The 120,108-nt window shown below is 33.2% G+C and overlaps 13 protein-coding genes across 18 annotated transcripts; 7 read left to right on the plus strand and 6 right to left on the minus strand.

Moving 5' to 3' along the window:
• Positions 1-22,261: 22,261 nt before the first annotated feature.
• LOC111014862 (putative methyltransferase TCM_000168) lies at positions 22,262-26,254 on the plus strand. The gene is made up of 3 exons (XM_022289718.2): positions 22,262-22,824; positions 24,878-25,138; positions 25,773-26,254. Exons 1-3 carry the CDS (start codon positions 22,363-22,365, stop codon positions 26,184-26,186), a joined length of 1,137 nt encoding a protein of 378 aa, XP_022145410.1. The 5' UTR covers positions 22,262-22,362; the 3' UTR covers positions 26,187-26,254.
• Positions 26,255-27,216: 962 nt separating this feature from the next.
• On the plus strand, positions 27,217-30,556 carry LOC111014869 (3-dehydroquinate synthase). Its single transcript, XM_022289731.2, has 8 exons — positions 27,217-27,680; positions 27,804-27,954; positions 28,100-28,267; positions 28,352-28,578; positions 29,283-29,406; positions 29,797-29,859; positions 29,956-30,099; positions 30,173-30,556. Exons 1-8 carry the CDS (start codon positions 27,343-27,345, stop codon positions 30,302-30,304), a joined length of 1,347 nt encoding a protein of 448 aa, XP_022145423.1. The 5' UTR covers positions 27,217-27,342; the 3' UTR covers positions 30,305-30,556.
• A 1,661-nt stretch (positions 30,557-32,217) lies between these two features.
• LOC111014832 (rac-like GTP-binding protein ARAC1) lies at positions 32,218-36,758 on the plus strand. Its single transcript, XM_022289669.2, has 8 exons — positions 32,218-32,399; positions 32,511-32,744; positions 33,319-33,406; positions 33,490-33,599; positions 33,702-33,765; positions 35,818-35,882; positions 35,972-36,037; positions 36,163-36,758. The coding sequence occupies exons 2-8, from the start codon at positions 32,646-32,648 to the stop codon at positions 36,262-36,264; spliced, it is 594 nt and encodes a 197-aa protein (XP_022145361.1). The 5' UTR covers positions 32,218-32,399; positions 32,511-32,645; the 3' UTR covers positions 36,265-36,758.
• Positions 36,759-38,145: 1,387 nt separating this feature from the next.
• On the minus strand, positions 38,146-51,910 carry VPS35A (vacuolar protein sorting-associated 35A-like protein). The gene is given in 25 exon segments (XM_022289617.2): positions 38,146-38,520; positions 38,523-38,640; positions 38,730-38,843; positions 39,397-39,482; positions 39,484-39,501; positions 39,899-40,006; positions 40,112-40,192; positions 40,270-40,338; positions 40,622-40,711; positions 41,153-41,242; positions 42,676-42,765; positions 42,960-43,025; positions 43,101-43,340; positions 43,730-43,846; positions 44,969-45,103; positions 46,189-46,311; positions 46,403-46,492; positions 46,594-46,650; positions 46,847-46,894; positions 46,896-46,935; positions 47,969-48,098; positions 48,101-48,153; positions 51,193-51,316; positions 51,421-51,517; positions 51,675-51,910. Coding segments are annotated over 25 exon segments (2,370 nt in total). The 5' UTR covers positions 51,768-51,910; the 3' UTR covers positions 38,146-38,427.
• A 1,170-nt stretch (positions 51,911-53,080) lies between these two features.
• FBS4 (F-box family protein) lies at positions 53,081-55,438 on the minus strand. 2 transcript variants are annotated; one of them, XM_022289570.2, is made up of 5 exons: positions 55,270-55,438; positions 54,495-54,942; positions 53,851-53,925; positions 53,672-53,781; positions 53,081-53,585 (listed from the first exon to the last, which is right to left on the minus strand). In XM_022289570.2, the coding sequence occupies exons 2-5, from the start codon at positions 54,846-54,848 to the stop codon at positions 53,324-53,326; spliced, it is 801 nt and encodes a 266-aa protein (XP_022145262.1). In that variant the 5' UTR covers positions 54,849-54,942; positions 55,270-55,438; the 3' UTR covers positions 53,081-53,323. The 2 variants fall into 2 exon arrangements, with proteins under 2 accessions (XP_022145262.1, XP_022145263.1); XM_022289571.2 differs by lacking the exon at positions 55,270-55,438 and adding an exon at positions 55,119-55,244.
• An 8,228-nt stretch (positions 55,439-63,666) lies between these two features.
• On the plus strand, positions 63,667-67,758 carry LOC111014914 (ubiquitin-related modifier 1 homolog 2). 2 transcript variants are annotated; one of them, XM_022289784.2, is made up of 4 exons: positions 63,667-63,822; positions 66,856-66,931; positions 67,025-67,107; positions 67,458-67,758. In XM_022289784.2, exons 1-4 carry the CDS (start codon positions 63,800-63,802, stop codon positions 67,573-67,575), a joined length of 300 nt encoding a protein of 99 aa, XP_022145476.1. In that variant the 5' UTR covers positions 63,667-63,799; the 3' UTR covers positions 67,576-67,758. The 2 variants fall into 2 exon arrangements, with proteins under 2 accessions (XP_022145476.1, XP_022145475.1); XM_022289783.2 differs by having other exon boundaries at positions 63,689-63,822; positions 66,792-66,931.
• An 8,711-nt stretch (positions 67,759-76,469) lies between these two features.
• Positions 76,470-80,905, plus strand: LOC111014822 (protein MID1-COMPLEMENTING ACTIVITY 1). Of its 2 annotated transcripts, XM_022289649.2 has the most exons (8): positions 76,473-76,739; positions 77,145-77,928; positions 78,357-78,769; positions 79,178-79,287; positions 79,658-79,729; positions 79,834-79,940; positions 80,304-80,397; positions 80,523-80,905. In XM_022289649.2, exons 2-8 carry the CDS (start codon positions 77,521-77,523, stop codon positions 80,573-80,575), a joined length of 1,257 nt encoding a protein of 418 aa, XP_022145341.1. In that variant the 5' UTR covers positions 76,473-76,739; positions 77,145-77,520; the 3' UTR covers positions 80,576-80,905. The 2 variants fall into 2 exon arrangements, with proteins under 2 accessions (XP_022145342.1, XP_022145341.1); XM_022289650.2 differs by lacking the exons at positions 80,304-80,397; positions 80,523-80,905 and having other exon boundaries at positions 76,470-76,739; positions 79,811-79,940.
• A 781-nt stretch (positions 80,906-81,686) lies between these two features.
• LOC111014883 (SKP1-like protein 1A) lies at positions 81,687-83,153 on the plus strand. Its single transcript, XM_022289744.2, has 2 exons — positions 81,687-82,074; positions 82,770-83,153. The coding sequence occupies exons 1-2, from the start codon at positions 81,781-81,783 to the stop codon at positions 82,941-82,943; spliced, it is 468 nt and encodes a 155-aa protein (XP_022145436.1). The 5' UTR covers positions 81,687-81,780; the 3' UTR covers positions 82,944-83,153.
• A 353-nt stretch (positions 83,154-83,506) lies between these two features.
• On the plus strand, positions 83,507-84,895 carry LOC111014786 (E3 ubiquitin-protein ligase SDIR1). The gene has a single exon (XM_088118636.1). It carries the CDS (start codon positions 84,034-84,036, stop codon positions 84,454-84,456), a length of 423 nt encoding a protein of 140 aa, XP_087974762.1. The 5' UTR covers positions 83,507-84,033; the 3' UTR covers positions 84,457-84,895.
• Positions 84,896-89,424: 4,529 nt separating this feature from the next.
• FD (Basic-leucine zipper (bZIP) transcription factor family protein) lies at positions 89,425-91,013 on the minus strand. Of its 2 annotated transcripts, none has more exons than XM_088118925.1 (3): positions 90,334-91,013; positions 89,998-90,078; positions 89,425-89,809 (listed from the first exon to the last, which is right to left on the minus strand). In XM_088118925.1, the coding sequence occupies exons 1-3, from the start codon at positions 90,808-90,810 to the stop codon at positions 89,738-89,740; spliced, it is 630 nt and encodes a 209-aa protein (XP_087975051.1). In that variant the 5' UTR covers positions 90,811-91,013; the 3' UTR covers positions 89,425-89,737. The 2 variants fall into 2 exon arrangements, with proteins under 2 accessions (XP_087975051.1, XP_022145433.1); XM_022289741.2 differs by having other exon boundaries at positions 89,998-90,075; positions 90,334-91,012.
• A 5,707-nt stretch (positions 91,014-96,720) lies between these two features.
• Positions 96,721-98,805, minus strand: LOC111014890 (uncharacterized). Of its 2 annotated transcripts, XM_022289754.2 has the most exons (6): positions 98,433-98,801; positions 98,019-98,137; positions 97,709-97,895; positions 97,519-97,609; positions 97,230-97,301; positions 96,721-97,032 (listed from the first exon to the last, which is right to left on the minus strand). In XM_022289754.2, exons 1-6 carry the CDS (start codon positions 98,456-98,458, stop codon positions 97,006-97,008), a joined length of 522 nt encoding a protein of 173 aa, XP_022145446.2. In that variant the 5' UTR covers positions 98,459-98,801; the 3' UTR covers positions 96,721-97,005. The 2 variants fall into 2 exon arrangements, with proteins under 2 accessions (XP_022145446.2, XP_087974943.1); XM_088118817.1 differs by lacking the exon at positions 97,230-97,301 and having other exon boundaries at positions 98,433-98,805.
• Positions 98,806-99,466: 661 nt separating this feature from the next.
• Positions 99,467-102,070, minus strand: LOC111014750 (cell wall integrity/stress response component). The gene is made up of 5 exons (XM_022289558.2): positions 101,843-102,070; positions 100,861-100,979; positions 100,142-100,199; positions 99,988-100,065; positions 99,467-99,779 (listed from the first exon to the last, which is right to left on the minus strand). The coding sequence occupies exons 1-5, from the start codon at positions 102,024-102,026 to the stop codon at positions 99,586-99,588; spliced, it is 633 nt and encodes a 210-aa protein (XP_022145250.1). The 5' UTR covers positions 102,027-102,070; the 3' UTR covers positions 99,467-99,585.
• Positions 102,071-102,866: 796 nt separating this feature from the next.
• LOC111014898 (aspartyl protease family protein 1) lies at positions 102,867-107,357 on the minus strand. Its single transcript, XM_022289761.2, has 10 exons — positions 106,929-107,357; positions 106,593-106,725; positions 105,788-106,023; positions 105,437-105,661; positions 105,170-105,305; positions 105,022-105,095; positions 104,425-104,524; positions 104,291-104,348; positions 103,421-103,492; positions 102,867-103,328 (listed from the first exon to the last, which is right to left on the minus strand). The coding sequence occupies exons 1-10, from the start codon at positions 107,237-107,239 to the stop codon at positions 103,090-103,092; spliced, it is 1,584 nt and encodes a 527-aa protein (XP_022145453.1). The 5' UTR covers positions 107,240-107,357; the 3' UTR covers positions 102,867-103,089.
• Positions 107,358-120,108: the final 12,751 nt, after the last annotated feature.

The following is a 120,108-nucleotide window of genomic DNA, read 5'->3' on the forward strand; positions in this document are numbered from 1 at the left end:
ACTTCCTCCCTCTTTTGTGACTATTTGATGAATTGGGTTTGGTAGGTTGACTCGTAGTTTCTTGACCATCTGTAAATGATCACTCCCATTAGGTTTAGTATGCAAGAATGCTTGAGTTTGAAATCAAAGTCGATTAGTGACCAACTTACCATCAGAATTGGAGAACATTATACATAACTCTTCATATGTTGGACAATTCATCGTTACCTGCTTTTTGGGCACAAATAAGTCATCACAATAATAAAGAGTTACAGTCTCTCCTGTACAGTTATCACAATTATCTGAGTTTTAGAGATCATAAAAGAACATACCCTAGCAATTTTGGCCCACCTATCATCTGTGGCCACAATAATCCCAGTTTTTTGCACGCCACGAGAAGTCGTCCCGATGAAACATCGACTGCACAATTAGGTACTGATTTCTCATAACAGCATATTGGTTCTTCAGTTGTTCTACATCCCATGTCATTCTTGTTTTCCTGCAGAACTCATCACATATAAGCTTCCATTCCAATTCTTTCCTCCCTCTCACCACTTGTTCAATTATCAAATTTGCAAGTATCTTGGCACGGATTGATGTCCACCGTTGGTCACTCATCTGGAGATCCATAAAGACATTAGGAAATTAGACAAGCAAGCCCTAGCACTACTCATAACAAAAATCAGTCGATTGGATCTGGTTCTATCCGATCCAACCCCATAACTTCGAATGACTGGCATGTTTTGGCGTGAACTAAGTCATGTCATTGAAATGCAAGTAGGCAACAAGAGAAAACTCCGAAATGTATAGATAGCTCTCTTATTCTACAAGTTAGGTGTCTTGAATATGGAAGTAAAAAGTAGTTATAATCCAGCCTTCAAATCACTATAGCTATATGCAAACGGCCAACAATTGTTCCCTCAAGGAAATTTATTAAAAACTCTATTATTCTAGAGTTCTAAAAGTTTTTCTGTTTACTGGGTCAAATAGAAAGACAAAGACATGGAAGTTGACAATTTGCCGAGAAACAAAACGAAAACACCAACAATATAAAGCTATCAATAGACTAAAAATTCAAGAGAAACACAAGATGACAATGCACTAGCACTACTACACATAACTAATCTTTCAGGACAATCGCATGACTAAGGTAACTCGTAGGATAGTAAATCTTAGGTAGGTGGACATCATAGTTTAAACTCATTTCTTCTAAGTCCTTTGCTATTTAAGGTAAAACGTAGTTGTAATCCAACCTTCAAATCGCTTGCTATATGCAATTGCAAACACCAAACAGTTCTTCTCTAAAAGTTATATGACATGGAAAAAACAAAAAGAATACAATCCAACAATTAATTCCAACTCATCAACCTTAACCTAATTATATAAACAGACTCAACATTCAACACAAACATCAAGATGGCAATGCAAATTCATAAATACAAATATTGCAAATAGGCCATGAAAGTGATTACAGAGAAACAATCTGATCAAAATGGCGATTAATATATAATAATGTTCAATTAGGGTAATAAAAATGCATTAGTTGAAGTAGATGATGGATCGATTGAGCCGATATGAAAGTGAATTAATGGGGGATTAAAAACCTAAATGAGCAGAAAAAAAAAAAGAAAAAGAAAAAGAAATTCACCTTTCCCAAGTCCTTAATTCCTTCGGGCGGGGATTTTGATCCAACAAACAGAATCAATTTTATCATTTGAAGAAAGAGGAACCTCTTGTGAATCCTATTTTTAGATTTTTTTTTTTTTTTTTTTTTGGTATTCCTATTTTAACATTTCCCATTAAATTATTTTACAAAATTTATATAATTAATAATAGTTTTAGTAATACATTTCACTTCAAGACAAGAAACTGTGACGCTTGCTATCACTGTATTACTTGAGGCAAATTGTTATTAGTATATTTGTTTCTCTTACTTTCTTCTTTAAGATTGACCTTCATTTATTGATATTAACCTATTCTATTCTTTATTAACCTATGTTAAAAGCTACCTATAAAATGTTTAATTTGCCGTAATCCATAAATTTAAGCTCTTGAATTGATTGACAGTAGTTTAATGGTTGGAGTGTAATTGTTGGATTATGACCAATAAGTAGGGGTGTTTGATATTTCTTGATTGGAACTTGGAATTAACATTTATATGAGTTGTTGGTGAATTATATTGCTCAATGATAGCATATTGATTCTTCGGTTGTTCTTCGCTCCATATCCTTTTTGTTTTCTTGCAGAACTCATCACATATAATCCTCCCTTCCCATTCTTTCTTTCCTTCCTGCACTTGTTCAATTATCAATTTCACAAGTATCTTGGCGATGTAAGATATCCACGGTTGGTCAATCACATGGAGATTATTGGGATTATGGATACAAAGTAAAATAATAAAAGAAAAAAGGAGTGAAAATGTTTTGGCCATTAATCATAAAGCCATTTCAAGGTTTAGGTTATGTTTGAAAACAAAACTTTTGCTCTGCAGCAGTCAATCAAAAATTGATCCCACCCGTGAAGAATAAAAGTGGGTGTTAGGCCAAATTTTTGTGGTCGCACAAAATTAAAGCAGCAACCGTCAGAATTTTTGGGACAAATTTGGCAGTCTTTTTTGCGGCAGTTTTTGTGGCAGCGGCTCGAGTGTTAGCATCATAAATTGGGGAGATCAAGATCGTCTTTATTCGGGTATAGTATCTTGATTATATTTGTGAGTTTTTCATTCATATTCCTAAGTACTAATTGTGTTAAAATACTTAGAAGCTAGAGGACTTTCGTTGGGAGCTCTAGGGACTTTTGTTTGGTAGAGTTTATTGTATCTGATCCTTAAACAGTACTTGAACCAATATAATTTGTTATGTCGTTATTCTTGTGCTTTTACAGTTTGTTCTTATTTGTATAATTTTTTGTTGTGTTTGGATATTTCTGTGGAATGAAAAATTATATAGGACCGTTAATTTTCCAACAAGAGAAATTAGGAAACACTACACATAACAAAAATCAGTCGATTGGGTCTGGTCCTATCCAACCCAACCCCATAATTTCGAATGTCCGGCATGCTTTGGACGTGAACTAAGTCATGCCAGTGAAATGCAAGTAGGCAACAAGAGAAAAATCGGAAATATATTGTTAGTTCTCTTATTCTACAAGTTAAATGTCATGAACATGGAAGTAAAAAGGTAATTTATTAAAAACTCTGTCATTATAGAGTTCTAAAAGTTTTTCTATCTACTGGATCAAATAGAAAGACATGGAAGTTGACAATTTCCTAAGAAACAAAAAGAATAATATACTTTAACAATTCTAACTCAGCTGTGTTAAGGATCCCACATTGATAAAAGAAGGGACCTAACAATGGTTTAAAATAGACATGGGCTACTCCTCTCATTGCCAATTGGTTTTGAGATGGAACCCCATGAATATTAATATGGTATCAGAGCTCACAAGCTCAAACGAGCATTCGGTCCAAAATGAGATCCGATCCAAGATTGGTGAACCCAAAAGAGGCACCATCTTGAGGGGGCATGTTAAGCATTAAGTTAAGTAGTTTGTCAAATCTTGCTCAAGAAGCCTCCTTGAGCCTCCTTGGAGATAGAAATCTCAAGCTACTAGAGTTCAATATGTGGTAAAATTTATAGTCATAGAATTTTGCTTGATGAGCAAGTATGGATGGGCTATAAATAGGAGGGCGGATGCTTGGCAAACCATGGAACTTGAAGAACACGTTGTTAGCTTAGCTGCATTTTCTAGAGAAGATCTTTCTTTTTATTTTTTAACAAGCAAATATTGTTTCGTAGTTCTAAATTACAAATTTTGAAGTGTCAATCTGTTGGGGGCTTCTTTGCCAATTTTCAGGTAATGGCAGTCGACATGTCGTATCGTCTTGGATGGATTAATATATATAAAAGATTGTCGTATCATACATTTTAACGACTTCCCAAAACATCCCCCTATCAGTTTCTTCTCCTCGAAAAGTTCTCTTATTTCTTCCAAACTATATTCTCCACACCAAAACAATCACCCCAAACATCCACAGAACCTTTGCATGCTTTTTCAGGTGAGGACATTGAATAAGTTGAACGAGAGCGCATCCGAGGCCCAATTTGGACAGCACCAGCTTACACTGAAAAAAATCTGGAGGAGCTCCTTCCAACAATTCATCACAAAAGGGCAATTGAAGAACAAATGTCACATGGTTTCCTCACTCTTCTTACATAAAACGCACCAACTAGGGGATAGATTTAGAGGAGGTATTTTGTTTTTGGAGCATTCAGTGGGTCTTCAACCTACCATGCATCATCAGCCCAGAAAGACTTTTACTTTTTTTAGGAACCTCTAGGTGCCAAAGAAAAGCTCCCTCAACCTGTTCTCCTCATATATTCCGTTGATTAAGGTGTTCGGTGAGGGATTTGAAAGATAATAAACTGAAACATTCAAGGGACTAACTTCTCCTATCGTTCAAGGTTGAGATGAAAATGCCTTCTAGGAGCTGGGTATCAGCTCAGCCCATTCATCTACTTCCATATCAGCCAAATTTCTTCTCAAGGACAAATTTCATCATTTGTTCTCGGTTTCCCAGCATTGCTCCACAGCAAGAGAGTCCAAATTCATTGGTGAAGATACCAAATTCATTAGTATCTTGCACATATTCACACACATACCAACACACCTACTGTTCTCTAGGTACCTTTGATTGTGATCAAGGTAAATATCAATATATGTAAGATAACCATAAGCATAACCAAATGGAGTTTATACTTGCACTTTTTTATATGAACTCCACTTATTTGTTTTATACTATTTACCTCTACTTCCACCACCTATACAGAAGAAAGTAAAAGATTCTTTCACATATATATGGGAAGATTATAGTTAAAACTGCATGGAAAGTTTGTTGATTTAACTCATGACCTTTTGCAGAGTAACAAGTCTTAGAGAAACTAGCATATTATTGGCTATCAAATGAAGAAGATTAATGCAATATTATCATTTATCATAATATATTAACAATGAGATACAAATCTATACTATATTAAAAAGTAAAGACTAAGAAAAACATTTTTTGACACCTTTGTCCCCTACTAACTTTACAAATTTACAAACTATGCATTAATATATTATTATAAATATTAAATAATTATTAATTATTAATTATAATATTGTATAGAATTTGAAAAGTTAGAAGAATGCAAAAAGTTTCCTACAATATAACAATAATTTTTTTCTTTAATTATAATTAATTCTAGAATTTCAAAAGCTTTTGTAACTTCTTAACCTCTGCTACTATAAATATAAGCTTTCTTTCACCTTATTTTTCACAACATTTGGAGTTTCATTACTTCTTTATTCTTAGTTCTCTCAAAATATATCTTTATTTCACGGAATAACACTCGTATATATTGAGCTCGTAATGGTACCTCGCAATTCAAAAGTCTCTCTACAGCTGAAGAATGAGCGTGTTCTTGGGCCATCGTAGAAACATAGATAGGGTCGACGACGAAACGAACAACGAAACTTTACGACAACTTTTTCGTACACATTCACTTGCATCACATACACAAGTGCTCTCTGAACCGTGCAATAAGGTCACCCATAACACGGCTCTCCCACTTAAGTTACCTTAGCCCCAGGCCATGCTATTCAATGATATTGGAAAAATGGCAGCGTAACGTAACAAAATGTATTGAAAGCTGGTCACCTTTTGAGGGAGGGAAAGCGTTTCAATAGGAGCCCTACTTCCCTCTTTGCGACCTCATCATTGAAATGAAAGCGCCAAGAAATTGCTTGATGAGTTGCCGGGCGTAGCGCACCGCAGGTTAATCTCTCGTTTTTTGGAGCTTGACTTTACTAAACTAAACTAATAAGGGCTCGCTGCTTGATAGTGACTTCAATAATGGAGATTTTGGTGACATATTCATCAAGTGGCAAAAGATGCATATTCATCAAGTTGCAAGGGATGCACGTGTCAAATATATATATATATATATATATATTGAATACTAGCTAGGTTTGTGACGTTATTGTTCCACAATTTTATGAAGTTGAATAATAGTATTTGCCAAGCAACTACCAAGAGTGAACATATGTACCCTAAGAGATGAGTGTATAGTTAGGATTTAGAATTTTTTTGTTGTTAATATTTTTTTTATTGTTCTTTTATAATTATTGTATTTTTTTATTTATAATGTTTATATTATTTGTTTAAAATATAGATCAGATCATGTTCTTATCGTTGAAAAATCCTCGTCTAAGTTCATTCATCAAAAAGTATTTAATTAATTAAATAGTAAATTAATAAATTAATTATCAACAATAACTGGTATGACATCTTAAAATGTGGAATACAAAATTTTAGTCATTTCATAATAATATAATTTAAATAAATTTTCTTTAATAAATTTAATTATAATATTAAATTAAATCAATAAAAGGTTAGTTGTAAAAATGTTTAGAATCTTTAATAAACAAACAAAAAATTTTAAAAAATAAAGGGTTCGGTAAAATAACATGTAAAAAATAAAAATATTAAAACACCTATTTATTTTTTTAATTAATATATAAAAGTAATTAAATGTAACTCAAAATTCGCTATAATTAATTTTAGATTTTTCATATATTTTCACTCTGAACATATTTATTAATAATTATTATTTTAATATCATATTTTTATAAGTTTACTAATTGTAAATAATAAAATAAATTTATCAACTTATAATATATATTATATAAACAACTAATGAACTTTTTATAAATTTAAAGTTTATATTAATTTTATTACTCTAATATAAAATAAAGCAAAAGAAAAAAGAATATGTACATACACATGTTAGATTGGAATATGAAAAATTTTGTTTACTTAAATTAATTTAATAATTATTACTGTTAATTATATTATATTTAATCTTAGAATAACAAGAATCTTAAAATCTCTAAAGAATATAATGAAATTTAATCTAAAAATACAAAAAGATTCAAAGAATTACAATATATATATATATATATATATATAACAAACTTATACATATACAAACTACACTTATTTATTTTTTTTAAAATAAAATTTATTTCAATAATACAAATTCGAATTAAAAGTTTTGAATCAGAAAAGTTTTACTATTTATTTTCTAAAAATTTATAAATTTATTTTTAGTCATAATTAATTATGGAATTTTAAAAAGCTTTATAAATCTTTCATCCTCTTATTATAAAAAATAGTTATTCTACCATTTTCCCCGGGCAATGTGAGTTTTATTTTATTTTTTCTACTTTGGTTATCTTTGGTTTCCTTTATTATTCAAATCTACGTAATCTCAAAAGTAATTTAGGATGTTATGTGATATATTAAGAGAGCATGCCTAAGTCAATCTATATTATGTATTATTGATCTGAGATGTGTTACAATTAAATTTTGAAACTAGGTGTTTGTCTGCAATTATAAAGTCGAAGGTAAACATATTTTGCAATGTGTGTGTGTTGTTTGCAATTATCAAGTCGGAGGTAAATGTGTGTGTTGATCTGAGTGTGTGTGTTAATCTAAAATGTCAGAGGTAAATGTGCGCGTTGATCTGTGTGTGTATGTGTTGTCTGCAATTATCAAGTAGGAGCTACATGTGTGTGTTGATCTGAGTGTGTTGTGTTGATCTGAGATGTCGGAGGTGAGTGTATGTGTGTGTTGATCTGAGATGTCGGAGGCAAATGTGTGTGTTGATCTGTGTGTGTGTGTTGTCTGCAATTATCAAGTCAGAGGTACATGTGTGTGTGTAGATATGAGTGTGTGTGTGTTGATTCGAGATGTCGAAGGTGAGTATGTGTGTGTGTGTGATCTGAGTGTGCATTGATCTGAGATGTCGGAGGTGAGTGTGTGTGTGTGTGTGAGTGTGTGTGTGTCGGATCTGTGTGTGTGAGATCTGAGATACTCCACAGCCGTAGGGAAACATAGATAGAAAAAACGAAAAAAAACCCTAAAACATATAGAAAATCCATCAATGGGGCGGAAAACAAATCGTAATTACATAGCAAGATAGGAAAAGAAAGGGAAACTGTTCTTCAATTTCATTGTCAAATACTAAATGCGAAAAATTAGGTAGAGGAATGGAGAAGGAGAGGAGATGAAAGAAAAGCGTACCTCAAATTTGTTAGAGATGGAAGAAGAGACTCCGTAGAAATTCCAGAGATACTCCACACTCTATAGTATATACACGGCGGCTGCGCGAGAAAAAGAGAGAGAGAAAAAAAAGGAATCCTAACAGATTTTTTATAAAATATTACAAATTTGTCTAAATTATTATTTTGACCCTTCATCTTCTTTTTAGTTAGTGATTCTAAATTGTTCATGTGCTGCACAGTTTTGATCAAGATGATTTTGTTTTTTATTTTGCTGGTTTTGGTTGGGATGATTTTGTAGAATATCTTAGATAATTTTTTATTTCTTAGATTTTGATATCTTAGGTAGGTGCGCATCACACACGTGTATGTAGTTCCTCTTCAGCCATGTATGTCGGTTTTCTACCTAGAGACAATGGAATATCTTTCTGACGCTTTGGTCTTTAAAACAGTATTAAAGCAACTAAGTAGGCCCCTTCTTCTACTCCATCCATTTCATCTAGTTCCACACACACACGTGTATATAGTTCCTCTTCATGTCGCTTTTCTGTCTCGAGACAATGGAATATCTTTCTAGCACTTTGGTCTTTAAAACAGTGTTAGTAGACCCCTTCTTCTACTCCATCCATTTCATCTAGTTCCTTGATACACTCTGTGATCGTATACTCTGGGATCTCATGTTGTATCACTTTATTCCCTCTTTCTTTTCAAACTTTTTGATGAGCTTGTTTCTTAACCATCGGTAAAACAATCAACTTTCATTAGACTCAACCAAGAATTGTCTAGAATGTTATGAGTAGGTTACTTATCATTCACTTCAGGCTCTAAGAAAATGATGCATAATTGTGTGTGTGTGTGTGATCTGAGTTTGTGTGTGTTGATCTGAGATACTCCACAGCCGTGGGGAAACGTAGATAGAAAAAATAAAAAAAAAACCCGAAAATAGATAGAAAATCTATCAATGGTGCGGAAAACAAATCGTAATTACAGAGCAGTCAATGGTGCGAAAAAGAAATCGTAATTACAGAGCAAGATAGGGAAATAAACGGAAACTGTTCTTCAATTTCAATGTCAAATACTAAATGCGAAAAATTAGGTAGAGGGATGGAGAGGGAGAGGAGATGATAGAAAAGTGTACCTCAAATTTACTGTAGATGGAAGAAGAGAGACTCCAAAGAAGTTCCATAGATACTCCACACGCAGAGTCTAGCAACTGCGCGAGAAACATAGAGAGAAAAAAAAAGAATCCTAATAGATTTTTTTTTTGTTTTTTTTTAATATTATAAATTTGTCTAAATTACTGTTTTTACCCTCCATTTTCTTTTTAGGTAGTGATTCTAAATTGTTCATGTGCAGCACAGTTTTTGATCTGGATGATTTTGTTTTTTATTTTGCTGGTTTTTGTCTGGATGATTTTGTAGATTTTAATATCTTAGATAGTTTTTTTTTTTTTGATATCTTAGGTAGGTGTGCATCACATACACGTGTATGTAGTTTCTCTTCAGCCATGCATGACGGTTTTCTGCCTCGAGATAATAGAATATCTTTCTGGCGCTTTGGTCTTTAAAACAGTATTAGAGCAGCTAAGTAGACCCCTTCTACTCCATCAATTTCATCTAATTCCACATACACACGTGTATGTAGTTCCTATTCATGTCATTTTTCTGCCTCGAGACAATAGAATATTTTTCTGGCACTTTGATCTTTAAAACAGTGTTAAGGCAGCTAAGTAGACCCCTTCTTCTACTCCATCCATTTCATCTAGTTCCTTGATACACTCTGTGATCGTATGCTCTGGGATCTCATGTTGAATCACCTGATTCCCTCTTTCTTTTCAAACTTTTTGATGAGCTTGTTTCTTAACCATCGGTAAAACAATCAACTTTCGTTAGACTCGAACAACAATTGTCTAGAATGTTATGAGTAGATAACTTACCATTCACTTCAAGCTCTGAGAAAATGATGCATAACTTTGTGTGTGTGTGTGTGTGTGTGATCTGAATGTGTGTGTTGATCTGAGATACTCCACAGCCGTGAGGAAATGTAGACAGAAAAAACGAAAAAATTCTTAAAACAAATAGAAAATCCATCAATGGTGCGGAAAACAAATCGTAATTACATAGCAAGATAGGAAAAGAAAGGGAAATTGTTCTTAAATTTCATTGTCAAATACTAAATGCGAAAAATTAGGTAGAGGAATGGAGAGGGAGAGGAGATGAAAGAAAAGCGTACCTCAAATTTGTTAGGGATGGAAGAGGAGAGACTCCGTAGAAATTCCAGAGATACTCCACACTCTATAGTCTATACACGGCGGCTGCGCGAGAAAAAGAGAGAGAGAAAAAAAAAGAATCCTAACAGATTTTTTTTTAATATTACAAATTTGTGTAAATTATTATTTTGACCCTCCATTTTCTTTTTAGTTAGTGATTCTAAATTGTTCACGTGCTGCACAGTTTTGATCGAGATGATTTGGTTTTTTATTTTGCTGGTTTTGGTCGGGATGATTTTGTAGAATATCTTAGATAATTTTTTATTTCTTAGATTTTGATATCTTAGGTAGGTGCGCATCACACACACGTGTATGTAGTTCCTCTTCAGCCATGTATGTCGGTTTTCTACCTCGAGACAATGGAATATCTTTCTGACGCTTTGGTCTTTAAAACAGTATTAGAGCAACTAAGTAGGCCCCTTTTTCTACTCCATCCATTTCATATAGTTCCACACACACACGTGTATGTAGTTCCTCTCCATGTCGCTTTTCTGCCTCGAGACAATGGAATATCTTTCTGGCACTTTGGTCTTTAAAACAGTGTTAAGGCAGCTAAATAGACCCCTTCTTCTACCCCATCCATTTCATCTAGTTCCTTGATACACTATGTGATCGTCTGCTCTGGGATCTCATGTTGCAGCACCTGATTCCTTCTTTCTTTTCAAATTTTTTGATGAGCTTGTTTCTTGACCGTCGGTAAAACAATCAACTTTCATTAGACTCAACCAAGAATTGTCTAGAATGTTATGAGTAGGTAACTTCTCATTCACTTCAGGCTCTGAGAAAATGATGCATAACTTTTTGTATGTTGTACCGTCATACTGTCGTAAATATGACATATCTTGATCAGGATGCTCCTACATTATATACGGATCAAAGTAAGCAAATCAAGTTTTCATTGGAAAAATAAGGTATAAAGAAGGCACCTCAATATATTTAGCCCATAGTCGCTCGCTCGACAGAATAAATCCAGTATGTTCCTCCCACTTGAAGCCACCTTGACTGAGTAATAATTTTGTGGCGACGTAATGATTTTTTAGCACGACATATGGATTTTCATATGTTCTTCATCGCATCTCATATTAGTTTCATGTAGAACTTATTGCATAAAAGTTCTCATTCTTTCTTCCCCAAAATATCTGTTCGTTTACTGTCTTTCAGTAGTAGTTCTACTATTAAGTTGACTAATATATTGGAAGATTGAATTGCCCAGCTAATAAGAAGTGGAGCTGACATTCGTAGACTGTACACCGAAGCTCTTAACTAAAATTGACTAACGTATTACAAGAAGAACTACTACAAGGAGAAGGGCTTAGGAGTATTGATTTTATGAAATCAATAAAATAACATAGAGAAAATCTTGCACCCAAATTTCCCCAAAAGAAATTATCCTCTCTTTGTATTTCTGTAATTAAAGAAAGCAAAATGCAACCCTACAATAGAAATATTTTTATTCATGTGATTCAAGATTTCAAACAATGAAGAATTCATGAACTTCGGTCAATAACAACAATAATACAGAATGAAGATTAAACGAAAGCATAATATTAAAACCTTAATTAATCACAATGTCAATCGACAACAATAATACATAATGAAAATTAAATGAAAGCAGAAGATTAAAATCTTTATGAATCAAAATGTCAATCGACAACAATGATACGGAATGAAAATTAAATGAAAGCAGAAGATTAAAACATTAATTAATCACAAAAAAGAAGAGCAATAAAAAAGAGGATCGGTATCTTGAATTTGCCCTGGCTTTTGGGATTCAGACAACAGAGGTACTCCACAGTCGATGGGGAAACATAGACAGAAGAAACGGAAAAAAAAGACCCTACAACATATGGAAAATGTATCAATGTTGCAGAAAACAAATCGTAATTACAAAGCAATCAATGGTGCGAAAAAGAAATCGTAGTTACATAGCAAGATAAGGAAATAAAGGGAAATTGTTCTTCGATTTCAATGTCAAATACTGAATGCGAAAAATGAGGAAGCGAGATGGAGAGGGGGAGGAGAAGAAAGAAAAGCGTAAAGGTAAATGTATAAAGCAAAGAAGTGGAGTTCATATAAAGAAGTGCGGGTATAAACTCCATTTGATTATAGTTATGGTTATCAATCTACAGTTACATATATTGATCTTTACCTTGATCCCAATCAAAGGTACCTAAAGAACAGTGGGTGTGTTGGTATGTTGGTATGTGTGTGAATATGTGCAATTGGTATCTTCATCAATGAATTTGGGCTCCCTCAAAGGACCTCATGTGGAACAATGCTACGAAACTGAGAACATATGATGTAATTTGTCCTTTAAAAGGAATTTGGCCGATATGGAAATAGATGAATGGGCTGAGCTGATACACCTCTTAAAAGGCATTTCCATCTCAACCTTGAACGATAGGAGAACTTGGTCCCTTGGAAGCTCCGATTTTTTCTCTATCAAATCCCACACTGAATCCCTTAATCAATAGAATATAGAAGGATGGCAGTTCGAGGGAGCTTTTCTGTGGCACCTAAAGGTTCCTAAAAAAAGTAAAAGTCTTTTTGTGGCTGACATGGTTTTATGGTTTTGGTTTCTTATACTAATATTTGTTTCATAATTTAACTTATTTTATGCATCTACAGATGAGTAGTCACCCACAACTCCACTGGTCATTCAACATATACCATCGCAGAGTGTATGAAGAAATTAGAAGAACTGAATGGAGTCAAATAAGACGTTTACTTTTCTGCTTTAACACGATTTAAAGACGTTTACTTTGATGCTCCATGATAGTCTCTGATTTCACAGTAACCAATTTTATGGTTTTGGTTTTTTGTACTAATATTTGTTTCCTACTTTAACCTCTTTTATGCATCTACTATCAACTTCATCTCTTACAGGCCATCCAACATATATCATCGCAGAGTGTATAAAGGATAAACTGGATGGAATCGAGTAAGACGTTTACTTGCTGCCATAACACAGTTTAAAGATGTTTACTTTTTGCTCTGTGATAGTCTCTGATTCGACAGTTAGCAATTTTATGGTTTTGGTTTCTCTACTAATATTTGTGTCCTAATTTAACTTCTTTTACGCATCTACAGATGAGCAGTGTCACACATCAACTTCACTACCTAGAGGTCATCCAATATATATTATCGCAGAGTGTATTATGAAATTAGATGAACTGGTTGGAGTCGAAGAAGGCGTTTACTTTGATGCTCTAACACGATTTAAAGACATTTACTTTGCTCATCTATGATAGTCTCTAATTCCATTGTTACCAATTTTATGGTTTTTGTTGTTTCTACTTATATTTGTTTCCTAATTTAACTTTTTCTATGCATCTGAGTAGTTAACCATCAACTCCACTTCAGGTCATCCAACCTATACGATAACAGAGTGTATTAAGAAATTAGATGAACAGGATAGAGTCGAAGAAAACATTAATTTGCTGCCCTAACACGGTTTAAAGACGTTAACTTTGCTTCTATGTGATAGTCTCCGATTCCACAGTTACCATTTTATGTTTTTTATTTTTTCTAATAATATTTGTTTCCTAATCTAACTTTTATTTATGCATCTACAGATGTAGTCACCCATCAACTCCTCTTCCTATAGGTCATCCAACATATACTATCACAAAGTGGTGTATAAAGAAATTACATGAAAAGGATGGAGTCAAAGAAGACGTTCACTTTGTTGCTCTAACATGATTTAAAAAAGTTTACTTTGCTACTCTAACACAGTTTAAAGACGTTAAACTTTACGCTCCATGATAGTCTCTGATTCCACAGTTACCAATTTTATGGTTTTGGTTTCTTCTACTATTATTTGTTTAATAATTTAAATTCTTTTATGCATCTACAGATGAGTAGTCACCCATCAACTCCACTTCCTACAGGTCATCAAACATATACCATCCAACAGTGTATTAAGAAATTAGATAAACTAAATGGTGTCAAAGAAGATGTTAACTGTGCTGCTCTAATGATTTAAAGACATTTACTTTGCTGCTGTTATGGGGAGATAAAAGAAGAATAGACCAAGCGACGGGGGCCGGAGGAAACCCGAGATAAAGCACGAACCAAGAAAGGGGGGCCGACCCCTGGCCGACCAGTGGTCGACACCGAGGCCTCCTCGACACCGAGCAGTTCTCGGCCCCGGCCAAGAACTGTAGCAGTTCATCCCGACCGTTACGCAGTCCCACCGAAGTATCCCGACTTGATTCTCGATTTGACCTAAAGCCCACAACGAATGAGCGGACCCGAATATTGAGATGTATGAAGATTCGATTAGGGTGAACCCTAAAGGGATGAGAACTCGACTTCTATAAATGGAAGAGGGAGCCAAACCCTAGAGGTAAGCCAAAACACCTTACTCTCTACATTCTAACTCCATTATCCATCTACACTCCTTGCTAACTTAGGCATCGGAGCCCGTGTGACTGGAGTCACACCGGTTTAGGTTTGATTAGTTTTGCAGGTTCTCTGTTCCCTGATTATCAAGTTTGGTGCGAACTTGGGAAGGAATCGGGATAAAATAATTCACGCATCAATAATTGGCGCCGTCTGTGGGGAACGATTCAGATCCAAAAGTCGAGACGATCAACAAGTCAATCGAGAACTGTTTGGACCCAGAAGGGGCGATTCAGATCCAAAAGTCGAGACGATCTACAAGTCGACCGAGAACTACTCGGACCTGAGAAGGGACGTTCAGATCCAAAAGTCGAGACGATCAACAAGTGGACCGAGAGTTGCTCAGGATCCGAGAAGGTCTAGGATGAAGCGAATCGACAAAATCCAGGACAGATCCTGAGAAAAACAAATCGACATGAATTCTAGAAATAGACCACAACATGCTGGCAACTAACGTCATTCTATTAGGAGGTTGCCTTTACCTGAGACAACCGAGGGTGAAACAGGTCGACAATTTCCAAGCAGGCCCTGGGTGATATAAGGCGACATATTCTAGGGCAGAAAGAGCAACAGACAGAAATTCCTGAATGGCAGGAGAACAAGTGGGCTACTTTAGAAAAGAAGATTGGAGGAGTGAACCGAAACATGTCTCTCATTCTTGAGAGACTTGAGACACAAGAGGAGAGTCCACCAGCACTGGTACGAGATCCACGAAAGGGCAAAGCTCCCACGAGTGGAGATGCGAAGGAGACGACGAACAGCCCATTGACACGAAGTAAACTAGTAATGGTACTTACCGTCGACGGGAAACCCGACCAGGCCTCAAGAACACCACGCTACATAAAGAAAAATCACTTAGCCGACATGAGCATACAGAAAGATCATAGAAAGGCAGTAAAAAATGAAAAGATAGAAGATACGATCTTGAGGAGATTATAGAGCAAACAGATTCCCCATTCGTTGAATAAATAATGAGAGAAAATATCCCTCTAAAGTTCAAACTCCCTACTATAAAGCAATACGACGGCTCAATAGATCCTTTTGACCATTTGGACGTGTATAGAGAATGGATGGATCTTTACGGGATGACAGAAGCAATCAAGTGCAGAATGTTCTCTTTCACGTTAACGGGCACTGCTCGTGTCTGGTTTCGACAATTAAGAAGAAAATCAATCTTCTCCTTCAAAAAACTGGTTGGTCGAAGCATTTGTCATGCAATTTGTTGGATGGCAGAATAGGAGCCAACCTGTGACTTTCCTCCTGACCATAAAGCAAGAATCAACTGAGAGCCTCAAAGAATATGTGGCTCACTTCAACGAGGAAAGACTACTAGTCAAAGATCTTACCGACAAAATATCACTACTCGCTTTCCTATCTGGCATAAGAGCTAAAGAGCTGTCATTCTCTTTTAGAAAGAGAGCTCCAACAACCTTCTCAGAAGCATTGACTCAGCTCAAAAATATATGAGCGCAGAAGAACTACTCCATTCAAAACGGGGTATTGACAAAACTCAAGACCGGTTGTATCAACGAGACCTTTTGGAGAAATTTACTCTAATGACAGACTCACCCGAGCAAGAATCGGGAGAGAGCAGTGAGTCTTGCACGGATGCTACTATGCCTTCTCAAGATGAGGTGTGACGGCCTGATCACACAGGACAGTATTTCTTTCCTTTTTGCCTAGTTAATAGTTTAGGCTTAATTTTTTTGACAATTCTTTATATCGTTTACTTAGTTTCAAATCACGTTTGGCCCTACATTTCATAGAATATATACTTGCTTTTGGTTCTAGCATGTGATATTTGATTAATTCTTTACTACTTGAACATTTATCTTTATTCTATATGAAAACTCTTCAAGTGGGGGCATGGGTAGATAAATCAATAGCTGGTCAAAGAACTCAAACAGAGACAGACCTAGAAGCAGGTCGATAAGCTTAAAGCTGATCAGTGAAACCAGGGAAAAAATCCCGAGGTGCTGAAAAAGGCATGCGTACAGGCCCAGCAAGGTTAAAACAGAAAGCAGGCAAGCCAAGTACTCTCAATGAAACCCACGGGTAAAAAATCATGTGGCAAAAGCTAAAATAGGTTAGAAACCCGAGGGTGTTGATTTAACTTGGGGTAAAAAACATGGGCAAAATGCAAAGAGGTTAGAAACCCAAAGTATCATTGGCCCTGTTGAAAGTTAGATCCCAAAACCAAAATATAACGGTTAAAACTAACCGTATAGCAGTGCCTAAGAGACTTGATTGCAGCCAACTACAACAGAAGAGAATTGGGGCTATAACAGCCAGCCCATAAAACGACAACCGACAACAATAAAATGGTATTGACTGGACTCAGGGTATAAAACCATTGGCAAACAGCAAGTTGGTTAGAAACCCAAGAGTAAACCAAGAGACTTGACTATAGCCAACAACGATAAAAGGGTATGGGGGCTACAACAGGCCAGCCCATAAAAAGCAACAACTGACAACGACAAGTACTCTCAATGCTAAGAGACTTGATGGTAGACAACTACAACAAAAGAAAATGGAGGCTAGGAAAGTCAGCCTAATTAAGACGACAATCAACAGTGACTAAAAATAGGGTTGTTACACAAAAGTAGTCATCCATGTCAGATAACAAATACTCTCAATATAGAAGCCTTAGCATGCTCTTGCCTTCTATTTTGAGAGTGGGGGCTACTGTTATGGGGAGATAAAAGAAGAATATACCAAGCGACGGGGGCCGAAGGAAACCCGAGAGAAAGCACGAACCAGGAAAGGAAGGCCGGCACCCGACGACTTGGGCCGGCCCCTGGCCGACCAGGCCTTGGAGCCGAGGCCTCCTCGGCGTCGAGCAGTTCTTGGCCCCCCGATTGAGAACTGTAGCGGTTCATCCCGACCGTTACGTAGTCTCACTCGAAGTATCCCACCTTGATTCTCGATTTGACCTAAAGCCCACAACGAACGAGCGGGTCCGAATATTGAGATGTATGAAGATTCGATTGGGGTAAACCTTAAAGGGATGAGAACTCAACTTCTATAAATGGAAGGGGGAGCCAAACCCTAGAGGTAAGCCAAAACACCCTACTCTCTACATTCTAACTCCATTATCCATCTACTCTCCTTGCTAACTTAGGCATCGGAGCCCATGTGACTTGAGTCACACCGGTTTAGGTTTGATTGGGTTTGCAGGTTCTCTGTTCCCTGATTATCAAGTTTGGTGTGAATCTGGGAAGGAACCGGGAGAGCATAATTCACGCATCAACAGCTGCTCTAACATGGTTTAAAGACATTTACTTTGCTCCACTGTGATAGTCTCTGAATCCACAATTATCAAATTTTATGATTTTGGTTTTTTGTACTAATATCTGTTTCCTAAATTAACTTATTTTATGTATCTACAAATGATTAGTTAGTCACTCATCAACTCCACTTCGTACAAGTCATCCAACATATATCATCGCAGAGTGTATTAAGAAATTAGATGAATAGGATGGAGTCGAAGAAGACAATCACTTTACTTCTCTAACACAGTTTAAAGACGCTTACTTTATTGCTATGGGATAGTCTCTAATTACACAGTTACCAATTTTATGGTTTCTTATACTAATATTTGTTTCCTAATTTAACCTTTTATGCATCTACAGATAAGTAGTCACCCATTAAGTCCACCTCCTACAGGCCATCTAACATATACTATCGCAGAGTGTATTACGAAATTAGATGAACATGATAGAGTCGAAGAATACATTTAATTTGCTGCTCTAACACGGTTTAAAAACGTTTAATTTGCTGCTATGTGATAGTCTTTGATTCCACAGTGACCAATTTTATGGTTTTGGTTTCTTCTACAAATGAGTAGTGATATAGAAACGAGTGATCACGGAGTGCACGGGGAAAGCCTACAAGAGGAGGAAGCTCAAATTAGCTCAAATGAAGCTTATGCTCAAAGTCAACCCAATCATGAGCCAATCATTATGCCACAAGGTCCAATCACAAGAGCTAGAACTAAAAGACTACAAAAATGGTTGAATGGTCACTTCAAAGCTAAGGTGTTCACACTTGGTGAAGAGTTGCATCCTTTCAAGCTTGAAAAGACATCTTGTCATCCAAGAAACTTCATGAATCTAAAAATCCAGATTCATCCACATATTTACTTTATTATGTATTTTTCAATGGTTGTGTCTTTTCATCCAATGGTTGTGTCTTTTCAATTACTATAAATAGGGATGTACATTTGCTTTTGAAAGACAACATTTGATGAATGAAATTTCATATTGAGTTTAGTCTCTCAAGCTTTAAACTTTCTTTGTATTATTGTGTTTAGAATGCATGTTTAGAACTTTCAATCTAGTTTGATCAATTAGGTTGTGGAGAGTTCGAAATCTTGAAGATAAGAACAAGTTCTCTTTTCTTCTTGATCTTTGATCATCTTTTCCAAGCACAAATTTGTTTAGCTTTCTTGGGGTTGATTCATCATCTTGTTATTGTGGTTATTCGTATTATTGTTGTGGGGGTTCACCTTGTATAAGGCAGTTCTCATGCATAATTGAGTGAGTTCCTTTATCATTAAATGTTAAGAAACCCTTGAGAGTTGGATCTAAAAACCTTACTAACGAACAAGACCCATAGAACTCAATACCAAAAACCCCGAAAACAAGTATGGAATCAACCCAAGGAAAAGTTTAAGAACGGATTACCTTGATGATCAATATCAAGAGTAGAGAAAACTCGTTTCTAAACTCGTGATTCGAATCACTCCACAAGAGGTATGATCAACACCGTTTGAATGATCCTAACATGCAAATTCTAAAGACACAAGAAATTGCACAAAAAATGGGAGATAAAGCTCTCAACCAAGCTAATGAGAAAACTCACTTTTCATTAAACTTCTAATTGTGTTTCCAACAAGACCTCTCAAGGCTATATATAGCCATCCTAACAAGCCATAGGAAAGGTCTTAAGAAAATGGAAAGACTCATAACTTACAAGAAATGAAAAGGCTTGCAAATGAAACGTCATAACTTAAGAAAATGAAAAGACAAGCAAATTAAAAGGTTAAGAACATGGAAAGCCAACCAAAATAAGTGCAATCCAGTCCATAATGAGGGATGGGAGTGTTTGACTTGATTTTTGAATTGAATGAGTTGACTTTGACTTGTCTTGATGAAGTTGACTTTGACCTTGACCAAGTGGACTTTGACTTGTCTTAAAACACTTAGAAATGCATAACTTGCACCAAATTGTAGTGAATTGTTCCAACATCTTGCACATCTTCCTTTAATTCTCGTGTCGAGTTTACGAACGCTTGGACACGAAGTAGTAAGGCTTGTTGAAGTTTCCGAGCTCTTGATCTTGTAATCGGTCCCTGAGGCATGACAAAGGGAACTCCTTAGTTCATATCTAGTCACTCATCAACTTCATTTCCTACATGTCATCCAACATATATCATCGCATAGTGTATTAAGAAATTAGATGAACTGGATGAAGTCGAAGAAGACATTTACTTTGGTTTTCTAGCACGATTTAAATATGTTTATTGTGCTGCTATTTAATAGTATCTGATTCCACAGTTACCAATTTTATGGTTTTGGTTTCTTCTACTAATATTATATTTGTTCCTAATTTAAATTTTTTTATGCATCTACAAACGAGTAGTCAATCAATCATCAACTCCACCTCCTACTGTCATCCAACATTTACCATCTTAGAGTCTATTAAGAAATTAGATGAACTTGATGAAGTCGAAGAAGACGTTTACTTTGCTGCTCTAACATAGTATAAAGAGGAACTACAGTGTTGTTGTTCATGGGCAATGGATTTCCTTAACTTCTAATACTACGTTTTTATTTGCAAATCCTTCCTGAATTGTTTCCAAAACAACTTTTTAAAATTGTCTCATGTTTTAGACCCTCTTAGCAGATATCAAAAGAAACTTCCAAGGAATTGATTATCAATTTGGAACTTGAAGAACAAATTGTTAGTTTTGCTGTGTTTTCTGAAGATCTTAATTTCTTTTTATTTATTAACAAGCAAATATTTTTTCAGAGTTCTAAATTACAAATTTAGTTTTTTTGTTGGATGTGTATTTAATGACCTACTTTATCAATTTGAGAATAATTCAACTAGTCAAAGTACCAGTAATCTTTTTCTTAAAACAAAATTTTAAATTAGCATTTTCATTTCCAATATGCCAAGTAATATTAATATTTGAACAATAAAGTAAGCATGATAAGTAAATATTTTCGAATTAACAATAAAGACTTAAGCCATGTTTACTTCAAGGAAATGAGAATGAAAGGATTTGAATCAATTTTTTCATTCTGATGATGTTTACCAAATTGCGGGAATAGGAATCAAATTGTGGGACCCACTCATTTTCATTTTCATTCCTTAAAAATTGACAATCTCATTCTGGTTCCTTATTCCATAGGTTTGACACATTTATTGCAATTACTTTTCTACTTTTACACTTTCCAACCAATAACTTTTTTATTTAATTATTTTATACTTTTTTATTTATTTTTCATTTATACTACTAATAATTCTTTTTTAGTAAAAATTATATCATGTTTATTATTAGATGTGATTTTATTATAAAATATTATAAATTTATATTTAATATTTAATATTTTTATTTTTATTTTGTATTATTAATTAATATCATATCTTTAAAAATATAATTCGTTATTATTAATTATTATAATAATAAATTTTGATATCATTATTATTAAATTTTATTATAATAATATTTATATTAAATGATGATGGTTTTAATAAAATATTATTTTAGTGGATGTAATTTTATTTTTATTTTTATTATTTATTATTTATTAATATTAATATTAAATACATTGGTATCGTAAAAAAAATTGCTATCAATATTATAGTAATAAAATAAAATATTATTGTAGTTAAAAAATTAGCACGACAATGAAAGAAGAAAATAGTATACTAGTAATTGTTTTGATTCCAATTCCGATTCTGATTCGTTTTAGAAAACAGCATTAAAAGAATTCTAATTCTGATTAAAAAAAAATTATAAACAGCATCAAATGAATAAAGTTATCATTACGATTTATTTGATTCTAATTTATTTTCATTCCGATTTATTTTCATTCTAATTCCTGGTAGGTAACAAAATTATATTAGAGGTCTCACGGCACCTCGAAGAATGATGCGACCAACTTTAAGACATTTGAAACCGTGAATCCAAGCACGGTTTTTTATAACACAACATGTTATGCAAAATACAATTTGTGATTAGCAACACTGGTAATAATAAAAATTAAAAAATTCACTTCAACCGTTAAAAATAAAGACATTATATCAATCAGATCTTCCATTCTCATCCACTACCTTTGTTGTATTAAAAAAGTTAATTTCTATACAAAACAATTACGATAGTAAATTATTAAACATTAATGACTAAATTATTATAAAATGTATAACTAAAAAGTCTTACTAGTTATAAATTTGAGTCCAGAAATTAAATCTTGGCTCCTTAATTATTTATTTTAAATATGCCATCCATGGTTTATATTAAAGTCAATGATCAAATTTTGAGAGAGAGAGAATCTCGATAATCACTACACAGTGAGAGAGATCAGAGAAACTGATGAATGGAGAAGAATTTGGAAACGCCAAAAATTCTTCGAATGAACGAAGGAATCGGCGAACAAAGCTACGCCACGAATTCAGTCTCCCAGAGCAAGTACCAGTGCGGATCGCTTCCTCTGCTCCGCCGCGCCGTCGCCGCCCTGTGCAGCACCAATTTGCCCTCCACCGTCGCCGTCGCCGATCTCGGCTGCTCCTCGGGTCCCAACGCGCTCTTCGCGGTCTCCGAGATCGCCACCCTCATTCGCCGCCGCTGCGCCGGGGTGGCTCCGCCGGAGCTCATGGTGTTTCTGAACGACCTTCCGGGGAACGATTTCAACTCTGTTTTCGCCGCCTTGTCGGAGGAGAATGGATTTGTTGGTGATTGTTTCGTTGGTGGAATTCCTGGATCTTTCTATGGCAGGCTTTTTCCTTCTAATACTCTCCATTTTGTGCACTCCTCTTCCAGTCTCCATTGGCTGTCTCAGGTCAGTTTCTGCATCACACATCTTTGTTTTTTTTTCGAGAATCCAGAGTCGGAGCTTTGTTCTCGTATACCTAGAGTACCCACACCCGTCCCGAAAACCTAGACCCGAGAGACCGTAAGAATTTTTGTATTGAACTTACCACAAAGTTAATCACAACTTTTTTTAACATAGTTTTACCTTCTTTTTAGCAATGACGATTCGAATCTAGACTTTTTAGTCAGAAATATATGTAAAGAGACTGGGTAAGAAAAATTTCCTTTATAAATAAGAATTATTGTCAATTGAGTATAGTTTAGTCTAAAAGTCAATGATTCAGCCCCGTTCCTATCAGTTGAGCTAAGATTATTTTATTTTTATTTCTAGATCTTGAAAATGTTTATTTGGAAGCTTGTGATAAAAATATTGAAGATTGAGTATCATTAAGAAGGTTTTTTTTTCCTGTAGTATTATCCCATCTTCTGATCGAGAACATATTTGATTCTTAATTATCCTATTTTGTCAATAAATACATTGATCTGTACCCATCTTTTCTTTTGATCATCATCAAATTTTTTATAAGTATACAAGAGAAATACAAAAAAATAAATTGAAAAATTATCCCATTTTTATTGGTGTTTACTATAAAAAATTGGTAGTTCTTTAGTATTATTCCAAAAACTTATGTGAGGATTTTATCAATCAATCCAACATATTCTTCAGTCAAGATTCATTGCACTATCTTTTGAGAAACAAGCTTTTCATTTTTGTCATTTTTTGAAAAAAAAAATATATATATATATATATATATATTTTGTCTTTTTCAAAATGTTTTAATATAAGAGTTGTTTTTGGATGATTGAACAAATAAAAATAACCATAGTTCATGGTTCTATATAAAGAAGAAGAAGGCCGTCTTTGTTCTCTACAAACAAATTAAAGAAAACAAAATAATATCATTTTATAAAAGATATTTACCCAAGTATGTTTTTTGTGTTAGACTTTTTTTTCTAAAAATCACAAAATTATTTTCCAAAATAATATCTATCAATTATCCCCTAACATAATTTCATTAGGTTGTTTATACTCCATTGACTTTTATGTTCTAAAAATCACAAAATTATTTTTCAAAATAATATCTTTCAATTATCCCCGAACATAATTTTATTAGGTTGTTTAAAACACCATATAGAGTATAGAAGATCAAAAGTTTAAATTATAAGAATTAAATTTCATTTTTATTCCTCTAAAACTTTAAAATAATTATTTTTAATCGTGAATAAGAGTTTAGCTTAATAGATCAAGACTTTCGCGCGAGGGACGAGACTTTCTATCGCTTGCGCTTGCTTTTCACTCTCAAGACAACGGTCTCTCTCTTCTATAAATATAAAGCGAAGCAAAGCGCATGGCGCTGAAGTTGAAATTCAAATCTCAAAAAAATTATTTTGATGTTTAAATTTTTAAACTCTATACTAATTATTAGATGGACAATTTTATAATTGATTTTAAGGAAAAAAAAAACAATGACTAGAATACATATATTCAAATATATTTATCATCTTTTCTCAAGGTTTAGTTTTCTCAAAAGTATTGTGATATATTTTGTATTTTACTTTTGCCGACGTTTTGAAAAATTGTCGGGAGAAGACGCTTTTTCCGACACTTATAAAAATGTCGAGATAAAATTCACATTTTCTTCGCAGGCTACGTTATTCTTTTGTCAAAGCAAGAAAAAACGTTAGGAGATTAAAATATAAAAGCATCAAGAAAACAACCAGCTTCTCCCGATGTCGTCGGTGCCAAAAATTCTTATAGTGTACTTTGAGGTCGCCTTGTGCTAGTTACAGTAGCCCATGCAACAAACTCCAATTACAGTGATCCTATTTTTATCTCCTCGATCTTCCGGGCCCATTTCATAAAGTATTATTCTACACGGTTTAACAATAGCTACCCGGCCAATTAATACACGTTCACGTTGAGTGTACTCATATGATTTTGTTCACGGTCGGCATACATTTCGTGTCATTGTTGTTCGTCCCGCTTCGATTTGGAACAGTGAGAGAGAAATTTGAAACAGGTACCTGCAGAGTTGAATGAGATCAGAAACAAAGGGAAGATCTTCATATCAAAGACAAGTCCAAGGGCAGTAATAGAGGCATATTTTGGACAGTTCAAGAAGGATTTCAGTTGTTTTTTGAAGGCAAGATCAAAAGAAGTTGTGGGTGGAGGGCGCATGGTATTAACTTTCAGAGGAAGAAGAGACTCAGATCCATGCACTGATGAAACTTGCCTTCTTTGGGATTACTTGGGACAAGCTTTTCAAGCTTTGGTTCATCAGGTATTATGTACACATATTTCTTCCCCTTCTCTTCTTGGTTCGAGAATTTGAAAGAGGTTTAAATCTCAAGTCCGTCACCGCCTACCTAAGATATTAAAATTCTACAGAACTTTTAATTATCAAATGTTGTAGGGATTAGGTACCATGGTTGTCTCGAAAGATTTGTCGGGCACGTAAGCTTACTATCTTTTGAACACTTATATATAGATATCAAAAATGAAAAAAAAAAAGGTGTTGAAAAAAGATACAATCGGTGACTATTTATTTTATTTTCACTTTCTTCCTTTATACATGCATTCATCTCTTTTGTCAAATTTTTAGAAAGGTAAATAAGAGATATCTACTTACCGGTAAATACTTAAGTTTTATATTAAATGCATTGCATATTTGAACAAGATATGGAGAGTGGATATCAACAAATTTGGATTTTCTATTTTCAATATTCGAAATAATAAAACTTCATGCATTACCAAAATTAAGATTTAGAGAGTTCGTATAATCTTGAACTCTCTTTTCAAAATTTATGTCTCTCTGTCATCTGCTCTCAATTCGTGATTTTGATTCATCTAAAAGAGTTTTTTTTTAACGAAGATGTTGTCTTCGACTTATATACTCGTGATCTTATCTCCTTCAGGGGCTTATCGAGGAGGAAAAACTAGACAACTACAACACTCCGTACTATGAACCATATGTCGAGGATGTGAAAAAAGAGATAGAGAGAGAAGGGTCGTTCAGAATAGAGAGCGTGGAGATAATTGCTCTGCCATGGGCTGGTGTGATCAGAGACTATGGCGATGGAGAGGAGAAGACTATCATGAGTTACAATAGAAGGAGAAGAACAACCCAACAAATGGCTAAGGCCATTAGAGCAGTGAATGAGTCGATGATAAGAAACCATTTTGGAGGAGATGTCATAGAGCCATTGTTTCAAAAGTTTGGAGAAATCATGGAAGCTGATACAAGGGAGGTGGAGCATGTTAGTTTGGTTCTTTCTCTCGTTAGAAAAACAATAAACGATGACGAAGTTTCATCTTTTGATTTAAAATAGCTCAATTGATTTGTTGAACTAAAAGAAAAATTAATAATAAATGGTTCATCCTATGCGGGATTATTTGATTCCTTGTTATTCATAGACTTAGTATATATTGTGGTTTTATTCAGATTGTTTTTTTAAGAAAATAAAAAAAGATGGATGTTTTTCCTTAAGATTCTCGCATCGATAAAAAGTGATTTTTTTAATATTGTTAATTTTTAAACTTATTTTCAAAATAATGTTAATTTGAAACTTATATACCTCTATCCTTAGCTTATTTATGACGATCGCAGTAGGTCGTCTCATAAGAGACCACCTATCTATATAGTATTGCATGCTTTTTTTAAGAAACGACGCGTTAAGAGATGACATATATCAATTTTTAATACCAATATTAGTTCGGTGGAGTAGCTTTATTACCCCTTCTCCAGTCCACCAATCTAGAGGTCCATAAAATCACAGAAATGTCGAAGGGATCGAAATATATTCTCTCTCTCAATTCACAATCACTGTATTTTTTGCCTTCTACTAAATTAGTACATTTCTTTCACATGGACCATAATAAAAAAGACAAAATTGTTATAACAAACCCTTTTTCTATAACAATTCTGCACGATTCGTCATTTATAAGGGAGAGAAATATTTATTTAAAATAAGAAATTAATTAGCATTTTATTTAAAAATAAATCAATTGAAAACTTTGGTTATTAATATTTTGTTGATATTTTTTAATATTTCATCCATTTTTGTATGATACAATATAAATATCAATTTATCTTTTATATCTATTCCCAATCCGTGAACATAGGAGAATATTAATTAAACGACGACGTTGGGATAAAAATTTAATGCCGGTCTAGTGTCTTTTATTTTGTTCTACAACAACCCAATTTTAATAAATAAATAAGGGCCTCCAATATTCGTAAAATTCTCATCAATATCGCACGAGACATATCTCGTAATCGGGAACTTCTCGCGATATAATTGTAAGTTCTTTTACCAACCTTGACCCGCCCACCTAACCCGCCCGCCACCACTGAAAGCCAACCGCGCACAGCCCGCCCCTCTTCCTTTACAATGCCTCATTTCTCCACCAACTCCTCCCAATTCTCCGCCGCCGATCCAATTCCGCCGCCACAAATCCCCCGGAAGACGACCCAGATTCCGATTCATGGCTTCCCTTTCGAATTCCTTCTGTGTTTCTCCCTCTTGTGACCGCGGCGTCAAATGTTCATTCTCCAAACTCCGCCGTATTCCCATCGGCGATCGTAATTTGGTCTCTCTCCGCTCCTCGCCGGTTAGGATCGAGCTGAATCGTAACGGGTTTTCTGGGCTTAATCCGAGGCCGATGAGAGGGAAGATTTGGGCTACCGCTGCTCAAACTATGGATCAGTCGTCGACTAAAACTGCTTCTTCTGCTCCTACGATTGTTGAAGTGGATTTGGGTGACCGGAGCTATCCGATTTATATAGGCTCCGGTCTTCTCGATCAGCCTGAGATTCTCCAGAGGTACTCATACTGTTTCATAAGAGCTTGAAATTAATTAGTGGAATTGAATCATTTTATGAGGCATTGGGTTTCTTTCCAAATCGTACATATGTCCTCATCTATGCTGGTCTTGATAATTTACAGGCATGTTCATGGGAAGAGAGTTCTTATAGTCACGAATGATACGGTTGCACCATTGTATTTAGATAAAGTTACTGAAGCTTTAACTGTTGGGAATCCTAATGTTTCAGTTGAAAGCGTGGTTTTACCAGATGGTGAGAAGTATAAGGATATGGTGGGTAGTTTACATTAGCCATTTTTGCATTCCAATTTATTCTGAAAATAGAGAGAAAAATTCAAAATCATTAACTTTTTAATATAATTTTGTTTAATCTAAGACGAACTAAGGGGGCAAACTAACCACGATATTGAATCAGTAGGACACACTCATGAAAGTCTTTGATAAGGCTATTGAGTCGCGGCTTGATCGGCGTTGTACTTTCGTGGCACTTGGTGGTGGTGTCATTGGTGACATGTGTGGTTATGCTGCTGCTTCTTTCCTCCGAGGGGTTAACTTTATACAGATTCCCACCACTGTTATGGCCCAAGTATGCGGCTTTTCTGAACTGTTCTTTTTTAAACTTGAGATGAACCTTTCTTTAACTTTTCTTGTTCTCGTCTGCTTGTTCTAGGTAGACTCTTCTGTTGGGGGAAAGACGGGGATAAATCACCGTCTGGGGAAGAACTTGATTGGTGCATTTTACCAACCTCAATGTGTTGTTGTAGACACGGATACATTAAACACACTACCTGATAGGGAACTGGCTTCTGGGTTTGCTGAGGTCATTAAGTATGGGCTTATCAGGGATGCCGAGTTTTTTGAATGGCAGGAGAAGAATATGCCATCATTAATGGCGAGGTGCGTGTGTGAAATATTTTTTATTTACTTTTCCATATGCTTATATTCCTGCTGAAGCATTTATAATGAAGATAAATTGACTTTCATTTATGTATTCTAGTGAAATTTCATTACTAGATCCCAAAGTTTAAGTACATATGTGACTCAAATATTAGTTTGATTCACAGGTTCCAACACATGTAGTTGAAGTTGCTAATAGATGACTCAGATATTAGTTTGATTCACGAGGTCCCAATGAAGTTGTTAATAGGTGATTCAGGTATTAGTTTGGTTCACAAGGTCCCGACATATGTAGAGGAGAAGGAGATACATAGTTGGAATTTGAACTTAGAGAACGGAGAACCTCATGCTCCCAAACCATGTCAAATCAACACAAAACTTAAAAATTAATTTGTTACATTGGGATAACTTTAATCCTTTTAATCTATTTTCAACAAAAGCGGAACTTATATATGTTCTCCTATTATTCTCTTGACATATCTGAAAATGAATTGTTTACTTTGGTACCTAAAATATTATGAATTTCATCTGTTCTCTCTAGAGTCCTTTCACATGTGTAGTTATTTTCATCAGATATACACTCATTTTGCAGATTCCATTTCCGTTCTGTTTATCTTGTGTTTTGTTAAACTGCTTCTCTTTCTATCTTCTGATATTTACATCGATTTTTTACTGAAAATTTTTAATCCGTTGGCTTGTTGTAGGGATCCAGCCACCTTAGCTTATGCGATAAAACGTTCATGTGAGAACAAAGCTGAGGTTGTATCATTGGATGAGAAGGAAAGTGGACTAAGGGCAACCCTGAACTTGGGCCACACATTCGGACATGTAAGTTCTGTTCATCCACTCTGTTAATATGGCTTGAAACACTACTGACTACTGAGGCAATGAAGAATAGATTGTTGAAGCATACCGATTTCGATCACCACATCTATTTCAATACTTTCTTATTTTAGACACATAGTTGTTGACTACTGTGATGCTATGTGGTGAAGATTTTATGTTTCTTATGGGACTTGCTGTAAGCTCATCAAGATATTGTTTGTTTGTCAATTCCATCTTCTATGTTTATTCTGAGTCAAAATATACCTCCGCCACTTCTCAAGTTCGACTTGAACTTTGATATTTCTCTTATCTTGTTTGAAAAATAGAATTTTGTGTGCAGTTCACTTTTTGTTCATTGAATCTTATCTTTTCATTATGTGCTATGTTCTATAGGCAATAGAAACTGGGTTCGGGTATGGTCAATGGCTCCATGGAGAAGCTGTTGCAGTTGGCACGGTATTGCATTGTTAAGTTCAAATGGTTTCTGCATTCTACTTCATATATACCAATTCTGAGTGTCACTCTGTCGGGGGCTTCTTTGCCAATTTTCAGGTAATGGCAGTCGACATGTCGTATCGTCTCGGATGGATTGATGATACGATTGTGAACAGAGTTCATGCCATTCTAGAACAGGCCAAGCTACCTACTGCACCTCCAGAAACCATGACGGTGGAGATGTTCAAATCGATAATGGCGGTAAGTGATTTAGGATGTTCCTCTCTATTCCTATGCTCATCTTTCTCGATTCTGAGCTTGATTTGCATGGCAGGTCGACAAGAAGGTTGCTGACGGGCTACTAAGGCTAATCCTCCTGAAAGGTCCTCTAGGAAACTGCATTTTCACCGGGGATTACGACAGGAAAGCATTGGACGAGACGCTTCATTCATTTTGCAAGTCTTAATTTATAAGATCCTAGAAGAGATTGTTCCAACCTGTGTGTAAGTTTTGTACCATATCTTTCTATGATATTTCCCTGGCGCTGCTTCCCCTTACTTAGCTTTATTAGTCTTCATTATATATTTATTGGAAAATCCATGTGATGAGTGATCTATAATCTATGGTAATGCTATGTGCTTTTTGCACAAGATCCACCATTCTAGGGTTGTGAATGAACTACTTTGGGAAATAAATTTCTATCATATATTTTCTTTTCTTTTTCCCGCTGGTTAAATTACAAGTTTGATGTCAAGGCTATGTCTAATAGGATCTGAACTTTAAACATTGTCTAATAAGTTCCTAAATTTTCAACTTTTTATTTAATAGATCATTAATGAATTTATTAGACAAAAATGAATTGAAGCTACCTCAAATTTAAAGTAATTTTTTTCAAAATGTAGCTAATCTAGCAATGAGAGTATACCCATCCATAATTCCAATAAATTGTATAACATGGAGCATTATTGCACAGAAAACTAATTTTTTTTTATGAATATATTAACTAGCCTAATCAAATATTTTGACAAGCTAAAATTTAAGGTATGTTACTAATATAAAACAATTTGTTGTTTAACAGAAGGAAAAAAAAACATAAAAAATATATTATATATATTTGCTGTCTTTTGCTTTAACTATTTATTTCGAAACTGCCTGTCTTCTTTTTCTCAAATTAATACAACATGTTCAAATCATTATAACTAACAGACATAATTTATTAGTGCATACCTATTGTGGAAAATCAATTAGAAATTTTCTTTTGCATTTTTTTTTAAGCAAAGAAAATCAAAATTTCTCAATTAAATATTCTTTTAGATGTCTTCCAATTTTTTTTATAAGAAATTACGCATTACTGAAAAACAGAGTTATATAGGACAGCAAAGCAAAAGCCCCAAAATCCATCGCCTTGAAGGACATGGACATACTAAAACTTTAGTTCTATTACAAATTTATTTCTATAGTTTGAAAATAATTTCAAAATTTAAATATTATTTTGATTTATGTACGATTTGTTTTGGTGCATATATTTTTTTAAAATGTTTATTTTTTGTTATTGTTTTTTAACTTTTGTTGATTCTAATCCTTATGTTTGCAAAATTTATGTTTTGGTCTCTAGGCTTTTTAAAAGTGACTATTTTAGTCATTGTCCGTAAAATTTTAACATAAACAGTATATACAGTAGAAACTCTTTGATCAATTTTATGGCTACATTTCATTAAATTTTGTGATGAAGTGTCGTACCACAAATGTCACTTTTTTAAAGTATTGGAACCAAAACGAATGTCTGAAAGTTCATGTATTAAAATAAATAAACATTGAAAATATAGAGACAAAAATGGACGTTTTAAAAGTATAGAGACAAAAAAAAAACAAAAAAAACATATATATATAATTTAATTGAAACTAAACTAAACTTAAATAACAATAACTAAATTAAATTAAAACTTTAAGAATTATTTCCACCAAATCCATAATTTAATTCCGTTAAAAAAAATATATACTATTTTATTCATCCTACTCTTAACTTTTTTTATTTTAACCACGTATTTCAAAATGTCTATTTTGATTTTATACTCTTTAAAAGTGATCCTTCTTGATCCTTCATTTATATTTTTATCTCATTTCTTTCCATCATAATTTTAATCCACTAAGTTTCTTGAAATATAATCATAACTTTGTATTAAAAGATTTCCTCCATGATATGTAAAATTTTACAAGTAAGGATCAAATTGTCAGTCTTAGAAAGATAGAGACATAACAAATATTTTAAAAATATCACGGCTAAAATGAACTACAGGAGAAAAAAATAAACGTTTTGAAACTATGAACTAAGTAAAAAATAAATAATTTATATATATATGAAATATAAAATAAAATAAAGGGAGGAGAAAAAAAAAAGAGCTCAACCAACCAAGGTTTGTTGGCGAAGATTGGTTTGCTCAACGAACGCTTCATCGGCATTATTTCCCGGCCACAAGCTTTCTCTCTCCTCTCTCTCTTTCTCTCTCTGCAATTTTCTCAATTCCTCCTCCATACTCTCTCTCTTTCCCTCTGATTCCAAGGTTTTTGAGCTCCCATTTCCCCATTTTGGTTCTCTCTTTTTCTCTTTCCATTTCCCACTTTTCAATTTAGGGTTTTGTTGAATTTTCTGCTTTCTTTTTTCAATTTTTTAGATGCGCAATTGACGAACAGGAACAGCAGGAGGAGGAACTCGACAAAACACGGAGTCGAAGTAGAGGCTTGTTTCTTTGTCCTCAGGTTCACGATCTGAGGCGTTTTCTTTTCTTTTCTTTATTGGGTTCTCAACAATGAGCGCTTCAAGGTTCATCAAGTGCGTCACCGTTGGCGATGGAGCTGTGGGCAAGACTTGTCTCCTTATCTCCTATACCAGCAACACCTTCCCTACTGTGAGTCGTCTCTCCTCCTTTCTTCCCATTATCTTTTCCCTTTCTTAATTTCTGTTGCGTCTCATTTGTTGGTTTGTCTAATGCTTTCGATTGATGCCGATGAATTATGAAATTAACATCGTTTCCAATTTCCCTCTCTGTGCTGGGAGGGAATTGGGATCCACGTATATGACCGATAATATATTATAATGTGCCCAGTGAAAACAATTGTCGGTAAATTTGGGATCTATGAGTATTCTAGTCGGTGGGAGTATTATAAATTAGCTTTTAAGATTTTGTTTTTTTAATATTACATTTGCTTTTGCCAGTTGTTCTGATTTCGCGTTTTGTTTTATAAGAGTTCGATGTAAAAGGTGTGGTCTATGATTGGGTTGCAGAAATTGAATGAACGCATGGATATTTTTAATATTTTCTATGTTTTTTTTTTTTAAATTGATATAATCTTTTGAATGTTGCCTTTATTTAGTACTTTCCTCTTGAATCGTTTCTTTCTTTTTTAAGTCATAGTTGCTTGGTTATATCCTGTTATTAGCAGCTTACATTTTTTATCCTTTTGAAATGTGCTGGAATGTAGGATTATGTCCCTACAGTTTTCGACAATTTCAGTGCAAATGTGGTTGTGAATGGGAGCACTGTTAACTTAGGGTTATGGGATACAGCTGGTATATTTCTAATCTATTTTCTCTTCCTTTTTGAGTGCTCCTAGTTTCTTTCTTGGGATTGAATTTGGTGGTCTATGGAACAGGACAGGAGGATTATAACCGACTAAGGCCTTTGAGTTATCGTGGGGCAGATGTTTTTATATTGGCATTCTCTCTCATTAGCAAGGCCAGCTATGAAAATGTTTCTAAAAAGGTAAAAGAGAGACGATTTTTCCCAGTTCTGAATATATGTTTTGTTAGTTCCTGATATATAGTTAATAATGCTTTATTTCCATCCTTTTGGCATAATATTCAGTGGATTCCAGAGTTGAAGCATTATGCACCAGGGGTACCTATTGTTCTGGTTGGAACTAAGCTTGGTAATGATTTTTCTTATGTTCTTTGAATCTTACATTATTTGTTCCTCGTTAGGCTTTGGCTTATTTGTCGATGTAGTTTCTATATACTGTATGTTTAGGCTGTGCCATCATTTCTCTTTTTCAAGTCTTTTAAAGGAAATGACATTTTGCATTTTAAGAAGTATGCTTTGTTTCTATTTCTAGTGAGTATTATCAGATTGATAAACGCCTGCCCTGATAAACAATTTCTGCTGGTTACCGATAACACTTAATCTTGATTGCCTATCTTGGATAATTTTTTCGTGTATTTTATTGATAGAAGTTGGAACATTATATGCAAGTATAAACTAAATACTGTTCAATAGAGCTGTCAGAGGAGCTGAAACTCAAAAAAAACAGACCCACCCCCAATGACCTGTATAAAAGAACTGCGATTACCAGTCAACCATCCAATTATAGTAATTAAAGAAAAAGGAGTGTACAAAACTCAGCTAGTAATAGGCTCAAGAGTGAATTGTTCAACTTTCAAGTGCATATTACTCTAAACCTAGGACCCATCCATCACCTCATCGCACGAAAGTCTCTTGTTCAACTCCAACGCACTAAAGAGTATAGAGTCCTCCTCACTTTGACACTGAAGGAGATGAAGCAATGCTTCGAAACCCTCACTTCTGTGGTTGGCTGCCAAGCTCATTTGGAGGAACCTGCACCAAGTACTTAGCTGAGCAATAAATTTAAATGTAAACCACGTTCTCAGGGGCCTCCTTATTTTATATCGAATACGTAAAAGAGGAATTCTTCCTCTCTCTGTGAGACTGTGTTGGGAATTGGGATTTAAAGAAATTTTGCCTTTCCTGCGCACTTGCGAATTACAATTTCTTTGGGTTGGATACTTGGTGTTTTTTGTGTTTCCTCATTGTTAAGTGTATATTGCACATTTGAAGACTGCCTCTCTTGTGTACTTATAAGTTATAACTTATTTGGGTTGGTGTCTGTCGCCTAGTACCCTGTTGTTTAGCTTTCGATGCTTGTTAGTATAACACTAGTCAACATGAGTACAACAGGTTAAAGAAATCAAGCTCTAGCTTGTAGAACACATTTGTTAATATACTGTCTCCTCTTTATTGAGAAATGATTAGGATCGTTCTGCTCTTTTCTTAAGAATTTCTAGTGTCAAGTTATGTAAATTATGTCTGTTGAACTGTTTTTTCTCCATTTAACTTTAAAGCCTGAAGTAGAATAATTATAGAAAGTCTTAGAAAGGATGCATCATTCTGAAAAATACAAAAATGATTCTTCCAAAAATTCCTTGTGGAGTTGAAATTCTGTTTTCAGGGGTTTGACTATTACTTTCCAACTAAGTAGCCCAAACAACCATTCCATCAATACTTTTTGAAGTTTTTATCAACCAAACCCATACCAAAATTGATGCCTTGTTAACACGATGATTATGATTGTATTGTGCTTGGTAGCAGTAGTTTGCAAGTTAATGGAAAGTATATTGGATGTTTTTTTCTGCGAGATTGTGAATGCTTGATCAGTAATTTTGGAGGCCTTAAATTACATGAAAAATCAGATGGGAAATGTCGTTTGCTATCTAGATGTTAGTCCTGGGAGTCCATGTTATTAAGGTTGCCGATATTAGGAACTGAAATCATATTTGGGTCTGCCACTCTCCATCACCACCAGTTATGTGTTTAGTATTGTGGCCAAAACATAAGTAATTCCGAAGAGTTCGATTACTGGATATTGTTTATTGGCTTAGAATAAACCTAGATTTCACTTGCTGCAGAGAAGAAAAAAACTTTTCATCAAACCTTGTAGGTTAGAAGGAGAAATAGAATTGAACTTTTAATATTGTGATGCCAACAGTTTCCTGGCAACAGAATTCTGTGTTTCCTTCTACTTAGCTGCTAGACAAGATAGATTTTTACAAGTAAATGGTATTTGACCTTGTCTGTTCTCATCTCTAATTCAGCATTTGGATCTATTTATGCTGTTTAATGTTGTTGGCATGTGCCACCAGTGACTGCCCTGGGTTGTTTATCACTGATATTGATTTTTATGAGGTAGATCTTCGAGATGATCAGCAGTTCTTCATTGACCATCCTGGTGCAGTGCCCATCTCAACAGTTCAGGTAAAATTTTCTTTTAAATGGTTTTCCATTTCAAACTTTCCTCTTCTTTTGTCGTGTTGGTATGATTTTTATTTCTTGTCAATATCAAGGGAGAGGAGCTTAGGAAGCTGATCGGAGCTCCGGCATACATCGAGTGCAGTTCAAAAACTCAGCAGGTATTTATATTCGTATGTGATTGACCCTAGTGTATTTTTTTCTTTGTTTTTTTTAGTACGATCCCAGTGTTTTTGAATTGCAGCTATGGATTATTAATTTGCTTTTGAACATCATGTAAATACAGAATGTGAAGGGAGTTTTTGATCAAGCAATTAGGGTTGTACTTCAACCTCCAAAGCAGAAGAAAAAGAAGAGCAAAGCTCAGAAAGCGTGCTCGATATTATGAGCAAAACTTCTAGTTGTGAAAACATGACAACCACCCTTTGGTCTTGCCTGTATTCTCTCTCTCAGCCTTTTTCTTTCTTTCCTTTTGATTCTGTAGTGGCCTCTAAAAGTCTGATTTATTTTTTTGTCCTGCAAATACTCGCAATCTCTGTGAAGCATCATATCTCATCTGGTAGTTTGTTACTGCTTTCCTGGAAATCATGCAAGACGACATGTTCCTCGCCTGTATTAATAGAGAGATTTGGATATTGGAACGCGTCAACAATTACGATTAGGAAGAGATTTGTTTTTGAAAGGGCACTAAGAGTTGCATTATGATGTGCTTGAAAAGAAGTGTATGTATGGAGGGAAGAAGAAGGGGAAGGATTTGTAATGCAAGTGAAGTGTGTGCTTCAAAGAGAGACACTGGTGGATTCTTTTATTTATAAATTTGCATTCTGACTTGACTAGTAGTTATGTTTTGTAGCTTAGAGAATAAAATTGTTCTTTTTTGGAGTTGTTTTTCCTTCAAATGCAACTGCCAACCTTGAGTTTGAGTTGCTTCAGTTTTATGTTCTATGTGATTGACTGTTTTTCTGGTTTAGATCAGCATAGGGAGGGAGTTTCTGAAGAATTGTTCTTGTTTTTCTAAATAAAAGTTTAGCACAAACACATTTTGCCAACTGCTTTTTTCTTCTAACAAATTACAGACATGTGAATAATGATTTTAAATATGTATCAATCTTTTAACTGTCAAAGCTTACGAAAGTTATTTTTTAAAAAGGAACAGTTTTTCCTTTTTAGTATAGTTTTCAAAACCCTCTCAAAAAGTAAAATGCTATTGAGATAGCTACCCAATAAAAGCTATGAATATGATAGTGTGGATTTGAAGATGACAAATTCTTAATCAAATGTTTTGTTCTTGTATTTTGAGCTCTCTGTAACTTAGAATTGTTTCAATGCTCTATTTAAATTTTAATTTATGCTTTCTATATATCTATATTTAAAGAGAGAAAAAATGATATACAATCTCTCGACTCTGTATAATGCTCCCTTATTTATTGATCAACAATGAAGTTTTTATCAATTCAAACATAGTCGAAGAGCATCTATTATCTTCTTTAAAGTTATCTTCCTTAAAGTTGCGGTTTGATCTCCAACTCCACTCTTAACTTAAAAATTAAAAAAAGAATTTTTTTCCTTTTTCTCCCTAAGATCATACCTCTTGGAGTGTTCTGTGTCATTGGATATTACAAAACTCTTCACTCTTTTTTTTTAAGTTGAACAATTATAGGAGTGATTAAACATTTAACCTTTAATAAATACTTTATTAATTTACTAGATGTTCTCTTTTGTTTATGGAGCATTTATTTCAAGATTCAAGCCAGACAATTTTGAAAATGTCTGGACACTTAAATAGCTATTTAATAGGTGAAATGGTTTTTATGACAATATCACATATTACTGTAACCGTGCTCTTAACATATTTGATGAATTTCTGGTGGTTGCAAAAATATTGTATAGTTGCATGTAATATGAAAAGTACCAAGACTATAACGAATACAAATGAAATTATGTGAAAAGTGGCAAAATTCAAGTACAACAATTGTAATTTAACCCCCACAACAAAGAAAATCAACATGAATCCATAATCCACCAAAGAGTAAATAACTGCAAATGAAAAGGCAAAACCATCATCAAGATGGTGTAAAAGACATTATATCTCAGGAATGTAAGATTTCCAAACACAGACCAGGCTGGGATTTTATTGTATGGTTGGTTCCTGTCTGGAAGTTCCAAAAATATGCACAAGCACCCACGACAGGTCAGACCGAGCACACCAAGTGTACGAACCCGAAAAATGGCGAGTAGTTTGTGCCATTCTCGCATTTCAGAGAGCAGGGAAGCAATGAAGTCTTATATACTAGAGAATCAGATTTTACAGAATAGGGAAGCAATTAAGTCCTCGCATTCTACATAACAGGGAATCATAAATTGTTTAACTAGAATCTTGGACATTTTGTATAACAGGAAGCAAGAAGCTAAATGGACACCAAAAGAGCAGCGTCCGACTAATTGGTTCCTTCAGAAAATTAACCAGACTAAATTGACTCTCTACCTGTAAGGGTGAGTTAAAAACTGGTCGGAATTCTCAGCATCAATCAACTAATGCGTCCAATTTAAGTTACACCTTAATGGGCTCATACTTCTCACCCACTGCACCACCTTTCTGCTTTTGGAACTCGATGTACCGGAGAGTGCTGGCGAAGAACGCATCGGGGCTGATGAATCTTGAGTAGTAGTATCACTTTGCATTTCGGTTGTAATCAATTCGATTAGGCCCTGGATGGTAGCTACAGTGATATGCGGGTTGCCCTTCTCGAAAAAATACAAGTACCTGCAAGTCGACAAAATAAAAGTGAAGTATGTACCAAGAGAAAACCATACTCAAACGTGGGCTCTGAAGCATTTTGGAACAAAGATTACTTGTTCAGAATCTCAATGAAGAGCGACACTGGCCCAGTGCTACCCCTTGTTGCATTTGACATTTGCTGAGCAGCATTTGCAATTCTTAATGCACGCTTTAGGCAAAGCATAACCCTGATTCAACAGGGAGAAAATAGTTATTAAAAGGAGAATAAAATTTCATTAACAAACATTAGAAAGAAAAGGAGAAAAAATTTAGCGTCACTGAACTTTCCTTTCTCTACTTATTTTCTGTTTACATGGTGCAGCCAGAGAACCTCAGATGTTCCATAAGATACATCAAGTTAACTTAGTCTTAATAAGTAACAACTCACCCTCAAAACGGATGAAGTTCAAGCGTGAAAAAGATGGAGCAATATCAAACATTCTACACTATCAGAAAATGATTGGGAAATACTTTGACATGAAAAGACTGTACTAGAGCATTCAAGATTTTCTTTTCTGCTCTAGGAAAATCATAATGCATTTATATTGTCAACGCGGTCTGATGTAACTATCAATAACACTGGAAAGATCAAATATGTAATGAATGTTTTAGCAGGTATTCAACTATAAATCTATAAACATAGTTATGTAATAATTATACCCAAATAAGACAAAGCTACAAAACAACAACAATCATGTCTAAAACCTTAAAAACTATGCTTACTACAAGCTTGCAACCCACCTCTCACCATCTTTCATATTATCATGATCGTCAAGCCAGAAGAGATGCGAGCAAGCATAAACAGCTTGACATTGATCTGGCTTTTTTTAAGAGCTTTGCGGAGTACTGCACCATGAGGTAGCTTTGTCAGGGAGAAAATATTTATATTTATAAAGTTGTTCACATGTCATCTTTCAAGCAAAAACGATATATACATGAAAGGACATGAAATAAATTTCCAAATTGAGTATATGTAAAGATCTGGGTTGACATACATACAAGCATTTTCATTTGAAGGTTCATTGTTCACATGTCATTATTTATTTTTTTATTTTTTTTTCCGTTTACTTCTCTATGCTTTGGCATTCCAATAAAATCTCTAAAGTGTCCTTAAATAGTTAAATTTATATTGCATATGAATATCCAAATTAAAAAATAAAAGTAATAATAGATTTAGATGCAGGTTTATATCCAGTACATGTCAAATACCAACAAAATAGTGACAGGACTTATTAGAAAGTACCCCCGTGGCTTTGTGGGTTAAAGTATCCCTGTTTTCAACACCAAAAACGGGCATCTTCTGAAGAGTGCCTATTATTAAATGCAATGCAGTCACTTGAGCTTTTGAATCCTGTAAAAAGAAAATTTGGAGGAAATCATAAGAATAGGAGAAACAAAGTGACACCCCTTAGTGATATAAGAAACAATTAACACGAACACAAAGGATCCAACTTACTGAAATTTCTTCTTCATAAAGAATATATGCTTGGGTAAAAAATTCGTAAGCAACAGGTTCTAAATTGCAATCGTTTGCAGCCTGATCAATGACAATGCACATTACAATGTCAGCTACAGAGAAATATTCCAAGCTATCATATCATGTTCTTGGCATACCTCAGCACATTGCAAATACAACCGAAATGCCAATTCTGGGGCTGGAACACTTGACAGGATCTCAATAGTCTGAGACAACACATTGAAACGTTACAAATATTCACTTCAATATGAACAAGAATTACACAAGTTATTTCGCAACATGTACAAAACATGAGCCATCTGTAACAGATAGAGTGCCAATGAAAAACCAGCTAGAGGAACAGACATATTTAGAGAAAATAACCTCCTAGTTCATCATGTTTGACATTGCAGCCACAGTTGCAACAATCCATGTAGTTAAAACAATATTAAAGGGTGGACACCAAGCTTACACGAGGAATAAAGCCTCCTGGCCCCATTTAGGTAGTACCTGAGTTAATAGCTGAAAAATTTTCTTCGGGGTAGTAGCTGTCTCATCTCCAAAAGGATTCTCTTCTTGGCCTTGCAATTGCCTAACCAACTGCAATTAATAAGCAATTCACAATTACAACATTTTCAAAACATGATGCCCCCTAACAAAATCATAGCAATCCTCACCGTCATAATCATCTTCCTTTTTACACCAATAAGAAAATAATCGTTCTATAATTCACCCGGTCAATTTCCTACTCAACCTTTACATTATGAGTGATTGCCAGGTATGAGATTTTAAATACTCAGAAACGTTTTAAATCTTCCACTACATTGGAGGGGATGAAAACCCACTTATTCCAGTAGCTCAAACAGTCAGATTTATGACACAAACTAGCAACTATTATGAAAAGCTTGAATACTCGCAGCTGCAGTAACTGATCTCATATTGCTAAAACAACTATGAACTCGTAATTCCAACAACCAAAAGTTGATTTCAAAAATGAAAAAGAATCAACAAAAGAGTTGAGCTGAACCAAGAGAGCCAAACCTTGAGAGAAGAAAAAACAAGGGCAGGGACTGTAAAAGGCAGACGCTTTACTCCTCCTGTCAGGATATGCTTCTTAACAGTAGATATTATCTGCAGTTCATTGGAGTACAGGTTATGGATCATCATAAACATCAACCATTCAAAAGAAATCATAACACCCTTCCTCTTAAAGTGATCTATACAGAGTATGCAAGCTATTAATTCTTATTTGCCTTTCCTTTGTTCCTATGGATGAACAGATCAAGCTATGAATGACGTTGACCAATGGTTAGCCGATTCAATTATATAAGTTAGTTCAAGATGTGAAATGTAGAAGATAGGCAACAACCTTAATTTGGTGCTTAGCATAGAATTTAGTAAATGAATCAATCTCAAGTCAAATCCTCCCTTTGTGGTTTCTAGTGGGGGGAAAGGCAAGCCGAAGAATACCCTAAAGACCCAGCAGCCAACTCAAGGTGGACCTTAAATCCAAACTACTACTACCAGTGATTATAAGGTCGTCAGTAAAAGCATGGGGCTCACAGCGATTGCTGGATGAACTTGTTCCATCTGCCATCCACACTACAAAATAATGTAACTAAAGACCCAGAGGCATAGTACCGAAGGGATTACCCAGAGGTGGGATAAACTCCAAAGACTTTATATCCTATCTGGTGTCAACGATTTTCAATATTACTAGGTACTCCTAAAAAAAGCTTTCATACAGAAAAATGAAAGAATACAAAAGAGTATAGAAAAGAATGTTCCAACAGTCCAACAAGTGGAGCCACCCAAAAACTAAACTAGCTAAAAGAAATGACTTCAATCCAAAAGATCCAAAAGAACAAGAAGGATAGTTACAAAGTTTCAAGTAACAAACCACAAAGGGAAACATTAAATCTAATACAAGACCAAACCTCTCTCAAGACCTCCCAACAATGTTGTTAGCTACTATATTAAACTTTTGGGAACTTAAAAGGAGCGCAACTAGGCAATCGTAACAAAGTCAACAACCACCATCACTCAGTGGTATAATAACAATCAAACAACATCAATATAACCCTAGCAATATCGCATCATAAATTTCTGATAAACAAATTAAAAGCCAATAAAAGATGACCAGAATCAAAGTGTTTCTGGGATAGTCACCAAACAAATAATAAATCAAATGCCTTGATCAGTTAATGAAATTTGTATAGTTCTCTGACACTGCCAAGAGATTGGTTCAATAAAGGAAATTCATACTGTAGGAACTAGGAATAAAGATCATATTGTGTTCATACATACATTACCGAAATGAAATCAGATATGCAATATATATCATTTTTTATTTTTTTGATAAGAAACAGAACCAATCTTATAAACAAGGGCCACACAAAAATATATATCATTTTTAACAATTATAGAATGATGATGCCATATTCAACTAAAGCTGTTCAATGCATTTATCAAGCTCTCTCGATGCCCTCAAGAAATAATATTCGAAGAGGCATTTGCACGTCCATAAGATAAAACTTGTATATATAATCCACGCACCCAAGTACCTTAAACATTTCATCTGGATCATCATTAGTCAACATCTGAATAAGACGAGCAACAGAACTTTGCTCCTCCTTGAAATCATCTTCATCAACCTAAATAAAGGAGTGTGGGAGAACAAAGGAAAAGATAAAACAACCTCATAGTGAAACGGAAGCAAGTCCAATTGTTGGCTCAAAATTAAGAAAAAGATGATGATTAGTTCAATCAGTAATAAGGATTTATATTGTCAATTTAAAGGTATAAACGATATGAGAAACAAGGTTATCCATAAAAGGGGAGAGAGAACCTCATCAGGAAGAGACCCATCTAAATCCTTGATAAGCCCTCTTATCAGTTCAAATAATGCTTCAACCTTACATAAAAGCAATCCACATCACTAGAAATCATAATTAATATTGAAGATCAGATAATAAAAGAGATCACGCACATTATCAGCAGTAGATATTCGAGTTTTATTTTTTGTTATGCTTTGTACAATGACAGTTGCCATCACTTTGATTGTTTCACCATCAAGGTACTCCATGACATGTGAATAGTTTGATAGCTTCAATGTAGTCACAATGTCATTATATTTTTCCAATGGAGCACTCAAAAGGGCAACAATCTGCTTGGTTGCTTTGCTGTCTGCAATTTTCCCTTTACCAGAGAGTTTATTCACGCATGCTCCCTGAAAAACAGATCACAACCTGACTTATTAAGTTATTATAGAGGACAACATCTTCAGAACAACGTTAACAGTATCATCCTGCAAGAAAGTACAACTAGAAAATTTTATAGCCAGAAAACCCAAGGGTTTAGACTTTAGTTTCTTAACCCCACATGCTTCTACTAGTTCGGGGTGGGTAGCAAATTAGATCACCTTTTTATGAGTGGTAATTGAACAACATACTTGAAAGTCAAAACAGACCACACAAACGGAAAGAAAAGGGGAGAGAAAAGGAAAAAAGGTGGTGGTGGTGGTGGTGGTGGTTGGGGCGAGGAGTACAATAAGGCCGCAAAGTGATAAAATACTTAATCAGCAAGCTTACATCAAAGCATTTGAAAATCAAATATTACCAAAACAAGATCTGCATAATCAAGCCGATCTCGATGGACATGAAGCGTAAATGTGAGAAGTGCAGAGTATAAAGTCACAACTCCCACTGTAGGCATATCAGCCTGTGCTTCTATCACCTGCAGAGTGAATATTACACATTTATCAAATTGAACTTAAAGAAGATCTCTTAAGGAAATTATGAACTAGAGACTATTTTTTCAGCAACAAACTTAAGATGCTGTTTATTGTTTGTGACCACCAAGAGCAAATCTCTTAAAATGATGATGATGGGGGTGACAATGGTTAAAATTCATCAAGCAATTCAAATATAGAATATATAACGTAAGTTTCAACTAAATCACCATCCTATAAGACACCATCTTAAAAGATGTCATGGTCCAATATATAAATGAGGACAAATGTCTTGAAGGTGAAAATACACAGGAAAAGAACTACTAAATGAAATTCTCATATAGTCCTCAATAATACGTAATGAAGATGCTACCAGTATTTTCAAAGCATCAGACAAATTCAAGACGAGTCTCTTGATTGCCTTGCAGCAAGAGGAGACCAAAAGGTGTTGCCTAAGGGAATCAAGATGCACGTATATAATTAAATATATTATATATAGAAAGAATTCATATTTGTAAAATATCTAAGCAGAGGAGGAAGGAATTTTTGGTGCCTTTCATGAAAACAGTCTTGACTGTGACCATTTCGTTGAAAGAGAAAGCTTTCTTTTTCTTGGGAGTATAAAAAGGAAAAGAATCAATAGGAGGAAGGTTGTGAGAGAAGGCACGTAGGTCCAGGCTATTATCAGAATTGGAATATAGTGGCTGTAGTAGGAGAGGGGTTGCACAACGTGTAATCAAAAACCATACTGGTCAAGATCATCAGATGCGCTTTCCATCAAGTCCAGCCCTCTGGGAGATTTTTTGGCACAATCCAAGAAGCCTCCACACACATCACCGATGAATTCGAAAAATGTCTAAACTCCATTAATTAAGAGAAAGTTTTCTAACTTTAATACATCCTCCATAAGAAGGGACAAGCACATCTTTGTGAAAAATAAAAAGGTTGGTTTTGTAACTATTTTTATGAAACGAAACTAAAAACAAAAGTATTAAAAAAGCAACAATTTATTTATGAAAATAAACCCAACTCCAGACATTGGTTATATTACTCAACTAACGGATTTATTTATTTCATCTATTAAAATTTCTAACTACAAATCTCTAAGGCTAAAAGACAAAAACTACCTTCCCAATGGCTTTGCTCAGTTTTGAAAAAGCTTCAACTTGCAAGAATTCTGGTAACATTTCTGAACTTGATGCAGCATAATTTGAAAGCCTTTCCATCAATTGGGATAACACCGTCTTGATATCAACGGATGGCTGAGAAAAACAATCATGAAAGGCAAAATAACTCCTCAAAATGTAAAGTGAAGTAAACTACATTTTCTTTTACAAGTAAAATATTAATCATTTGTAAAATCCAGCTGCTGAATGCAATGCCTCTTTTCATTCTCATTGAATAAGCAATATCCCAAGTTCATCAATATCTTCGCTCTAAACAACGCCTAAAAATTGTAGGGTGTACCCCTGCTTCTACAAGTTGCTGCAATTATTAGCAGCAACTCTAACTGCTTGTTGACAGACGGGGATGCCTCAAGAGAGGGTCAAAGTGTCCTACAAATTAGATGCGTTACAAAGAAAAGCTTCCATGCATGCACTAGAGAGAAACTAAGAATCAAAGCCAGTCCCATGAGCATAACCAAGGCTGCTTTGTAAATAGCATGCTTGATGTTACGAATTTGATAGATAGCCCAACTGACACCAACGCACAAAGTTTAAAATGCACCAGTATAGAGAATACAATTGATCTTAAAGTGCCTTCATTTCAAGGAAAAGAGTAAGAATGAAAATGTCAACATTGTTGAGGAAAAACAAAAAATGGAAGGAGAAGCTCCAATAAAAAATTTAAGCTCCGGATAAACTACTTTATCAAAAGCTACCACAAAAATATGTCTTGACGAGTGTGATCCACTAAAAGCAAAAGAACTTGCATTAATGAAAGAAATAGCATAAGAAAGTTCTCTCCATATATTTATACTGAATATGATCCAAATATTGAATTCCAGGATTCTCAAATATGTAATGATCGAAGTAGACAAAAAATTCAACCAGTTTCATCAACTAACGCATCAGAACTAGGAATGCTCTAAACAATTACAATTTTATGGGCGTGAAAGTTGTTTATTATGAGAACAGCAAGAAATACAATGCTATCAGTCTGGGTGAAGCTGAGCACACACCCAACTAGACCCTTGGTATTTGAGAGTTTGGAGACACTCATAGGGAAAATATAGATAATGAAGCCCATCATCCAGTACAGGAAAAAGGTCATATTTATAGTTGTTTTACCATATGCGAAAATGGATTTTTTAATCAGTAATGCAAGTGATGGTATTGATCCCCACCTGAAGCTGTGGACAAGCGCCCAACAAAACATCCAGGGTTTGTAAGTGATACTCATCGGGAAATACTTGAATTATGCACTCCATCAAATAAAATTGAGCAATTTCATCCTTACAATTAACAACCTGTGAAACATAAGTATGATCAATAGAGTGAGTGGAACTGAGAAGATATGGGATTCACCAAAACAGTAAATGAAAACTGAACATTCCACACCTGCTCTAAGACTCTGGGAAGTACAATATCCTTGTACATATCAAGGTCAACACCCTCCACCTGACTGAGAATGTGCAGATTCTTGCCAACCTAATAACAAGAGGAGGGGACAAAACTTGTATGAGCGTACATGGAGAATGTACACAATGCCATTTTAGTGAAAGTAACCAGTCTCAGATTTCTGATGTTACAAGATCACGTAGCTCGCTCCTTTCCTTTTCCCGTTTCTCCTTGTCCCGGGCAGGTCCCTGCAGACCAGAAAGCCCGACAGCAAGCCTCAACACAGGGTCAGCTAAGAGTATGAATGATTCACAAGCATTATAACCTGCATGACCATAAATCATGCATTCATGAACTATTTGTACCCTCATGACATGCAATCATCCTTGTACCATGCATGTTCAAACATGAGACTAGGTGACAATATCGGATGTCAGAACCCACCTGATGCTGCATTCGTACCCAAAGTTTGTTCATTTCTGTGAAATTTTGGGAGTACAAATTCAACTGCATCAATGACAGTGTCTGCATCTCTGTGAGGATCACGGAAACATCCACAAATTAACTCAATAGAAATACTCCCAATACTTTCTAGTTCAGAAATAAGGATCAAGCCAAGGACATTGGTCATAAATTACATTTTTTGTGACAAAAATAACAGCTCGAGTTTGTCTACTATTGATGAACACTATGAAGCACAAACACTTTAATTTAGATAAAGTATTAATATTCAACATATATCAAACACTCCAACACTTGTGAAGCATAATAGACACATGTCAAGCACTTTTTGAACAATGTGTCATTGGACACGAGTTGAACACTTGCTGAGCACAATAAATATATGTCAAACAATTGTTAGACACCTGAACTAAATTGCTCAAACTTTTGGTTATTTATTTACTTTTAAGCAAAATGATGGACTTAGAATGAAATATAGACAGTGATAATAAATTTTGAGAGTGAAAATTATCAAACTTGTTTCTGTATGCATGAGCATTGATAGTACCTTTAAATTTCCTTCTCCATAAGATGTTAAATCATTTTGAAAATTGATAGTTTGGTTTGGATGCTTTCCAAATATTTTGATATAAGGCATTGTACCATTAGAAATAGGTAACTAGCTTCTTCTAACCTCTTTTTCAAGTATCTGCATATTCATTACTTCTATATTCTCTTATATGAAAACATCATAAACTAAAACAAATTTTTAGTATGAGAATCATCAAAATGTATAAAAATAATTAATAAATTTATATTTTAATAAATATGTCCTAGTTGAGGTTATGTCCTAGATCTTTTAAAAAATAATGCGTCACCATGTCCGTGCCGAAACAGAGGAAGAGTCGTAAGATTTTACCCACATCAAATCTCTAGAATTTATATTTTCCACCTAAAAAGCCTGAAGGTCATTAAGTTATGAGAACAGGATCCTTTGCCAGGATCACAAATGTTAAATAATATTGTGTAGATCATTTTTTTCTGTATTTGATTGCCAGTATGCATCCATTGTGATACCAATTAAAAACTTAATACTCAGAACCAATGACAATTTGAATTCCTTACCCTTCATACTCAGAACCAATGTCAGGTAACTTATCCCTACTGACTTGAGAAAGATAACTCCTCAAAAACAGTCCGCGTAAGGGATGCTGAATACCACGGCACATCTCAACCAGATCTTTAAGAATATCTTAGCAGGAGCCTCCTTGGACTTGATATACACTGATCCCACAGTACAAAGAAGGTACCTGGAAAGATTCCATAAATCAAGAGTTCTACAAAACAGTACATATACAATAGTAGCAATGCTCAATAAACAAAATATACATTTCCAAAAATTGATGGGCAAAATAACAGCGAACTTCGCTCTTCCTATAGGGACTTTTCAACCTAATCACCAACTTCAAACCATCCAAAAGAGAAAAGCAAGGTAGTCAACCAATGAACTAAAACATGCATCACTCTAATAACTTGTGTATTATACATATCATTGACCATTAGACATAAATACATAATTTTATTAGTAATAAATATCATTAATATATTTGAACGTGCATAAAATGCTTTGAGATTAGAGTTATTCTCTATTGTAAGAAAAAAAGCATTTCATTGGCGCTTCCATAGCCCTTGAAAAAATGAGCAAATAATCCAGTTTTAAGAAGATAATTGGCTCAGTTTCGGCCCGAGTCAAATTTTCCCTAACATTTATGCCAGCAGAATACAAAAGGAAGATAGTAAGTGATTGCTGGAGAGTGGAGAAAAGACACTAAGATTGGAATTTAGGCCATAGAAGAAATCTTTTTGAAGGAGAGCCAGAAAATTAGTCAATTTTGTTTCCAAGCTACACAGGAAATTCCAACATAAATGAGGACATTTTGTGGGACCCTTGACTGCACATGAAGGTTTTCCTTCAAATCGCAAATTCCCCTAAATGCATCAATCACCAAATTGGAGAGATTACTTGCAAAGTAAATTTGGTATCAGACGATAAAAAGTTATCATATATCCTATGGTAATTGACCTATAATAGGTTGAACACCCAGGACAAGATTTAAAGAAGAACCCCCCACCCCCATCTCTCATATATTTGTTTGAATTTTACCTTGAATGAGGTAATGACCATTGTTCATCCATTTGCAATTTTGCCAGAAAATGTTTAAGGCCCCAATTGTGAAAACTTATTCTAGAAAGGGTAAATTGGGAATCGACCATGTGGGAAGGAATAACGATCTGGAGAGAGAAAGTGGGAAGGGGAGTACGGAGTGATGGATAAATGTTAGATATTGGTCTGCGGGAATAGGGAGAGGATCATCTGGTTATTTTGTGCTTTTGCTAGGAAGGCTAGGTTAGGAGAGATCACCCACCCTCTCGAATTGGTGGGGAAGCCTTGTATTGCCTGAGGGATGTTTATCTTGTTATTGAAATCCAAACTTTGTGAATCGATACCTCACAAAATGCTGGAACTTCATCAGTACAAACTTTAAATACACTGGGGACTGACTTACAAGAATCCTCTCAGGACAATGATTTTGGGTAAAGAGTGTTGTGGGGAAATTCTCCTAGTACTCTTTTATGAACCACTTGGATTACTAGAAACAACAGGATTTTCAATGACAAACACAAGATCTTTATAACTTTTGACGTCTTATACAATACACAATTTTAGTTGGAGTACTTTACTAGTTCTTTAACTACACTATTTATGTAATCAACTTATTGGGGGGTCTTTGGCAAGAATGTATCATCCCCCTGGCCTCTAGGTTCATTTTTATTAATTAAATTTTTTTTCCTATCTTTTTTTTCCTTTGTGCAAGAAACGAACTTTTCATTGATTAATGAAAAGGAACGATAAGATTTTCAAAGAGACAAACTCCCAAGAAATTGAAAGAAAAGGCAAGAAAACATAAGAACCAAACCTCAAAAAGAACAATACAACAGAAATCGATAAAGCTAACAAGGGGGAGAAATGAAGAACTCCCAATTCAAACAAATGTGCTGGAGAGAGTATTCTTTCCTGTTATTAATAAATGTGGAGTCAACAATCATCCAGAGGGGCACCACTAAGAAAATAGACAATGGAAGTAATTTAAGAAACTATTCTGAGGAAGAATCGAAACAAAGCATTTCAGTCAATCCCTTAGTCCCTAGGATTCAAAACAATAAACAAACAGACAAAAGAATGAGTCTGGAAATTTCCCACCACTAGGACTCTTTCTGGGAAATATATTAGTTCTTTGTAACCACTACCATAATCACGCACATCAAAAGAAGGCTTTAATGGTATTAGGTCAAAGAAGTTTGGTTTTTCTTTTCAAATAAAAGCTGCAAGAAGACTCTGTAAGCTCTGCAAAGCCGAGTTACGGAACACAAAACTCACTCCAAAGTTCCAAAAGCTTCTACCAACTATATAAAGTAACTGGATAGTGTATAAAAAGGTGAACGGCGTCTCCACTACCTCTGCTGTAAAAAACACACCAATCCAGCTGAAGAGCATGACAAGGGTGCGTTAATTACACTTTATCATTCATATTTAACCCCCTCACAGCCTCTCACACTTACCAAGGTAGCCAAAGAGGAAAGTCTCTTATCACTTGCTTTGCGTGCCTTAACCCTCACTTCTCACATATTCACTTATTCACCTAATCATTTTGTTTAAGGTTCATTTAGTTGATTACCAACAAAATAAAGGCTTTCCCTTCATCCTAGAGGTAGATTTTGATTCCTAGACTTGTGGGCGAGCTCTTTTTTCCTCTGTATACAAGTCTAACTCCACATGCCCCAATTTTTCTACATTTGTGAGTTCTTGTGCATCATCTATCCAAGATGCACACTCAAAAAGGTGAAACTTGCACCCTGAACTTGGAAGATTTTGTGGCACCCACAACACCAGTTGCATGTGCCTGCAAGCTTCTTCTCTAACCTAGTTTACTTGCGATCAATTCTTCTTACCCAAGACCCTCTTCCCACTGACCACCAATCAAATGGTAAAGAATTGCAAGACTCAATAGACCCCTTCACGCAGTTATTTGAACTAAACAGTGTCTGAGCTCACAAAAGCCAAAACCTCATACCGTAACTTAATAGGCCAATTAAACAGAGTTTCACTCAAAAGACTGAAATGTTATGAAGAAATTTATTGAACAAAGAACCATGCCAGAAAAACCTAGAAGTCATTTCTGCAGAAGCTTACGTCCATCATACAAAGAGAAGGGAAACACCAAAAGGTACAAAACCTAGTTTGCTGTTTGCAGTACACTAAATCAAATGTCAGGATATGTATCACTCACAATCTGGGTAATATGTTGCCTGCGTGCTGCACAAGTTCGTACAAGTCAATTATTGAGCAACCTCGTTTCGTCTCCTCCATAAAGAAAATCTCTAGCTTCCTCAACTCATCAAATGCCCGCATATCTAACACATAAAAGAATCACATAAGTTCTCCTCTTTTCATCAATTTAAAAGACAAAATAGAGTTCAAATTCGTGACCCAGTGATGGAGAGAAATAATAGCTCACATAAGTCGTAGTATTTATGAGGGGAAAGCTTGGAAGTCCGTAGCTCAGACAGCATCTGCGCAGAATACTTCAAGGCATCTTTAAGATTATTCGAGTCCTGCTCCAACACCAAACTAAAATTAGGGTTCAAACGAAACTCCCTCTTAGCATCAAAACATTTGAAGCTTTCCCATTTCCTCGCTGATCTAAATGGACTTTAAGAGCGATAAATAAACACGAAAACAATTGTAGTCGTGAAAATTCAATAGTAATACCAGAGATCGGTGCATGTAGAACGCATTCTGCTGGAGACCGGCGATCCCAGCAGCAAGCCATTTCTCTTCATCCTCGACTCCGTCTGTCATCATTCTTCCTCCCTTTTTCTCTCTCTGTGTGCAAAAATTCTTCCTCTGCAGAATTGGGATTCAACTTCGTTCCCAGCTATGGCTTCTTCCACGATCAACTGACAGATGTAGAGCTCGGATCAGCGAGAGATCGAATGGCCTTTGAGCCTTGACGTTAACGCCCCGGTTCCGCTACGTCCAAACCCGGTTGATCTGCCGGATCCTATCCATATTTAGATCCGACCCGCTATTATGTTGGTCTTCAAGATTTGCTTGAGAACTGTGATATAGTGTTGTTTTTCTTTTTCGTTTTTAAAAAGGTTAAAAATTAATAATCAAATTCATTATTCTCACTTCAACCACACCCACTAAAATTAACTTGATGTACTAATATCAAAACGAATATAGTTCAATTGGATGTGATATTGACTCCTTCAGTTGGGGTTGGATTAACTAATATTCATATCCTACATTTATTGTACTAAAAGAACTAGTTATATAATCCAACAATTTTAATTTCGTGAAACTAAGTTGTTATTAGTTAAACCGACCAAATTGGTTTATTGGTTTTTTTCAATTATGACTTGCACTAACAGGTTAGATATCTAACCTGTTAACTTGGATTTCTACCGTGTTAAAGACAAAGAAAAGTATGGAGTAAAAGAGATATTAATGTCATGCTAACCAATGATACACTAATGGTCGGAAAATTTTTCCAATAAAGTGTGGATAATCCTTTTATTCATTGTCTTTCACGTAAGTAACATATTCAAAATAATATGGAGTCTATCAATATTAAAAAATTATTTATAAAAGGAAAAATTATGGAGTGAACAAGAAAATATGGTGCACCTCTTCCTACGATCAATCAGAGACGCTCTATCCTATTCTATTTTTATATAGATGGAAATTTAAGAAGAAAAAAAAAACTGGAAATTTGTCCAATTTTCAAGCGTGGAAAAACGTAGAGAATAAGAGGAAATGATAGCTTGACATGTATATTATTCACTTTGGGATCAATTCAACAGCTAAATTAGAACAGAAGAGAGTAAAAGGAAGAGTAACCAGTTTCACAAACAACAATTTTGAATTCATCTGCCACCATTTTGAATTCAATCCCTTCAATAGTACTACTACTACAGTCGCCATTCTTTTGAATCAATTGCAGCAGAAATAATTGGAAGACATAGTTACGAATTTCAACCACTAACTCCAAGATATAAATGCATACACAACATTACCAATTTCAGAAAATTTGGCTCTAATACCAAACTAATTCATTTCAATGAGATACAAAGAAGTTGCTAAACCATGAAGGCTGATTAAAAAACAGAACAAGCAGAAAACAAATCTTTCGAATATATATAGAACTATACAAGTAACCAGTTCGGAATAGATTATTCCCACAGCTACATTCTCATTCCAACAGAACAGGAAGTTCCATGATACCTAAATCTGCCCCAACACAGCTACAAAATTTGAAGAATTCCTATATTGGCTGAACCAGCTACAAGCGAAAAAGACAGAGAAAATCTATACACAGAAATAAGAGACAATGAGAAATTGCCAACTACTTCAAATCAAAGAAGTTTATTTTGAGCAACAGCTTGGCACAACTCTTCCTCGTAAAACAGAACCCGGTTAGAAGCCAAGGATTTGCAGAGAGGTTTGGATATAACAGATGGAACCATGCATCTCGGAGGAAATGCTGATTCTTGAAAGAGAACAGCAGCAACCTGCCTCATCTCGGAAACTTTGAGGCGAGATGGCGGACGAGGACCATGTCTCGGTGCCTTGGGAGTGTGAGGGCTTGGCATCAACAAGCCTTTGCCATCTCCCTTGCTGTAGATTATTAGTAGAAGCCAAATCAATCAGATAAAGATACTAAATATGAAAATTTTGTAAGTATCAATATGAAAAATACCAACCTTACAAAGGGCCAGTGTTCAGAGGGTCGAGGGGTGGTTGTTCTCAACATCTCCTGTCTGGATCGATCTGGAGTTGTGTAATTAAAGTGGAATTGTCTTGCCAGCAAAACCTGGTTAAAAAGGATCATCAACCTCCAAAAAATGTGATTCATTTCAAGGACAGATAGACAACTACTTACAGCCTTTCTGATCCGTTGAGAAACATGGAAAACCGCCCTTAGTTGGTCATGGTGTAAATGGCAAAGTATTTTCACCTTCAAGTGATGAATTGAAAATATTAGATTAGCAGCCAAACAGTGCACAAAATTAATTAATATCCACTGATAATGCAAAATATCATAACATGAGAGGAGGGTACTTGTGCAAAAGAGTACAAATACAAATATAACAGCACATGTCCAGATCATCAGATTCCTGTGCGTTTACAATAAAATTAAAAATTAAAAAAAAAAAGACGGGATTTCTAAGTTTATAATTTAGAAAGATGCGGCTCGATTTTTATAATTTAGAATAAATTTATATCGGCTCTTCTCTTCAAGATAAGAAATGGCCGCTAGGCTAGACACTAAAACAAAACAACTAAAGTGCCAAATAAATAATGACACCACTCAATAAATAAACAAGTAATTCATTAGTGACAGATCAAAAAAATAGCCTAGCATAGGGGTTCTCTAAAATAAGCAGGCCTCCTTCATGGCTTAAAGAAAATCATTACAATTGGTCCTGAAAAGAAAATGTTAAATTTTATGCATTTGAGGTAGCTTTAAGATAAACATGTTTACTACAGGGGAGCATAAAAGAATAAGATGTATGGTAATAGTACCAGTAGATCCATAGGTAAAGATTCCAGCCGCGACTCTGATTCACAGGCTTCAACCCGAGGAGTTCTTGGAGTTCCAATATGATTTATATGCATCACCAATTTCACAGGCGACAACATCATAGGACTTTTATCAGAAACTTTATCCTCAGGCACCGCATTTCTCTTCGTCTTCCCAGTATCCAACACAGCGACCCTCTTCCTCCCAAGATCAGTACAAGATTTAGCAACCGAGCCCTTGCTACACCGCAGCTGCGCTAGAGCACCAGGCTTCAGATACTTCCCACCAGAGCCCTTCGATCGTCTCCTCCTCTTCAATTTCTTCGAATCCCTATCATTCGAAAACACCTTCCCCATCCCTTCCCTCACTTGATACAGCAACTCCAAATGCGTTTCCTATTTCCCCAATAAACTCTCACCATCAATAATTAAAGCAAGCCATCAACAGAACCTGCAGCACAAAAGTTCAAAATAGAAACACCATCAATGAAACAAAAACAAGGAAGAACACCCGAAGCGCCGCCATGATTCTATTAATAGAAACAACTTCTTGAACAGTAACGGATGAGCTCGGAAACAAGACGCATAGGAAATGCGTCAGAAACACCAAGAACGACAAAAACCCACCTCTATAAGATGCTGAACCCCCCAAAACCCTCGCAGAAAGCTATTTCAAATTCAAGAACCCAAGAAATCGAATTGCGAAATGAATAAAACGGAGCAGATAAAGGGAACGAACGAAATCGAAACAACGAATATCAGGAAAAGAAAATCAAACCTGTGAATCGCTGAATCGAGAAACTTTCGGATAAACTCCTCGAAATTCGCAGAGCGAGGGAGAGAGAGAGAGAGAAGAAAAAAAGAGAGGGAGGGAGGGAAAATAGGGACGAGACGAGAGAGAGGAGCTAGGGTTTGATCTTTATTTGAATTTCACGAAATTGCCCGCCAAAATTTTTGCAAGCCCACAGTTGCAATAAAACACAAAATTGCAGGTAATTTATTGGACACGCGTCACGCTCTCATTGGCTATAGGGTATACGACGTGGAGAAGTGGGCCCCAGCGGACCATGGAAAATGGCGGTGATTGCGTCGCTCAGGTATAGAAAGTTTGCGGATTTTTTTTTTTCTGGGAAATGATAATTTATTTTTTATTTTAAAAATTAGGCTGTGGGAGGGAAAACCAAAATATACTTTATGCATTTTGGAGGGAAGTTGACATTTAACATAAAGTTTTCCCTCATTCATTATTTTGACTCAATAAAATTAAAAGTTAAAAAAATATATATTGTTTGTTTAGTTTGATTTGATTTTGTAGTTCGTTTTAGTTTCAACTATTTTTTGTTTTGGCAGAAATAACAAAATATATAATTTATTGTCAATTTTAATTTTTTTTCAATTCACTAGTTGATTTAATGTTAGTTTTATTTTTTCTTTTATCATATCCTCATGGTCCAACTTGATCATGATTCAATCTCTATTAGTATCAATCTAAATATAACTCAACTAGTTAATTCAATAATAATATGGCAGAAACTATTATTTCCAAAAATTGTTTATATACTATGGTTATTTTGCTGTGGATCGGTTTAATTTTTAAAGGACGAGAATATCCTTGGGGGAGTGGGGGAAAGAAAAATATCAAAGGGGTAAAAATGTACATGTGGGTTTAAGGGGGACAGATATGGGAAGCGGACAAAGGGGTAAATTTCATGTGAGATATTAATGCTTGGTGAAGTACAAATAAACCCATTCACGCCGCATGTATCACTCGTGAGTTGGAGCTTTCTTTCAGGCTAAGTCCAGGGGCATAACCGTCCAAATGAGCGTAACTGAAATAATTATTCTTTAATTTTTTAATATAATTTGGTGATTATCTCAATCTATCTCTGATAAGAGGTCACGAGTTCAAATTTCCTATTCTCGCCTATATATTAAAAAAAACTGATACAAATCTTCTATAATATTCAAAAAGTAAATTATACGTACGTGTATATATATATATATATATATATATTTTTTAAATGATATGTTTATCTAGATAATTATTATCTATTCTCTAATTTAATATTATTTTATTTTCAAAATTACAAGATTCGAAATAAAAATTTTCAAATGTTCTACAACTGCTGCATTTACAAGTCTACCCAAAGCTGTTATTAAAACAAATGAAGTGCGTCTTTCTTCTATTTATATCTCCTTTTAAAAAACAATGGAACCAAAAGATTCAAACCTAATATTAATCATTTAAATTAATTTTTTTCTTCTTAGTCGAGCTGTTATCATGTATTATATTAAAATAAAAAAAGTGGTCATATTTAAGGTAATTACACTTTAGCATTTTTTTTTCTTTTGTTATCAAATAGCATAGGATTGTTTTTTTCTTCTTATCTTGAATTTGAAAATCCTTTGTATAGACTCAATGTTATTTTGTTTGCGTTAGCTCAATTATTCAAGGTACCTGCTTCAAAAAAGATTAAAAAACAATGTTGATAAATGTGGTTTAGTTGAAGTAACGATTTAATAATTGAACTTTAGTCTATAACGATTTAATATCTATATTTTTAATTGACATCAAATTACTTCATGAATGTTAATATGTAACAAATTAGTCATTGTAGTTTAAAATTCGTAGCGATTTAGTTCCTAGCATGAAAAATGTTTTTAAGATTTAATATGATTTATTATGCATATAGATTAATAAATAACCAAATGAATTTATAAATTGCAAGTACTAAATAGTTGTACAATAATTATAAAAAAAAAATTAGTTGTACAATGGAAATGACATTTAATTTCGACAATATTTTTTACATCAAAAAACTATCAAAGGATTGCATAATGGAAAATCGAACTTATAATATTTTGATTGGAGATATATGTTAATTACTGTTGAATTATGCTCACTTCGACGATTAAAATTTATAAATTTAATCATCGCTCCGGTAAATTTACATGCATCAACATGTTTTATAGGCTTGTAGCTTAAATAATAAAAAAAAAAGTATAAAATAGAGCATTGGATTCTGAATTGTACTGTGGGAACAGTGGGAGTGATATATTAAGATCCACGCAAGCAAAATTTTGTTTGGTTGTTAAAAAGACGTTTTAATAATATTTAATAATGTTGGAAAAAAGTCAAATCCATCCAAATCAAATGGGCCAAACCTATTATAATACTCATTTGCACGTGTGTTTCTTCCACTCCTCACGTGCTGCCACGTCACTTGAACTTGTGCCACGTGACTACATTTTCTTTCCTTTTTTTTTCTCTCTCTCTTTTATTAATAATTGTTTATATGATATTTTGGATAAATTAGTCATTTGGCAGGTGCAGTGCACGTGGTAGATAATTCAATCAACTTACTAATATATAATCTTTGATCTCTTATTTTACGTGGGCTTGAGATTAGTTCGCGTTTAGTTTAATCTTTTGATTTATCACTGGAAATAAATCAAATTAAAACATGAACGGTAAGGTAATCAATTTTACCATAAACTATTAATTTAATCAATTTACACCTTTATCGCTTGGATAAATGTTGCAAATTTTCTATTGAACTTTAATAAATGTTTAAATTTTTACATAGAGTAGATTTACATTAGAAAATATGTTCAACAACGTATTATCATATATGTCAAATTATTATGAAATATATATAAGGTGGGGAATTGATATGACTTAGACAAAAACTGATGGTAGAGCTTATTTATTTACTAATTAATTTTTAGGTTTTAGAATATTTATTTAATTGTCGATTTTGAGCCTTTATCAAATTTGTAAGCTTGATTTTCAATAAATAATTGATTTTTTAGTTTTTACTTCATTTTTATTTTTATTTTTTATTTTGAATTAGTGAAATTTAATAGAGGGTACAAATTGCAATACTTATCAAAATTTAGGGTTCAGTTTGATGTCATGGAAAGTTTATGGTACAAATTGATACAATTTATCAAGTTTAGGGGTAAAAAAATAATATCTTTTAATATAATTTTGGATGCATTCATCGTAATTAAATATGTAGATTAAGTAACATTTGAAAACTAAAGTATAATAAATCAATCTGCATGCATGACATTAGTTTGTTTAATACAAATGCTAAAAGTTATTTTAAAACAAATACCAATAACTATGACTTTAAAATAAAATATGATTGAATTATCTATATTATATAGGAGAAAGATAATGAAAATTAAAAATTAAAAAAAATATATAGTTTAAAGAAGAAAATATAAATAAATACATATATATGTTTATTACATAAAAAAAAACAGTTTAATGCAAAAAGTAACATCACAAAATAACTATACAAAGGAAGTGTAGAAGAAGAAACCATGAGGGGAGGACTTTGAAGCTTCAAGGAATCAATGTTAAGTATAAACTCCAATTTTGATCAGGGTGTGTTTGGAGAGTCACTGTAAATAGAGTAATTTTGAAAAAAAAAAATATTTAAGTATAATCCACTTTCTAAAATTACAAATGATATCTTAAAAATCAATTATTTTTTTAAAAAAAATCTTAAAAATCAATTTAAAGCGATTTTAAATTTTTATAAAATTAATTTTTTTAATTTACCAAACATAATTCATGGAAAGGTAAATCATTTTGACAATAACAAAAGTGATTTTGGTCGTACCAAAATTATTCCCAAAACACACCCTAAGTATATCTTGTGCTCCAACAACGAGCTCCAATTTTAGTTACATATTAAGACACTAAAAACTAGTTACAACCCGTGTTCAAAATGTCGATGTCGTTGAAAATGTCGAGGTCCCGATTTTACGGACATGTCGATGTCGATGTATATTTCGGGAAAAATAATGGAAATTGTGGAAATTGATGGAAATTTTTTGAATTAGCAAATAAAACTTGAATTGTAGCTTAATTAGCCTATAATTGATCACATTTAACCATTAAATGTAAGAATATGACTATTTTACTTATGAAAATGTCGATGTCGATGGAAATATCGAAAAAAAAAATATTTTTTCCTTTAATGAAGATTGATGAAAATTATTTGAATATGTAAAGTAAACTTTAATTGTAAACTTTTAACTACTTCTTTAGTGTTTTTCATAATAGGATTCATTTGGAAATGAGATAATTACCGACTTGGTTTCCAAACACATTTCTAAATTCTAATTAACTCGTACCTATTTACTTTTTACCTACTTCTCTTTTCAAATTTGAATTTATAATTAACTCGTACCTATTTACTTTTTAGTTACTTCTCTTTTCAAATTTGAATTTACACATTTTTCAAACACATTTTCAAATCAATCATCAATCCAACTTTCCAATCAAATTTACACAATTTTCAAACACTTCAACCTCGTGATTGTGTCATTCATCCAAATTATCTACCAATAGGATCTATATGTGCTTCATATTCTACTCATTTGAGCAACTACCTTCAAAACTTTCAGTATAGGATAACTGAGAGGTGAACTATTGTAATTTATATCAAAGTTATCAAGATAGTTGCACTAGATCCTCTGAGATCATCTTTTTGGTATTAATTAAGATACCTATTCTACTTCATGTTTCGCCACTATTTGTATATAATAATATTTTATTTTTAAAAAAAATCTAAGACTATTTCAATCTTTATATATGTCAATATTTCACATATATTGTTCAATTATGTAAGTAAGGACTAGATTGGATTATAAATTATCAATAAAGCAAATTCCAAATCTTATTAGTTATACTTTATACAGTATTAAAATTCGAATGGTTCATTGAACAGATTAAGATTACAATCATCGAGGTTGTGAGAAATTATAGACTGCAGTGGCATAGTAAGAAGACGATCAAAGTAAAATAACCTTAAAGAAGAAGAGGGAAAAAAAAGACATGTCGACATTTTGTCGACATTTTCACATGTCGACCACATGGGGGGAAAAATCGACTTTTCCCCCATTTCAACGTCGACATGCTCGACACGTCAACATGTCCAGCGACATGTCCAACTAATTGGAAGGAAGAATTTGAAATAAGAAATCTCAAATGTACTCCACAAAAACTTGTGATAAATCCAACAAAAGATACACGTTCCAGAACTTTTTCGGTTCTTTCGAGTTTGAGCATATTTAGGAGTGTTAGGGACCTATTAGAAACCTCTTATTGAGATTGGACAACCATCTGACTCTACAACATTTGGTTGTCAAGGAAGTTCGGAATATTCAATCTCAAGTAGGTGACCATCATTGTTTGTACCAATTTCTTTTAGAGCAAACAACGTTTTTTTCACCTGGAGGAAAAAAAAAACTATTGGAAGTAGATTTCAGCATTCACGTGACAAGTGGCGAGTGGATGCAAAATTTGATACGTGGCTCATAGATACCATAAAAAACCACCTAAGTATACGCATCTCGACTCATCCGTCTGATCGAGCCAAATCCCTTCGGTGGTCGAGCCAAACAAGCTTGTTCACGATCGCGTTCCCATGTTATTGGTCAAGTCGATTGGCTTACCTCAGCTCGGTCATGCCTCCAACACACTCCACGACAGCACGCCGCATTTCACGATAACCTTAAAGAGTCGTTGAGGCCTTGTCGGGAATACTGTCGGGGGCTTCGCCTATAAATGAACCATTCCGTTCATTTAGAGGTACGCGAACATTTCGATTCTCTCTCGATTTAGTTCGGACTTTCACTGACTTTGTTTGCATCGGAGTACTCACTCTGTTTTGCAGGTCTTCTAGTACATGACATTCGGAGCTCACTATCCAGCTTATCCAATCTGAATCGACGTTTGCGGAGTTAGTCAATTTCTTGATTCAACAAAAATATTCACACAAATTATCTTCCCTAATTTTTGATTTAGCAACTAGAGAAAAGCATTAGAATAACCCATTCTAAGTCTCACCATATCGTTTCACTAGTCAACATTAATGCATCCAATAGATTTCATCCTTGAAGGTTAATGAACAAAGTCCTAAATAAAGCGTTTGTCCATTCTATCACATTTATGCCATCCAAGATTGGGTGAGCTTCGTGAACAATCTCAATAAAATAAAGCAAATCAAGAGAATAAATTAAGGAATAATCAATGTTTGATGGATGGTTACATAATACCTAAAAAAGGAAACAAACCAGTACAATAATCTATTGTTTATAGGGTGGAAATCTTGTTTGTAGATATCTACAAAGTTGAAATAAAACCAAATCAAAGCCAAATAAATAATAATAATAATTTCATCTAACACAAGGTTTTTGTTTTCAACAAAAAATAATTTTATTGTTGTATGAAATAAAAAAAAAACGAGGAGAAATAGTTCTGAAAACCAAAGGAGTCACGTGAAACTTTCTCCACTTGGCCAAAAGTGAATCGAAACTATAAGAATAAAAATGAGGCGATCATTTACACCAACTAATCGCATTGAAAATAGTATTATCAAACAATCTATCAAATGAGAGTTCCAGTCCATAGTACGAACACGTCGCACATACACTCTAGTACACGTTCCTTGATGCTGAGGCATCTCGAAGGTACTTGACCGGAACAATCTATCAAATGGTAAGAACCTAATCAAATATTGGGATCCACCTCAAACTTGATAATCTCATTTTCTAAATGAACAAATTCCATTTATTTCATATACCCTTATTAATCTTTTTTTTTTATTCCGTGTGGCTTTTTGGCGTTGCCCGAGATTGCAGGAAGTAGTAGATTTTTTTAAAAAAGGCTGTTGATTACTCAGATTGACCTACACATTTATTAGAGTTACTTTGCTACTTTTATCCCACAACTTTTTTAATTAATTATTTTATACTTTGATTATTTTTTTTTCATTTATACTACTAATCATTTTTCTTCTAATAAATATTTATAACTTTTATTCATTGATGTGATTTGGTTGTACAATGTTATAAATTTATATTTAACTTTTTAAATTTTACTTTGTTATTATTATTTAATACCAATAAAACTTTTAGAATACAATTAATTATTATTAAATATTAGAATAATAAAATTTAAATATAGTTTTATACTAAAGATGGTTGTTCTAATATAAAAAATATTTTAGCTAATGTAATTTTATTTTAATTTCACTATTTATTAATATTAAATAAAATGATAATAAACATATTTCCTACCAATAATATCAGTAATAAAATGAATTAAAAATTATTATTATTTTAATTAAAAATCAGCACAATAATTTATTTGTAATTAGCCATAAATAAGAAAATATATATTAATAATTTTTATATATCTGATTTCGATTCTAAACAGTTTTAATAAATAATATCAAATAATTATGATTCCGATTCTATAAAATTTCTAGTAAACCACCTAAATAGTATTTCATTCTAATTGATTTGATTCCAATTCATGTTTCAAAATGGCCCAAATTTATTTTTAGTAAAAAATAAAACATTACTTTACCATCTTATTCCGCTCCTCATTGCCCCAATTACTCCAAAAACTATCACCTCGCTTTCCCTCTTACTCTCTCTCCTATCCCTTCCTCTCTTGCAACCAAGTGGCACAAGAAGAGGCAGCACGTCGACGAACTCCGACGACTCACACGACGATCATTCACGAACGACAGTGATACAAATTACTTTTCCATCGAACGTCGGTGAACTCTCTATGCAGATCGTCACCTCGATTGAGTCACTATATCTTAACGTCAGTAAAGTTCACAATCATACATCTAACATAAACAAGTTAATTACGGACTTGTTTGATTGACAATCCGGACTATATTTCTTGCTTTCAGATTTACTAAATTAATTGAAAATTATTTTTGCATTCAACGATTCAACAGTGTAAATTATGGAAACAATATCTTTTTTAATTTCATTGTTTTCATATTTTGAATCTTAAAATTTAAAATGCATAATTATATTCAAAAGGATAAAAATTTTGATAAATATAATAAACTTAATCTCATTCTTGTTAACATTAAAATAGGTAAAATTTAATATATTATAAATTATATGATAGAATAATGGTACAAACTTTATAGTATTTATGTTTATAAATTAGTTAATAATATTTTAGATTGAAATAAATATTTAACTGGTATCTGATCACGGAAATATATTACAAAAAGTTTGGACATTTTTTTAAATTGAGAATCTTAAAATCTGCTACCGGTAGCAGCACAAATTATCTTATTAAAATGGTGAGTGTAAAAACAATTTTTGATATTGATATTTCCACAAAAGAAGCGTCCTTTTTACAAAATAATCAGATTCTAATTTTGTACTTCCAAAATAGGTCATTTATTTGAACCCAATATCCGACATTTTGTCTTCTCTCTAGGGTTTTGGGGTTTCGCGGGACGAAATTGAAAATGCATCTTACTCTTGAATTCGGGTAACTCTCTATCTCTAGATTTTATGTTCACGTTGCCTGTTGAATTTTAGTTGGAAGAAAAATTTCCCAGTTGCTTGTGGTTGTTTGTTTAGTGAGATAAGTGGAAAAATTAGTGATACTGGAACTTAGAATTTAAATAAATTCTGATTTCCCGGAAAATCAGTTGTCGCATTCTTTCGTTTTTCATGTATTGCCCAGATCATAAACTTGAATTGTTTTTTCTGAATTTGAGCGAACTCTTAAGTCCATGAACTTTAGGTTTGTATTTATTAACGAGATATTGCTGTTGGCGGGATATTTTTCGTGGGCTGGCTCTGAAGGGAGTAAAAGATCGACTATTGGATATTCTTTTATTGTTTAGTAGTGCTATAATTTACAATTTGCAGCTCGGTAATCATATTGGAACTCACTGAAAATTTTGCTTGAACATTCAGTTGCTTCCTTGTCTCCATTTTGAAAGCATTATGATTTTATTCATTTGATTAACATATTTTTTGAAGCATGCTCAACTTTCTAAACTATGATCAATTGTTACTTCAATGGATTTGATAGATCATAACGCTAGAACCTTGTCACTTCTCTAAAGTTGATTCATGATCGTCGTCGAATTTGAATCATGTGTAGTATTTGATACAACCATTATATAATTGAAAGAAATAATCGCATTTGTTGTTTCAACAATTCCATACCACCAGCGTTTGGTGGCAACTTTTGGTCTCATGTACTGTCGACAGTGCTTGCAATTTTTTTTCCATCAATACCCTCTATTTCCTCCTCCCACTAAAACCAAAAAAAAAAAAAAGGGAAGGAAAAAACTGTGGCAGTATCTTGAGTAGCTTCTTCTGCAAATATGATAGGCCCCAAATATATTCTAGAAAGAGAGGACGAGGGGGATAGCAGCTGATGTATGTGGGTTGTGAGGAAATTCTGTTGTTAGAGCAGTAGGGTGCAAGTTAGTTAGATGGGCAAATATAGGACTTAGTAGTATAGGGTATATTTTGGCTCGGGGGATGAGGGCAGGGTATCTTTTTGCTAGTTTTGGGAAAGAGTTAGTGTGAAGAGAATAGGAAGCTCTCAAAATCTTCTTTGACCCTTTAATTCCTCTCTGATTGTAAATAACAGAATCGAGGTTCTATCACAATATTTGGAATGATACTGTGAAGATTCTCCCTCACATTTTGATATCCAAAACAAGTTCGATTTCAACAAGATACTCCGGTCTATTGGAGAGGGTTGGTACTCTCCCCACAAGTCAAGACTAGACTTTACATGATCCAAAATCATACCCCCACTAACTTAAGACACAAAATAAATACTAACTTCCCGACCAACAAAAGATAAAGGTTAACTTGCTAAAAACCGCTCTCCCCCTGTTTTGCTTACTCATATAGGTCTGCTTAATCAGGGGCCTCACATCACCCCTGTTTCAAAGACATCTTGTCCTCAAGGTGGAAATATGGGAATTGTCACTGAAAATATGCTACATTCTCCCAAGTAGCCTCGCCTTCATCCATATTCTTCCACTGAACTAGGACCTCCAATTCTCCCGTGCTCTCATTCGATCGTGTTGCAAAGACGTGTGTTCAATCACCCACTCGAAGTCCACTGTTAGATTTGGCACGATAGGAAAGACTGTTGTGGTGTCTCCAACGACCTTCTTAAATTGGGAGACATGGAGTACTGAGTGAATTGAAGTATCCTCTGATAGTGCTGGCTTGTAAGCTACCTTGCCTATGTGTTCTATGATGTTGTAGGGATTGAAAAATGGGAGTTAGCTTCTCATTGCAGCGCTTGGCTAGGGGTCTTTGTCTATAAGGCCTCAAGCCCTCAGCTTTAGGTAGACCTTTTCACCCACTTCAAATTCCACTTTCCTGCAATGGCGATCTGCAAACTTCTTTACTTGATTTCAAGATTGATTGATGTGTTCCTTAAGTTTATCTAGAGACCTATCTCTTTTTCCCAGGGTGAAACGCGCAAGCAGGTTTCCCTCCTTCAAGGGACTGAATCGTTAAAAAATCCTTGGCTTTAGATTGTTCCAATTGGTAAATTGCTATCGGTTGTTTGTCCGCCAGTACCAGACTGGAGCAATGCTGTCAAGGCTGATCACTGAAATGGTCGTCTTCTCGGATTTTGTTAGGCGGTGAATATCGTAATACGTTTCAGCACGAAAAAGCCACCAAACTGGATCTTCCCCTGTGAAAATGGGCATCTCTACCTTTTTGAACTTGTTGCGATCCAAGTTGTGTTCACCTGCTTTCTTCGGGTAGGATTAGGACTCCTCTTGTCGTTCCTGACCATCTTCCGGTTTCTTCCTTTTCACGGTGGACCCTTCGTTGTTGACATGCTCTCAACATGGGCTCCTTCCTTGAGTAACTTTTGCGATGAACAACTCTAGTGCCTTCTACGACCCTTGCTCGCCCTCTTCTGTTCCTCCATTTGAGAGTTGATGAGCAACCGTGCCTCCTTGATGCCACAGACCTCCTTGGTGGACTCACACCTTTCCTCCAGTTGTTTCTTTTTAGCTATCTTGCTTGGGTTGTCCAGGATGAGGATGAACTTGCTCTGATACCAATTTGTGAGGAATCTTCCTCATGTTTTGATATCCAGAATAAGTTCGATCACAACAAGAGACTCCAGCCTATTTGAGGAGGCTGGTACTCTCCCTTCAAGTCAAGACCAGACTTTTGCAAGATCCAAAAACATACCCCCCACTGACCTAAGACGCAAAATAAATACTAACTTCTCAACTAACAAAATATAAAAGGTCAACTTGCTAAAAACGGCTAACTGTCAGGAGGGGAAGAGTTCTCCCTGTTTCCCTTCCTCATATAGGTCTGCTTATTTGGGGCCTCACAGATACTTTCATATGCTTCTAGGTTGCATCTTAATTGAATTTTTTTTTCAGTGTAAAGGGTGAAAGGGGAAAAATTACCATTAAAGATACATTTACTAAGTATGTCATTTGTTAGGTTTTGTTTTTCCAGCTACCATCCATAGGATGGACATGACAATAGTATTAGCCTTTAAATGCAGTGGGGGATTGGAGCTCCTATGCAACTCTGTGAAGATTCATAATGTCAGTATCGATCCTGAAAATGGAGCAGGAAAAGTAAGCTATTATTTCCAACAAATTAATGAAATATCCTACTGGATGTCGTTTATCAAGTGAGTCTCATGTGTTTTTTTTTAAAATGCATCTCAGTTAATCATGAAAGATTTGCTCTCTTGGGTTCGTACTAATCTGATCAAGGAGCGACCAGAAATGTTTATGAAAGGCGACACTGTGTAAGTAAAAGGAACATCTCATTATTTTTCTCTCTCTTTTGTATTGTTAAACAAGTTTGAAGATAAGATATACATATAGTTATGAAGACTACATTTATGAAGAATTTGGTATATTTTTCACCACGAAATTTAAAAAACAACAAAGTTTTAAAATTATTTGTTTGAGTTTTCAAATTTCGGCTTAGATTTTGAAAACTTGTTTTGAAGGTAGATGACAAAACGAAGAAACACATAGGCCGTAGTAGTGTTTATAAGCTTAGTTCTAAAAACAGAAAACAAAAAACAAACTAGTTATCAAATGAGATCTAAGTTGTTAGCTAAACGGTGTAACGGTTTTAAATTTCCTGCAGGAGACCTGGTGTTCTGGTGCTTGTAAATGATTGTGATTGGGAACTTAGTGGGCAGCTTGACACACCATTGGAAGAGAAGGACGTGGTAGTGTTCATATCCACATTGCATGGAGGATAATAACTTGATCAGGAATATGTATTTTCCAGGTTGTATCTACATAATAGTTGTCTGAGATAATCTAGAACTTGGACATTTTAACCTTAAAAATCCGTCTCTGTTTTTCCTGAAATTTGTCCGACTATATGACAACATGGGCATTGTTTGTTGCCCTAGAATATATATACATAGTAATCTTCATGAGATTTTGCTCTGACGAGACTTGAGAAGTTGAGATCAATGTTTATGTTGAATAACTGGTGAGGGGAAAAGAAAAGCTGAGTTATAATTAAGTTCTTATTGTCTCAAAAGCTTCATTTTGATTATTGTCTCAAAAGTTTCATTTTGATTCTTGAGCTTTTAAATTGTCTAAATGAATTATTTGAACATTCATGAGGTTACAAATGCAAATGCCTTCATTGGTCATAATTGTCTACAAGATCATTTGTTCGTTCTTTTGGTCATAAGCATTGTATTCGTTCGTAATAGTACGAATGAATACATATAGTAAATTATATATATATACAGGTTGTGGGTTCATATGGGGTTCAAAAATTTCCAGAAAAATCCTTCACAGCTTGTCACCTACAATCCAGAACAAACTAATTTGCTTTTTCAATATAAATCTTGCTTATAATGCCACCTACTTGTAGCCAGTAGATAAAGTACATTTACGTAGTTCGACTTGGCTAATCATTTTACAAATGTCACCAAACTTCAAAATATAGGTACTACGAGTGAATAGGCACCGGTTGGTATTTCTGCCTTCCTTCTCATTTTTGAGTCTACCAAAACTTCAAAATTTCCTCTCTTTTCTTAACAAGTATTCATGAGTGTTTACGTCAGCTTGCATGCATTCCGCCTAGTATCAACTAGACAATTCTACTTTATTTTTGTTTGAAAAAGAATCTTACTCCATCTTGTTGTTAAGAAAATTCATAAGTTATTAAATCTTAGGAAAGGTAATATGGTTGAACTCATTCCTTGTGAAACCTCTGCTTTTTCATTGACCTTTATTGATCACTAGGTCAATCCATGAAGATTTCAGTTATTGTGGATAAGAGAACAACAACTTCAAAAAAAATATAATCAAGTTATGTTTTCAAGACTGTTATTGAACAATCCTTAGCGCCTTCTCCATTTAGAACTGAGAACTCAACGCGATGCCAGACATGATAAACGCTATTAATTTTTAATTTGAGGTATCGCCATAGGAAATATGAACTACTTGCTTAACTTGAAGAGAACAGACTGAATCTCCATATATTAGTACAAATACCTACAGACTTAACCGAGGAGAGATTAGAGAGTGTCTTATCACTCTTCTCTAGTACTTGATCTTGGTTAGTCAAATGCTACAGAAAAAGAGAGAGAGAAAAACGGGTGCTCTTTGAATGTAAGCTTTTGGGCTCAACAAATGGGCCATATACTAAAGGACCCAACAGTTCCTATAATTTCTGTTGTTGTTGGGCTGGATGTAAATAGTTGATTATGAGAGGGACAATTAGGTAATTTGGACCCCACTTTGGATGAGTTCATGTGTTGAGGAGGACTGAAATGTTTGATATTTAGAATAAGAGAGAAATAAATGAAACCAGTGTGAGTTAATTGACAACTGTATCTGACCACTTATTTATTATACTAAAAAAAAAAAAAGGAAAAAAAAAGAGAAACAAATGAAGAAGGTAGAAACGAAGTGTGAAGGAGGAGAAGTGACGACAGTGAAAGGACGAGCAATCAAAGGTGGAGTAAAATAGCATGCAAACTTGGAAACGTATCTAAAAGGTAACTACCCGCTCTTTTTTAGTACAACATGTGGAGGGTGAGAGATCGAACTCACAATCTATTTATTGGAGACCTATGCCAATTATCGTTAAACTATAATCGCTTTGACGGCAAGTTCAAGTTCAAGGTTAACCAATGATGCATACATGAAACACGTAAAATCATATGATATTAATGACTAAACACATCATGATTTTCCTGACAGTGTCGGTCAAACATCTGGGTGCTATCATGTAGCTAGATAATCTGTCAGCATCATAATTTACATTAAAAACACATGATTATGATGAAATCGTATAAGTAGGAGACAACTTTATATCTAAATCGTGATTTTCGACTTGTCATTCTCGTGTGATTCATGTATCTAATATTTGTAATTAGTTCTAATATACCCCCTTTTGTAATAAAATTAAAAGAGATAATTTATGAAAAGGAAAATCCATAAAATAAAACAAAGATGGATGAGAAGTTCCAACGCCGACGCATTGGCATTTTTCTCAAGTCCCTTTTTTGGCACTTTCCCCAAGTCTTGTCTTCTTCCATGAGATTCATAATCTACAAAATTTTGCTCCAAAAACAAAATGGCTCATCTTTTATTTTGAAGTTGGATTGACTTGTTAATCTAATATAATTTCTATTAGATTGGTAGTGGAAAAAAATCACGATCTAAAACTCAACGTAATTGTATTTACAATGGTGACAATAATATGATATATTTTAGTAATATAACAAAAGATTCACAAGCATCCAAAAGGAAAAAGGTAAAAGGCATATTCTCTTGATGTTAAAATTAGCACTAAAGAGAAAAAGTTTGAGTGCCATTTTGTTTTGTTCTTGTTGTTGGGATGAACTTAGGCTACACTTTTTGCAGGCTAAACTAAACAATGTTTAAAATAATTGAATTGAATTAATTAGTGCATTAATTTTTTTGCAACTTTTTCAGTGCAAAGGCAAAGTTACAGATGTTTGAACCAAACTCCCACTCACATGAGGCTTTGTTTCCTAGTGGAAATTCTAGTCATGCCCACCAAATTTCCCCATTGACTCTTTTTAAAATATTCTCAATATAATTCCCTTTTATTAATTCATTTGTCTTTGATAAATTAATTAATATGTTTGGCACAGCATGAGAACCACTTTTATATCCTTCAATGCATGAGAGAACTCAATTGATCTCTAAATTAAGCTCATAAAAAGCATTAGGCCTTAACTTAACTTCTAAAAACCTCACTCCAAGCTTTAATAGATAATAGACAAGTAAGGACATAATTGAACTATACTCAATCATCCTAACCGACCATGTTCAAGTCGACTCGATCAATTCAGTGTCAATTAACTTAGGAGTCGATCTTGAAATATGATACCTCCTCAATTTATTCAACGATTAATGGGAATAAATAAGACTCCCTCTATTTTCACGGTCATACTCTTTGTTATGCTCAACTTTACTCGGTATCTGATTTAGATAATGGAGTGTGTTGGTCTTAGAACCACACTATTTTTACAAATATTCCTGTTTGTGCATGTGTTCAATTTTTTTTTAAGTTACCAATTTAATATATGTTAAATTATTACTATTATTATTTGTTATTTTGATATCTATGAGTGTTCGAATCAACTTACGCGTAGCTCAACCCGTCTCCGTTTGACCCTACTACATTTGGTTGTTAGAGAAACTCATAAAATATTCTAATTAGTTAACTACCATAGTTTGAACTTATTGATTCTAGTTTTATGCTTATCAAATTTATGACCTTTTACTAAAACAAAAAATAAAGTAAGTGAACTTTAAAAAGCATTCATTAGATGCCAACCCTTTTAATTTTGTATCTAATAAGCATAAGAATTTATCTAATAAATTCATAAATTTCAATTAAAAAAAAAGGTAAAATAGGTGCAAGACATACATATATAAAATTTGACTTATTATACACTTCTCAAAATTTAGAAATCTATCTTATATTAATCTAAAAAATACGGGGCTAAAACATTAAATACAAAGTGGTATATTATTATGAGTTAACTCATCTATCTGACAGTATGACGGTAATTGACATATATCTCTAATCAAGAAGTTATGAGCTTGATCTTCTACCTCCACATGTTATAATAAAAAAACCTCATATATTTGAACTAATTAAGATATTATACATCTGTCTTGTGTTAAATATTAGATGTTTGAATCTTTAGGAAGGAAACCTCGAGCTCTTATTGGTCACAGGTTGAGAACGAGAATTGAATTTTATGAAACCTAATTTTCTGTTGTTCCTCAGTAGCTCAGTGGTAGAGCGGTTGGCTATTAACCAATTGGTTGTAGGTTTGAATCCTACTCGACGGTGTCGACAATGAAGTGTATTGAGCTTAGAACCACACTATTTTACCGATATTTTTGCGTGTACATGGTTTTATTTGAAGCTTCTTATATTGTAATCGAAATCCAAATTCTACAACAAAACTATTTCACAAAATTTAAAAGGTGTAATTGTATGTTTTGAAAACGCATTACCAAATATATATAAATGTGAGAACTTGTTAGGCAATTAATCGCCAAATCCAAACATATATACACGTTTCTACTATAAGAAATTATGACCAACAAATATTTTATTTCATTGTTACTTCTTTTTTTAAGTTACTTGTTTAATAAATGTTAAATTATTATTACTATTGTTATAATATTGATATGAATGTTCGAGTCAATTGACGTACAGCTCGACTAGCTTTACTGAACAACTGTTTGACCATACTCCATTTGGTTATCAAGAAAACTTATAGAATATTCTAGGTAGATGGTCACTATAGTTTGAACTTATTAATTTAAATTATAAATTTTGTCTCCAAAGTTTTTTTACTTTTACGTCTATTAAGTTTCTGGCTTTTTACTAAAACAAAAAAGTTAGTAAACTTTAAGAAGTATTTTTTAATTTTGTGTCTAATAAATATCTAAATTTGTCGAATAGGTCTATAAATTTTCAATTAAAAAAAAAAATCAAATAGGTGAGAGACTTATTAAACATATCCTATAGAAAATTTGACTTATTATACGTTTGTTTAAAATTAGAGACGTATGATACACCAATTTGAAAATTACGGGGTAAATTTGTAATTTTAACAATGGTTGGAGACTATGAAGAAAAAACCAAAGTTTGCCAGCTATAATTTAATGTCTAATAAACTTTAAATGAGAGAGGAAATTAAAAATAGGAAAAAACTAAAAACTAAAAACTGTCACGAGTAACTGTTTCCTTCCATCTCTCACTCTCATCTCCTTCTGATTTTGATATATTTTTCTCTTTTTTATCATTAAATAATAAATAATGAATGAAAATAGAAACACTACATACAAATTAGTATATTATTATGAGTTAACTCATATAAATTAAAAGTTGCTCTAGTTTTTCAGCCGAGAATCTTGAACATTGTCCAAAGACGTGTTGTAGGAGTAACCCACTACATTCTAGGTAGAATTGCCATAACATGGACGTTCTTTTTACCAAGAATTATTGCAGTCGATAATGACTAGGAGGATTTGAAAGACATTATGACACTAAGATTTCCAAGGTTTAGTCAAGGCTTAGCTCAAGATCCTGCTACCTGCCATATTTGGTTTGATAAGTAATTAAAATATTATACATTTGTCTTTGAATCTCAAATCACATTGTTGAATTTTTTTTTATTTTTCTCATTTTGGCTTCATTATAGAAGGGAGTCATGACACTGATTTTATATGTTAAGAGGTTCTTTAGAACATGAACCTAATTTATATTTTGGCTTCATTATACATTTTGGCTTTCCACACAATTTTCTTTAATAATTTATATTTCCTAAATTTACATTTCCAACACAATTTTATTTTTAAACCTTCCACTTCAACTACAAACTTATTAAATATAAGCTTAAAGTTAAGACTAGGATTTGTACCAAAAATGCCTTCTATTGTGGTCTCTCTACTTTTTGTTTTAGTTTGGTCTATTTTTAAGATGTCTATTATGATTTTGGTATTTTCGACTTTTTGTTCATTTTAGTTATTGTACTTGTAAAACGTTCATTTTGATCCTGTAATTTTAGAAAAGGTATCATGAAACTTTAACACAAATTTTATACATTAAAAGAACCCTTTAATTCAAATTTATGATTACATTTCAAGAAATTTAGTGAGTATACAAAAATGTGATGGAAATAAATGAGATAAAAATAAAAAATAATGGACTAAAAATGGTTTATTTTTTAAAGTACAGATATCTTCCTGAAATTACATGGACCAAAATAAACAAAAATTAAAAGTATAAAAATCAAAATAGACGATTTGAAAATCAAAAGAGAATTTAAACCTAAACTCTAATAATCTAGGTTAATAATTAATCATAATTGAAATTGTTTGAAGTAGATTCAAAGAATAGAATGAAATCCAGACCCACATGAATAACATATCCAAACATATCCCTATCCTTATCCGAAATTTGCGGCTCCCTTTTAGGGCTTCATTATTTCCAATACCAAACAGCACTGTTTATTTCAACCATCTTAAATAAAAAGCTACCAATTACTTGATTTTCAAGTTTACTTTTTTTTTTTTTTAGTAATTGAATCTAATCTTAGCTCCAATTCTTTTTCAAGTAATTTCACTTTAATAACAAAAAAAAAAAAAAATTAAAGTTAAATTACAAATTGGCTAGCCTCTCACAATGTTTGGGTTCTTATGATTTTAATGTCTTTACCAAATTGACCATTTTTTTTATGTGGTCGTGAGTTTATGTTTTTTTATTTAGATAATTGTGTTAACGGATTGCATTAGGATTTATAATTGAGCAAAAAAATAAAAGGAAATATGTAGATTTTTCGAGTAGGCAAAATACTATTTATAAGCTACGTGTGAGATTTAACCAAACTATAGGAATGAAATCAAAACTAAACCAAAACTATATGGATTATATTGAAACTTTTAAAATTACAGGATCAAATTGTAACTATACCTACATCAAATATCAAATTTGCAATTTAACTAAAAGAATAATATATATTTTTTTCGCAAAGGTAAATAATATTTAGGTTTAACTCCTAGTTTGATTTGATATCAAAATTTCTCCTTTCTTTGTACTTCTTTATAAAATATTTTATTTTGATTTTTGAATTTTGTGTTATGTGGCCTAATTATGCTTGAAAAATATCATCTAACAATATGTTTAATGGTAATAAGAGTGATGGTCATATATAGTAACTCTCTTTTTCAACAAACTTTCCTGAATTATGATTTGTTAAACTAAAATAAAATTAAATATTTAAAAATATTTTTTAAAAACTACCTAAATCATAATCATAGATCGTAATCAACTATAATTGAGAAGATATAAATATAACTTTTACACCTTATTAAAGTTTTCTTTCTTTTTTTGACCAACACTTTATTAAAGCAACTTAATCATGAGTTTGGATTTTTATTTTTATTTTGAAAACTCATACATGTGTATTAGATCCCTAATTCTCTTAATTAACTCACTTCATGGTAATAAATATCATAGTCAAACTCTTAAATGTACATGTTAAAATACTATATAGAGTCAAAAAATATTATTTTAATAGTTTTATCTTAAATATTATAAAAAAATTGAAGCTCAACCTTTGGAAAAAACTTATAACTTAAAAGAGAAAAGTCATTGGCGATACAAAATAATAATAATAATAATAATAACTAACAAATTATATTAATTGAGTTACAAATCTTTGTTTTCTATAAAAACATAAATAAATATCTCTATTTCTATGAATTTGTCAAAGATTTAATAATGGTTAACGTCAACACCTGATTTTTTTTTAAAAAAAAAAACATCAAACATCTAAGTATTTGTTGGATTAAAATTGAGATTAAATTACAAATTTGATAATAAATCTCCAAACTTTAAAAAGTGTTTAATAGGTCCATAAACTGACAGAGCGAACAGCGGTAATTGGCATATACAGTTAAAAAGTTCCCGAACCTCCAATTTTGTATCCTAACGATAGTCTAAGTTTGGATTTCTCAATCTCTTTGCAAACATAACAATCAATTTTTTATAAACATAGAAATCTATCATCAAATTCAATAATCAAATACGGTATTTTATTAGAAAATAAAAAAGTGGATTAAAAAAAAAAAACCAATTTGGTATAATTATGGTGGACATGTGTGGGCGATGAGTGGCAGCGAGAATGGGAGCCGAATGTCTCATTTAACAACCCATTAACTATAATTAGAATATGCGTCTTTGCAGTTGCCTTTTTATTATTATAATTATTCTCATAATTCTTAATCTCATGTTTTTTTTTCTTTTAAATAATGACAAAATTGAAAACCAACGTATTATTGATCAATTTCGATCAAAATGGCCAACTTCAAGCGATTTTTATTTGTCGTACTAAAAAAAACGTTTATTTTTTTCAAGGTTGAAGTTTAAATTCTGATGTTAATATTTTGAACAAATAATTGATGCGGTAGAATCTAGAACAATACAACGAGTGAAAATTTACATGAATTAAATTTGAAATAAATAAAAAATACAGAAGAACCTATCATTTTTAGAATGGGGATTAGGGACCAACCAACTATCGAGACACAAATGTCGTGAGTTCAAACCTCCAACCCTACATATTGTACTTAAAAAAATGATTAGAGCAAAATTGAGTAAACTATAGAAAAGCAAATTCTATTGACAATATAAAAGGAAGACTTCAACCCAAAATCATGTAGACAATCCAAATAAGCTTTCACATTAATTTTTGAAAGTATAAAAGTATTTTTGAAACAAATGATAATATATGTATAAAATTTAGCCTACAAATTATTTAAGAAAAAAGCGAGGAACTCTTTTGGTAGTACTAATATCAAGATTAGACAGCCCCAAGGAGTACTCCAGTTGAAAAGAACGTAAAGTCTCTTGGTCATACTGACTTATAGGTCTCTCATGTTCGGACCTTAGGACGGATGGGGTGCAGCCCTAATCCCATAGCTTTTAACCCCAAATTAGGTAACTAGACGCAAGGGAGGTCCACTTTCCACTTTCCAGCCTGTAAATAAATTAATTTACCCATTATTATTATTATTATTATTATTTTTAGTATTTCCACGGTCCGTGATGAGACGAGGGCATAAGGGTAATATCGTATTCACATGGAGGCCACTGCCCTCCCTTCCTTCCCCGTTCTCCCTTGTCTGTCATGGCGTGAGAGTTGTCGCTCTGCTGAAACCTCTCTCTCTCACCTCCGACAAACCACACCGAAACTGAAAAAGAGAACGAACGAAACTCTAGAGAGAGAGAAGAGAGAGAAGACTGATTTTCCGAATTTCCACATGGAAGACGAAGCAGAATGAGAAGAAACTCCACAATTTTCCGCAAAGCAATGCCTGACCACTCACCACTCCTCCGGTAATCAAACAAAAACAATCTCTCCATTCTCATCATTCATCAATATATGCATTTTTCTTTTTATTTACAAATATTTTCATGCTCATATTGCTGTGAAGCTGAAGTACAGAAGTAGTAATGGAGGAGAGCAGGTCGAGGCGTTGGAATTTATTGCTTTTTGACCTTTCGTATTCTACCTTTCAATGCTTTGTTACAGATTCGAATGCAGTTTAGTTTGTTTTCCTTTTCATTTTTTTTTTCCATTTTTCTGTCCATTTGTTTATTACGTTGCAAAAGTGAGTCGACGGAAGGAAATAGGATATACTAAAGAGTGGAGACGGCTTCGTTTTCTGGTTTTTTTAGTACTGTGAGTGATATGATGTTTTCGTGTAGTTTTCTGATTAGTATTTTTTTTTTTGGTTGTAGCCGACATGCATTCTGGTGAGTTTGGGCGCCGACGTTGAAGATCTTGCTCGTGGTCTTCTGATTTTGCTTCGTTTAAGTGCCGATTTCCTTGGCAATTGCTTCGTTTCTTTTACTTTTGAAGATCCGTTGCTTACGTCGAAGGTCTTGAGAATGTCAACCGCCTGAAGAACTACTTCAGTCTTTTGTAGCATCGTTGGAATCTAGTCGGTGGCGGTGCTTTAAAATTTCGTATTATTTGTTCGTCCGCTTCTGTTGTTTTGGGATTCGCGCCAGGAATTCTGAGTTCGGATTAAGGTTGAGATCATCCGGAAGCTTTGTCTTTGGGCTTTTGACTGTTGGGGAGTTGAAGGTTGATTGAGAGTTTTGAGAGGCAAATATGTCTTCGTGGGAAACGCTTGGTGAGATAGCGAATGTGGCCCAGCTTACGGGCATAGACGCAGTTCGTTTGATTTCCATGATAGTGAAATCGGCGAGCACTGCACGTATGCACAAAAAGAACTGCAGGCAATTTGCTCAGCATCTGAAGTTGATCGGAAACCTGCTGGAGCAGCTCAAGATCTCGGAGCTTAAGAGGTATCCTGAGACTCGGGAGCCTCTGGAGCAGCTCGAGGAGGCTTTAAGAAGATCATACATTTTGGTCAACAGCTGCCAGGACCGCAGCTATCTCTATCTGCTTGCCATGGGATGGAACATTGTATACCAATTCAGAAAGGCCCAGAATGAAATTGACAGATACCTTCGTCTTGTTCCTCTGATTACGCTTGTTGACAATGCTCGAGTCAGGGTATTTGATTCTATTCTTTTTCTCAAGTGATATTATTTATTTGTGCTATGGGGTCTCGAAAGATGCAGTTCCACAGCATTGGCCTATGCATGCTGACCTTCTTGATCGTTTTTGGATGTTTTTTGCTTTTATGATGTTTCAAACGTGGAACTTAAAAAAAGTGAAATTTACTGGATGTTTGTTAAGCTTTGGAAATTAAAACCTGTCATTGAAGAATAACTAAGGAAAATCTAATTCTGCAGTATTCTTATCAGTTGAATTTGAATGGTTCATTCAACTTACGGCTCCTGATATTTTCTCCAAATTGGTCAAGTTTTTTCATAGAACCTCTGTACCGACTGTTTGATTTATTTATTTTGCTCGAGACATTCGTATGCACGGAGTCTTGCTTATTTGATAACTGAATCTGATTAACTTCAAATTCTCAGGAGCGACTGGAAGATATTGAGAAGGATCAGCGTGAATATACCTTGGATGACGATGACAAAAGGATTCATGAAGTAATTCTGAACCCAGAACCTTCAAAAGATGAGGCAATGGCGTTGAAGAAATCTCTTTCTTGTTCTTACCCAAACTTGCCTTTTAACAAAGCACTACAAAAGGAAAATGAAAAGCTTCAGCTAGAACTGCAGCGGTCTCAAGCTCATCTGAACGTCGGTGAATGTGAAGTTATTCAACGTTTAATAGATGTCACTGAAGCTGTAGCTGCAAGTTCTATTCATGAGAAGAGTTCACCTGATAAAGCCCATAAAGTAGTGGAAAATACTTACGTAGATGCCAACAATGCACATTCATCTGATGAAAGTTATTATAAGAATACTGATACTCGGACAACCTCAAGGTCTGCTATTTTCTGTTTTCAGCATTTCAATAACAAGGTTCAAAATCATAATTACGAAACTAAGGATCTCCTAGGAGTTAATTTTATGTTCAAAGATGCAAGGATCCTAAATAGTTGAGTGTTCTGTAAATTTTCCAAATCACAAAGACACTAAAAGTTTTTTCTGTGTTTTGCTATTTGTTGTTCTGGAAACTGTTTGTAATAATTCTCCGGTTAAGAGTTTTCTCTTTTAATTTTTAATTTTTAAAATTTTAAAATAGAACACAGTTTTTAAACATTACTTCCAAATTGTCCCATAAATTTCTACATCATGTACAACTTCTGTGTGCGTGTCATATATTATCAACCTACATGGTTCTTTGAATTTGATGTTTTTTTTTTAATTTAATTTAATTTTATTGGTTGCAGAAAAAGTTCTTCCATTTCATCAGGACACGATCTGCTCTCGACCAGAGGTTCTGATCGGTATGGCGAATGGCACACTGACTTACTTGATTGTTGTTCAGAACCTTCTCTGTGTATGTTATCCTCTTCAGTCTTCACTTCTAATTTTAAAAGGTCTATTGAGATTGATTTCTCTTGAATGAAGGGTGGGTTCTAAAGGCAATGTGCTTGGTTGACTTGGCATAATTTACATTCTATAAATGACCCAATTGATGAATTTGACATCAAAGCTTAAGTGCTTGAACTAATGCTTTCAGCTTTTATCAAATATTTAAATCCGAGAGACTCGAGTCTAGCAGACTGATGGTGCTCAAAAACTGTGTTCTCTTCCTTTAATTGCGATGTCTTGATGCAATCAAATAACTATGCTTGTAATTTATATGCTAGATCCTGAAGATTTTCTTGGTGTGTCATATGCTAACTAATCATATTACTCTATTCCAGGTCTTAAGACTTTGTTCTACCCTTGTGGGACTTTTTCAAGGATTGCTACTGTTGCAACTAATAGGCAAACATGTGAGTTAGTTTTTTGTATTCAGATTTCCATAACGAATTAGAATTAGAACAAATATTTCCTACCTAAACTTTTCTTGAAAGGGTCTATTTGACTTAACCATCAGCACCAGCAGAAGCATGTAATGATTTGATGGCATATACTTTGATACTATCGTGCTGTTGCTACACTTGCTGTGTCAGAAGAAAGCTTCGCAAGATGTTGAACATCACGGTAGTTCTCTTTTTTGCTCGATTGGTCTAAATCGTCAGTTCACTTGTGTATTAGCGGGATGTTTCTCTTGTTTTATCCTTCTATTTTATTATGGGATAAATTATAAGTTTAGACCTGGACTTTTATTTAGGGACTTAAAAGATGTCTAATAAATCAGAGATTTATCTTATACAATTTGAAAGTATTAGATACTTTAAAAGCTACAAATTTGGTTTACAGATGTTTAACTTCTACAAACCCGGACATTGATTGTTACCGTAGACACTAGCTTCGGTAGTATGCATTATTGTCAATCAATGAGATTATTTGTGCCATACTATCTCCATAAAGAGCTGACTGAAATCTGTGTTTGGCAATTGGCAGGGAGGTTTTGTTGATGACTTTCTCTCCCATCTTATGTGCTGCTGCTGTGCCCTGGTCCAAGAATGGCGAGAAGTCGAGATACGTGGGGTTTATGGTATGTACTTCGCTGCTCGAATCTTTCACCAACAACAATTCTCTTTTACATTGCAAATAAGACCTTGAACTTACTGTAAATTTTGGAAGAATCTCGGGTGTTTGATATAAAAAGCCAACGTGCAGGTCCTGAAAAGACCAAAACAAGCCCTCCACCCTCCCAATACATGGAATCCTGAAAACAGTCGGGGTCGATGCATATTCAATCGTCCCTCGTCCCTAGTTCCGAATAGTTTCGGTTCATGATAGCGTTATGTAATGGATACAGGTAAATCTAGTTGGCATGTAACTGGAAGCTTACATTGGCATGTTTTATATTATTACTATATACCAACCCCCTCTGTAAAGTTGACGTTGCATCCTGCATAGCTGTATCATAGATTTGTTCTAAATCTCTTAACAGTGTTTCCAGTTTAGTTATGTCTAGAAAATTGGAATTTACAGTTTGTAGAACTATTATTGTTCATATTCTTTTTCCATTCGATTTTAAGTTTCGTATTGTTGTTGTAGTGTTTTCTTTTACCTTGGAGAAATTGGTAATATTTTGGGATCAAATTCATACGCGTTTTGATTTTTAGACTTATCTAAATTTTATTTGATCAATTATAGGTAAATGTATTGTTTAGATTTAAATACTATTTTGATTCTTGTAATTTTGACTCTGGCTCATTTTGATCTTTAATTTTCAAAACGTCTATTTTAATCTTCACTCTCTCCAATTTTGTTCATTTTAATCTTTAATTTTAATCTTTGTATTCTCAAAATGTTTGCTTTGGTTAGGTTGAAGTTTCAAGTTTCCATCTCAATATGTCAAAACTAGCATAGTTCAGCGGTAATTGACACATATCTCATAACCTCAGGTTGTGAGTTCGAATTTCCTCCTTAACATGCCGTATTAAAAAATAAAAAGTGTCCACCTCAATACGCTCTAAAAAGGGTTTGGTTAGTCAAATTTATTGACTCACCCAATTTGTTAAATTAAAAGTTTAATTATTGAATTTTCAAGGTTATTTAATATGTTCATATACTTTCAAATATTCCAATAAATTTCTAAATTTTCAATTTTGTACATTACTAAAATTGAGTTTTTGAAATTTCAATATACATCTTAGGTCCATAATCTATTACTAAAAACGAGATTGTTACCGAACCAACATAATCTTCCTAAAATCTCCTTCTACGGATTGGAAACTTATGGTTAAAGTTGTAATTTAGCATTTATAATTTAACACAAAAATCCAAATATCCAAAACGAAAGTGTATAATAGCCGAAAGTATTTATAGATCGGCGCGTGCAGTACAAACTAATTTTCCATCATTCTTCATCATCATCCATCATCTTCATAAAATCATATTTCTCACTTTTCTTCGATTTTCTACAATCATGTCGTCGTCCAAGAAGATCATCCTCAAGAGCTCTGATGGCGAGCCTTTCGAAGTCGACGAGGCCGTGGCGCTCGAGTCCCAGACCATCCGCCACATGATCGAGGACGATTGCGCCGATAACGGCATCCCTCTCCCCAACGTCTCCAGCAAGATCTTGGCCAAGGTCATCGAGTATTGCCGCAAGCACGTCGACGCTTCCAACTCCGAGCCGCGCGCCTCTGAAGAAGACCTCAAGGCCTGGGACCGGGACTTCGTTAATGTTGATCAAGCTACTCTCTTCGATCTCATTCTGGTGATTCCTTTTTCGCGCTTTAGATCTCGTCGATTTTCTACGGTTTTCGATGTTTCTGATTGTTTTCTGTAGCCATCGACGCTGTACCGTTTGCCTGTTTGGTGCGATTTAGTTGTTTAGGGTTTTGAATCTTTGATTCGGAACGGAAATTTTTAGGGCTCTCGCTTTGATTTCTTTGTCGCAGATGACTGTCCGTCGAGCGTTGAGTTCTTTTCCTTTCAAATCGTTTATTCTTCTTTATCTGTATCGGCGTTTGCAATTGGTTGCTGTTAGGGATCGGTAGGGAAAGTTCTGTAGCATTAAAGTTCTCTGTTGTAGTTATGCAAATATCAATTTCTATGGTGTCTATGAATCAATAGAGACATGTCCGTTGCACTTTGATGATTGAAGCTGGTGATGCAAAAGGTGGTGGTATCTTTATCTTTTGCGCTTCTTGCGGAGATTCGGATTAATGATATGATGCTAAAGACGTCTGTATATGTGGTTATGATTTCAGATTTCTTATTTTTTGGGGTGTTAGCACGGTTTCATATTGTCAAATGATTGTTGCTTAGGTTGAAAACGCACGTATATGCCTAAATTTAAGCCATATTCTTGTTTCAGAAATTTCAAGCTGCCTGGGGATTTTTTATTGTTGTCCATAGTTTCTTGATTTTGCCCCATATTATTAATTTGTTCTTTATGCTATCCTGCAGGCTGCAAATTATCTGAACATCAAGAACTTGTTAGACCTAACATGCCAGACTGTTGCTGATATGATCAAGGGGAAGACCCCAGAGGAGATCCGGAAGACCTTTAACATCAAGAACGACTTCACACCGGAGGAAGAGGAGGAAGTTCGCAGGGAGAATCAGTGGGCTTTTGAATGATTTTAAGCCTCATAAGAGTGATCAAAGATATTGATCTGTATGGCTGTACATAGTACTAGTAGCATGTATGCACTTCTTTTTAGTTCTTTTGGGTGTATTTAAGCACTGTGGTATTCACATTGAGTTTGAAATGGTACCTTTTGAACCTAATCATCATTGTATAATTTTTTTTCTAATGATCAATTCTGTGAGCAAAGCAGTGGTTACCTAGTTTCTGTTTGGACCTATGCTTTAATTATCTTGTCTCGTAATTGCAACTTTCGAGGGAAGGGGGGGAAGCTAGCCAGCCATTCGGGCTGACTTCCCACCCAAAGCCTCAAGTTCTTAATACCAAATATTACCAGGGAACCAGAAAGGTGTCTCTCTCATGGGGAAGGATCAAGTTCATCTGTTACAAATTTCAGCTTCGCAGTTCAAAGATATCAGAAAAGAGAGAGCAAGAAAAGGCCTCGACCTCCTCTACCGAAACTGTACAGGAAGAATGATGCTAGAATTGGTAACTCCGCAACTACTTGTTTCCTTACAGGCATTGACTTAGTGTACTGAATATGAGTAATATAACGCCTTTCTTATCTTTTGGTGCATCTCATGTTTTTTACTAATTTGAGGTGATCTGTATAATTCTCAGAAAAGAAAGTCTTTTCTTGTAGTTTATAACCATGATTCTGATTTGTATCCAATAGTCAAGGCATGTAGTAGGCAGTCTAATTAATTTTTGATGGGTGAGTTTCCTTTGAGTGTGGGTAATTAAAAAGTACTAAAGATTGGTGATTGATGCCAATGTTAAAGCTAATACAAAATCGACCCTAAAACCAACCAATAAGAGAGACATTGACTGCAGAAAATGTGACTGATTTTCTTATTGAAATGTGATGAAGTTTATTATGAGAAAGGTCAAGAGTAACTCTCCTGTTTAGGTGCCAACCGCTTTGTGCATGACTCTATGCAATCCTTCTTCTTCACCAATCTAACCACTCTTCCAACCCACGCAATATACCTGAACACCAAATTAGCCTCTTTTTTTCTCTCATCTCTTCCTCATTCCATTAAAAAGATCAACCTGAATTCTAACTCTCTTCATTGATTGCAAATGGTTTTCAACAGGGTGTTCTTCTTCTTCTACAACTTCATCGGCTTCCGAGGAAGGCCGAAACTCAAGCAAAAAACTCTGCTTCCTCACGGTGGCGATTCAACTCTCCGGCAGATGGTGGAGGATGAGTCCCGGATACCTGATTGTGTCACTCTTTCAAGCTCGGGGAAGGCGTTGGAGGGGGAGATGTGCTGCTGCGTGTGCTTGTCGAGTATAGAAGAAGGGATTGAAACGAGTGTTCTTCCTTGCTTGCACGAGTTTCACAAGGTATGTGTCGATCGGTGGTTTGAAGAGCGTCGGAGAACTTGTCCGATATGCCGGTACTCAATGGAAGGAGCAGGGCAGGGTAATGAAAATGGGACTCAGATTCTCACAGATGAGATGGTGATATGGTTTTCTTCTTTTCACACCTCTGGTTTCTAAGCCTTCATCAGGCTTTACAAAGATTTCTTTTGAGATGGCAACCAGGTAAAATTTCTGAGTTGACTAATGTCACTATTGAGTGTTCTACTTTTAGATTTGTTTTCTTCAAAAAATAAAGTTTGTTTGTACATAACTTAAAAAGTATTGGAACCATTCAAATTCATGTTGATATAAGGGTAGGGGGAGATCAATACTTAAAAAGTATTGCAGCTAGTAGAAGTGGTTTACCAACTACCAATTTCTTTGAACCCATTAGTGGTTGGTTATGACATCATCTTATGATGCTATATGTGGTTGTGGTTCATTAAGTTTCTATTTATTTATTTTTATTACGAGTATTTATGTACCTCGACTAATCCAACGTTACAACATTTGGTTGTTAACATAGGCATTCGTAGAATAAGCAATGAAGATCATGAGAGTTACTTCTCTTGTCGCATTTGTGACGTGAGCGTGTCTTTTTTCCTAAACTCAAGCATCCTAAATTTGCATCCCATATACAATTTTCCCTAACTTAAGCTTTCTAAATCTTCTATTTAAATCTCTGAGTTTGTTAAGCACATGCTTAAGATGTTGAATATGTGCCCAAAATGCTTTTTATGAGAGCATTTGTTTCACAAGTTTGGATTTTGAAAATCTCTACTTAAAGAAGTAGGTTTTGGAAACCTCCAATAGAGATTTCGTCCGATATATAATAATATCACGAAAAAATTAAATGTCATCTCCTACTTAATTTTTATTATTCTATTATTATTTTAAGTTGAACAAAGGGTAAGAGACCTGAACTTGTAATTTTTAGAAAGTAAGTTATCTCTTAATGGGTTGAACTAGCCGATCCCTTCAAGAGACAAACCACGACATTTCACATTTCTGGTTCGAAAAACGATAGATGTATTATATTTATAAAAATATGTTATTTTATTGTGTCAAAACATTGGGTTTGTTATTAACTTTTTTGAGGAGAAGGGCAAACTTTTTCCCCTTAGACATGAGAGGAAAAACAAAAAGAAAGGGATAGGAGAAGGACAATAATAGCACTACCTAACCGAAGAGTGACACAAGAAAAAGTTTTTGAGTTATATGACACATACACTATTTTCACTTGTTTCATATTTTCATATTTAAACGTCTCCCTTTTTTCTCTCTCCTCTTTTTCCCGACAAAGGTACGATGAAAAACTTTTGCTTAATTGGACTTTATTAGTTGAACTATTGTTCCCGAGTTAAATTTGTTCATCTTTTTGCTTTTGGTGGAGTTGGGGAAGTTTCGTCAATAAAACTCTAATATCATACCTGAGATGTTTGTCCCAAGATAAGTTTATAAAAATGACTACAATAAAATGTGATTGTCGCTCTCATAATAGTTTGATGTATGCTTCATCAAAATACACTTTTTAATATCACTATTATAAAATTGTTAACTACATTGAATAATCTGAAATCATAATAAGACGTAATTGTATTCTTTTTAATAAAAAAAAAATCGCAAGAAGGGAGTGATTAGATGACCTGTAAATTCTGATGTTAATTGATTTGTAGGTTTATGGTTTTTTAGACGTGCATAATCTCAAGAATAAGGGGGTGAGTTTCAAAAACCTAGATTTAATTATACAATCATAATTAGTGAGTTAAATGCATTTATTTGAACTAAATGGTAAAATAAATACTATAAGAAAATATGCATTTATTTTAATAGTTGAAGTTTTAAAAAAAGTGTACCCTCGTATGTTAAAATTACTTTAATATTAAACAACCATAAAATGTGTCCACTTGAACAATAACTCAACTGATTAAAATATACACGTTGTTGAACAAAAATTAAAAGGCTTAAAATGATCAAAGTAATTTTAGTACTTTCAAAAAAATTTATTTCCATGTTTATACTTTTAGCTTTTGTCCATTCTAGTCTCTATACTTTCAAGGTGTTCGATTTGGATTTCTGTTGTTTAAACAGAAATTAAAAAGACGACAAAAACCTTAAAAAAGGTCATTTATATACCTAATGAAACTAGGGTAAGATGCAAATAACTTGTTCACAAAACACCCACTAGGGTAAAAAAGTTCAATCTTTTGTAAGTTTTCAACATTTTTTTTCTCTCTCGACCCACTAAGATCCAAATCCAATTGGGTCAAATCAAATTGGAAAAAACACACCATTTGATGCCTTTGCAGACATGTGTGTATCTCATTCCTTTTTCCACCATGTAAAGTGCTCAATCCATTCAACTGTGTTCTCTTTCTTCTCTCCAACCAAATTCATTTTCTTAAAAGCCTCTCTCTGTGGATCAATGTCATTTCTTGCAGCAAATTCTTGTGTTTGTTTGTCCATGTTGACCCAAAATTGGTCTCATCTTCAAATATATTCCTTGGTTTTCCAATTGGTCCACCTTCAAATTATTGAGCTTTTCAATTCAATTATGTATATGGAAAAAGAAAGGAAACAAAGAAAAAAGAAACTCGCTTCTACGTCGTCGTGGAGGTTACACACAATCAAACCGTCCCAACTTTTGAGTTACAAATCGTTACACATATAACTCTTATATGTTGTAGCTTTCTTTGTGTTGGGTTTGATTCCAACCATTTTATGTGTTTCAGGTTGGAAAACACTTTATTTTGTCCTTGATGTAAAACTTTTTGTTAAGTTTTTTGTATATATAGATCGATGAAAGGGACCAAATTTGTTTATAAATCACCAAGACTAAATTGTTATAAGATAAAAATCGATACTTAATTTTGATCAGTTTTTTAGAATAGGTACCAGATTATAAAAAATTTTAAACTACGTACATAAACTAAATTATAAGTGTAGGGATTTAAATTATGTTAAAAAAAAGTGCAGGGATTTAAATTGTTACTAATTTGAAAATACAAAGTCAAATTATTATCGACTAAGGATGATAATGTATTTTTATTTACGTGAGGGATACGCAAGTAATTATATCATCATAATTAAGTGTTTCAATTATTTTAAGGGATTCGAACCAATTATTATTATTCTTTACATGTACTTGTTAGAGCTTAGCTCTTCCAATAAATTTTTTTATAGAAGTAAACAATTTTCGCAAAAAGTAAAATAATTATGGAACTACCGCTATCCAATTAATTAAAACTTCGTTTGATAATTATTTTATTTTTAGTTTTATATTTTTGAAAACTTAAGCTCGCGTGTCCACAACTTCTTTAGTGTTTTCCCAAAATACATTTAAGTTTCGAGCTAAATTTTAAAAACATAAAACATTATGGTTATCAAACTCGGCCTAAATTGTCAATCTAATCAAAATATTGTAGCTAGGCCAGATCTATCACATAACTAGGACCATCATTTGGGTCGGACAAAAGTTTATCCCATCCATCCAAAAACTTGTATTAAATTAAAAAAATGTCAGTTCATCCTATCATATATGTTATAATCCTAATTTTCAACCCACGAACGCCCCTAAAAAATATACAAAGGATGGGAAGAACAAAAATTGGGCATTGATTTGAAGTAACTTTTACAGAATAGTTTTTAGCCACATAATAGGATAACATGAATCTCTCATCTTTTTTCCTTTTTATCCTTTTTTACAGTCACTCTCATTGAGTATAGTAGAGTGATGAGCTAAGTGATTTAGCTTTATGGAGAAAAAAAGAAGAGCATAGAAGAATATGATGTGTAAAATGAAATAATGAAGTGAAAGAAAGGTTATAATATATTATATATTAAGCTTTGCAAAGAAATGTGATAGTGGTGGATAAGATTACAAAAGGACATAAATTGATAACCCTACAAAAGAAGAAGAAAGTGATGATATTGGTGGAAATTTGGTACAAAAAAGATGCAATTTTTTCTATGCCCTTTCCTTTTCTTCCCTCTAGATTCCCTTCCACAGTTCCTATGTGTCCATTGCAATTCCATTTCCCATGGTCCACCCTTTGGGTGAATTTTCATCCTTTCACCTTTTTTTTTCTTTCTTTTACAAAATTTAAAAATTAATACTTTACGACATGAGCATACGTCGACTGATTATTATGAAATTTCAAATCACCCCTTTTCTGAGGAGTAATACCTAATTTATAGCTTGATCGGCCAAGAATATAGTTCGATCTAGCCTTGCTAAGGATATAGCTTGACCATCTTATGGTGCGATCTGAGCTATACACACATTACAACTGCTATTGATCAACTCCCAACTATAACCACTATTGTTGAATTCTCTCCGACGTGCTAAGTGGTTGACTAAGTGGGACCCGCTCCTAAGTGTCTATAAATATCGAGCGTTCACTCATTATGCAAGTATTGCAGTTATGATTGAGATTAATACTGACTTGAGCAACGAAATGTCTATTCTTTTTGTGCGAGTCTTCCCCTTTGCATACTTTGCTCAATCATAGGTCGACCTTGCTTTGTTGTAGGTCTACTCGTTCCATCATTATTGATACAACATATTTGTTCTAATCACTCATTGAATGTTTGACTTACGATGATAATAATAATGTGATTTTTAAATTTGATTATTTATATGTTTGACGTGGGTTTTTTATTAGTGAAAATATGTAACCTCAAACAAATTTAAAAAAGAAAAAAAAAACCCAATGAAATGAGACGATAGTGTTATTTTTAAGCCTTTTGGAAAGGTTAGTTTAGTTGCTTCCTTAACTTTATCCAATTTTGATTTTTTCCAATTAAAATAATAATTTAACTTTTTCTTTGAAAGGGAAATATTATATTGACATATAATTTATTATATTTCATATATTTCTTTCATGGCTCTATATATTCTTAGTCTCGCCTTTTCCAATAAATCCTTGGCCTTAAACTTTAACTTAAAAGGTTAAAATATTTGAGGTGACACCTATTTAAGATATTAATAACTCGAACATATGTCAATAGTACGAAAACATCCATCGATAATTCTCTTAGAACGTTGTAATAAAAATTAATAATAACAGTAACTTTCATATCTAAGCTAAAATTTAGATGCATTCGAATCCTAAAAAGTAAACCGTCTATTATAGTCGAGACTTCAAATATTCATCGAACAAAGTTTGAGTTTCTCTAACAAATGATCTTCAGCAGTCAGCACAAGAAGGTTGAAAATTAGGTCTCTCTAATGTTAATGTTTCCTAAAACCAAAAGGGCATATGAAAGAATTAGGGTTCCATTCATCCCTTTACTTCACACCCAAAAAACAAAACACAGAGATTAATTTTTGAACTCTCAGATCAAAAGGGGCAACAAATTTCTCCCCTTTTTGCTACAAATTAAACTATAGAGAGCCCGCCTCCACCCCGACGCTTACTCAAAACGGCGCCGTTGATGTTCTCTGCAGCCTGTGTTTTCTGGGCACTTGGGCTGCTGCCGCTGCTCGTAACTGTAAACACACAGATTCAATTGTAACGAACGAATGTTGTTCTTAACCGTTTGGTAATGTTTCTTATTTCTTTCTTTTTTTTTTTCTTCGCTATCATTGTTATCAAATAATTTTAATTTCTAGAAAGGAAAAGAAGAGAGACAAAAAATAAGAATGTTGTTGAGATGACTCTATACGATTTAGTTTACCTCTTCTTGTTGTCTTCTCAACTTCGCATTCTCCTCCATCAAATGTGCCACTTCAAGCTCCAGCTCGTTAGTGTACGCCTGCTACATATATAATCTTTCAATTTTGAAAATTTTATAAGAAAATTATCCAGAAAATTTTAAAATACAAATTCGCTTTTTGTAATATAATTCTTTTGATTCCTCGCTGCCGTTGAATATTTGACAAAATGAAAATTATATTGACTAAAAAAAAGAAATTGTCAATTTTTCAATGGCACTTAAAACAGGCAAGGACAAAATATTTTTCATAATTAAGGGCGACCATTACTCCCTCCTTCCTTCCCTACTCTATTTGACCTGTTTTCGAGCTCGGGATCGGGCGGCGGATTCGCGGTTCTTGATCATGCGCTTCTGCCGCCGATCGCCGGAGTTAGCATGGCAATCGGAATCAGGGACCCTTTTCTTGGCGAAGGGCGGCGGGCCGAGAACCTGATCGAAGGGGCCGTGGAAGGAGGAGGGGATCATGGGGTGGCAGTGGGGGCGGAAGTGGGCGGCGGGGTTGACGTTGTCGGGAAAATGCAATTCCCCGGCGGAATTCAAGGTCAAGACAGTGGGTGGCGCCGCCGCAGCCGTGGCGGCGGCTGCGGCGGAGGAATCATTTTTTGAAGTGGAGGAAGAGAGAAAGTCTTGGAGGATGATGCCGCGGAAGTTGGAAGCGGAGCTGGCGTGGTGGTGGTGGAGGTGGAGGCTGATCGGAGTGGCGGCGGCGGAGAAATCTTGGTCGGATCTTGAGTGGAGAGAAGAGAGTGTAATATCCTTCCAAACTTCTTCCATTGGAGATCAGGGAAATGAAATGAACAAAAAGAAGAAGAAAATGATGAGAATGGCAATAAGAGGAGATGAGATGTCCATTTATGGTTGCTCTTCTCTCTCTCTCTCTCTCTCCTCTTCTCACAAGAACTTTTAGAGAGAAAGAGAGAGAGAGAGGACAGGAGTGGTGAAATGAAACCAAGTACTCTGTGGAAAATAGATAGGTGAGACAAGTGAGTTGTTGTTTTGGTACACAGTACAAAGTATATTTTGGAAAGATATTATTTCATTCTCTCAACTTCTCTCCCTCATTCCATTACCATTACATGTTAATTAATGAACCCCATTTAATTTTTAAGTTACCTCTAGGCCCGCGTTCCCGTGGAGTGGACCGATGAATGACTATTTTGAAGAGAATATTTGACGGATATTTTGGACGTGTGAGTTTGACATCTTATGCTTCGGATGCTGAAATTGAAGGTTTTAGTGGAAGGTTGAGGAAAGGCTGTGGTTGAAATGCGGGAGGGTTGGATACCGTTCTAAAAAATATATAGTGAAAACGACATCACTATTGAATCTTTCTCGATGCTAATTAAATTGGAAAGATTATTCAAATCGACCAATTAAACTATGTTCATGTTAGAGAACAGACTAAGAGTGAAAAAAATAAATAATATATATTTTTTAATTAATGACGAGTTGATTGGTTTGCTTAACCTAATAACTAATTTTGGGAGAATTCATGAACCAACTTAATTGGTAAAGTTTCAATCTGTTTGAATCGAACCCATATATAGTTTGGATTGAATTGTTCAGGTGATCTGATTTTGTGACCACTTTTCTAAATTTTATTTACCTATAGTAGGAATATGGAGAGAGAGAGAGAGAGAAAAAAGGCATTTTAACTCAAGTGGGTATGAGAAAAATGAGGGTGAAAATGTCAAAAAGGGGAAGATTTTTTATTAATTACAAAGAGTTTACACCAAATTTGGCAAAGGGAAAATGAAAAAAAGGACTGAGAGAAGAGAGAAAGAGAGAGTTTATTTACTTATTTATTTAGTTTTCTCTTTTTTTTTTTAATTTTATTTGAAACCCCAAAAAACAGGGATTCCAAATGGAGCTGACAAATGGCCGAGTTGTTATCGAAACACGTTGGCACGGCAGAGCAGCACGTGGGAGAACCGGAGCGGCGTCGTTTCGGGTGTTTGCTTGCCTTTTGGGACTACATGTCGTACGAAACTGGAAAATAACACATAGTTGTCCGATGGTCCAACACCTGTCGCCACCGGAGAAATTACTATCCCACAACCTCCAAACAAATGACATTTGTCTTTTTTTCCTAACTTCTCATTTATTTTATTTATTTATTTTTAATCAAATCAATTTTTACCCAATTAAACTCTAGACTTAAATAACTGCTACGATTTTTAGTTTCAATTAGACTTTTTTTTTGTTAAAACAATCTGGAGATGTGGAGGATCTTGAAATTCCTCGGAGGAAGTAGTACATTTTCATTATCGTTGAGTTATGTTCACGTTGGCGAAAGAACATATTGAATTGACAAAATTTAAGTCAAACAATGTATAAAAAGGATCATTAGATAAGTTTCTCAAAATTCATAAATTTCAACTATGACGATTGTGTGTTGTATTTTTGTGAAGTCCCGTCAATTATGTAACATGTATAGGTTCTATTATTTTGTCGAATGCATATATAAGGTTATACTTTATATTTAACGAGTTCTTAAACGAAAGTTTATAGAGAAGATAAAAGTTGAAACATTTATTTAACTTTAAGGTAAAGATGGTAAAATTTATTTAAGTTTATAGTATAAAATTGATCTTATATATTTAATCTCTATGATTCTAGAAGTTTCAAACACCAATCCTACATCGTATTCAATACATAATATATAAATTTACATAGTAATAAAGTTTGTGGATTCTTTACAATGCAATCTACGCGGTTTTCAAAATCTGTCTTTGAATTCAGTATTTTTAGATTTATTTTTTCTTGCGAGATTTGATATATTGTAAAGCTAAAAAAGATGGATCTCACGACCTGAAATCAAGATACAAAAAGATCTAAGGATCCGACAATAAAAACACAAAGATAATGAGACGACAACAACAAAACAACAAACAACAAACACCAGAACAACACAAACATAAACATAAACATCAGACCTAGGAAATAAAAACAACTCAATCATGAAAACAAATCCGAAGTAAACCCATCGAAACTTGGACTCTTGATCGAACACTATCTCATCAAGTGATAGCAGGGCATAAACACCAAACAAGATGTGAGTTAACCAAAACCAGACGATAGACGATACCACCGTTTGTTTCCAAATCACCAACCAACTGGACTCTAACTCGTGGAATAAGAAAGCTAATTGCAAAGGGAAGGGTGATTTGATTGATTTAATGTTGAGAGTTAAAAAAGAAAGGGTAGCGTACTGCGTGGTCATACTCATAGCCACTGTTTCGGTCTGGCAATGGAAGAGAGAACGAATCAGAGAAGGGTTTGCCGCCATTGGAGACTAGAGACACAAATTAATTACATTTAAATTTACAACACAATTAATTAAATTATATATGCTGTGGCCTATGTGTACTGTGGAGTGTGTACTGATGATAATAACAATAATCAGAAGAAAACACAACTTCTCAGATCTCGACACCTGGTTTGAATCACTGGCCAAAGCACTGCTCTCTTCAATCTCTCTCTCTCTCTAAGAAAAAGAAAAAAAAAATTGTTTGCTTTTTCCACAGACAGAGAGAGATTCTGTGGAGGTGTTTGTGGAGAAGGTGGGTGGTGGGGGACATTTCTTTTGCTTTTGGAGGTCGCAAAAATTTCTGCCCTTTTCATTTGTTTCTTGGAAAAAGCACTTCAATTCATTTTCCCATAATTATCTCAGAGAGAGAGAGGATTGTCTTGGGAAATTAGTATGGATATGGATGGATCCAAACCTATCGATTCTCAATGCTACCCTTCCTTTTCTTTAAATGTTCCGGAAAGATTCTTTGAACCAAAAGCATTTGTTAGTGTGTTAAACGGAAAGTTGACGTGGCGGGTTGTTTTTAAAAGGAGGATCGGGAAAATTTATTAACGTACACATGTGTTATATATTCTATAATTTGTAATTATTGGGAGCTTAGATACAACCAAGTTTAGACCGTGTCGCTCTGATATTATATGTTGGGAGTCCATGCAGACACGCTTTTGGTTTCATTCAAAAAGACTCAAACCAATAGACACGTTGTCTCTTTACATATTATGATCTTCTCTTTTAATAGCATGTGGTATTTTGTTTGCACTCTCTACAAACTCAAAAATAATAGATTATGTTCTGCATGTGCTTTAATTTTAACAAGAATGAAATTAGTTGATAACGGATAATATATATTTATCAAAGTTTTTATTTTCTATTTTTATGTCATTCTCCATTTTAAAGTTCCAATTTTAAAATTTAAAAGTACTAAAAATATAAAAAAACATGTTTTTTTTTTCTTTCATAGTTTCCACTATTTAGATGGCATAATTCAAGAGCGATTTTTAAAAACAAATTGGTCGAACAAATTAAATATTCACTGACTCTAAATACAATAAAATGAATTCTTTGAATTTTATATCGAAACATGCCCATAAATTGTTCTCAATGACTCTATTGGAGTTTTATGTTCGAGATTTAATGAGAAATATCTATGCATTAACCCAAGAACATAACCAAAGTTAAATTATAATTTAAAGCACCAATACTATAGTTCCTTTTTGAAAAAAAAAAATCCAATTTATGTTTGAAATTCTAACTCAAAAGACTTCACTATTTTATGTGATTAAATCATTATCCCTCCCCCATATCGACTAGTATGCAGACATAACTTTTTCTACCTGTAACATCAACTTTTCAATTAATGAATGATAATAAATTTTTAATCATTTAAAATAAATAGGGGGCAATGTTTGTGAAATTGTGCTACTTACAATATACATGATGAGGATTATTCGAACGAACTTTTAATCATAAATAAGTGCCTTAATTATGCTCATGTTGGCTACTAATAATTGAATTTAATTAAAGAAATACAACCACTGATAAATATTAAAACCAAATTGAAAAAAAAAATGAAAACATTAGAAACTAAAATATACCTGGTAAAATTATGGGTTTGGTTCTAGAGATATGTCTACTAATGAGTTCTTATACTTTAAAAAAGTTTTTAGTACTGCAACGAGTTTCTATATTAAATTCATTAATATAACATTTAATTCACAAATTGTTGATTTGAATTTACTTGGAATTAGCTCACCACGAAATCTCTTAAATAATACAAATAACGTACGTTGTGAACTAGCCATTAAACTATACTATAAATGATTAGGAATCTATTAAAAATTTAGATTATACGAGGAACAAACTCATGTATTTATTTATTTATGCTGTGAAGTAGGTAATTTGGAAGAAGCAAATTGGATCACAATTCCTTTACTAAAATGTTTGATTAGGAAAAAAAAAATCCAGAAATTGGAAAACCAAATGAAAAAAAAAAAAGTACATGAAATTATGGAGAAAGAGAGAGAGAAAATCAGAGTTGACAGAGTGTAGTCTTTAGCAAAGGGACAGCTGTCAGCTCAGTATAGGTCTGTCCCTAACATCTTTGAACAGTACTTTGTCTGCAAAATTTCTCTCTTTCTTTTTCCTTCAATAATCTCTCACCTCATAAATAAATCAACTTAAAATCCCACACCTACCCCTCTCTCTCTCTTACATCATCAAATCCAAATTTCTCTCTCTCTCTCTCTCTCTCTCTCTTCTTTCTTTAACAAATCTTCAAACCCACTTTCTATTCATATCATTTGAACTAAACCCTTTTTTGCAACTTCAATATTAATCTTCTCTATAAAAAGAATATGTGGAGAAAAAAAAAAGAAAAGAATTTTAGATTGTCCTTTGTGTAACTTGTTATTAGAAAAAATATAATGTTTTAAAGTTGTATTAGATTAGAAAGTTGTTATGTACTTCTTCCGTTGAAAAGGAAAATTCTTTTATTGGTCATTTAAAAGTCTATTTTGCTTTTCCTTTTTTTTTAATAAAAATAACTATTTTATTACACGAAGTTTATTTTGGTCTTTAGATTTTGAAAAAAATAACTATTTTTGTTCATTTTATATCATTTGACCCCTAATATACTTGCTTATCTTAATACTCAATTTCAACTTATACGATTTGTATACATGTTCAGGTCAATACGTTAGTATATTGGCTGGGAGACATAAAAAGAAAATTAAAGATATCAACAAAGCTTTCCTCTTTTTTTTTTTTTTTTTGTTCATAGCAAAATAGACATTTTAAACGGTTTTTAAAGTTTTTTTTTGTTTTATTCTAATAAGAATTGAAAAAAAAAAGTACTAAAAAAGTTAGATAACAACACGAAACTTTCTTTTTATGTCAATCGGAGTATAACTTAATGGATAAGACACATTTAAAGTGATAGTCTAATCTCACCTTTGAGTTCACAATGGAAAATGATTGAAAAAATCCATATGGTATATTGTTTTTAAAATTAGGTTCTTGCTATATTTGTTATATATTTATAAATATTCACTGCATATTTATTTTATTTATTATATGTTTTACTTCTCAAGCATATGATTAACACAATATTATTTGACTTTGTTTACTTATTTTTGGTCTTAATATGTTAAATTTATTTTCCATTTGACATGGCATATGTCACATTTATATAATATTGTATTAAAATATTTGAGTTACCTAAAAATTTAGTGGCAAAGATTTAAAGGAGTGTTTATATGAAGCTTCGAAGACAAAAATAAACCTTAAAAAAGACAAAAGTATAAACATTAAAAATATAAAAATTTAAGAATTAGAAATAGAACCAAAGCCAAAATATGTGGCGCTTAACAATAGGGAAAGCCAAAGTGAGCATAATCTAGCAGCATATACTTCCAACCATGAGGTTGTGTGTTTGATCCCCACACGACACGACATATTGTACTAAAAAAAAATCTAAATAAACTAAACTCTTTTTCATCTTTTGACTTCTATGAAAACGTACATCATTAACACTATTACTCTCTCATATCAAACGAGCATTATATCAAATATCTTTATCTTCATACATTACTGTCAATAGTTCTAATTCCGATCCCCACGTATGTTGTTATAGGTTTTTTTTGTTGATCTCGATGAATTTATTTCTTCCTCCTTACTTTATCATCCTGATACAAGGAAAAAATAATCTAAATAAGAAACAAAGTGATTTATATAATATGACAAGAGACTCTATTGATATTTAAAAAAAAAAATTAGAATTTTAACAAATTTAAATTAGTGTTTCAAATTGCACTCTCAAAATTTAAAAAAAATAATTGAAATAAAGTTATGAAATACGTATAAGTAATGGATATATGTATACCTGTACTTCAACAACACTGGAGCCATGTAATGCAAACAAGATGTATTCAATATCATTTGTCAATATTCGCATCTGTCAAAAAAAAAATAATAATAAAGATTTTTAAAATTTCAATTTAGTCCCTTTTTAAATAATGTAATATAACCTTACTATTATCAAATTTAAAATAGATATCAAAATTTTAAAAATTAAAACTGAGATTAAAATCAATTTTAAAAAATTTGGAAGAACAAAATAAAAATTCAACCATAAAATATTTGAACACATAAACAAAATTAATTTAACTTACTCTATTAAAAGTAGCAATCAACTGAATGGGAACCCATCCATCAACATCCATATGCTTCTTTAGGAATGTATCATGCCTTAAATTTTCGTCGCTGCAAAACCAAAAAGATTTATTTGATAATCATTTATATTTATAATATAATTTACTTAAAATAATAATTAAAAAAACTGAAAATTGATAAGAGTAGTACCTGAAATAATAATTGACTTGATTTATTATTTTCCAATATAGCTCTTTAGTAGGAAAAGGATGATATATCGGCGGCGAGGGCGGTGGTGGCGGCGACGGTGAACAAGAATTATACATGTAGTTAGATGGTCCAAAATTTGGAGAAATATAATATGCCATGGGATTTTGAGGATTCGAAAGTACGTATCCTAACAATGCCAAAGAAAGCAAAAGTAATTAATCATTCTAATATATAAAGAACGAGAAAAAGAACTTGTTTTGAAACGAGTAGAATTTGGAATAAGTTTCAATTATGGTCGAGAGATCGATACCTGAATAAGGTGGAGGATCGATGGGGGTGCAAAATTCCCAACCATAGCCATTGGAATGAGAATACCATATTTGGTTGTCAAATATGATAGTGTTCAAACCCACCATTCCTAATTTTTTCCTGAAAAATAATCGTCACAAATATATGTAAATATATGAAATTAGTGATCTCTTCGAATATAAAATAAATATTCTTAATTTATTATACCAAATATTTATTTTAATTCAATATATCATTCAAAATTTACCCTAAAAGCAACAAACAAAAATTAAAAACCCTATGAACAATCGCCCCTCCAAAATTTAGGCGTATATTTTTTCATAAATAATTTCAAAATAATACCACATTTTCTAAGATCAAAGGAACTTCTTATTTATTAATATAAACTATATAAATATAAATATATATTTTGTACCTTAATCTCATAATCATCTGATCCATTGCTCGAACTTCCTCGTGCCATTGCGAACTCAAATCAAGCCTGGCCAAAAAAAATTACTATATTAAATAAAATGTAATAATTACTTCTTATGAAAATCAAAGGAAAGAAAGGAAAAAAAGAAAAAAAAAGGAAAGAAATTATTAGAACCTTAGAAAATCGTCTCAGTAAGTAGCAAGAAAATCAGTAGAAGTGTGAGAGATTAATGGAAGAAATTGCCTTATTTAAAGGAAACAAAAAAATCCTTCTCCTAAGTATAAAAGGATTAGATTATTTTGTTTAGGGTTTCGAATTGAATTCCTTTCTAAATTTGGTTTTCGAGTTTTTGAATTTTAATATTTTAAAAAATACTTTTGAATTGTTTGCCAAATTTAAAAAACAGATGCGAACGTTTTTTTAAAATAAAATGCTAAATTTAGTAGTTTTTCAAATTTCCCTGATTCACTACTAATTATTATTTTATTTTATTTTTTAATAAAAATAACTATTTTAGTCCGGAGTTTCATGATTTTATTTTTTTTTAATTTGTATATATGTTAATCAGATAGAATTGAATCCTTTTTAAATTTGGTTTTAAAGTTTTGAATTTTAATATTCCTTTTTTTAGGGAAAAAAATACTTTTAAAATTTTTTTTTAGCCAAATGTAAAGTATTAAAATTCTAAACTTCTTTTTTAAATGCAAGATTTAGTTTTTCAAATTTCCCAGATTCACTACTAATGATTGAAAATCTTCCATAACTCTAAATCTAATCTAACAAATTTTAAATACCTGTAACATTCCTAATTGATCTAATAATAATTTTTTTATCTTTAAACTTGGCTATACTTTCAAGTTTCAATTTCACCATTAAAAAACAAAGAATCGATATGAAAACCAAAATAAATATTATTCTTTTTGGTTTTATTTTTTAAATAAAGATGTTAGAGATTAGAATTAGAATGGATGGTTCAAAAGACTAAACTTCGTGAAGAACCCCATTCGAGATCTCCCTAAAGTGAGGCTGCGCCGAACCATCAAAGTTAAACCACTTTATATATACATCAGTACATTGTTAAAGAAAAACATGAACATCAGATGACTAAATAAAACAAAAACTGAAGAGATTGGAGAAAATGCAACAATAATATTCATAATGGCAAGAGCATAACAGGGCAGGGAATGAACTCAGCCAGTAAGTTTGCATCCACATGCTTAGAATGAATGGCTTCCATACTTATAACTACCAAATCCAAGTTCAGTTCATCAGCCACCTCTCCTATGATTGCCGTTGGCTTGCTCCCTTCCCCCAATCGCTCTAACAATCTAAACTCTTGATATCCACCTGTGTCATTTTAGAGATTCTTGGTGGGTCAAACCCGACACTATAATGTTTCATGTTTGGATGGAACATTTGTAATGTTGCCTAACACGTAGGTAGTCATCATGGCTTGAACTAACTAACGACACGAATGAGTTTACTCTTTGCCCTTTTGAATTTAAGGAATATTGCAACATCAAAGTGAAGTTCTAACTTGGAGTTGTGTACGAACCTTCAGACAAATGCCAACGAATGCTTGAGAGTTGCTCCTCGTGCTCTGGAAATGATTCTTTCTGCTTTTCATCAATCACTGTGGAAACCATAGAGCTATAATTTTCAGGAGTTTTGCATCATAAAGATGAAAAAGAAAAACGTAATGAACATACAGACTACTGTTATGTCAGCCCCATTGTTCTTTGCCAAAGCGGCGGTAGCAGCAATAGCCTGTTCAAAACATGGATCCAAAACCAACTTAGAGGTTGAAAAGTTCTTCTTACGAGAAGCCAAACTTAGGAAAATGAAAAAAGACAGACATACTAAAAAACAGCCCAAAGAAAGGAAGCCCATCTAAATAAAGGGGCTTCAATCCAGCAAGATAACTCTGGGCTGATAATTACCAAGAAAAACTTAGAAACCGACCCTCCACAAGGAAGTATTAAATCTGAGCTGGAAAAGATTTCACCATTGATCTCAACCTTTTTGCTGACAAAATCTCTCATTTACTAGTGCTTGAAAAGTTTGGGTAAATGAGAGATTGTCAGCAAAAAAAGGTAATAATATGTGAAATAAGCTGTAACAATTTACATTCAATATTTACTGCAACAGATGTAATTAGAGCCTAGTGAGTCATAATCAATGGGAATCTTTAAGAAATAGAATGATACTAGAAATCGAAATTTCAACCATACAGAAACAAGTGTTCCCTATAATTTTCCATCAGATTTGCTAATTGAAATGTCACTCTTGAAACATAATCTCAAGTTTATTGGCAATTAAAGGACTCTCATCTAAAACAAAAATGACCTTGGTGACCATTTAGACGCTTGTCTAAATCAATTTTCATGTCAATAGCAAAATTTGACGTTACAAAAGTTCGGTCAGTCACCTGTCTCGTTCCCTCTGAAAGAAAAGGGTTGCGATCAGTTATTGGAAGCAGCAGGTGTTTGAATTGAGTGAAGGAGTCGGCAACTAATGTTGCTTCCGAATCTTGTGGCTTAGCTTTTACTGATGGCAGACAATTTTCAAAACTATGTTATGGGAATTCAATAAGATAAATCTAATAAAAATCTTCTAGTTTCACTTGCAAGACTAGAAAATGCATAGAAAAGGGTGAAACTTATGAAACACTCTTCAGAGATATAAAGCCCCACAAAATGTTAAAGGTTCACTAATCTTCTTTGAATTTGATCAAGGGTGTGTTCAACAGCACTGCAGCAGTAGGATTTTACCATTAAAGTAAGATTCTTTATTTCACAATTGTTGTATGGCATAGAACACACTGGGTTAAATCCATTTAGCAACTATAACAAAATTAAAATTCAAAAAAAAAAATTCAATTGGTAAATAAAATAGCAAATCTCTTGCTCTTCATGTCCCTAAGAACCTATAATATTCTTTTAACAGAAATCAACATACAATATAAATACCATGAAACAAAAGTTATACAATTGTCCAAAATTAAAGGTAGTTCAATTAACAACTCCCTGATCATAACAAGATTTTTAGCATCGGGACTCAAAAGCAATTTTAAAGTATGAAAACTAAACAGTTACATAATAACATCATGAGGACGACCAAAATATTGCTTCGATTCCAGTTCCTAGATAGAATTGGTTCCAAATGGATGAATTGTAGCGTACTACCAAATATGCTGAACCCAAAATTAATCTTCAATCCATGAAACAAAGCAACTAAAAAATAAAAAATAATAATAATAAGGAAAACCGCACATCTATTGCATACCCAAAAATGAATCAACAAGTGCAAAATTAGAAGAATACACCCAATAAATTCAAGCAACATTACAATAAACCAAGGAAAATGGAGGGTGGGACTGTGAGCAGCAAAATCAGATGAATAAAACGTACGACGATGGTCCATTTTGCAGCACAGAGAGGAGATTGGGAGCTTAAAACGTCCGCACCGACGAGAAGCAGAATTGAACGCGACAGCAAAGGAGGCGTCAGTAGAAGAAGAAGAAGTAAAAATGAAAGGACTGGGATGCTTCGACGTTTCGAGAGGAAGAGCCAGCAAGCAGCGAGCAGACGCCATAGTTGGAAGAAGAAGAAGAAGAAGAAGATGGTTCGAGAGAGAACTGAAAATGAAGCTTTAAAGGGGGAAATATTGTGGTGAGGCCAAATTTTAATCCGGACTCTGGGTTGGGCTTTCATTGGGCTTCATTTCTTAGCAAAATGGGCCCAAAGCCCTTTTAAAATGAGCCCATTCTATCAACTGAATCACATTTTTTTAGAAGGAATTCTAATAAGATGTTTAAATTTAAAAGAAAAAACATTTATATTTTAGAAATAAAAAACCAGGGGCCGTTTATGCTTTAGAATGTTGATGTTTCTTGTTTCTAGTTTCTTGTTTTTCATTTTTTTTAAAAACGTTTTTAAAATTGTATAAAAATTTTGAAAACAATACAAACAAGTTTCTTATTTCTTATTCTCATTTTCAAAACATTTAAAGAAAAATTATTTTATCATTCTTAGATCTCCGAGTATGAGAATGTTACCAAACTAAATTCGAATTTCTTGTTCCCATTTCCTACAAAATCAATCTTTTTAATAAAAAGAAAATGAAGAATAAAAAATAGTTACTCAACGTCATTATATTTTTCTTCATTACAGAATAGAAACAAGGAACATGAACTTTACCAAACGGATTCGAAAAAACCGATTTCATTTTGTTTGAACTAAATTTCAATTTAGTTCTTATAATTTAAATTAATTTTCTTACAATGAGATTGCATAGCCACTGATTGTACTAGAGTTTAGAGTTTTCAAGGGGGTGAAAATTGATTTAGGGACAATCTACAACAAACAAATTAAATGCCACCTTTAACAATAGTGATATTATACACATTACACATTCATATTCCAAACGAGATCATGAACAAAAGTTTTTCATATTTCAAACTTCAATCTGTAATTCTCCTTTCAATGAAAGAAGGGCTAACGGCCAACTCATACTACAAATTTATTGTTACAAACCATTCTATACTTCCCACTTACAATAAATTTCACCAATATTAAACCATCTATCAATCTATAAGCTCAAACTATATGGGTTAAACAATATAACTATATAAGAATATAAAGGTAACAAAAATTTATCAAACAAAAAGCAAAAATGGAAAAAGAATCATTACCAACGTGAGAATGACTGAACTTAGAAGGTTTGAACCACTATTTCCTGCAGGTCTTGGTGGTTCTATAGTTCGAGAAGAGTTGTTAATGTTGCTGTTGCTGTTGCTGTTGGCTTGTGGGTTGACTGCTCTTCCGGGGGCGGGGGCGGGGGCTGGCGATGGATCGACGGGAAAATTGTTGGTGATCTCATTCTCGTCACCATTGCCTGGAAAATTATAATCTCATGTTATAAGGTAGCTGCAAAATTTTATCCCGGAAGAGAGAAGAAACTAAGAGAACTTTAGCAGAGATACTTACAGTTTGACTTCTTCCAACCCAAAACCATCTTTTCACGGTCAAATACTATGTGATAACCAGCCATGAAGTTTTCTGCGTGAATGCAAAGTGTAATATGTATACACATCATGAGAAAAAAGATCGGCTTGATATATTCGCAGTGAAGTGACAAACAACATTTCTAGAGTAAATCCATGTAAAGTATAACAAAGGCACAAAGCTATGGCCAATTGTTGATTTAAGTTCACAACTCGTATCCTCCATGTCAGGTTTTGTGCATCAATGAAATTCTCTATTTCTTTTCAGGTTAAATTATACCTTAACTTTCAAAGTTATGTTTAATAGGTCTGTGAACTTTAAAAAGTATCTAATAGGTTCTTAGCTTTCAATTTTGTGTGTAATAAATTCCTAAACCATCAATATTGATACCTAATGGATCTCTAACCTAATTGAATATTGTATTTAACAGGATCTTGACTTTTCAATTTTGTATCTAACCTAACGAATTTTACAAATGCTAATAGATCAACGACTAATTAGAAACAAAATTGAAAGTTCAAGCAGTTATTAGATACTTTTAAAGTTCAAGAGCTTATTAGACACAAAATTGAAAGTTTAGAAACCTATTTAGATACAAATTGAAAGTTTAGGGATCTATTAGACACGCTCCTAAAAATTGAAGGACTAAATAACTTTTTTTTTTTTACACGCAATCCTTCATATGTGGGGTTAGAGGAATAAAAGGTGGACTCTTGATATGAAACGAAAAGCAAGCAATAAGCAACTTAAATGCACAATCGATTACCATCCTACAAAAGATAAGTTCTACAAGATGTGGTAACTAAACCTCAAGGTGTCGATAAACTATCAGCCAAAAACTGAGATACTTACGTCCAATGATATTAATGTCTGGACTTCTGAAAATGGCAATACAAAAAATACTTGTCACCTGAAGAACATGATCAGAAAGAAAGTTAACAATAGTAGCCAAAGAGAATATTACACAATACTAATCATAACTTTACCTTGCCGTTGAACGGAATCACTGGATGATTGATGAAAAACTGTTTACCACCTTTCATCGTCAGATTCATTACAGGGTATGTGAAGTTGTTTTGGTTTGGGCTGAAAGAAAGTGGAAGTCAGCACATGGTAATGAAAAAGAGAGATTTATCTCTAAACTGGTATCTTCCCACGGTATAATTATTACGTTACGATGGAAATAATATATTACGTGATAATTGTTAATTAGTTAACTATGTTTCAGATTTTGAATGTTTGAATACTTGGATATTTTTTCAAAGTTGGCATAGTTTTCTTCTATCGTCATTTGTGGTTAGATTTAGTCAAGTTAATAGTTAAAGTGGGTTTAACCATTGTGAAGCTTTAATTATTTTTGGTGGAGTTTTATGGCTCTGGATGTCTCAATTCCGAGATACTTTTCACATTATGTTGTAACTTATACAATAAAATCACCTGAAAGAAGTGTAGAATTATTTATTGAAATCTTTGAGTTAATAAGCCTGATCTCTTCTGAAACTCAATTCAGAGATCAAGGTTTCCTCAAATTAGATTCTTATTATCTTTTATTCTTGCTGATATATGGAACCATATCACGTTACCTCATTTCATAGCAGTTTTCAAAAGGGAAGTCTGAATTCATTGTATACCGCTTTTCTTCAACCATAGAATCAAACTACAAAATGACATGGATAAGCAAACTGAAGGACATGGCGCAAGAAACTGCAGATAAGTTTACAGTGTGCTTACTTTGTCAGAAATAAGTGAATAGGCCGGGTCGTTCAGGTAGGTAAATGAGGTCCCAGAATCAAAAATTGCATCAAATTCAAGATTGGAAACGTTTCCTCCCACATTTATCTGAGTGATGCTGATGTTGTAAGTTGGACTGACATGCACAAAACGAGAAAACAAAATAAAATAAAGACCATTAGAACGATTTAATTGGAAATTTCTACTTGTGCAGCTTACAAAACATGAAGTTAGCATATACACTCTATTAGGAAGTGGCACACTAACTGTTTTCGTCCTAAGTTGAATGGTGTTTCACTTTGATCCGGACTACCTTTGTCTCCAAATTCAATTCTTCCCATTCCATGACGTCCAAAACACAAGGAAAAAGAATTTGAAGTGAGTCCTTCATTTGCCAAGATGCTAGGAACTGAAACATTCTCGATACCTAGCCCAAATAATCCATTTGGTGCTGCAGAGTTTAAAAATGCACCACTCTGGTCCTTACCACACCTGATGAACAACATATCCAGATAACAATAACCCAACTGAGTAGAATGAAGAACGAAATCAATTATTATTGAAAGGCGAGACAAGAAGAACGAAATCAATTATTGAAGAGATAAAACGATAACCTACCCAAGAGTAATCTTTGCATTAACGGGCTTTGATTGGTCATCGTTTGTGGTTAAGTGCAATATATCCTCTACCAAGTAGCCAGTAGAAGAGGTGTTTTCAGAAAGGTACGAGACCACATATGGGCATGTGCCACTCGGTGAAGAGCATTGGCTTGCATGTGAACACAAGGCGCTACTACATGGGACCTCCTTACTGGTTGATGAATTATTAGGGCTGTAGATATTAAATCTTATTACCTGTTGCAGAAACAGTAACAGAAGAAATTCCCATGGAAATCAGTAATGAGATAAAGACAATAAACAGAACACATCAAACTTTTCTTTTAACATATAACAACATATAATTGATTTTTATTTTTTTTACCAGAAACAATTTTTCATTGATTTAAAAATGGACGCGTTTGATTTTGAATCTCCTTTTCTTATAAGATCTTGAGTCACTCAAGAAATGCCCACTTGACACAAGAATTTCTTGATAAACGTTTGTTATATTCTACCATATCCATCCAAATATATATTGGCTTCTTTAATTTCTTATCCATAGCATAAAAAACAATGATTTTAGAGTGAAAGTCCTCAAAATATGTACAAAGCTCACCTAGTTTTCAAAATACACAATTTCAACAATATATGCACAAAGTGTCTTAACTCCTAATTCCTCAGGAAATAACATACATAATCCATCATGTCCATGTCACATGTGTTTGTGTTCGTGTTTCTCATGTCAAGGACTTCAAGAATGAATCAACTAACCCTCGAAAAATTAAAATCGAGGAACAGAAATAACAGGGTTTAAGAAATATTACCCCACTGGATGAATTCAACCCAGTAACACAATTAACACAGTCACATGGTAACCAGAACAAATCGCTGCCAGTATCCAACGCCACTAAATACGATACCGCGGGCGTCCCCACCTTAACTTCAGCGTAATGCAGGCTGAGTTCCAACAACACATAAGGGAGAGAAAAAAAAAAAAACAGTAAACATGAGAATCACAAAAGAGATACCGAGACTCAAATAGGAAAGCGAATGAACGTTCATTTTAGATTCATAATTCAAATCTAAACTCGATGACCTAGCACAATTCTGTAATTACACATCTAAGGCGAGAGAAAGAATTGATGAAGAGAAAGGCGTACAATCCCAGAGGATTGAGTCGAATAGTTTCGTTGCCGGAGATGAAAGTGAGCGGAGGGCGATCTTCAGCGGTAGCAAGTCGACGGGCGCGGAAGAAATGGTCTCTACGGAGCATAGCTGCGTAGTACTCGAGAGTGCCCTCCTCCGGCAAGCCGTCGACGGGGAGGAGTCGACGGACGGCGTCGGAGTAGCGGTGGTGGACATCGAACATGAACGATCCGTGGGCATTAGAGAAATGGGAAACGAAACTGAAAATGAAAAAGGAAACGCAGAGCATTAGGGAGAGCGGAGGAAGGGAAGAAGACGAAGCCATGGCTCCCGAATTAGAAGCAGAATTGGAAATTTGAAGAGGGATTCATTACAATGGAAGCAAGATTTTATGGAAGAGAGATTTTTAAAATTTGAAGTCAGTCAGTCTTCTTCTTCTTTCGCTCTTCTGTGCGTGTGGACGTTCTGCACTCCAGACGAAACCAAGGACTTCAGGTGGGTCCCACTCCCATTCCACTTCATTTTTTTCATTTTTCAATTTTTCTTTTTAACCTTTTGGTTTATTTTTTATTTTTGTTCAAGTACCACCGCGTGATTGACTCACAATTTTAATTATCGCCGAATTGTGTTTGTTTTTGCGGGTGGACTATTTATTAATTAAGTTAAAATACTATTTCGTCCCTAATTTATATATTCTATCATCGATCTCGTTGGTTTCAATGTATTACTTAGAACCCAATTTCAAGTATATTCAGATCGGATGCACGCTTTCGCTCATTTTGGTCTGATTTATTTTTCTTTATATACTTTCAAAACGTTGATCTTGGATTAGGAGGGGATCCACATAGGACGGGTATGTGTGTCCTACATTAAATACTTTATATTTTGCTTATTAATTAATAACACTAATTTGGATAGGCATGATATATTGGCTAGTTTAGGAGAATTAGATGCAGGGAGTCTTAATAACTAAAATTTATGAATAATAATGAATATTTTCTTTAAAAAATTATCGGATATTATTTTACTTATTTTTATGTATTTTAGGATAAAATTTTTGGATCTCTCGCTAGATTTGGTCATCGTATCTTTAAAAATTAAGTTTTTAACACAGCTTCTCTACACATTAAAAATTCTTTAACATAAAATTATGACTCTATTTCTTAAAATATGTTGAGTGATGACGTCAAAAATAAAATAAAGGGGCCAAGACCATCACCTATAAGTGGACTAAAATGAACAAAAGTTAAAATTATAGAGACCAAAATAGATACGGTTGTCAAAATGAATAAAGACTGAAAGTACAAGAACCTAGTATTTTAACCTTATAATTATAGTTTTCCTTACTTCACCAACTCTAAATTCTAAAGGTAGATATCTTAATTTTATAGAAAGGTCAACATATGTGAGTATAAATATAATTTAAGAGCTAACACATTCCTCAACACTAATTAGTCTATATCTCTAATCAAGAGATCATGAGTTCGAATCTCCATCTCCAGTTGTTCTATTAAAAAAATTATAAATTAAGATATTATGACATTTTTAGCATAGTCAAAATATGTATTATGAACTAAAAAGTCGAAAGTTTGATTTGCAATCCTATAATTTTGAGGTGGTCTTTTTCTTTATCATAAAAATATATGATTTACCCTAAAATAAGCTAAAGCAAAGGTCCTAACATTTTCAGTCCCTAAACTTTTTAGATTTATTATATTTTGATTGGTAAATTTCTAAATATCTATTTTAGTTATAGCCTCTTTTTCTACTCACACTTATTTTTCATTTAGTAAATGGATAACTTTATTTCACATACATAAAATATGGTTTTGAGATGGAGATTAGAACCTTTGAACTTGACTCATTCCTTGACTAATGGAGTTGGATGCAAATTGGATGGTTGGTCTTTTGTTTTTTAAGACAAATTTTTATAAATAAAACTAGAGTTGAAACTTTTGGTTATAATTTCTACTTTTGTTTTACTTTTGAAATATTGATTTTACTTAAAAAAAGGTGACTATTTTTTGTTCTTTAATTTTTTATTTTTATCTCATTTATTTTAGTCAAAATTTGAGTATAATACTATACTTATTAAATTTCTTGAAATGCGACAATATCCTAAAAAATTTCTGAGTTGAGTGAAAATTTTTATAAATAAAGATCGAAATGGGCGCGTACAAAAGCAATGCTCTAAAAGTATAGTGTTACGGGTTCAAGGAAAAAAATAAAAAGAAGGTTAATTTTTTCAACGCTGAGGCTCAAAATTCTACTTTGGCGACTTAATTTTGGTCATTTCAAAGTCTTCCCACCAACAAATGGACAACACGCGTAAACTTGGCCAGCTAAGCTTTTAGTAAGCGGTTATGGCCGCTCAATTAATTGCCCAATCACCCAATTTTTATTTCCACTCTAATTATCAATTTACATTATATTCTTTGAAAAAAAAAAAAAGTTATTGTCTACTCCATCGTAGCATAGGTGGATAAGATATTCATTATCATTTCAAATAATTCGTTCTAAAAAAAACTTCAATCTAAATCTCGTTGTTTAATTAAATATCATAAATCGTCTCAATATCATTCTTTTTTTTTATAATTTATTTATTTTTTATATAATACTCCATCTTAAACTTTTATACATTTAACCATTGTAGTAAGCCATATAGAATATATTCATTACTATGATGTAAATCGAAAAAATGTATCGTGTCTTTAACATGGTAATGACTTGTATGACATCGAGGGGAGATGCAAAATTTTACCTCTTAACTTTTTCTATATGAAAAGGGGTTGGATTCTAAAAATTTTGGAAGGGAATTGGGGAAATGATAAGAAAGCTACAAAATCTTAGTATTTCATATAAAGTTTTTGAATTATGAAAAATTAGGTTGCTTATTTTATTATTAAGTTATACTCATTTTGTTGGGGCTATGACATTTTGATCGATAATATATGTTTTAAATAATTCTTTTAAGTTCAATAATAGGGGTGGAGATTCAAATTCACAATCTATTAGTTGATAACATATATTTTAATCAGTTGACTTATGGTCAAATTTAGTTACGTAACATGTGTATAATATATTATGTTTATGCATTAAGAATTCGATGAGCCATCATTTATGGGATGAACAATATTATTAATGTTGATAATAAAAGTTATTCGGCCATTTGGACTTTTCTAAGGTCATTTTATTTATAGTTAAATGTACACTCAATTCATTTAACTTTACGGGTAGATGATAAGATTATTGTTAATTTGATCATAATTTAATAATTTATATGTAGCTTTTTTAAAAGGTCGTAGAATCTATAAGATTTAAACACGCGAAAAGAAGATAATAATAAACACGAAAACTCATTCAGCAAAATGTGATTCAAGCCCATTTTAAAATTCAAATCTATGGATTATAATTTGATAATCCTTTACATTGATAGTAAAAGAAAATGATTATATGAAACTATATTTAATATAAATATAGGTTGTAGTGACCAAAATGACATTCTATTTGTTTTTCAATTAAATAATGGTAAAATGACGGGAAATCCACATTTTGATCTCTTGGGCCGGTCGGTTGATGGTTCTGATTTTGGACCGAGCCCAACTATTTTCTAAAATCCCAATTAATTAGGAAGAAAGAAAATTTAAAACTATGGCTCATGATATTAATATTTGATAATTTTTTCTTATTATCGCCACACGACCGGAGGTTCGAACCCACAATTTTTTAGTCTGGATACATATCTTAATCAGTTGAATTATTCACAAATTTACAATATTTGACGAATTGAATTACCTTATTTCATAACCAAATATGTATCTCAAGTAAATCAATAGGTATTGCAAAATATAAAATCAATTATTGTTATTATAAAGTCAATAACGGATTAGTTAATTTTTTTAAAGATGTATATAAATTATTTATTTATAAATATTTTATCTAAAATGGAGCTATTTAATAACATTTTTTTAGCGTATAACTATTTAAGGTATTCAAGAGAGACTTTTTTTTAAACAAATATTACATATTTTAATAATGTTTTTTAAAATATAGTATTTTGTCAGGGAAATTGTGCATAATTTCAAGTGAATAATCACATTTTTAGGAATAAAATTGTATATAGGATAAGCATTTTTAGCACTATTTACTTTTCTATGTAAATGTTTATTTAACAATTTTTAAAAATAAAATATAATAATTCCTTAAAAAAGATAAAAATAAAAATATAATATTTTGGCCGATCTTAACATTGGAATTCGGGAAATCTTTTGATTGTGTATTGATATATGGATTCCATGTATTTTTTGTACCACTAATTAGGGTTAAATTCTCACATGTTTCTTCCTTAGTAAAATATTTTTTTGATATGTCCGATTTATTTTGATTTCCAATTGGCTGAACATGAAAAAAAAAAAAGAAAAGAAAAGAACTATTTGATTTTTGACCCGCCCCCAGCTACATGTTCTTTGGACTTGTCGTCCTTCACACGTGAAAGCAAGTTAGGGAGTCATTTGTTTTTCCGCTGTAATTTTTAAAATAAAGGTTTAAATGTCCCTAAAAAGTAAGTTAATGTATGCGAAACATATAAAATGCTATTAATCTTGCCGCACAGACGATGAATACAACCAACTATCATTAAGAATTTCATCTTTGACCAAAAGCAGGCAAGGGGGGAATACCAGAAAGAGTATCTAATAAAAAAAAGCATTAATATAAATAACTTTTCTCCCTACGTGGGAAGTTACACGAAAAAGAAATTTTCGATGCCTAACATGATTGATAGTTTCATTCGATCTCATTTGCTCCTATGATCTATCTTGCAGTGATATGAAAAGTTTGAGTTTCAAGTTTTAAACGACCTTCAAATCCACCAAGCCCACTCAAGAAATTCGAGACCTTTTATAGGAGTGAAGCCGCTTTATCGAGTTTACAAGGGGAAGAAGCGAAGTAGCTTGACTGATAGTGTTTCTAGTAAAAGCAAACACTATAAGTTGATTCAATCTCTTCAAACTTGATTCGAGATATGAAGTTTGATTATGAGTTTATGACGAAGATCAATGAATTTTTAGAAAAAGAATACTTATCATTCTGTATAGTCTGATTAGATAGAACTATTCTGAAGTCAGAGTCCCTTACTTAAAAGCATAAATGGGTTGCAACCCTAACTGATACACTATCTTAGTATCTATCTTTGACCAATTTTGATAAAGATTCGAAATACTGTCTTCCATCTGAATTGATCAAGATACTTTTAAAAATATTTCACAAACAAACGAATAAATAAAAAAAGTATCCCCATCAAACACCTTCCTAAAATCCAAGCAATAAAAAAGAAAGAAAAAGATAACATTACAAAAAGGCAAAGTCAAACAATTATTTTTCCCTTTTCTTATTTATGAATGACATGCAATGGGGATTTATTTCAAATCATTATAATAATCTGATAAATTGATCAATTTTTTAGTAACGTTGTGTTAGGGGTAAAACAAACACGTAACCTTTTTCTTGACACATGTGTAGTCAGGTTTTAATTAGCTCGAATATGTCAAAAATGAGGAGGAAGAGTCACACACCTAATTACCTGAAACCAGAATTTAACTCGACTTTGATCTAGAGAAGATTTTGACTGATGAGAGTCTCCTGGCATTCAACAAAATACCGGTTTTCTGTCAAAATAATCTTTTAATGGCTAGTATAAAACTCGTGAAATGATAGGTACGATTGTTGCACTAGTAGAGACATGGTTCCAATGCTCTCTTGTATACAATACAAAATTCTTTACATATTTACAAATATAGTATCCAATCTTCTCTCGAACTATTTTTATATATTATTATTTAGAAATTGACTTTAAGTTTTGTAGCATTAGAATTTTTTAGTCGCATCTTCAGCCAATTCAAGTACAAGATGCTATTATTATTGTTTAGATAATTGGACATTCAAATTCGACACTGCAAAAATCTAATCATAGGAACTATTTGAATGAATTCTCATCTTATGTTATACATTAGAATTTAAGTTAAATAACACAATTTTAAATTATAAATTTGATGCGTATCAACTCTTTTTTATTACTTTATCTTACAAATCTAGTGTTCAATAAATTGTTAAATAATATTATTGAATCTTATTAAATAAAATATTGAAAGTTAAAAAACACATTTGGTTCCTGTAATTTCATTAAAGTAAGTACTTAGTCAACTTTTAATTGTAACGATTTAGTCATTGTATTTTCATATTGATAACAATTTAATTTCTATAGTTTAAAATTTGTAACAATTTAGTCTCTATCACGAAAATTCTCATCAAAATTAAGCGTCAATTTTTATCATACAACGATCTAATTTTTATAATTTATAAATAAATTCGACCATTCATCGGTTTATGAATCTACATATATAAGAAATTTAACAAATAAATAAATAAATAAATAATCACAATGGGACTAAATTGTTACAAACTTTAAACTCAATGACTAAATTGTTACTTTCTAAACTTCAGGGACTAAATTGTTATCAATTTGAAAATACAGGGACTAAATCGATACTTTTGAAAATTCAGAAATTAAATCATTACTCCAACTAATGTATAGGAACCAAAAGTATGATTTAACCGATATTGAACTTGGTTTCGGTAACATTCGTTATAAGTTGTATTGTTTTATCTACTATAGTTTAAAAGTAATGTTAATGATGTTTATTTTCCGTAGTCTTTAATTTATTTGTCCTGTTATAATTTTTCAACGACATATTTTTGTCATCTTTAAATAAAAAAAAAGGAAAAAGAAAAAAAAAACTAGTTAGTAATTAGTATAAGTACAATATAAATATACTGTCATTATCCCTCTAAACAATGAGATATTCAACCTATGATCGCAATAATTTAAATTAGTTAACAAAATATACAAAACACTAGTTTAATAAATATTTTCTTATATCAAGAATATTGGATTGCATAATTAATCATATTAATGTAACATATTAGTTTCACACATACTATTTGATACGATTGTACCCTTCAATAATTATTGAATCGAGTAGGAATTCAATTATTATTGAGAACTAATTAATGATTTTGCTATTTCGTAATCATAGCTCTATAAAATTTAGGTTTAGATAATATTTTGGTTCATATACTTTTAATTTTAGTTCATTTTTGTTCATCTATTTCAAAACGTGTATTTTGGTTCTCATACTTTATACTTTCGTTCATTTTAGTCCCTGTATTTTTAGATGCTCTGTTTTGGTCTCTATACTTTTTAAAAAATGATTGTTTTGGGAATTAATTTTTATTTTTACCTAATTTATTTCAATCAAAATTTTGGTACGACACTTCACTAATTTTTTTCAAGATATAATCATAAAATTGTGTTAAAATTTTGCAAATAAAGACCAGAATGATACTAGAATTCAATTTTTACCTTCACAGTTCCTACTACTTAAAAAGATTTTATTTTCATTGAGTTAAATTTTAAACTTAAATAATAAGTAATCAAATCAATATCCTAAAAAATTAAGCTAGAAAGTTGTCAAAAATCATACAATAAATCATTAAAAAAAAAAAGAACCCAACAAAAATTCATACAATTCATTTTCAACAAAATCCATTGAAAATCTATTAAATAAGATTTCCAAACAATATGTACAAACATTATATATTAAAAAACCCAAATAAAAATCAGATGACTAGTGGAATATTTTTTTTAAATATCAAAACGTATCTAACTGGTTGAGCTAGATTCAGGTTGACTCTAATCGAATATTAAATACTAAAATCAAAACATTAAAAACAGCATCTCGACTACATAAAAAATACTCAAATTTAACCATAAACAATGAAAAATAAATCACGAGTATTATTTTATTTTTATTTTTTTGACAAACAAAGAAGTCAAGAGTTTTAATTTAACTATTTATTCAAAGTTTAAAGTTTTATTAATTTTTACCAACTAAACTAAAAGTGGCTGATATTTTTTATTTTTTGAAAAATTTGATACTATAAAGTGAATGGTAGATTTAAATTCTTGACGAGTTGTTCATATCAAATAGATAAAAACAAATAAATAAATTTATCAATGGTTGGATTTCATCTTTCTATACCTAAAATATATATATTTCTGGGTCAACAAATAAAGTCTAATTATCATTATATTTTTCTAATGGTTTATAAGTCTCTTTCCATTCAAATTTTCAAAGAAATAAGTCTGATTTTCAGAAAAAAATTAGTCTTATATTATATGAAGACATCTCAGAATCTCTTTGAAAAAGAAAGATTGCTTAAAATTCAGACAAACCAGATCCATCACAAAGATATTCCAAAATAAAATACTTTTTTAATCATTTATATATATATATAATTAATAATAATAATTCTAGCAACTTCCCCTTGTAAACCTTCCTCCAAGAAGGTCTTATTTTAATTTTATAATATCCACACTATTCTATCTATTTTGTAGAAAAACAACAAAACAAAATTATTATAATTTTTTGAAAATTTATAAATAAATTAAGAACTCGGTCAATCGTAACAAACGTAGTTACAAAAGTCTTCTATTGAAAAATGACCGACCCCGTGTTCATGGGTTGAATTAAGTTGAGTTAAGAGATTTCAAATTAAATATTTAAACAAATTATTTGAGTTGTATATTTGTCGAAAATAAATAAATTCTAACTACATGATGGACTGGCTCAATCCAACCATTATATATTTAGGTTAGGTTAGCTTGGATTGTTTATTTAAAAAATAATGGAAATATTAGTAACTAATTATAATATATATTTACGTGGTCATTAATTCTAAAAATTTAATTAAGAAATTTGAATTGAGAAAAAAAAAAAAAGATATTCAAGCCATGAAAAATTGTGCTCCAAGGTTTTGAGAAATTACATTCTAGAAGGAGGATACAAAATTTAAAGAATAAATTATTTAATGAAATAAAAGCAAGACAGATAGGATTTACATGGTGGCAAGGACTTTGTCTATTGGTGAGTCATCACAAAAGTTACACCTAACATACTTTTTTACTTTTGAGATTCAATTTCTCAAATTTTATTGTTACTTTTTAAATATTTTTCTTTAGCAATTTTCTACATTAATTTACATGTGGTAAGTACATGATAAGAATGACACGTGGCTCTGAATCAGTGGCAAGCTTTTAGAATCCTCATATGATAAGGTTTGCCCCCTCGGAATCCAAATAGCTTTCCGGCTCAATTGGTAGTCGGTCGAGTCGACCTCATCTTCATCTTGTCAGCAATAACCTCATTCATCGATTGAGCTGATCTATGAATATTCCTTAAGGACTCGCTTTGCGACATATCCCACTACGACACGTCGCTACTTCTAGTTACCTTAAAGAGCCATTAAAGCACTGGCAAATACCCTATCAGAAATTCCGCCTATAAATAGGGATCTCCTGCCTCATTTACAGGTACACAAATACTATATTCTCGCTCGGATATAGCTCGACCATCTACTAACTTAGACATCGGAGTGTCTTCTGTTTTGCAGATTTTATATTAGTTAAATTTCCAACTCGTCCTCTAGATTATCTTCCACTCGAGTCGAGGTTTGCAGACTTGGTCAATTTTTTGATAAAATTTAACAGAAGTTATAAATTAAGTCACTTGGATAAATTTAAAGTTTTGGCGGATTGATTTATGGGTTTAGGATTCTCACTTTACTCAACTCATAAAGTGCATAATTTAATTGATAAAATTATTAATTTAGGATTTTAATTGACTTACATAACAAGGTTAAAAGGCTATAAATTGATTTTTTTCCCTCATTTTTCAAAGAGAAAAATACATTGAACCTCGATAAACAATATCACTTTTACAAAGAGCTCCTCCATTTAACATCTGACTGACAAACAACTTAATTCATGATAACATTTATTAGCAACAAAGGCACCATTTAAAGATCAAGGTTGAAAACTTAAAGATCTAAATGGAAATTAATGTACAAAAAGAAAAATTGGTATTGTATAATTAAAGTGATGCTGCCAAAAACGAGCATAACTTAGCGGTAATTGGTATATATCTCTAAAAAAGAAATTGTGAGTTCGATGATGGATTTTGGTACTCTTAATTACGTATAGCTCACTAATTATTTTAAACAATAATTTAGATTAGGTTTATAACTTTTTTTTCCTTTTAAATTAGACTTATATCCTATTTTGATTCATGTACTCACCGTTTCTGTTCATTTTGGTATATATATTTTCAAAACATCCATTTTAGTCCTTGTATTTTCAGCTTTTGTCCATTTTTGTTTCCATATTTTGAGAATGTTCATTTTGGTTCTTGTACTTTTAAAAAATGATCGTTTTGGTTTATTTATTTTATTTTTTATCTCATTTTTTAACTACAATTTTAACATGACACTATACTTAATAATTTTATTGAAAGGTACTCATAACTTTTATTAAAAAGTTTCCTGGGTAAAAAACTTGTATTAAAAATATTTGAAAATAAAGACTAAAATGAAACAAAGTTGAGGTACAAATACCAAAATTGAAGTATAAATACCAAAACTAACCATTTAAAAGTGCAAGAATTGAAATGAACCAAAAAATTCAAGGATCGAAATAGGATTTAAATCTTTAAATGATTGATAGTCTTGGTCAATTTTTGTTATTTTGATTGAGAGTGATTGATTTAATTTCGTTTTTTTAGTACAATGTTGGTGGTGAAATTAATATTGGACACGCGTACGTTCCAACTTAGTTTGAAGTCACCAGAAGGGATAAAACAGACCATCCGTACCTGCCGACCTGTCTACCTACCAAGCTAATGAGAACAACCAATCTCCCAACCTGAGGAATCCGACCTCGGGTCCGACTACCGACCTGAGGGCTCGACGACCGTAACCGCCGGGTCGGGATGGCTCCAACGGCTTTGTCCCCTCGCCTACCTATAAAAATGACACTCCACCCCACATCTCAAGTACGTAATTCTGTCTGAGAACGATCTACTATAGCTCGAGCTCACGCTAACTTGAGCGTCAGAGTGTTTGTTCCTTGTGCAGGTCTCACTGTCTCAAGATGTTGCACCTTGACAGCTCACTCCAAATTAGTTCGTGACCGACCTACAGAATTTTGCATCAACATACAATATATGGGATAGAGAACTCAACCTCGCGACTAAGTTGAACATAGATATCTTAACTCACTGAACCATGCTATGAGCTATGTTTAGGTTGAATTTAATTACTTTTACTTCTACTTTTATCAATGTCAATTTTCTTCTTTCACGTAACCATATAATTTATTTTGTGCCTATATTTCTCTAACATGGAGTCAGAATCGATTGGATTGCATTTCTATTGATTATAGATACTATTTGAATAAAAATGTCAAAGTAAATTTGGAAATACATTTCCTTTGAAAAATTGGGTGGTTAATTAATGATAATTTAATGTAGTACAAATTCATTCACTTTATTATTTTTTTATTTTTAAAAAATCATTAAAAGATAATTGACTTCTTCAAACAGTCTTAATAGTGCTTCCATTGTCTTCTTAATTATTCTATCCCTAAAATCTTGAGACCAATAATTCACAAATTAGACAAAATTATTTGTTTAGGATTTTAAGTCTGAATCTTTCTTTGACTTTGAAATTCAATAATTTGAGAAAGTGTTTATTATTTCCATTTTTTGGAAAACTAAACTTCTTCGAAAGATTTTTCTGCCGTACCACTTGAGAGGTGTATTAGTAGGTGTCAATTACAGTTAAGCAATATTTATTTTAGTAAAAATATTTAAAAATTATGATAAAATGCTTTATAAAAATATATATAGATTAGTAAAATATATTTTTATCGCTGAAACTTGAAGATATCCATTTGGTCACTAGAATTTCTAAAGTGACACTTTTCGTTGGGAGATTTTGTAAAATGGTTCTAAATTGTCTCGATATTTGATTGTTAGCATTAAGGTGATGTGACAATTAAATTTCTGATGGTATATTGTTGATTTAACAAAATATATTAATTTAATAATATTTATATTGTGAATGTACTTTTTATCTAATTTCTCTCTCCTCCTCGAGGAGGCAGCGGACAACAACGATTTCACATGTTGTTTTAATCGAAAAATTCTGATTAAAGAAATAAGATCTTCAAGAACACTCGAAGATAAGGATCCTGCAAGAAAGGAATTAGCACTTCGAAGATTTTGTACAAGATTCAATTTACTTCAAAATTTCAATATCAAATGTTTGTATACCTCTCCCTTCCTTCTAAAGGAGGGTAGGTAACTGTTGGTACTATGGATTCAAATTCACGATTATTCTCAAGATTATAGACGTGAAATACAGTTGCACGGTCATGTATTCTAATGTTAGAACTGTGTTCGAAAATTTCTATGATATAAGTAATTTAAGTTCGGTAATTTACCGAACAAGTTCTCCAAACTGGCTTCCAAACTTGACTTTGCGAGATTCACGCACCTGGTCTTCTATCGAGTCAGTGATGACGTGTCCCTTGAGTAAAAATTCTGGCTTTCATCACATGTTAACTCATAATTTTAACAAATTTGTGCTTGTGTAAACTTAGAGAATGGAGGTCTTAAAAATTTTAGATTTTTTTAACTTTTTTAAGGATTAGCATCAAATTAGAAAAGATGTTTTGAATTTCATAATTTTCAAACACCAAGCATTAGACTGATGAACCAAAAGAGTTGGCCCAAACTTAGAGAATGGAGGTCTTAAAAATTTTAGATTTTTTTAACTTTTTTAAGGATTAGCATCAAATTAGAAAAGATGTTTTGAATTTCATAATTTTCAAACACCAAGCATTAGACTGATGAACCAAAAGAGTTGGCCCTGAAGAGAGGATCATGAGAAACAAAACTTTTGAAAATGGAAGCAATTTCCAAAGTCCAAAAGAAAAAAGAAACGCCAAATAAACAGCGTTGGGAATCAACCACCAAATCCATTTTCCTTTTTCTTCTCATTTCTCTTTCAGACAGAATACGACTCATCGGATTCTTGCTCGAAGCTTCATCCGAATCCATAAAATGGAAGCCGCTTGCTCATCCTCTAATCCCACCACGTGTCGTTCTCCGTCTCTCATCTTTCGACACGTCGTCTCTCGTGCCACAGCGACACTCATTTCCTCCCCCCTTGAAAACTGCCGCAGATATTTTACCCACCATCCCCACTCGCGAAATCAAGAAAATGACTCACCCACTT

Source organism: Momordica charantia, assembly GCF_013281855.1.
Source record: "Momordica charantia cultivar OHB3-1 chromosome 10 unlocalized genomic scaffold, Mcharantia_2.0 BLBB01000010.1, whole genome shotgun sequence".
Taxonomy (NCBI): domain Eukaryota; kingdom Viridiplantae; phylum Streptophyta; class Magnoliopsida; order Cucurbitales; family Cucurbitaceae; genus Momordica; species Momordica charantia.

What these genes read in the sequence shown, in the direction of transcription:
- LOC111014898 (XM_022289761.2), bottom strand. Translation starts at nt 107,239, where the DNA reads ATGGCTTCGTCTTCTTCCCTTCCTCCGCTCTCCCTAATGCTCTGCGTT. An exon ending in CGACTCAATCCTCTGGGATT is followed by an intron (nt 106,726 to 106,928) that starts GTACGCCTTTCT and finishes GTTGGAACTCAG; the next exon opens with CCTGCATTACGCTGAAGTTA. An exon ending in ATTCACTTATTTCTGACAAA is followed by an intron (nt 105,096 to 105,169) that starts GTAAGCACACTG and finishes GTCATTTTGTAG; the next exon opens with TTTGATTCTATGGTTGAAGA.
- FBS4 (XM_022289570.2), bottom strand. Translation starts at nt 54,848, where the DNA reads ATGGGGAAGGTGTTTTCGAATGATAGGGATTCGAAGAAATTGAAGAGG. An exon ending in CTTTACCTATGGATCTACTG is followed by an intron (nt 53,926 to 54,494) that starts GTACTATTACCA and finishes CATCACTTGAAG; the next exon opens with GTGAAAATACTTTGCCATTT. An exon ending in CTCAACGGATCAGAAAGGCT is followed by an intron (nt 53,782 to 53,850) that starts GTAAGTAGTTGT and finishes CTTTTTAACCAG; the next exon opens with GTTTTGCTGGCAAGACAATT.
- LOC111014786 (XM_088118636.1), top strand. Translation starts at nt 84,034, where the DNA reads ATGGTTTTCAACAGGGTGTTCTTCTTCTTCTACAACTTCATCGGCTTC.
- LOC111014750 (XM_022289558.2), bottom strand. Translation starts at nt 102,026, where the DNA reads ATGGCGTCTGCTCGCTGCTTGCTGGCTCTTCCTCTCGAAACGTCGAAG. An exon ending in CTGCAAAATGGACCATCGTC is followed by an intron (nt 100,980 to 101,842) that starts GTACGTTTTATT and finishes GTCTGCCATCAG; the next exon opens with TAAAAGCTAAGCCACAAGAT. An exon ending in TCGTTGGCATTTGTCTGAAG is followed by an intron (nt 99,780 to 99,987) that starts GTTCGTACACAA and finishes AAAATGACACAG; the next exon opens with GTGGATATCAAGAGTTTAGA.
- LOC111014862 (XM_022289718.2), top strand. Translation starts at nt 22,363, where the DNA reads ATGGAGAAGAATTTGGAAACGCCAAAAATTCTTCGAATGAACGAAGGA. An exon ending in GTCTCCATTGGCTGTCTCAG is followed by an intron (nt 22,825 to 24,877) that starts GTCAGTTTCTGC and finishes AATTTGAAACAG; the next exon opens with GTACCTGCAGAGTTGAATGA. An exon ending in TTCAAGCTTTGGTTCATCAG is followed by an intron (nt 25,139 to 25,772) that starts GTATTATGTACA and finishes TATCTCCTTCAG; the next exon opens with GGGCTTATCGAGGAGGAAAA.
- LOC111014914 (XM_022289783.2), top strand. Translation starts at nt 66,821, where the DNA reads ATGGACATGACAATAGTATTAGCCTTTAAATGCAGTGGGGGATTGGAG. An exon ending in CTGAAAATGGAGCAGGAAAA is followed by an intron (nt 66,932 to 67,024) that starts GTAAGCTATTAT and finishes AATGCATCTCAG; the next exon opens with TTAATCATGAAAGATTTGCT. An exon ending in TTTATGAAAGGCGACACTGT is followed by an intron (nt 67,108 to 67,457) that starts GTAAGTAAAAGG and finishes AATTTCCTGCAG; the next exon opens with GAGACCTGGTGTTCTGGTGC.
- LOC111014869 (XM_022289731.2), top strand. Translation starts at nt 27,343, where the DNA reads ATGGCTTCCCTTTCGAATTCCTTCTGTGTTTCTCCCTCTTGTGACCGC. An exon ending in GTGAGAAGTATAAGGATATG is followed by an intron (nt 27,955 to 28,099) that starts GTGGGTAGTTTA and finishes TTGAATCAGTAG; the next exon opens with GACACACTCATGAAAGTCTT. An exon ending in CCACCACTGTTATGGCCCAA is followed by an intron (nt 28,268 to 28,351) that starts GTATGCGGCTTT and finishes TGCTTGTTCTAG; the next exon opens with GTAGACTCTTCTGTTGGGGG.
- FD (XM_088118925.1), bottom strand. Translation starts at nt 90,810, where the DNA reads ATGGAAGAAGTTTGGAAGGATATTACACTCTCTTCTCTCCACTCAAGA. An exon ending in GATCCCGAGCTCGAAAACAG is followed by an intron (nt 90,079 to 90,333) that starts GTCAAATAGAGT and finishes TTATATATGTAG; the next exon opens with CAGGCGTACACTAACGAGCT. An exon ending in TGAGAAGACAACAAGAAGAG is followed by an intron (nt 89,810 to 89,997) that starts GTAAACTAAATC and finishes GTGTGTTTACAG; the next exon opens with TTACGAGCAGCGGCAGCAGC.
- LOC111014883 (XM_022289744.2), top strand. Translation starts at nt 81,781, where the DNA reads ATGTCGTCGTCCAAGAAGATCATCCTCAAGAGCTCTGATGGCGAGCCT. An exon ending in CTCTCTTCGATCTCATTCTG is followed by an intron (nt 82,075 to 82,769) that starts GTGATTCCTTTT and finishes GCTATCCTGCAG; the next exon opens with GCTGCAAATTATCTGAACAT.
- LOC111014832 (XM_022289669.2), top strand. Translation starts at nt 32,646, where the DNA reads ATGAGCGCTTCAAGGTTCATCAAGTGCGTCACCGTTGGCGATGGAGCT. An exon ending in TGCCCATCTCAACAGTTCAG is followed by an intron (nt 35,883 to 35,971) that starts GTAAAATTTTCT and finishes GTCAATATCAAG; the next exon opens with GGAGAGGAGCTTAGGAAGCT. An exon ending in GCAGTTCAAAAACTCAGCAG is followed by an intron (nt 36,038 to 36,162) that starts GTATTTATATTC and finishes ATGTAAATACAG; the next exon opens with AATGTGAAGGGAGTTTTTGA.
- LOC111014890 (XM_022289754.2), bottom strand. Translation starts at nt 98,458, where the DNA reads ATGGATCAGATGATTATGAGATTAAG. An exon ending in CAGATGATTATGAGATTAAG is followed by an intron (nt 98,138 to 98,432) that starts GTACAAAATATA and finishes ATTATTTTTCAG; the next exon opens with GAAAAAATTAGGAATGGTGG. An exon ending in CAAGTCAATTATTATTTCAG is followed by an intron (nt 97,610 to 97,708) that starts GTACTACTCTTA and finishes TTGGTTTTGCAG; the next exon opens with CGACGAAAATTTAAGGCATG.
- LOC111014822 (XM_022289649.2), top strand. Translation starts at nt 77,521, where the DNA reads ATGTCTTCGTGGGAAACGCTTGGTGAGATAGCGAATGTGGCCCAGCTT. An exon ending in GATACTCGGACAACCTCAAG is followed by an intron (nt 78,770 to 79,177) that starts GTCTGCTATTTT and finishes TATTGGTTGCAG; the next exon opens with AAAAAGTTCTTCCATTTCAT. An exon ending in TGCAACTAATAGGCAAACAT is followed by an intron (nt 79,730 to 79,833) that starts GTGAGTTAGTTT and finishes CTTAACCATCAG; the next exon opens with CACCAGCAGAAGCATGTAAT.